General features: G+C 54.3%; 1 protein-coding gene across 2 annotated transcripts; it reads left to right on the plus strand.

The window, feature by feature from the left end:
* Positions 1–15,434: 15,434 nt before the first annotated feature.
* FBLN2 (fibulin 2) lies at positions 15,435–68,813 on the plus strand. 2 transcript variants are annotated; one of them, XM_065884626.1, is made up of 17 exons: positions 15,435–16,698; positions 42,510–42,621; positions 44,226–44,355; positions 46,636–46,816; positions 51,104–51,313; positions 51,905–52,018; positions 52,514–52,615; positions 54,495–54,635; positions 58,602–58,736; positions 60,557–60,694; positions 61,441–61,584; positions 61,695–61,823; positions 62,186–62,311; positions 64,425–64,541; positions 65,198–65,326; positions 66,400–66,523; positions 68,456–68,813. In XM_065884626.1, exons 1-17 carry the CDS (start codon positions 15,435–15,437, stop codon positions 68,811–68,813), a joined length of 3,654 nt encoding a protein of 1,217 aa, XP_065740698.1. The 2 variants fall into 2 exon arrangements, with proteins under 2 accessions (XP_065740698.1, XP_065740699.1); XM_065884627.1 differs by lacking the exon at positions 54,495–54,635.
* Positions 68,814–141,347: the final 72,534 nt, after the last annotated feature.

A 141,347-nucleotide genomic window follows, 5' to 3' on the forward strand; every position in this document is an offset into this window, starting at 1 on the left:
ACAATGGCTGGCTCAGGCTTGGCTGTATCTGTGGGCTCTAGAGATGCTGTGAGGGCTCTGTCTCCATCCTCCATGTTGGTTATCCTCAGGCGGGCTCTGCCACGTGGCAGTCGGGTGGCCCAGCAGCTCCAGGCTCCCTCCCTTCGGCCCAGGGGCTTCACCGTGGGCCCGCGCAACTGGATTACAGGACCATCCCTCACCAGTCATTGTGAAGGAGGAAGGAGCCTCTGATTGGCCATTCTGTGGGCCACGTAGCCTGAAGAGTGGGAAAGTTGGGGTTCTCTTACCGGGAGGAGGGGGCAGAGAGCCGCACAGCATCGCCAGCCTGCTCTCCATAAACGGCCCCCACATTTCCTTCCCCATCCCCATTTCACGCGGTGGACCCATCCCGAGGGAATGTGAGGATGTCCCAGTGTGAGTAGAGGCAGCTCTTCACCACCTGGGGTAGTTCCTGTTAGAATGGGGAGTTGGAGGTTGGGGTTGGCACTGCGGGGTCCTGGTCTCCAGCCCAGCCATACTTAAGTCCAAGTGGTCGGGAACTCCATGTACAGAATGCAGGGAGGTCAAAAAAGGCAGCCATGAACTCTGAGGAAAGGTTTCCCTGAAGAGGGAATATTGAGCTGGGTTTTTAGGGATGAACAGGAGTTTGCTCAGGGGCAGAAGGGTGTGCCTGGCAGAGGGAACAAAGGAATGGGCAGACTTGAGGAGCTGTGAAAGATTTAGAGGGCCTAGGGCAGGTCATTTACTTTTTATATTGACTGTGTATTGAATGCCTGTTGTTTGCCCGGTGAGCTGCTGGCGTCTTTACGTGCCCTCCTTGAGTCCTCCCCGTGTTGCTGGGAGGCCATTGTGATTGGGCGCATGAGCAGATGGGAGTGTGTCTGTTCCGGGGTCATGTGCTCTGAGCCGCCCGGCAGTCTGGGGGGAGCTGGGTTCACATTCGAACCCTGACCTCTGGGGCCCAGGGCTTGATCCCACTTGCTGCCCGTCTCTGCTCCGGCTGGGGCGGCTGATGGCGGCGGGGGCCCTACGGTCATGCCACAGCCTGGGCTAGACCCCGCGGTTGGCTGTACACCAGCTGCCCTGCTGGCAGCCTTGAGAGATTCCTAAACTTCAGGGCCATGCGAGTGAATAGGGGCGCTGGCCTGGCAAAGGCGCAAGAGAGTTGCAGAGCTTCCCTGGCTGGGCACTCTGTGGGGCTCAGAGGACACGTGAGACGGGGCTTCTGTCTGAAGGGTGGGCAGTGGTGGTTACGCTGTGAGGCTCCCAGCTCAGCCCCTGACTTGCCAGGGGGCCTTTGAAGGCCCTGCGGGGATGAGTGTTGCTGACACTCACATTTATAACTCATCTCATGTCCTGTGTCAGCCCTGTGCTGGGGCCGTACAAGTTAATCAATCCACCCAACCCCACCCTGCCACCCACCAAAAGCATCTGAGTGCCCATGTGGGCCAGACCCCGGGTCAGGGCTGAGCAGGAGAGCAGGGTCCCTGCCTCAGTCTCAACCGTGTGAGATGTCAGCTCCTAGCGTGGGGAGGGAACCTGCCAGCCTCAGCCCCAGTGAGCATCCGTCTGGTTAGAGAGGAGGTGGTAGCAGAGTGCGCCTCGCAGGGCGCTGCGTGAGCCTCGCTGAGGGGATGTTGGCGGGGCTGCCTGCGCTGAGGCCGGACAGGACACGAGATGCCTTAGGCGCTGACGGGCTCCAGTGCAGCTGTGAACCCGGCGGCAGCAGGAAGCAAGTTCTGGGTTCTAGGAAGCAGCGTGATCTGGGCAGAAGGTCAAGGTCAGGGGCTTCGGGGACTAGGGACCCCCTGCCCCTGCTGCGGCTGGAGAAGGGACGGGACCCACCAGGTAAGGGCGGCCCAGCATGCACGTGCATGCACACGCAGGCTCGCTCACACTCACACACACTCACATGCCTAAACACGCCTCACGTGCACACACCTGCCCACGCTCACACAGACCTAGATTTCACATACACACAGATGCACTTACACACCCAAACTCCCCCCCCATCCCGACCCCCGGTCCCCCGGCGCTCACACGGACCCGCATGTACACGCACCTCTCACGCAGGGACCCTTGGTCTTTCAGCTTCCCTTGAAAACACATCTTGTATCCAAAGGAGAAGGAAAAGAGAACGCAGGAGACGGTCTGCGTGAGCTCAGAGGTAGGGTGAGGACGGGGTCCGGGCCCCGCTCTGGGGACTCCCTCACCTCCTGGAGTGGTTTCTTAGTGTAGATGGAGCCCTGGACTCAAATCCAGGATCTGGAGAAGGAGTGAGAAGGGGCCGTGCCAGGGTTTGGGAGGCTCTGGAGGAGGGTTGGACCCCAAAGTTTTATCTCCCACCTTTGTCTTCCTTTCAGGGGAAGAATTAAATCCCCCAAAGACCAGTTTATTCTGTGAGAGGGGTGATGGGTAAACCCATTCTCGGTGCCTGGTACGGAGGAGGGGCCCCTCCCGTAGGGACCTAGTAGATGATCCCCTTTACCGGGAGAAGCTTGCTTTTCTCCGAGCTTTTAGTCACAGAACGTTGACGTTTGTTGACCGGCATCTACTGAACTGACCACGTAGATTTGTCTTCTAGTGAATGGCATTGACTTGCTGGTATTGCACTACGTTTGCATTCCTGAGGTAAACGCTGTTTGGACTCAATGTATTATTATCCCTGTAATACGCTGCTGGGGTCAATTTTCTGCTATGTGACTCAGGGCTTGGCAGCTAGATTCATAAGTGAGACTGGCCTCCACCTTCCTCTTGGAGTACCACGTCTGCTTTTGGTATCAGGACTTTCCTAGTCGCATAAAATGGCGGGAGGAGCCACCTTCCTTTTTCTAGGTGTTGGAACAAGTTTTTAATAGGGTGGGAATTTTTGTCGGCTCTGACTGTACCCTGTCTTGGGTTGGCCTCTGTAGATACTTTTAAATTTCATCCCACAGCACCCTGTGAGGGGAACGAGATGCTTCTCGTTGAACAGACGGGCAAGGTGAGGCTCAGAGAGCCGGAGCCTCTGCTGCGTGGTCAGACGGCAGGTGGCGGCTCCGCCGGGCTGTGAGCGCAGGCCAGTCTGACTCTCCCTGGGCCTGTGCTTTTCCCGCTGCTCACCACGGCGCAAGGATCGTCTGAGATGCTGGCCTGCAGGAGAGCCGTTGCCCTTGCTCTGGGTTTTCCGGGGAGGCTGGGAAGAGCACTGATGGCGCATCAGGAGAGCTGGCCTCGCTCCGCTCACCATCCGCTGGCCCACCCACCATCCGTGCATCCGCTTGTCCATTACCCGCCCAGTCGGCCAGCCGTCCTTCAGCCCTTTGTCCCTGTGCTGATGTACCCACCATTAACCCACCTTTCCATCCACGCCTCCTCCATCTCGTCACTCATCTTTCCACCCACCCACCTGCCCATCTATTAGACATTTATCCACAGGCTGGTTACTCATCCAGCCACTTTTCCACCTTCCCATCCATCTGTCCTCCATCTGCCATCCATTCACTCACCATTTATCCATGATGGGACCACCATCCATCTGACACCCAGCCATCTCTTCATCAACGATCCATCCACATACCAGTTCACTTAACCATCCGCTAGCCACTTTCTCCTCCATGTGTCTTCCACGTGATACCCACCCACTCATCTGTCCACTCATCCATGCATCCATCTATGCATCCATCCATCCATCCATCCATCCATCCATCTACCTGCCCTTGGGGCTTGGCCTTAAGGTAGGGGGTAGGGTTTGGGTGTGGAGAGATTCAGGAGCGAGGGCACCCTGGTTTGGGATAATGATACAAACCAAGATCAGGAGTTGGGAACCAGAGTCTTCGAGGTTAGCGGGAATTGGGTGTATGGAGGGCGACCGGGAAATGGAAAGAAAAGGTGGGAGGGAAAGATAGGTGGGAGCTAGATGGTGAAGGACTTAGAATGCCACCCTTAGGAGTTTTCACTTTATCCTTGGTCCAAGGGTATTCAACCCAGGGTCCATGAGTGAGTTCCAGGGAGTCTGTAAGACCCCTAAAATGATAGGCAACAATTTTTTTTATATATAAGCCCATATATCTGTTAAGACTCTTGGTTGCAAGTGACAGAAAACCTGATCCAAGTTAGCTTGACCAAAATGGTTGCTTGAGCAAAAAGTTGCTTGAGCAACTTATTCATTGCAAAGTTCAGCTTTTCAGTGAGCTTCAGGTGTGGCTGGATCTAGGTACTAAGCAGCTGTCACTGTGACTCTGTTATCTTGGCTTTTCATTTTCCCTTTTTATTTTTTGAGTTGACTCCAGCCTCAGACAGTCTCCGGCTGACAACGGGATGGCTTCGGGGACCCTCAAGGTTAAATCATCTCTTGTCTGATACAGTGGGAACAAGAGGCCATTTGCCTGATGTCTCACTTGAATTGGGTCTCACGGGCTCAGGTTGGCCTCGTGTCCATCCCTGAGTTAGGCATTGTTGCGAGAGGAATGAGAAACACTGATTAGCCTGACAGTTGAGTGGTGTGGACCCCAGAATGAAATCCAGGGGCCCTTGTTGGAAGGAGGGTGAATGTACGATGGGTGATGAGAAACCACCCCATGTCCACTACTAAGCTTTGTTCACGCTTTCCTTTTTTGGTGGACGTGGGTGGATTACCCAAGGGCCAGAGGTGGTAGGGAACCATCAGGATTTTGAGCAGGGTGGGAGGACATCAGACGAGAAGTCGTCGGCAGGCAGGACCACGGGCAAGCTGGATGCCCGTCTGGGGCCGGGTGGAGGGTATTGGGGACGCAGGTGGGGAGAGCAGTGAGCTCAGCCTTGGCCATGGGCAGGACGGTTTCTCATCACTCTGCCCAAAGAGTGTTTCTTCTCTCCAGAGTCATGACTTGTGGGGAAGGAAAATATCGCTCCCTCCTGTGCCAAAAGCAACATTTTCTTTTCTCAAAGGTTGATTATAAGTCACGGACATTCATCTGTGTAATTTTTCGCCTGTTTATGTTGATAATGAGATTAGTGATTACATATGCAGGGTCACTTCTCACCCAGGGTTTAAGGAGCTTTTTATTCATTTTACTTATTTTTTCTTTATTAGCTAAGAGAGGGAAGGGAAGGGAACAAAACCTGGCTGTTGAACTGGAAGGACGATTTTCCCAGTGTTTTCATGAGCTCACCCAGGGAGGGTCCCCAGGGGCCCATGAGCGTGAGGACACGGGCCGCCAGCACCCTCTGTGCATTCCACCTGGGCCTGACTGCTGTCAGCGCTTTGCACCCGGGGTTGGCCTGAGACCCGGTGTCCCTGTGCTCTGGACCCAGCCCCCCAGCGCCCCCTCGGGGGTCTCAGGCCAGCCCCCTGTGCCCTCAGCCCTGCCCGCTCTCCCCAGGCCAGACTTGTCGTTTTGCAAACGATCGCATCAATTATTGAGATTTTTGCCCATGAGGAAATGAAGGAAAATCAGTATTTAACGGTGGAAGCCAGGCTTGATCATTTTTCTTGTGGTGATTTGTGATTGTTTTTCATATCCCTCCCCTCCTATCCATTTCTTTTGCCAAGAAGTCTCTGGCCTCTGCTCTGTTTCCTTTTTCTGGACTATTATAATAGGCTCTTTTCTTTTAAAAGTCTCTGCTCTTGTGAAAAAATACATATAAAAACATACAAAAAGTACATGGAAGTCAGCGTACACCCGCCCCCCATCGCCCTAACCCCAGCACCCTCCCCCCTCCGTGGTCTTTTCCCCATCTCCCCCCCCCCCTCCCCCCCCCCCGCCACCGCAGGTGCCGTACTCCCTCCGTGATGTTAAGCTGTTACCCAGCTCTGCACTTCCTGGGGCTGGAATCTTCCTCCGCCTTCCTGAGGACTTCCCAGCGTGCTGTGGCTCATTGGTGCACTGCCCCCGCCCCGTTGGAACAGTGTCCACCCCGTCAAGACACTTTGCTACATTCTCTGGGGCCCTAGGCGTGGGTGACTGACTGACCGGTGTCCTCTTCTGACCTTGTCTCCTTTCTTAATTTTCATGCCCCGCGCCCCTTTCCCTCTTGCTGCCCACCTCACCTCCTCCCACTCCCTTCTTTGTTCCTTGCAATGCCAGCCGCAGTGGGTCCAGCTGGTTCCTGCCTCAGGGCCTTTGCCCATGCTATTACCTCTGCCTGGGATGCCTTTCCCAGTTCCTTGCACGGCCGCCGCATCTGCGCCAGGCAAGTCTCAGCCGAAGCGTCACCTCCTCGGTGAGGGCTTCTCTGCCCGCTCTTGCCAGGGGCGGGCCCCAGGCCCTGTCCCTCACAACCTCCTTACTGTCTTCTTACTTACTTGTTCTTTGTCTCTTCTCTTCACCGGGATGTTGGCCACACGGGGGGAGGGCCTCTATGGGTCTTGTTCACCGCCACATCGCAGTACCTGCCGTGGGGACTGGCAGGTAGCAGGTGTGTAATGAATATCGACAAACTGAAGGACTCTGGCTGTGCTCCCCTGGCCAGGCAGACCTGGCTTCATGTCTGCGCACCACCTTTTACTGGTGGTGTGACCGGGGGCAGGTCATGTATCCTGTCTGGGCCTGAGTTTCCTTATCTGCAGAGCATGGTTAAACGAAATCAACAACCCTAGAAGCTCTCAGGCCAGTGCTTGGCATCATGTCGGTGCCGAGGAAGTGATAGTTAATATGAACCTGATCAACAGCTAAAATCCCTCCTAAGTTTCTGTGCCAAGAACACGTTTATTATTTTCCCCAGTGAATTAGATGACTTCCTCTTATCATACAAGGAGCACCAGGTCATCCTCTAATTTCCCTTTTGGCCTTGGGTGCCAGGAAGCTGACCATGATGGGGAGGTCTCAGGGGCAGCTCTTGTTTCCTGTTGGGTCTTCAGTGCAGCACTGTTTTTCCTTTCCGCTCTCTGCTCTTTGATTACTCACTCTTGGCTCCACAGTGCACGTTTTATTACTTTTTACTGTAGTAAAATACATATAAAACTGACCCTCTTAGCCGTGTTTTAGAAATTTTAATTTATTTTTGGCTGCGTTGGGTCTTCGTTGCTGCGCACAGGCTTTCTCTAGTTGTGGCAAGCGGGGGCTACTCTTTGTTGCGGTGCGTGGGCTTCTCATTGCGGTGGTTTCTCTTGTTGAGGAGCACGGGCTCTAGGCATGCGTGCTTCAGTCGTTGTGGCATACGGCCTCAGCAGTTGTGGCTCGCGGGCTCTGGAGCACAGGCTCAGTAGTTGTGGCGCACGGGCTTTGTTGCTCTACGGCGCGTGGAATCTTCCCGGACCAGGGCTCGAACCCGTGTCCCCTGCATTGGCAGGCGGATTCTTAACCACTGCACCACCAGGGAAGTCCCAGAACGTCCTTTTTAAGGCTGAGTAATATTCCATTGTGTAGAGAGACCACATTTTGTTTATCCACTCATCTGTTGATGGACACGTGGGTTACCTCTGCCTTTGGGCCACTGTGAATAATGCTGCTATGAACATCGGATACTATTTTTAGTACATTACTTTCTTACCTTTCTGAGCCTGGGGTGATCTCAGCCCAGATTAGAAATTAAAGCTAGGTTTGGGGATCGTTTCTTGGAGCAGACTCTCTGACCTGCTGTTGCAGGGGTGTGTGTATGTGTGTGTGGCAGAGCCTGTGCCCCCGCTGGTGCCTGGGCTGGTTCCTCCTCCTGGTGCACTCGTCACCCAGCTGCTGCTAGTGGCTCACACCTGCGCGCTTCTTCAGACGCCCTTGGCCAACAGGTGTTGGTTCCCCGCATGGGCCCAGGAGGTGATCCCCCCACTTCGTCCCACTGCCAGCCTTGGCCAATGACCCACTGATGTCCCTGAGTGGGATGAGCCCTGGGGTGCCAGTCACATTGCAGAGCCCCCCCCACCCCCACGTTGCAGGCTGGCGTCGGACTTCAGCTGAGACCACATCTTTGCCACCCTGTTTCCTGTTCCCTTCTCCCAGGGGTTCTGCCAATAAAACACATGCTCAGAACCCCATCTCAGGCTCTGCTTCTGGGAGGTCCCGGCTTCAGACAGTGTGTAATTAACTCGAGCGTCCCCTCCCGTGGTTGTGCGGCTGTGGGGATGCCGCTGGATTCTGATACGATTGACCTTTGAGCCTACCTGGGTAGGAGCGGGCTCCTTGGAGGGGGCACAATTCCCAGTGTCTGCCACTTACAGGAGAGACAGGTCCTAACCCGGGAAACCAGGCCGTTCAGGCAGTGGCTTTGGGCCAGGGGGAGCAGGAACTCCTACCTTCCCTGGGCCTCCCTCCTTTGTGTGTAGACAGGAGAGGCCCAGGAGGGTTCCAGAGGATAGAGGGGAATGGGGGAGCCCAGTGATGCCGATGGAGAGTGAGCGTGGACCAGCTGCCGTGGACCAGTGATACCCCGCCATCAGGCCCAGCTTCTGATTTTCCTAGAGAAGTTGGGAATCCAACTTAGGTGTAAAATGTTCTGATTTTAAGTGTTATGACATTAAATCAAGTATAAATGAATAGCATCGCAACGTTTTAATGACAGCAACTAATTTCAGAAGTGCCGTGTGGGCCCCCAAACACACTCCATAGACAGACGGCCAGGCGGCTGGTTGGTGACCGCCCTCTGCTGGGCTTGGGGGCAGCGGGCAGCCATCTGGGCAGGCTTCTGGGAGAAGCTGGGAGCGGCACTGCCCTCAGAGGTGGTGGCCGGCGGGCCAGGTGGCCTTGATGACTCGCGTGCTTGTAACTGGAGTGTCTACAGGGTCCTGAGTGTCTATGTCCCTTCTGTCATCCCCAGCTGCTTGAGAATCTGTGTTTGGCTGTAGCTGCCTCTTGTTTAAAAGATATAGATCCCCTGCAAACATTTTTAACCACACCAGCACCAACCTGAGACTTTGTTCTTGTCTGGGGCTGCCCGGTAAAGATGTAGGATGCCCAGTTAAATTGGAACTTCAGAGAAGTGGTGAGTAAGTATCTCCCACATATTGCACAGGACATACTTAATGCTAAATCATGGTGCACTGTTTATCTGAAATTCCTCTGTAACTGCACGTCTTGTATTTCTATTTGCTAGCTCTGGCAAGCCTGTTCTTGTCAGAATCAGAAGGCTCAGAGAGCCAGAGAAAGGAAGAACTTCTTAACCTTGTGATTTGGTGTCACATGAGGCCAGACCCCACTTTCGGTAGTGGTGGCACTGGTGATCAGTCAGTGCCCCAGGGCCATGAGGGGGGCACCAGGGTGGCCTTGCCCACTCGGAGAGTTTGCTTCTGGGGCCTTCTCTGGGTGGCCACTGAGGTTCATTATCAGGATGGGGTCACTTACTGTAGGGACGTGTATCTGTGTTTGCGGGCGGGAGCAGTGAGGGCGGCAGAGGTGCGGTCAGCTCTGATCGCCAGCCCCCCCTTGCCCGGGCGCCCTGGGGTGGGGGAGGGAGGGAGGATACGGGACGGTGGGCGTGTCTTGCACAGAGCCCTCAGCCTCCTGTCTCCCTGGACACTCCCGGGAAGAGACCCTTGCTGAGTGTGCCCCTACCCCATCCCCCCACATCCTGGTTGTGAGACGCTGCCCCCGGCCTATGTGAGAAGCCCGCTGCCCCCGCCCTAGCAGGGGTCTGGCCAGCCAGGGCCTCCGCCACCTGCCCGCTCCTGTCTTAAGCTTGCTTCAGCTCCGCACAGCTGGATGCACCTCGGTATCGTGTTGGGGGCTCCCATCTTCCTTGCTGTCTCCGTCTCTTGGTTATGGACCGTGAAGCCCGGAGAGGATGCCCAGACGCCCATCGCCGGCTTTCACTGCTGGGCACAGTTGGCTGCGTGGCCTTTGTTTCGTGCCGAGTGTGTGAGGGCACATCGCAGGCTGGGTGGTACTCAGAGTGTCAGTCTTTCAGAAACACCCCCGTCTGCAGCCGTCGGAGCTCACGGAATGATGCTATTCCTTCACGTCCCCTGGCCCGTGGCCCATCTCGGACCCGGGGAACCCGGTGTCTCTCAGCCGTCTGTTCGCTCCAGGCCCGAGCGGGAATCCCGCACGCGGTGGCTGTCACGTCTCAGGCCAGTGCGAACCCAGCACAGCATCTCCTCTGCCCACGTTTGCTGTGTGCCGAGGACTCGGGGCCTTTGTCCTTTAGAAGGTCCCCCCTGGACTCTCTGCTGGGGCTGCTTACTTGGGTCCCAGTGCTTGCGGGTCCAGCTGCCGTGTGACCAGCGGCCCGACACCTGGTGGTAGCGGTGTATTTGCTCAGGGGTTTAGGCAGGTGTGTCGTTGGGGACCCTGGTGGTATTTCTGCTAGTCTCCGGTCTGATGGGGGTGTCTGAAATGGCCTCATTCACATGCCAGCGTGTGACCAGCGGGAGTGCACACTGGGCTTGCAGGGTCTCCTGGGCAGGGTCCTCACCGGTTTTCCTGGTGGCTCAGGACTCCAGAGACCAAGGTGGAAGCTTGCCAGCTCCTGCAGGGTTGGGGGGGGGGGTGTCGGCGTCCCTCTGCGTCCCCTGTGGGAGTGGTCACCATTCTGAGTCTCACTGGTTCATGGTTACAGCCCCCTGCCACCAGTCGCAGCAAAGGGGGGATGGGCTTATGGGTTGGCTGGATGTGTTCGTGCCCTCACCTGAGCCCTCCTGCAGGCTAGTGGGGCTCCAGCGGGAGCTGTGGCCATGGGGGAGGGGGAGGAGCCATCACCAAACCCCTGCTCTGGAGGGAAGGAGCAAGGGAGGTGGGGAACCAATACCCCAACCTCTCTCCTGCCCTCTGATCCCCTGTCAGTGGTGGCCCCTGGGCACTGCGGGAGCCCGGGAACGCAGTCTGAGGAGGGCAGCGCCCCTGTCCCTGCCGGTGCAGAGGCAGGTGGAGAAGGGCAGGGCAGGGAGTGGGTCTGGGGGCCGGTCACCGGCCTAGTGGCCTGTACCCGTGTCCTGTGTCCCCTCCACCACTGGACAAATACCCAGTGGCCACATGGTGCAGAGTTCTCAGGGAAATGCACGGGGCAGGAGAGCTCGGCACTCACCCTGCACGCACGTGTGGCCTGCTTGTGTACGTGCCCCTCTCCTGGTGTCCGCTCCAGGGCTCCCGGAGGCCAGCTGGCACTGTAGCAGTCGTTACAGTCGTGCGTGTTAACGTGCGTGCATGACCCAGCTTCGTTCATCCGTGGGTGTCAGGAGATCCTGGGGGTCTTTCTCTGCGTCTGCCGGGTCCCCGATGAGCCCCTACCTCGGACTGTGCGCCCCGTGACCCAGCCTCAGGCCCAGCCTCAGGGGTCTTTGTCACCACAGTCTGCCTGCCGGGGCTCCCCACTTCAGGGAGGTCAGGTCCCCTTTTTCAGCCCCTCCCGTCATGATTCCTCTTTTCATATTGGAGGGGGGCCGATTTGCAGAAGCCACACGTTCAGGGGGCCACTTCCTGCAGGGGCCGTGGGAAACGGCAGCTGGAGCCCCCCGGGAGGGGCATGTTTGAATCTGAGAACCAGCGATGTAGAGATTGTGCCCTCCTACTTCTCACTCGTATGCGTGTTCCCAGCCCTGCTAGCTTATCTCCAGGGACGGGGAGCTCCCTCCGCACCTGCAGCCTGGTCTGACTCTGACCTGGAGAAAGCTTTCCCCACGCGGAGCTGAGGTCTCTTGCCCTCTATCCTCCGTACACACCTGAGGGGCCACAACCCGTCCTGAGCAACTGGGGAGATGTGCCAGGCGCCCCTGAGGCTGCTCTTCCCCAGGGTAGCCACCCCAAGGGACCCAGCCCCTCGCCACTGGGCCACCTCCTGTACACACATCCCAGCCGGCCCCATCCCTCTCGAAGGTGGGTGCTGCCCCTGCAGACTGACGGGGATTCTGAGCAGCATGCAGGGACCCGGACTTCCATTTTCCCAGCTGGAGACCACAGTGGGAATGACCATGGGGCTCCCAGTTCAGAGGTGAGCCTGGGGGGACCCAGAGCTCAAGCACGTCCAGCCACGTGTGAATGAGAGGAGAGTCCATGGCGTAGGCTTCGTGGGGAACCGGGAGGCCACACGCTGTATGACACCTCAGGGTGGCTGGGGCTCAGGAATTTTCCAGAGAAGTAAGAAGCTGGAATTTTCACGTGAGCATTTCCAATCTGTAAGTGCTGGTTACTAATTGAAAAGTAAAAGCTCACTGCGTGGGGGACTTCCCTGGTGGCGCAGTGGTTGAGAATCCGCCTGCCAATGCAGGGGACACGGGTTCGAGCCCTGGTCTGGGAAGATCCCACACGTCGCGGAGCAACTAAGCCCGTGTGCCACGACTACTGAGCCCGTGCGCCACAACTACTGAAGCCTGCGCAGCTAGAGCCCGTGCTCCGCAACAAGAGAAGCCACGGCAATGAGAAGCCCGCGTACCGCAACGAATAGTAGCCCCCGCTCACCGCAACTAGAGAAAGCCCGCTCACAGCAACAGAGACCCAGCGCAGCCAAAAATAAATAAATTAAAATAAATAAAAAATTTTAAAAAAGCTCACTGCGTGGGACGCACAATGCATTCGTGGACTAGGTAGTGCCCATGGGCCCCAACTGTGACCTAAGGTGTGGTAGAGCCTCTCCGCTGTGTACAGATGCAGAGCTGAGAGGCTTAGAGGGGGCAAGGGCCTTGCTCAGGGTTGCACAGCAAATGAAAACACCAAGCGGGGGGCTGATGTTCTTTGTCTTTCCTCCGGGCCTGGATTCACATGGTTGTGGGCCGTTTGTGACGGTAGGGGGTCCAAGGGCCAGGCCCCGCTGGGAGCCGTGTGTGGGCTGTGGCGGGAATACTGCCTCCTGGATGCAGGGTTCCTGTGAGTGTGTGATGAGGAGGAGTGGGGGGCACGGGGGGAGGAAGTTTCTTTCTTAAATGACACTGTTGAGGGCAGAATGGAGGGAGGGCCTTCGTCCCTCCCATTTCCGTGGTTTGTCATGGGGATCTTGGGCCTCTGTCCTATGGGGCCCTCCACCCTCCTGAGGCGGCCGTTCAGCTTGGGGGGACGTGCGTGTCAGCTCCTGTCCAGAGACCCCCCCCTCTCACCTCTTTCCACGCCCAGCACAGGCTCTTGTCCCTGGAGGCGCCCTTACCATCCTCACCCGGACCATCTCTGGGCTTCTCAAACTCGACAAGGCCCAAACCAGGCTGCCCATCTCCCATGCAGGCCTGTGGCCCTCCTCCACGGCTTTCCCTGCCTCAAGAAGCCCCAGCTTTGTCCTTCCAGGTGTTCAGGCCCAAACTTCTGCTCATCCCGGCCCCCCTCCTCACCCCCACCCAGGCCGTCAGCACATCCCGCCACGTTTTCTCCCGCTGCCCATCTCTCGCCCACCTTCCCATTCTCAGCGCGGCAGCAGACGAACCCTTTAAGTAGAGCGTCCCAGCAGGTCATTCCAGGCTCCAGGGCTTATCTGGGCATTACCACCCTGGCCCTTGCCCACTGGTTCCGCTGTAGTGGCCCCTGCTGCTCCCCACCCCCCTTGTGCAGTCCTGCCTCAGGCCCTTTGCACTTGCTGTTCCTGCCACCTGACATGCTTTGCCTCCAGACATTCATGGGGCTGTGTTCACCGATTTGCTCAGGCCTCAGCTCAAATGCCACTTCCTTGGAGAAGCCTGGCTTGACCACCCTGGCCAAAATAGGCTCTCCCACACCCCGGCCTCTTCCTGTCCCGTTTCCTGGCTTTCATTCATTTATGTCTTCATTGTCCTCATGACTGCCTGGCGTTCAGTAGCCTCTGGAATTGCTCCGCGCACCAGAGTGCCAGTGCTGGCAGAATGTCCGTGGGGCCTGCCTCACTTGCTGGTAAGCCCCAGTTCTGGAGGGTGCCGGCGTGGAGGGCCTGTGCCCTCAATCCTGGCTGACTGGCCTCGGAGGCAGACCTCCTCTCCTGCTGCGTGGCCGCTGAGTTGCTCCGTCACTGCCCTGCCCGACAGGGGTCCTGGCGCTGCCGTCACACTCTGCCCAGCTCAGCCAGGAGGCGGGCAGCACGATGGCTGCTTCTTTCTCCTCTCTGTTAAAGACTTTTAAGAAGTTCCTGTTATTCTGTTTTTTAGGTTTGAAATTTACAAACTTAAAATAGTAGAGACCTCACTTTATTGTCTTTTTTTCTAAATCAGACGATCGTTGCAGTGACTGCGAATGATGGCGCAGCTTCGGGGCCGGGAGTGGGTGGAGAGGGAGCCCTTGTCTGTGACTGAGGAGCATGCAGCCCAGGGGTGCAGGCCTGACCCCGAGTCACGCGGGTCCCAGGGCTGTGGGACCGGCGACTTTTGCGAGGATGGAGGTGGGGGGAGGAGCGAGGACAGTGAGAAGGTGACATTTGAGTGGCTTGTCGAGGGTAACAAGGAGGGGCTGCGGGAGGGTCATGCCAGGGCCCCTGGAGGGGAGGGTTAGGGTGGCTCGCACAGGGAACCCAGACTGTTGCTTCGTGGTTGGGAAGCCAGGAGGCCGTGCACATTGGGGTCAGCTGCTTTCAGATCACAGCGGCTTTGCAGAGAAAGGGCAGGAGCGGATGGCGGGGAGGGAGGTGGCAGGCGTGTTCCAGGGCAGGTGGGGGTACAGCTCGAGCCAGGGCGAGGCTGCGGTGGTGGAGGGAAGTGGGCAGAGGGCGGAGAGCTGTTCACGCAGCTCATTGGGTGGGCGGGACTTGGTGTGTGTGTGTGTGTGTGTGTGTGTGTGTGTGTGCGCGCGCGCGGGCGCACGTGCGGGGGACAGCGGGTGTCCAGGATAATTCTGAGAACGGTGGTATTGTTTGCTGAGGCATCTGAGGAGGTTGGCAGGAGGCTCCCCTGCAGCGTAACTTGCGGTGCAAGGGGATCTGTTAGGGGGTGTTCCTGGGCCCTGGGGTCCGAGGGCCATGGCAGGGGGCTTGGCTGTGTGCCGAGGCCTGGGAGGGCCTGGTTCCAGTGTCCACTTGGCTGTGCCCTCCGGCTGGCAGCCACGGGACTCTGGGTGCATGGCTGGGGATCAAGCTGGGTTTCGGGGGGAGATAAACTGTTTGGGTGCTGGTGACTGTGTGTGTGAGACCACCTGTGGTGTCCCGGCACATAGGTGAGGCTGTGGGTGAGACAGCGCATGTGACTGTGCCCGGAGGGCTGTAACCCGGCCTCTGCGTGCCTGCCGCAGAGGGCGTGAGACCCCGATGCCCCAGGCGTGCCAGCCATGTGCCTGGAGAATGCATGTGACAGTGTGCGTGTGTGCGGGACCGTCGGCCGAGGGTCCCACCCGGGGACACGTGTCAGGTGGCAGGTGAGAGTGGGGGTCAGTGGCCCTGGGCAGGGCCACGCTGGCGACTCTGTCAACACCTGAGCGACGGCAGTGCCTGTCTGTGCATCTGAGCAGGTGCGAGTGGGAGCGTGTGCGTAGGGATGTGAGGACGAGTGCACGCGTGTGAGTGAAGGTGGGGAGGCTGCCCAGCCGTGCGCACGTGCCGGTGTGTGTGCCAGGTGTGCACACGTGTCCCCCTGTGGCCGCCACGTGGTGCTGATCCGTGTCCTTTCCGATTCCCCCAGGGCCTCGTGAGAGAGAACGGTTGATCTGGAGGCGACGCGTGGCTGGCTGCGGGGCATGGCACCACTCGCGGAGCCCGTGGGAGCCTGGCTGGCCATGGCCGTGGCCCTGGCCCTGGGCCCAAGCCCCAGCACGGCAGTCCCGGGGCAGGACTGCACGGGCGTCGAGTGCCCCCCGCTGGAGAACTGCATCGAGGAGGCGCTGGAGCCGGGTGCCTGCTGCGCCACGTGCGTGCAGCAGGGCTGCGCCTGCGAGGGCTACCAGTACTATGACTGCCTGCAGGGCGGCTTCGTGCGCGGCCGCGTGCCCGCCGGCCAGTCCTACTTCGTGGACTTCGGCAGCACCGAGTGCTCCTGCCCGCCGGGCGGTGGCAAGATCAGCTGCCAGTTCATGCCCTGCCCGGAGCTGCCGCCCAACTGCATCGAGGCCGTGGTGGCGGCCGACAGCTGCCCGCAGTGCGGCCAGGTGGGCTGCGTCCACTCTGGCCGCAAGTACGCCGCTGGCCACACAGTCCACCTGTCGCCCTGCCGGGCCTGCCACTGTCCCGACGCCGGCGGCGAGCTCATCTGCTACCGGCTCCCCGATTGCCACGGAGACGCCGCCCCTGGAAACTTCTCTGACGCCGAGGAGGGTGACCCTGAGCGACACTATGAAGACCCCTACAGCTACGACCAGGAGGTGGCCGAGGCAGAGGCCGCGGCGGCCCTGGAAGGCGAGCTCCAGGCGGGCGCCGGGGGCCCGGCTGCTCTGGGAGCTGGGGGTCAGCCACCTTCAGCCATCCAGGCCACCCGCTGGCCGGCTGCCCTCCCCAGGCCCACGGCAGCTGCCGCCCTGGGTCCCCCAGCCCCAGTGCAGGCCAAGGCCAGGAGAGTGACGGAGGACAGACAGGAAGACAGAGAGGAATTGACAGTCAGGGAGCTGCCGGCAGCAGGTGGCCCCAGGGGCCTGGATGGACAGCCCACAGCAGGTCCAGCCCCTGGCCTCCCTGTCCAAGAAGAGGCGGCAGAGGCCAGGGCACGGCCCGAAGAGAACCTCATCCCGGACGCCCAGGCCACCCCCCGCAGCGCCGGGCAGGAGGGAGCTGGGCCCATTCCAGCATCAAGCACGGCCAGTGTCCTCGCATCACAGGCCACGCAGAGCGCTCCCGAGGGCCAGGCAGAGCCCAGCACCCACGCCATCCTGACCACACCTCACCAGGAGGCGGCCCGCGTCCCACCCACCCAGGAAGTGCCCAAGCAGCCACCGGTTCTGCCCCGTTCTCGGCCAGAGGAAGACACAGACCCCAACTCTGTCCATTCTGTCCCCAGAGGTGACCCTGAAGGTAAGCCTGTTTCCTGGTTTCTCCAGGGACACTCATCCCAGGGAAGGGCAGCCTCGGGGCTCTGTAGCCTGGCCCAGGTCTGTGCACAGCTGCCTGGAGCAGGGGAAGCTGGGTCTGCGGGGACAGGCCAGGGACAGCCAGCGCCATCCCCAGAGCTCCGGGCTGGAGGCTCTGAGATGGAGCTTCCTCCTGGCTCAGCTTCTGGGGGTAGCATGGTGGGTGGATGGGTGGGGTCCCTGTCACGGTAGGTGCTGGGCTACCTGATAGGGCCGTGGCCGAAGGCCTCTTACGTGTACCTTATCAGGGCTGGGGGGCCCCTGCAGAGGGGTCCACAGGTGCCCTGGCAGGAAGTGGGAGCTCACAACCCTGATACAGCTGCCTGCTCACACCTCCCTGACAGTAGCCTCTGGGCATGGATGCTGGGCTCTCGGCCTCTGCGGTGGCAGCAGAATGGATGCAGGCTCTTGTGGGTCTGTCACCCCTTCCTGCCAGGGGTCCTGCTAACATACAAGTGGTTTCTGTCCCTCCTCTGCTCAGTACCTGCTGTGGCTCCCACCTACTCAGAGTAGATACTGAAGTCCTCTCAGGGGCCTCAGGCCCTGCACAGCCTGACCCTGGGGCCTCCCGGGCCTTCTCTTCACCCTTTTCTTGTCCCTTTTGGCTGTTGTAACAAAAATACGTAGACTGGGTGGCTGAACAGCAGACGTTTATTTCCCATGGCCCTGGAGTCGGGAAGTCTAAGATCGGTTGTGTGATGAGAGCCTGCTTCCTGGTAGAGCAGATGAGGCCACATCTCATCTGGGTTACATCAGAGGGGGAGCAAGCTCTCCAGCATCTCTTCGTAGAAGGGCACTAATCCCATCATGAGGCTTCCACCCTCAAGACCTAGTTTTCTCCCCAAAGCTCCGTCTCCAGATACCATCCCACCGAGGATTAGGGTTTTAACGCATGAGTTTGGAGGTGGGAGCATAAACACTCAGTGCCTAGCAACCCTCTCCCTCCGCACTGTGCTTAGCTGCATGGGCCTCCTGGCCCCTTCCAGTACTTTCCAGCCCCAGGGCCTTTGCACTTGCCACTGCCTCTTCCTGAAGTGCTCTTCCAGGTGTCCATGAAGTTCGCTTCTTCCCTCCATTTGCTCTCTGTTCAAGGTTACCCGCCTAGAGAGGTCTGCCCTGACCACTCCAGTCAAAGAGCACCCCACCTTCCTCTTACACTGCTGTAATTCCTCCCAGTAATACCTGGCATGGCAGCACGTCGTTACTTGTTTAATTTTGTCTCCCCCGGTGGGATGTGAGAGCCATGAGTGGAGGGACCCCATCTGCCATCTTCTCTGCTGTGCACACAGTTGGTGCTCTGTAAACATCGGGTGAATTAATGAGGGAATGGGGGGGCTCTCTGGCCACCCCTTTGCCAGTCATCCCCCCTCGTGCTAGTTCCCTGCCACCCCATGAGCACCCTACACTGTCATCCCCCTGTGTCCCACCCCTTTGCTCCCACTCTTCCCAGTGAGCTCAGGTAGCACCGCTTCCAGGAATCCTTCACTGGGTCTTTGTGTCTTGTATGACCCTTCCTCCATCCCCACTCTGCAGCTCCCTGCCCCCACCTCTGAGGGAGCCCTAGGAGTTGTCTGGGTGTCTAGATATCTCTCTCCACAGCTGCGAGTCCATGTCTTGTTCAGTCCTGTGTCATTCACTCTGTAGACCCTTATTAGGTACCAACTGTGGACAGTCCCTGATGGGCCGCTGGGAGGCAGGAACTGGCCAGTGTGGTCCACAGGCTGTGAGTGGGGGCTGCCCGGGTGGCATCTGGGATGGTTTCCTGGGGGAGGGGCCCGTGTGTCCAGAGCTATGGCCCTTGCTGGGCGTCCGCTGTGTGCTGAGGCCGAGACTGCAGGCTCCCCCATCCCCCAGGCCCCCGCCCTGGCGGCTCCTTCCATCCTGCTCTCGGTGGACGGGCACAGAACTCGCCCTTGCTGAGCACCTAGTGGGTGCCCAGCCCCGTGTGTGACGCGATCCGCCCACAAGCTGGGAGCTGGGCTCCTTCTCATTTTCAGCTGACCAGGTTGAGGGTGGAGAGGTGTGGCTCGTGGCGGCAGGGCACGCCGTGAGAGGTGGCGGCGGGGACCAGGGCTGGGTGGGGGCGGCTTCCGGGGGCTCCTCCCCGCCCAGCCCCGAGCCTGCAGGGGGCGGGGCGTGTGCGTGGGGCGGGGCTGTAATGAAGTCCACGTGTGCCCCGGCGGGCTTGCAGGCCTTGTGCCGGGGGATGGTGCGTGCAGCCTTCAGGGCTTCCAAAATAGACCCGGCCCCGGCCCCGGCCCCATCACCCGCCCCCTTGCTACCAGAGGCCTCTCTATGGTGTGGGCCTTGGAATCCTGGAGAGCTGCTTCGTTTTCAGGAGCCCCGGGTTCTTTCCTCTGCCCCAGGCTTTCTCAAATGGATTTTGGGGTGTGGCTGTTGGTGGAGGCCGCCTGGGGGTGGGGCCCCTGACTGAGTGCCCCTCATCCCATCAGAGGCCCCACCCATGCAAAGCCCAGAGCAGGGCAGGGACAGGCTGTGCTTCTTGGAGCTCAGGGGAAAGGGAGATGTAGGAAGTTGGGAGTGGTGGGCCGGCAGGGTGAATTTAAATGGGACCCAGGAGTTGGCCCAGGCCGTGCAAGCAGAGGCTGGCTGCCGTCCACCACCCCCGTCCATCTTCCCTGCTTCTGCTCACCCAGTGTCCACCTGACACCCACCAGCGCATGTGCTCTGTAATTCAGGCGAGCGTCTCTCCGCCTTCTGCCTCATTTTCTCCATCTGGAAGCGGCAGAGAAGGCCCTGCTTCCTGGGGGTGTTTTGAGGATTAAATGAGCTAACTCATTCAAACTCGGCATGGGGCCTAGCGCTGCCGAGTAATTAAAAATGTTAACCGTCACTATTCACCATCTGTTCCTCCATCCACCCACTTAATTTCTTCAGCAGATAGGTGCGGAGCACCCTCTCTGCACCAGGGGCCGTCCAGTGAACCGGGCGGGCACAGCCTCTCCCCTTTGGGGTCTGATGGGGGTGGAGGGCGGTAATGGATGAGCCCACACAGATCTGTCGGTGGTCACAGCCATGCACACGGAGTGGGGAGGGTGGCCAGGGGATGCCTGGTGGCTGGGGGTCGGGCCCGACGAGCGTCCTTGGGGCAGTGAGGGCCTTAGAGCCTTCTGACTGCTGTTGTAGGGGCAGCCCTGGGGGTTCCCAAGGGATGAAGAGGCCCTCGGTGGGGAGGACTGGGGAGGTGGTAGCTTTGTCCTGCTTGCCCGTGGGGCCGGCTGAGAGGCGCGCCGTGGGGCGGAAATGACCCCCGGCCATGTTGCCATGGCAGCCCTGGGGCCTGGAGGAGGAGGTTTCCAGCCATTGCCCCAGGCCCGGCTGCAGCGGGGGTCCTGTCTTTGAGCCGGAGCTGTGCCAGGGATCCAGGCTGCCTCTGAGCATGTCCAGATGGAGCCTAATGGAAGCCACATGCCTGGCTCCCTGCCGGGGAGAAGGGCTCTGACGTCTGTCGTCCCTCAGGGGGCTTGTGAGGGCGCCTTCTACCACAGGGCTGGCACGATGGAGGGAGCTGGGGACCACCCCCCGCCCTCCTGGGCCACAAGGGTGGGAACCCGGGTCAGGGTTGCCCTCAGAAGATGCAGCTTCCGGCCCCTCTCCTGGAAAAGGGCTCCAGCAAAACCTGCAGGCCCCAGGACCCCGTGGCAGGAAAGGAGCCCCTTCCTCGGGGCCTCACATCACCAGATCCTGTGGGGCAGCAGTACTTGAACGGTTTGACGTTCTAGTTAATAGAGAAGCTTTAAAATTCAAATAACTGTATATTACTTGCAGACACCATATTGGCTTATGACCTGTGCCTGCACCATCGTAAGCCCTCTGAGATCACTGGCTCCTTTAATCATCACAGCCGCCCCCTTGGTGCACAGCAGAGGAATAGGGCCACTTGCCCATGGACACACATGCAGGAAGCGGTGGATCCAGGTGCCCGTGCCGTTTCTTCATGTCTTCACCCCTGATAGTCATGTCTGGTGCCCGGCGTGTGCAGGGGCTGTGACAGACGCCAGATGGACCGTGTTGCCCCTGCCCTCGGGACGTTATGGTTTAGTGGGGAAGAAAACGTGGTAGTCCTAGGACGAGGACCGAGGAGTGGGGTGGTTGTGCCCTGTGAGCCTGTCTGGGGGATCGGACTCCCCTGGGGATCAGGGAGGTCTTCCGGGGAAGTGCTGTTTGAGCACAAGGAGCTGCTGACTGGGTGAGAGGTGGGGAGCAGAGAGAAGAGAGTGCGTCAGGCAGAGGGCATAGCACGTGCAAAGGCCCTGCAGCTGGAGGGAAAAAGTTGGATTGAAAGGAGGCTGTGTAGCTGGTGTGAGAAGAGGCTGGGGAGTGGTCAGGGGCCAGGCCCGGGGCGATGGTGTTTGCCCTCAGGATGAATATCTGGGCCTTTCCCCAAGGGCAGTGGGGAGCCACTGCAGGTGTTAGGCAGGAACTGACAGGATCTTATCTGTGTCGTGCAGCACTTCCTCTGGGTGAAGGGAGGAGAGCACAGGAGCAGGCTCTCCCCGCCTCACCCTGCAGCCCCAGGAGCCAGCCCTGGGCCTTCAGTGTCTGGGGGTCCCCAGGGTCCCCCAGAATCACTGGGTTGTGGCTCCAGGGGGCAGAGGGAGACCCGCCCAGCCTCTCCCTATTCCCCAAAGGATTCCTACAGACCCTCCCCTCTCCTCTCCAGGCTCAGCTGTGGGAGACTTAAGCTTGTGTGGCGTCTGAGTGGTCCCTGAGCGCAGCTTCGGGACCAGAGGGAGCCAGGCTGGGAGTCTGGACGCCTGAGCTCATGTTCTGTGTGCCAGAATCAGCCACAGGAGCTCCTGGCTCCCAAAGCGGCCTGGGGAGGGGGCGCCCTGCGAGGAGAGCTTGCAGGTGGGCCAGCCGGCCCTTCCCCTCCTCACCCCCAGCCCACGGGCCTTGACCTGGGATGTCTGACTCTTTCAGGGCAGCGGAGGCTCTGCCGATGGCAGCGGGACCCGCAAACGAGGGGCCTGGGCTTCCCGCAGCCCCTGCTCACCCGTGGTGAGTCCCGGGCCGAAGCTCACACGCGCTCGTCGTGTGACCTGGGGCCTGGGCCGCGATGCCTCTGAGCCCCGGCTTCCTCACTGACCCCGCGTAGCCGGGGTTGGTCCTGCCTCTGTCTGCTGCTCTGCTAATGGTGCACGCCCCTGGCACCTGTCAGCTTCTTTCTGCAGAGCATCTCTGTAAGCGCTCGGATTTTGTTGCAAACATTTAGAAGCTGGAAGACTTCACATAAATTCCAGCTTTCTGGCTTTTGTTGAAAATCGGCAGCTGCGGGCACACCAGGCCCGTGTACCCTGGGCCATACACTGGGGGAGCTGAGAAGGGGCTGCCTGACTGTCAGACTTGCGGGGGGGTGGGGGGGCTCTAAAGGTGATAAAACCGAGGAGAGCTGGGTCCTCTGCTGGGGGCATCTGTCAGGCACTGAGTTTCACCCTGTGGCGACCTTGAGAGAGTCTGTTTGGTCGTTCTGTTTTATGGAAGAGAAAATGGCACCCTGAGAGGGGAGGAGGCTTTTCTGGGGGTCATAGTAGAGCTGGGCAGGGGGCCCTAGTCTCCCAGGGGAGGGGCTGGGCTCGTGGCTCCCATGGAGGACGTGGGGCAGGAGTGGGTCTGAGTGGCTTGTAGCTGGGCCCCCTGGCTTTGGCTGCCCCAGAGCTTATGGCACTTGGAGGGGATGGCTGCATTTCACAGCCGCTCCCCATAGAGAGGGTCTGGGGCCAAGGCTCGGCCTGTGGTGGGGTTCTTTAATTTTTAAAAACTGTGTTTCCTTCCTTCCTTCCCAGACAGCTTTATTGAGATGTTGTCCATGTACCATAAAGCCCTCCCATGTAAAGCATGCAGTTCAGTAGTTTTTGTCAGGGTCGTGGGAACATCATCAGAATCGAATTCTAGGTCACTCTTGTCACCCTACTGCTGTGCCGGTAGCAGCCACCTCCCACTCCCTCCTCCCAGCCCCCGGCAGCCTCCGGTCTACTCCCCGTCGCCATGGATTTGCGTTTTCTGGACATTCCTGGACATGGAATCATACAATATGTGGCCTTTGTGGACGGTCCTCCGTCACTGAGCATAACGCTTTCAAAGCGCCCTGCACGTTGTAGCGTGAATAACTGCTTCATTCCTTTCCGTGGCGGACATTCCAGCGTGTGGATGGGCCCCGCTTTGTTCATTCATTCACCAGGTGGTAGGCACTAGGTTTGCACCTTTTAGCTTTTGCGAGCACTGCTGCTGTTAATATTCGTGACATATTTTTGTGTGGACATATGTTTTCATTTCTTTTGGGAATGTACCCAGGAGCAGAATTGCTGGGTCATCTGGGAACTCTGTGTGTGACCATAAGATGAAACACCGAACGGTAATCCTCAGCGGCTGCTCCGTGTCACATCCCCAGGCACAGCGCACAAGGGCTCCAGCTTCCCTACGTCTTCACCAACACTTGTCATCGTCTGTCGTTTTGAATGTAGCCGTCCTAGCATGTGAAGTGTGAAGTGGTATCTCACTGAAGGTTTAATTTGCACTTCCCTGGCGGCTAATGATGTTGAGCATCTTTTCATGAGTTTACTTTAGAAAATTCTAGAAAACACAGAATACACACGTACACATTCCATTGGCCATCAGAGTGATGACATCATTACTAAGTCACGTAGTGTGTGGAAGACTCCACGGTATGCTCATAGGAGAAAGGGTGTGAAGGAGGCAACCAGCGTTGCAGTGTTGTTCTGAAAATAATGTTGGTCCCGTGGGTCCCCGATTAGGTCCCAGGGACCCTCGGGGCCTATAGGACCACACTTGGGAACCACAGGTCCTGCGACAGCAAGCGTGCAGGTGTGTGCACTGTCTTTCTCACGTATAGCATATTGCGCACACCTTTCTGTCCTGTGCTTTCCTCCGTGAACAGCCCCCCTTGGGACTCTCGCTGTTGGCACGTGGGGAGCTCCCTTTACCAGCCAGGGCTCCGCTGTGTGCACGTCCCAGCTGTTACTGACCGTCCTGGCAGACGGATGCTGTGTTGCGTCCACTGCTGCAGTGAATGGCTTCCTGCTGCAGCCGGTGTGGAATCGCTGGGTCTGTGTGCGCATGCGTTTCTTTATTTTCTCTCTGTAAGCCATTTATCCAAGTGTAACCAGGAGAACCTATTAGAAGCATGCAAATCAGTAATACATTTCACAAAGGAACACCCCGTGTGCTCGGCACTCAGATCATGAAACATCCCGAGACAACCCAGGTCCCCTCCTCCGTGCCCGTCCCGGGAACCGCTTCCCTGACTGTGACTAGCTCTTGGACTTGCGTAAATGGGGCCACGCAGTCTGCTCTCACGTGTGGCGGCTTGTGCTCAGCACGGCATTTCTAGGTCCACATGCTCTGGGCTCCGCGGTTGGTCCTCTTCGTGACTGAGAGCTGCCCCATGGTATGGTCAGACCCCAGTTTGGCGGCTCCTTCTCCTGCCAAGGGCTGTGGGGTTGTTTCCAGCCTGGACCGTTAGGAAGAGCGTTGCTGTGCACCTGCCGTACCAATCTTTTGATGGTCGTCTGCACACTTTTCTCTGGGGAGGTGCTGGCTGCCATGGGCTCCACTGTAGAGGCCACAGGCTGCCTACTTAAAACGCGGTACTTGCCAGCTCACCTCCATTGATGGCGTACCAGATTTTGCTCACACCTGCCATGTATGGGAATGCCTGTTTCCCCAGGTTATTTATTCAACAAGTATTTATTGAGTGCCTACCGCACAGTTGTAGGTGCCAGGGATACAGCCGTGATCAAAATGGTTGAAGTTGGTACCCCTCACGAGGCTTGTGTTCCGTGGGATCGGGGCAGGGGCAGGGGCACACAGTCATTCATTACGTAAAATCTGTGTTGCATGGTGAGAAGCGCTAGGGAAAAAAACCGAGCGGGGGCAGCCAGATGTTCCCACCTTGGCTGGTGGGAGCTGTCTTGCAGGGCCGTTAGTTTGTGAGTGTGCCCTGCTCCCCCCCACGCCCCTGCCCCCGCCTTGGCCGAGGGCTCCCCAGCGAGTCTGGCCACACCCCCACCAGCAGCACGTGGGCGTGGGGGGTGGTCTTTCTGCCCTCTCGCCAAACCCGCTCCTGTCCTTCCTGCCGGGGACGCGCCTTGGTCATGGAACGAATGGTCTCTTGCCTCAGTAGTGCGAGTCGCAGGCGACTGCAGAACATCTGGGGCGCACTGTAGGCGTTTCTTGTTGATCCCAAGTCCACAGGTCAGCCGGGCTTGCTGCCCCAGGCTGGGAGTGGCTGCTGGGAGTGGCTGGTCTGGCACAGCCTCTGCCAGGGCGGCTGCCTCTGCTCCACGAACTCGTTCCCATCGCAGAAACAGGGCTGAGAGTGAAAGATGAGACGCGCACGGGAACTCTTGGGCCCGGGCTTAGAACTGGCTCAGCCACTGCTTTCTCCACGTTGGGCTGCCTGCCTGTCAGGAGGCCAGCCCGGGGTCGAGGGCTCCTCTTTTTTTTTTTTTTTTTTTGCGGTACGTGGGCCTCTCACTGCTGTGGCCTCTCCCGTTGCGGAGCACAGGCTCCGGTCGCGCAGGCTCAGCGGCCATGGCTCACGGGCCCAGCCGCTCCGCGGCATGTGGGATCCTCCCGGACCGGGGCACGAACCCGTGTCCCCTGCATCGGCAGGCAGACTCTCAACCACTGCGCCACCAGGGAAGCCCCGAGGGCTCCTCTTGATGGGCATCGCCGGGGACGTGGGAAAGGCAGGGAGGAGGATGGGGGGGTCAGACAGTGAAGCTACCCCCGGCCCCGGCCGGTGCTCCTCGTGCCTCATCTCAGTCCCCACACGACCTTACCACGAGTCCTTTCCCCTTCCCAGGGGAACATGGGCCCACAGGCCAGCAGCGAGTAAGTGGTGGGCCCAGCTCTGGATCCAGGTCCTTCGGTGCTTCAGGCATCTCTGACCTGGTCCAAGGCTCCCCCGGGGTGAGGCTGCTCTGCCCCTCACTCCCTGTGAGACTTTTAGGCAAATCACTTCACTGCCCCGGGCCTCAGTTTTCTCATCTGTAAAGTGGGCTTACCGAGGGCTCCCTCCTAGAGCGTGTTCTCACTGGGAGAAAGCTGGTGTCGGGCCTCAGGTGCTGGGGTCTGCCACGTAGCAGGGCTCCACTTACACTGGTGTCCTGGTCGCTGAGGTTTCAGCCCTGGGGGCTCTGCCGGGAGGGCGGCGGCCTCTGAGCTCCGGCTTGCTTCCCATTCACATGCCGAGCAGCTCTCCAGAGGCTGAGCCAAGCCGCCCCACCCCAGCCTCCTGCACCCTGAGCCTTCCGGAATCCCGGGTGCCTCCGTGAACTGGAGGTCAGAAGTCTCGGCTGTGACCTTCCCTGGGGGAGGGTCAACGTCGTCTGCCTGACAGCACCTCGTCTGCGCCGGGCCAGGAGCTGTGTGGCCTCGGGGTCCCTTGTCCTGCAGCAAATGGAGCTTTTAGGAGGAACTTCCGTCTAGCCGAGGTCAGCTTTGCGTGGACTGGGGCTCTGCTGGGCCCTCCTTGTGTACTCCGGGGTCTCCATACAGGGAAAGCGGGCTTGGGGCCGAGAAGTGCTGGGGATGAACCAGCTTGGTCCTCAGAGGGTGAATCCGTGGGTGTGAACTCTGCCTCTGCTGCCCTGGCTGTGTGACCTCAGGTGATGGACTCACGCTCTCTGAGCCTCAGTGTCTGCAAGATGGAAGAGTAATCCCTGTCCCCTCAGGATTACTGACAGGGGTAGGGAGAGGACGTCAGCTGGCTCAGAGCAGCTGCTGTGACTGTGAGCCCCTTCCTTTCCCTGCCCGAGGGCCCTGCACCCTGGGTGGTGGGGCATGGATTTGTTTTCGCTTAAGCGAACAGATGTGGGTCTTTTCTGGTGGCCAGGAGTTGTGCCGCTGTTGCAAAGGCCAAGGGGCCAGGTCTCGTGTGGTTGGGTTGAGGGTGTTCAACTGCCCACTGGCTGCTCCCACCCCGCCGGTCACTCCATCTGCCTCCAGGTGTGCAGGGGGTGCTGCCCCTCCACTATTCCGTCCCTGCCCTGCGCCTTTGTTCCAGTGTCTGCCCACGGAGTCAGCCCCCTCCTGAGGTCTCGCCTTCAGCGGCACAGCCTAGCTGCGGGGCTGACGTCCCAGAAATGGGGAGGGTCTCCTCCTTCACCCTCGCAGGGGCAGCGTTTATCACGTGGCTGTGGGCATCCCCGGACGTGAATCGATCCGTGCGTTAAAGCCTCGTGACACCCACGTGCGGGGGGACGGTCATTATGCCCATTTCAGAGCTGAGGTGACGGAGGCACAGGGAGGTAACTGAGGGCAGCGAAGCAGATGTTTGTCGACCACTGACTCTCGGCCTTTGCCCCAGCACCTCGCAGGGTTTGCCCAGCTGCCTGGCACGAGTAGGTATTTTCCTGTTGTCAGCAGATCGAGGCTCCAGGGCTGCCCTGTGTCCCCAGCCCAGGAGGGGCAAAACAGGGCTCAGGGCAGGGCTGGCAGGCCCCCAGCCCCAGAGTCTGAGATTCTGGGGTTCTCTGGGGTCCATATGGTGGAGGGAAGGGGGAGCAGAACGAGCCAGTCTGGCTGGGGGGAGCCTGCCTGCCTGGGCCCAGTGCTCCCAGAAGCTGACGGGGTGGGCGGGGAGAGAAGGAGACAAGCTGTCTTGTCTCCCAGCCCCCCACTCCCTGCCCCACTTGAGTACTCATTCATGACAGTTCATGGGCCCCGTGCTCTGGGCCAGACTGTATCCGGTGCTGGGGATGCAGTGGGAACCAGAACGGTGGAGACCTCCCCGCCCAGCGCACTTCTGCCCGGGCTGGGGGTGCCTGCTGTGACGCGCAGGCCTGGGACGGATGCGATGAGGGAGCGAAGCCAGGTGCCCCCGGTGAGGCAGTTGGTGGAGGGGAGCCGCTGGTCGTGGGGATGAGGACGCAGCTGCTGCCGCTCCCTGGCTCCAGTTGTCGCCCTGGAGTTGGGGGTCCAGCGTGGCCCATCACTTTAAGTTGTCCGAAAGAAGCCTAGGATCTGGAATTTTATATAAAATCTCCCCGTTTGTAAATGTTGGCAACTAATTCACATATATCAAAGCCTCAGTAAAGCATGAAGTGGGCACCGGTTTGCTGCCAGTTTAGACTCACGGAGCGCCAGCTGCTTCTCGTTATACGTCTGGGTCGCAGAGGCCCAGAGGCAGGCAGGGGGTTGGCAGAGACTCACAGCGAGCTCCGAGGGTGGGGTCCGCGAAGTTCCGACTCGCAGGCCAGTGTGCTCCCCCCAAGACCTCCCTGGCCAGCAGAGTCAAAGCCCAGGAAACAGGTGGCACAGGCTCAAAGCCCCTGGAGAGAGTCACAGAGGGGACTGCAGGGTGAGGGCACAGCAGCAGTGGGAGCTGTCACCCCAGGCCCGGAGGGGAGCTGTGGCCTTACATAGAGGTGGCCATGCCTGAGTGGGGGCCAGGCTCCATCAGCAGCGGGCAGGGTGGAAGGTGAATCTGGGACGGCAGGTTTGCTGGCCGCGGAGGCACCGGGATCTACAGGACGCCACCTCCCAGGCCCAGGTGCGGCAGCTTGCTTCCTGAGATGGGCGATCCCAGGTCAGTGGGTAAGGGCGCCTTATGGTCAGTCCCATCCTGGAAGTGTCGGAGCCACTCGCTGACCCCCAGGGGAGGGGAGGTGCCTTAGGAAGAGGTCCGGGCCGGAGGCGGAAAACGATCAGCCAGGCTTCTGTTTTTTCCACCCTGGGTTGGCCTCACTTGGCAGGGGGGGCAGCCGGGGGGTGGTGGGTGATCACCTGGGAAGGTCTCACTATTCCTTGTCCGCCACCGCGTGGCCCCTGAAGCCCGGATGCAGGAACAGAGAGGCCGAGGGTGTTGCCTGAGATGGCTCAGCCAGTGGGAAGCAGAGCAGGGTTCTGGCTTCCTAGCTCTGCTTCCACCTACACCCAGTTTAGGGTCTCCAGAGTGGGGGGGTCTCCTGGGCCCCTTGATTGGGGCTCATTGCTTCACTTTGAATATTCACCAGCCACTCTGCAGGCTGCAGGGGGAGTGGGACAAAGGATGGAGATATTTGGGGTGGGGAGGGGAAGAGGTCTGGTCAAGGTCTAGTTGGGGCTGTGGCCCAGGTATGTGGCTTAAGAGAAATGGAGAGTTGCTGGGTGGGGTCCCTGGGAATTTGGTCTAGAAGAGCCCCAACCTGGCCGCATGGCCTCCCACTTGGGAACGCTAGGAGCCTGAGGTCACAGACTTGCCGCCCCCAGACCCCTGGCCAGTACAGCCCTCCCACCCAACCCCCCGCCTCATCTGATGCCTGGCCCCAGCGTGCCCACTGCCTGTTCCCCAGGCAGGATTTCCATGTTGCCACCGCTCGGCCCAATAATACCACCTGGGGCTTCGCAGGAAGCCACACTGGTGACCTGCTTCCTGTTTGCCTCTAAGAGGAGAAAAAAAACACGTCCAGTTTCTTTTTTTTTTTTTTGTGGTACGCGGACCTCTCCCATTGCGGAGCCCAGGCTCCGGACGTGCAGGCTCAGCGGCCATGGCTCACGGGCCCAGCCGCTCCGCGGCATGTGGGATCCTCCCGGACCGGGGCACGAACTCGTGTCCCCTGCATCGGCAGGCGGACTCTCAACCACTGCGCCACCAGGGAAGCCCGACGTCCAGTTTTTTATGCGATATTTTCAACTTTTGTATTTGTTTAACCAGTCACTTTCATTAAGGTGGGAAATAAGGTTATGTTTACATTTCTCTTAGTAAATGCTGGCCCGGGAAAAGCAAAATTGCCTTAAAGTTAAGCATTATCTCTTATTAAACTGTGTGCATGTACGATGCACTGGTAATTAAATTAAACTATCTGGAAAGAACAGTTAAATAGAGTTAAGTCATTTACAAGATTCACCTGTAAAACAAAGCGCTATCCCAAGAAGCGAAATGCCATCAGACTCTGGTTTGAGCCATGGCATAGTCTGGGGTGGCCGCGGTTTCTTCAACTAATAATGAAAGAGAGGAAATTCGCAGTTCTTTTTGAGGAGGAACAGAATGCGTCCCAAGTGTCTTGGTGAAGTTCTGGAAGTCCACACGTTTGGTTTGTGTGAAGTGTGAGTTACATTGGAAGGCTGTGCTGGGTGGGGCTGGGGGTCTGCGGAGGCCTCGGGGAGCACAGCAGGGGGTGGACGTGGCTGGCGGCGGAGGTGAGCCTGGCGGAGGGAGGGACAGCTCTCCTTTTAGGTGAAGGCCCGCCTGATGGGCATCCAGCCTCGGTCACACGCTCTGTGCTAGAAGGATGCTTGCAATGGTGTGATTCTAGACTGATCTCCCGGGGACTCATTCATTCTTAGGATGTGAGCTGTCCACTCCCGTGTCCAAGTACTTGGATCTCTTTATTCTGTCCTTGTGCTGGGGAAGTTATTTTCTCAGAAAATGAGGCTGGTCCCATTCAGTTTTTCAGCATTTGCCTGCGGCTTCCATGTGGCCGGTGACTCTTTCTGGGGTGCATCCTCTAACCCAGATGCCAGGGCCGCATAGTCCTCTTGAACAGAGCTGAGCTTGTCGCAAGTCTTGGCACTGCTCCGCATCAGGGCAGCCTGTTTGTGTACAAGCGGCTTTTCTCATTGATTGTGAAAGTACCAACAGACGTAGCCCATTAAAATGCCCATGACAGACGCACACCCCCTGCTCCCTGGGAGGCCATGGAGGGAGGGCAGGGCCTGTGCACGGGTGATCCAACCCTCACCACCCCACCTCCCAAAGCTTCCCGGGGACCAGCCTGAAGCCAAGCACCATGGGGCCTCAGGGCCCCTCCACATGAGCAAAGCCCGCCGTCGAGTCCCCTCGTAACTGCGGCTTCACCGGCCACGGCGCACCAGCATCCCAGAGTCCCACCTGGGACCCCAGCCGCCACCTGGCAGCTGGGACAGACCCTCTAAGGGCAGGGGGCTCCGGGAAGGAGTCTCAGCCCCATAACGGTCCAGTGCTTGCTCTTCTTTCTCTGTGGTTTGAGATACAGCCTGTGCGCGGGCATGTGCGCACGTGTGCGTGATGGAAACGTTTCAGCCTTGACACGGTGTGTCGCAACGGAGAAATAAAGACATCTCCTGTATTACTACATACTGTGATCCTACACCTGCCACAGTGACCAGTTCCCTTGTGCCATATTTGTATTCTCTACTTGCCCCCAAAGTGTAGCGTATAGCCCGTTTAGTAAAGTAATATTTTATCAGGGGTGGTGAGATTTTTTTCGGTTCATATTTGGTTGTTTTTTCTCTTGAATTTCCTTCTTTTGGAAAGTATTTATTAAAGTATACTCTAGATACTCTTGAATATCTTTCAATCTAGATTAATATAGCAGTCCTCCCTTAAATTTTTTTTTATATCTGATTATGTAGTTTTATAAAGTATTATGTATGTAAAGCACACGCTTCTTCATAAAATAGCTCAGTGGGTTCCAGGCAGCTCCACTCAAGTCAAGATATAAAACATCTCAAGCACTCCAGAATTTTCCTGGTGTCCCTTCTCGGCCAATTCTACTCTCCCTCCCCCCACTGCTCCCCACCCCTCACGGAAACCACGAGGCTGACTTTTATCACCATCAGGGACTCCTGCCTATTCTTGAGTTTATTTTGTGTAGCGGGAACCACATGGTATGATTTTGCTTGCGTTTAACTTCCTTAGCTCAAGATCCTGTGTTTGAGACTCATCCAGACTTCTGCGTGTAGCGGTAATTCACTTAAAAAAGTTGCTCTTCGTCTTTCCATTGTAGGAATGAATCATAGTTTATTGATTGGCCTAGGGTGGGCGGTGGTTTGGGCTGTTTTCAGTGTGGGGCAGCGTTTATCACGTGGCTGTGGGCATCCTGTGTGAAGTTCTGTCGGGTATTTACCCAGAAGGGGAACTGCTGTATTGGAGGGTTTGGCAGCTTTAGCTGACACTGCCAGACAGTCTTCCGAAGCATCACCAGTTTCCGTCCCCGCCAGCCACGAGTGAAAGTCTTTGCCGACACTGGATGTGGCCTCTTTTTCATTGTCGCCAACCTGATGGCTGTGCAGTGGGACCTCATTGTGGTTTTAATTTTCATTCCCTCATAACTTACTACGTTGAACACACTCTCGTGTTACTGTTGGAATTCTGTTGTTCTTCGCCCGGTTCTAAATCAGGTTTCTTTGTCTTGCCGATTTCTGGGAGTTCTTGATAGATTCTGATGATGGTCCTTTGTTGGATCACAAGTGCCTTATCTCGCTCTCTGACGTTTCTTTCCGCTCTCGTGAGGACATTTTCTGAGGAGCACCTTGCACATGCTGTCTTCTGAGGAACGCAGATTCCTAGGTTTAAGGAAATACAATTTACTGATCTTTACTTTGCTGTTATTGTATTTTGTGTCCTTTTCAAGAAATCTTTGTCTACCCCAGAGTCATGAAGATATTTCCCTGTGTTACAGTGTAGATATTTTAACTTGTTTCACCGTTCGCATTAGATCACATTTAGATTTGTTTCTCTGGACGGTGTAAGTAGGAGTCAGAACCCATTCTTTTTTCAGGTGGATGTCCAGTTGCCCCCATGCTGGGCGTGGTAAAGACCTTCTTCCCCCACTGCACTGTTACCTTAGTCAGGAACACAGGGCAGATGAGTAGGTCTTTTCTGGCCTCTCTGTTCTGTTCTGTTGTCAAGCTGTCTTTGCACGCTGCCTCGATTTACTGGAGTCCTCCAGTCATTTTTGGTATCTGGTCGTGTGGCTGCCCCTGGCTGGGGCATGTGATCTGGGTTGCTGCCTGCTTACCTGTAAAACCGTCGTGGGGATAGGACCCTCTTCTAGAGCTGGAGGGAAGGTGCCGTGGCTGCAGGTTGGGGCCCGCCAGGCGGCTCGGCCAGGCCAGAGATCCAGCTAGTCAGCCAGGGTGGCCCAGCACCTCCCAGGCCGGGCCGGGGTGGTGAGCAGGTGGGCGGGGTGCTGACTTGGGCGGGGGGGGGGGGGGGGGTGGGGGTGGGGAGCCAGTCAACACCCCTACGAGGAAGCTAGGCTGGGGGAGGTGCTGCAAAGGGCAGGGGGGGCTGGGGGCTGTCCTGCCCCAGGTGATGGATGAAGGCATCTCTAAGGGGCTAGGTTGGGTGGGCCCAGCAGGTGGGCTCAGCCCAGCAGCTCCTGCTGGCTCTCAGCCATCGTGTCTGGGGTCCCGGGGCAGGAAGGCAACACTCAGGATCCTTCTTGTTTGTCCATCTTCTAGTCATTGTAAAAGGACTCCCGACACCACCAGGGCCTGCGGGTGACAACCCTGCCGCCGCCCCCCCCCCCGCCCCCCGCAGTACAGAACATCAGAGCTACAGCATTCCCTGGGCTGTTTGCTCAGGCCCCGCAAACATCCTGTCCAAACAGGGTGCTGGTGGAGGTGGCCGCTCATCACCCCACAGGTGTAGTGTTTTTTGCAGCATTTCCGAAGCCACCATTCTTTCGGGCTCTGATGTCCGGGAGAGGGGACTGTCTAGAGGGGTCGTGACCTCCAGGTCCGATTGTTCTGGGCACCCACTGCCTGTGATCAAAGGAGGTTAGATTCCCTGGAATCTCAGGATCTTTTTATGACAGCATGTTTCTTGAATAGGTAATACCTGCCCACGGGAAGGAAAACACATAAAAGATACAAAAGAGGTAAACAGTGGATGTCAGCTTGCTCCCTCCCTCCCCAGGGCCCGGTCCCTCCCTGAGACACCCGCTGCTACCCGTTTCTGGGACCTCCTTCCAGAAATCCTCCACGTGTTACTTTAAAAAAGACCAACGGTGACTTGTTATACATACTCTTCAGCATTGAGCCTGTCTTCTTCATTCTTTGTGATGTATTTGGAAACTGTTCCGCAGAAGTGAGTGAAGATCTAACACGTTCTTTTTAACACTTGCGTGAGATTGGGTGGATATAACACCAATCATTTCATCGCTGCCCTGTCGATGGGAGTTGGTTGTTTCTGGATCTTTGCTGTCACAAATTCGGACGCAGCCAGGATCCGTGACTTACATGTTTGTGTTCATGTCTGTCAGCCATTAGATTTCTAGAAGGGGACGTGCTGGGTCACTTTTTTGTGTTTACACTTCAATGCATTATTTTCTCTTTATTGTGGTAAAATACACGTCACATAGATTTGGCCATTTTAACTATTTTTAAGTGTACTAATCCATGGCGTTAAGAACATTCACACTGTCTTGCAGCCATCACCACCATCATCTCCAGAACTTTCTCATCTTCCCAAAAGTGAAGCTCTGTCCCCTTTAAACACTAACTCCCCATCCCCCATCCCTGGCTCTGGTAACCTCTGTTTTGCTTTCTGTCTCTGTGAATTGGCCTATTCTAGGGCCCTTATATAAGTAGAGTCATATAATAGTTGTCCTTTTGTGTCTGGCTTGTATCACTTTTTTTTTTTTTTTTTTTTTGCGGTACGCGGGCCTCTCACTGTTGCGGCCTCTCCCGTTGCGGAGCACAGGCTCCGGACGCGCAGGCTCAGCGGCCATGGCTCACGGGCCTAGCCGCTCCGTGGCATGTGGGATCTTCCCAGACCGGGGCACGAACCCGCGTCCCCTGCATCGGCAGGCGGACTCTCAACCACTGCGCCCCCAGGGAAGCCCTGGGTCACATTTTTAAAAGGCTGTTTGCCTCTTTAGTCTTAGAATTTTCTAATCCTACTACATTTTCCAGTAATATTTTTGTCATGGAGTATTTGTCACTAGAAGAGCATAAGGGACTGTCTCAACAGTTAAGGAAGGGCACCCACCAAGGTACCAGCCCTGGGGACAGAAGCCATGGCTGCCCTGACCTCCTCCCTGGTTACCACTGTCCTGGCTTCCGTGAGCACGAGTTCCTTCCTTTTCCTTACAGTTTTATGACCTCAACAGGTGTTTTGCTTTTCTCTGGGTTTGAACTTCACATGAAAGGCAGTACACAGTGTCCCTTCTGTGACTGCTTCTCCCCTGAGGCCGTGTCCCCATGATTCCCCGTGTGGTCACCGCACGCCCGTTTGCACAGCCTGGTCATGTCCTAGTATCCACCTTTTTCCTGTCCTTGGGCACTCAGGTTGTTTCCAGTTTGGAGCTACTGCTTGTGGGTCCCCAGGTGGAGACCACGGGTGCCCGTTTCTCCTGGGCGTGGACCTGGGGGTGAAATCACCACGTCATTGGATTCGCGTGTCTCTGCTTTCCTGGATGATGGTAGATCATCTTCCAAAGTGGATTTATCCTCCCTCCGCTCCTCAGGGGTGCCAGAGGTGGGACTCCTGCCAGAGTCAAGGTCGTGCTCTCTGGCTGGCGGGGCCTGGTGTCCTGACTCTGAGGGGCAGCCCGTGGGGATGCATCTGGGAGCCAGGCTGATCCCGGCCCGGGTCACCCACGAGGCTGGTGAGAGCCTGCCAGCCAGCCTGCAGCTGTCACAGTGGGAGGTGGCCTTCACCTCTCGGGCCACAGTGCTCGTGCCTAACCGGCAGGCAAGGAACACCGTACTCCCTCTGGCCGAGCGCAGGCAAAGTGAGCAGAAATGGGGGAGTCCGTGAAAAGCCAGAGCAGAGCAGGGAGGGGTTGCTGGACACCCCTCCTGCCTCTTCTGGAGGGATTACCGTCCTGTCCATCCTTTTATCAGCCTGTCCCTCCGTAATTAAGTAATTAACTGAAGAGTAGTCACCAAACACCTTTTTGTGCTAGGGGTGGGGAGGTACTGCCTACTGAACTCCTGTCCTTTGCCAGACACTGGCTTCTCCCCTCCCTACTTTGTGAAATGCAGGCGGGAGGGGTGATTTGCCCATTTCACCGGTAGGGGCACAGAGGCTTGAGGATGAGTGACTTGGCTGCGTCCCCCAGGCAGGGAGGGGTGCCCTGGCTGAACACCAGTGCTCACGGTGATGCGTCAGACACGCCCAGGCTCACCTCTGAGACTTGGTAGAAACTGCTATGTGGAGGTGATGCGTGTGCGTGTAAAGTTCTTCTCCCTCCTTTTCCTAAGCCTGTGCCATTGGGCTGTGTATCTTAAACCCTTAGATCGCTATTTATACATCTGGGAGATCAAGGTAATTGACCGATTTCACGTCGTCAATGTGAGCTTTGCATGAGATGGTATACACCACGGGCCTGGGGTGTGCTCCACCCAGCCCCAGGTTTTATCAAGTACTAGGTCTGTGCTGGGCACTGGGAACCCTGAAATGACTGCGAACCGTTCTTGGCCCCTGAGACCCTGTCCCTCTGCTGTCTGAGGCTGGCATGTCCCTGGCAGTGATGTTGTATATGTACCAAGTGCTGCTGTGAATGAGGCTGGAGGAGGGGCTGTTTGTTCTGCCCGGGACGGAGGTGGATGCTGGCGGGACCACAGAGGATGGAGAGGCAGGGAGTGGTGTGCAGGCTGGCTTGTTAAGGCTGGGTAGTTAGGCAGGGTAGAGGAAGGGCGTTCCCAGCTTGGCGCGACATGTGCAAAGATACGGTGCATAGAGAAGCCTGCTAGCTGGTGGAATAAGTGCTGAGACGTGAGTCTGGGCTGTGCTGTGAGGGCCCCGATTGTCGCTCCAGGCAGGGGTGCTAAATCCTGCAGGGCAGTGGCCTTCCAGTGGGGTCCGTGGGCCACAGGGATCCCCGAGATGACTCTGAGCTGGCGAAGGCCATGGCATTATGAGCAAAACTAAGTAGGGTGCTGCAGCGAGGGTTGGGGTGCAGGTTAGTTTAGATTCAGAAGTCAGGGACATCCTGCCTGAGGAGATGAGAGCCCCAAACAAGGGTAGCCCTGTAGAGAGTGGGGGTCGGGCAGGGCTCAGGGAAAGGGCAGAGGATTCCAGGCAGAAAGTACAGTGCGTGCAAAGGCCCTGGGGCAGGAAGAGCCTGAGGGGTTCAAGTGGAGAGAGTGAGTGAGAAAGGAGACGCGGTGGGGAGGTCGCAGGGCCATACCAGGTAGGTCTTGGTAAAGAAAGGGGGGACTCTGGGGGGCTGTAGGCCGTGGAGAGACACAGTCTGATTCATACTTGGGAATGGTCATTCTGACGCCATCTGGAAGATGGACCAGAGGAGGACACAGGGGATCAGGGTACCTCTCGGGCCCAAGAGATGGTGGCAGAGTGAGGGGCAAGGTGGTGACAGGGGTGACGGAGGTGGCCCTGCAGGTGACGGTTGGGAGGAGGGAGGTGAGGAGGAAGGAACGGGCCCAGGAGGGTCCTGAGGTTGGCACAGGGAAGACCAGGGGAGAGGTGGTCTGGGGGAAATCGGTTGCTGAACAGATTCAGGCCGTGGGATTGCCGGGGATGCCCGGTGACGGTCGCTTAGCCACCTGTGTGTTTGCAGGAGACGGACATGAAGGAGGGCGCCCAGGTGAGGTCAGCCAGGCTGGGGCGTGGACGGGAGAAGAGGCCCTGGGGCTCAAACTCTGAGGGGTTAGAGAGAGACAGAGGCTGGGGCCTCGGAGGGGGTGGTCAGGGAGGGGGCCTAGGGGTGGGCCTCTGGACGAGCCGCAGGGGTACACACCTTGTGGGCTTTGCCCGGCCCCCTCTCGCGCTCCTTGGACGGTGCTGGGCAGCGCCGCGCTTGGCCCCTGTGTTGATTCCCCCTCCTGCTCCAAGTGGGTGGCCTCCCCAGCATAAGGGGTCACGCCCCTGAGTTCCTTTGTTTGGAAAGAGGGGAAACCGGGATGGGAAAGGCCAGGAGAGAATGGAGGGCAGGCCGCCAAGCGCAGGCTAAAACCTGCATCTGCTCGGGAGGGGCAGGAAGGGAGCCCCATTCAGTCCACAGGGAAGTAGAGCCTCCTCAGGCTGGTGCTTAAATTCTCAGAGAGGGCTTCCAGGATCGGCTGCATCAAGCTGCCCGTGCACAGACAGGAAGCTGAGGCCGGAGAGGAGAAATTAAGGCTTGGGACTTCTAACTCCCCGCCTGATCTAGAGTGAGCCTAGCGGCGGTACTCACCGTAACACCTGTGGGGAGGAAAGTGCCTGGACTCACGCCTGGCTCGTGGCGAGCACCGGTGCATTCCAGCCGTTACTGTTCCCCTGATAGGGCACCCATCTCGTGTCATCTAGCTGAGACCCAGGGGCCTGTTGGAATCTCCTAATCTCTGTAAGGCAATCTTGGAGAAGGCTTAGGGAGAAAAAGTACAGTCCAGTAAAAGAAAGGACGTTCTGAGCTGAGCTATGCAGAAAGGGACAAGCTGCCTGCATGGAGCGAGATCCCCACCACCAGAGGTATTCAAACAAGGTGAGACCCCCATGTGCACGGAGTGTGGTGAGAGAGGATTAAGCGTGGAATGGTGGCGTCACTCTCAGGGGCCACAGAGACTCAAGTCGCGACTCTGACGTTGTAGGGGAAGAAACAGACAAATGTAAAAGTAAGCTCATAGATAAACACGAGGGTTTCACATAGTGATAAATGCTGTGTGGACACTGGAAAGTGAGTGATGTGATCAGACTGGGGCTGTCTTTTGCCATACAGGTATTTCAGACTTTTAGCCAGTCGGTTGTATTAAGGTTTTCCTTTTTGCTTGTGGATTTCATTTCTTTTTCCCCCCAGCTTTACTGCGATGTAATTGACCTGTAGTATTGTGTAAGTTTAAGGTGTACAGTGTGATGCTTTGATATGCACATGTGTAGCGAAATGATTATTACAATAAAGTTAGGTCACACACCTGTCACCCCACACAGTTACCATTTTCTCTTGTTCTTGTTTGTGGTGAGAGCATTTAAGACCCACTCTCGTTGGAACTCTCGAGTGGTTAGCTATAAGCACCGTGCGGTGCATTAGGTCCCGGAACTTACTCGTCTTGTGACTGCAAGTGTGTGCCCTTTGACCAACATCTGTCCATTCCTCCAACCTGCTCTCTCCCAGTTCTTGGCAAACATTCTACTCTGTTTCTATGAGTTTGGCTTTTTTAGATTTCACATATAAGTGATATTACAGAATTTGTCTTTCTCTGCCTGAGTTATTTCACTTAGCGTAATGACCTCAAGGTCCATCCATATTGTTGCAAAAGGCAAGATTTCCTTCCTTTTTATGGCTGAATAACATTCCATTGTGTGTGTGTGTGTGTGTGTGTGTGTGTGTGTGTGTGTACACCACATTTTCCTTATCCGTTCATCCATTGATGGATACTTAGGTTGTTTCCATGTCTTGGCTATTGGCTATTGTGAATAATTTGATGAACATGGGGGTGCAGATATCTTTTTAAGATAGTATTTTCATTTTCTTCAGATAAATACCCAGAAGTGGGATTGCTGGATCGTATGATAGTTCTAGTTTTAATTTTTTTGAGGAGCCTCCATAATGTTTTCTATAGTGGCTGCACCAATTTACATTCCCATCAACAGTGCACAAGGGTTCCCTTTTTTCTGCATCTTCACCAACGCTTACTATCTCTCGTCTTTTTGATAGTAGCCATTCTAACAGGTGTGAGGTGATATCTCTTTGTGGTTTTGATTTACATTTCTCTGATGATTAGTGATGTTGAGCACCTTTTCACATACCTGTTGGCCATTTATGTCTTTGGAAAAATGTCTCTTTTGGTCCTTTGCCCATTTATATATATATGTGTATATATATATATATATTTTTTTTTTTTTTTTTGCTATTGAGTTTTACGTGTTCCTTATGTACTTTGTATGTTAACCCCCTTATCAGATACATGGTTTGAAAATATTTTCTCCCGTTCCGTAAATTGTCGTTTAATTTTATTGTTTCTTTTGCCGTACGGAAGCTTTTAAGTTTGATGTAGTCCCACCTGTTGATTTTTGCTTTCATTGCTTGTGTTTTTGGTATCATTACCAAAAATTTGTTGTGAAGACCAGTGTTAAGGATCTTTCCCCCTATGATTTCTTCTAGGAGTTGTATGGTTTCAGTAATTCATTTTGAGTTGATATTTGTATATGGTGTGAGACAAGAGTACGACATCATTCTTTGGTGGAATTTATTTCTGAAGAAGTCTCTCTTTATCCTAAAATTATTTTCCTTGCTTTTCTTCTAGTATTGACTTTGTAGATTTGGAATTTATTTTTGTGTGTGATGTGTGGTAGAGCCCATCATCAGATAGTCAATCCTTTCCCCATTGAGTGTGAATGCCACTTTTATTATATACGAAATTCCCATATGCACATCATCCTGTTTCTGAATTTTATTCTGTTCCGTTGATCTCCTTATCTTTTTAATTATTAAAACTTTAAAGTGTGCTCTCTTCTTTGCTTTTTGGAAATTTTCTCAGGTATTTTTAGACATTTCCTAGTTTGGATGAATTTTAGAATCAACTTGACAAATGTCATGACGAATTATTTTGGGACTCTGGGATTCCACCTAAGTTGTAGGTTAAATAAAGGAAAATTGGCATCTTTACGGTATCGAATCTTCTCATCTAGACACGTGGTATATATTTCTAACAAAGTAAACTGTTGTATATCTATGAGACAATTTTTTTTCATGTAGATTTAGTGTGTTTACATAGATTGATTTCCAGGTTTATTTCTTTTTTCAGTGGGATTTTTTTGTCTTACCTTTTCTATTTAATTGTTGCTGGTGTATAGGACGGCCACTAATTTGTGTATGTTGATTTTGTTTTTGGCCACCAGATAATAATAATAATAAATTAGTATTTATTTAAGTACGGTGTTAATATTGATTCCTTTGGATTTTCTAGAAAGATGAACTCGTAACATCTGCAAATAATGACTGTCGTCTCTTCTTTTCTAATACTCCTGCTGCTTCTTTTTTTCTTGCTTTATTGCATCTGCTGGCATCTCTAGGACACCGTTAAACAGTAGTGTCAGTAGGTACTTTTGTCATATTTCTGACTTCAGTGTGGTGTGTGTCTAAAGTTTCACCACTGGGTGTGATGTTGCTACTTGTTTCTGGTAGACACTGGTTATCAAGAATTTTTTGTTTTCCTCCTGGTGCCTGAGAACAGCCCTCAGGTTGATATTGAAGCTTATTTCCCTGGTTTTCAGAAGGAAAATTGAAACTCATAAGAGCTCAATGACTTGAAATGCCCACTAAGCCAGCGAAGAGGACGATTCTTAGTGAGCTCTGTTCCTAAATCTTGCAGGCTGCTGACATTTCTTGGTGCATTTCTTCCTCAGCCCTGCCAGCTTATGTGAACTGCTCAAGGACACTTAGAGATCCTTGTAGGCTTCAGCAGCTGTGCAGCTGTAGGTCCTCATAACAGAGCAGGACACTGAGTCTCTAGGGAGGAGAAATGGCTATACATGGTAGTACTAAGGTGTGGACCCAGGTTCAGAGTTATTCTGTGACACCCTGGTGTCCTCAGCACGTATGTAGGTGTCCGACATGGGCTTCGTCTTTGAATGTCGTTTATTTTCAGACCTCGGAGGCAAATGGCTGCATTAATTGCATTCCTTATTTCCTGGTTCCTTATCGTCTTAGCAAGACTCTCTTTTTTTTAATTGATGTATTTATTCCCTTTTATTCCCTTTCCCCATTGCCATTTCTCCCTCCGCCTGCCCTGGGCAACCGTTCTCTTCAATCCGTGTGGGTTTTTTTTTTTTTTTTTGCTTTTATGTGTTTATGCAAATTTGTACTGTAATTTTGCACGCAATCTTTTCAGTTCATATAATGGATCTCACTTGGCTTTTTCCTGTTTCCCCGCAGCGTTCTGTCCTTTGCTGCTCTGTGTTGCTGTGTGTACACGTGTCCAGCTTCATGATGCTGTGTGTACTTCTCGTCTGCCATTTCTGACATCTGTGGAGTCCTTCCTGGAGGACGTCCCCATGTTCTATTCATACTCCTCCAGTGATGGACAATCCAGGCTCCCTCCAACCCACTTCCATAAATCACACTGAAGTGAGCTTGTACTGGTTACATATGGGTCCGGGTAACAACTTCCCTGCAATACACTCCCGGGAGCAGAACGACTGGGTCCTGGATGATGCCTGTGTTTAATTGTGTAAGAGGTGCTGGGTCTCCCTCCAGACTGGCTGCTCTAGTCGCCACTCCCACACCCCAGGCAGGGCACGAGGGTTCGCACCTGTGCCTGGCATTTATCACTCTTTCTCATTTTTCTGGTTTCATAGGTATTTTACTTTGGGGCTGGTTTTTTTCATGTTAATTTTCAGAAGGTTACTGTATTTCTCAATAGCAATTCTTTGTCAGTTTTAGAACATTCCAGAAACATCTCTTAACCTGTCAGCAGTCTGTTATATTTCTCCACAGAGTTCTTTGTTATACAGAGAATTTTAATTTTGAGGTAGGAAAATTCATCCAGTTTTTAGCCTGTGGTCTGTGCCTTTGAGTTTTAAGACATTCTCCCAACCCCAGACTCCTGCCCTCCCCGGTCACAGATATTTTCCCCAGGAGCTTTCCTCGACGCTGTTGCTATTTCTTATGTCTTGTCCTGTCTTGGTGTCTTATCTGGTCCCTTGGAAGCAGAGCCTGAGCTGGGGGATCTCGTGCATGTGGTTCATTTGGAGAAACTGCCCAGGGCGGGGGGCAGGGAAGGAGCTGGTGATGGTCCTGGTCCCACGGAGAGCTCTGTAGCAGGCGTGGCCGCACAGGGCTGTCGCTTTGGAGACGGGCTTGGCCCTTGAAGCCCCACTACTCAGTGATTGGCCATCCTCCTCCCGGCCCTCTCCCCCTGGGTGGACTCACCCTCCCAGGCAGCTCTGCAGAGAAGCCTGTGCTTGTGAGCTGCTGGTGGCAACAGGCGCAGGCAGCGGGTGAGTGAGTTCCCAGCCCAGTAATGCATGGGGATCTGGCCCAGCAGCAGCAGCATGTACTACACCCGCTGGGCCTAGACACCTGGGAACCCTGCACCTCCTCCAGCTGGTGACTCTGCCTGTGTTACCACCCACAGTGTCCACGAAGGACCTGATCGAGACGTGCTGTGCGGCAGGGCAGCAGTGGGCCATTGACAACGACGAGTGCCTGGACATCCCCGAGAGCGGTGCCGAGAGCGATGTGTGCAGGTAGGGTGGGCGCTGGCTCCATGTCCCTGTGTCCTCCTCCCCGCCCCGGGCCCCGCACTGCCCGGTGAGCACCACTCCACCTGCGTCCAGGTGCCCGCAGGTGGCTGGATGTGGCTGCCTGGCTGGCTGGCCGGGCTCTCTCCGGGTGTGTGGAGCCCGAGACTTGCCCCAAGAGTGAACTAACTGTACAGACTTGTCGCCGGCCTGGTGAACACGGTCGGAAGAGCACACGTTGGGACCGCTGTCACCTGGGGACGGCCAGGTGCGTCTCTTACCAGGTGCTGCGTTGCTGCTGGGCAGTGCTCAGCCCACTGGAATTTCCTACCTCAGCCTTGAGCCGGGGCCGTCAGCCCTTTTTTTTTTTTTTTGCGGTATGCGGGCTTCTCACTGTTGTAGCCTCTCCCGTCGCAGAGCACAGGCTCTGGACGCGCAGGCTCAGCGGCCATGGCTCACGGGCCCAGCCGCTCCACGGCATGTGGGATCCTTCTGTATCGGGGCACGAACCCGCGTCCCCTGCGTCGGCAGGCAGACTCTGAACCACTGCGCCACCAGGGAAGCCCGTCAGCCCTCTCTCTTTCCCCACTTTGCTACCCTGGGGTCTCAGGAAGGCTGGCCTCTCGCCGTGCTCTGCTGTGTGCGCTGACTGCTTCTTCTGACAACAGTGTTCTCAGCAAAGGAAGCAGTTATACCCATGCCCTCCTTGTGCCAGGCCCGGGTGACAGCCAGCTCAGCCATTCACTCCTTCTTTATTCCAGGGATGCCATCTTGTCCAGCCTACTCCTCTTTCCAGATGAGGAAGATAAGGTTCAGAGAGGTGATGTGATTCACCCAAGGCCACACAGCTCGTTGGGAGCTTGGCCAGGATTAGACTCCATGTTTCCTATTGTCCCGCCCACAATGCCTCCGTTAGAAACATTTAAATTCTAGCCTTGTCCCTTTCCTTTCCCTTTGGTCATCCCACCAGTTTGGGCTGCCTAGGAGTTAGAGCATGCAGCATTCAGGAGGTTTGAAGTAGTGCGTGTTTGTATCCCTCTTGTGATGGGAGACTCACTGCTTCATGGCCAGCCAGTTCCATCACCAGATGGCCCTTGCTGGGACACGCCCTTCCTCAAGCGAGGCCGGACCCCTTCCTCAGGTGGGACTGAAGCCCACCTTTTCATCTCCCTGTTTTGTGTGCTGGCCCATCAGCTGTCTCTGCCCGGGGCAGCCCTACAGTTACTGGAGGCATGACCAGGGACCCTGGCGGTCCCAGGCCGACCACGCAGCCCTTCCTGAGATTGGGTCTCCGTTTCCTTCTCAGCCCTGTTGGGGGGCTTGGAGTACTGACCCCCTCCCTCATCTGGTCAGGGACACAGAGCCCAGTGGGACCCAGGCCTGAGTCATCTTAGTTAAGCTGAGAACAAAACCCATGTCACTTGGTTGAGGATGTGCTGGGCTTGCCGATGCCCTGGCGCCAGCAGGGACCGCACCGGCGGTGGGCCTTGGCGGGGGCTTCTCTTCCCTGAACTGCAGCCTCCTGTGTGAAACAGGGACTGCGGTCCCTCCTGGCGGGGTCCCTGGGAGGATGGGGCACTTGGTGGGGCTGAGGCACACCTCTGTTGCAGGACGGCCCAGAAGCACTGCTGTGTGTCCTACTTGAAGGAGAAGAGCTGCATGGCCGGCGTCATGGGGGCCAAGGAGGGTGCGGCGTGCGGGGATGAGGACAGCGACACCTGCGGTGTCTCCCTGTACAAGGCAAGCCTGCCCTGGGGAGTGTGTGGGCTGAGCCTGAAGGTTCTTGAGGGCCGAGCGGGTGGGCCACCCTGTGGGGCTCCTCTGAGGGGAGGATGCTCACGCCTGGAGGCAGGGGAGCTCTGCATCTGCGTAGAGAACATCACCAGTTACCATATGGACCAGTTCATTCGGGAAATAGTGTTTGAAGACCAGTCTGTGGTGGGTGGCCCTGTTTTAGGCATTAAGAATGCAGAAATGAATAACACAAAACTCCCTTTCCTCACGGGGCTTTCTTTTTCTTTGGTCTTTTTGTAACTGGCATTTCAACTGAGTGTAATGTCCCCAAGGTTCATCCATGTTGTTGCACGTGGCAGAACTTCCTTCCTTGTAAGGCTGAGTGATATTCTGTGTATGGAGAGACCACATTTTGTTTATCCATCATCTGTCGATGGGCACGTGGGTTGATTCTTCCTCTTGGCTACTGTGAATATTGCTGCTGAGAACGTGGGTGTAAGAAAGCCCCTCTCTAGAGGACAGACGGTACGTCCACTTACATCACATTGGCTAGAACTTAGTCTGGTGGCTGCCTAGCTGCAAGGAAGGCTGGGAAATTTAGTCCTTATTCTGGAGAGGTCGTGTGCCCACTGCAGATCTGGAAGGAGGGAAAACGGACTTTGGGGGCTAACAGCTGGCTGTCTGTGCTGTAGAGGATGAGGGCAAACCTGAAACAGTTTCAGGAAGTATCACAGAAGGATGTTGTATTTGGGGGAGAGAAAGGGACGGAGTTGAAGAAACCACAAGCCTGGATGACGGTTGAGGGACCTCTGGAGGAGGGCATCATTTGGCAGAGGATTTTGACATCGAATTTTGTCTCATTGGGCTCAATTTTTCCTAAAAACAACTGATAGTAGTGAAAAGACCTTGGTGACCGGCGAGTTTAGAATTCCATTTGTGTTTGTATGTTTGACCCTGGACCAGTCCTTTTTCCTCATCGTCAGCTTCTCCATCTATAAAATGGGGCTAATAGTTCATGTCTTTCGGGGTGGTTGTGAGGATCAGAGGTAATGCAGACTGTTTACCAAGTATGTGGATATGTTCCCTAAGTGGTTATGTTCACCACTGGGAGATGCAGTCTGGAGCATCAGTGAGCTACTGCTGTGTAACAGACCATCCCAAACCTAGTAGCTGATGACCGGCTCAGGTCATGAGTTGGAGTAGTTGTGCTGACCTGGGCCATGCCCAGCTGACCTTGGCTGCCACCAGCTAATGGTTCTGCTGGCACTAGATCTAGGATGGCTGTAGCTGGGATGACACTTCCCTGTTCCATGTGGTCTCAACCTCCAGCAGGCTAGCCTGGGCTTGTTTAGGTAGTGGCTGAGCGGGGTTCCAACATGGGGAATAGATGTGTGCAAGGCCTTTTGAGGCCTGGGCTCAGAAGAGGCACTGTCACTTCTGTCTCCTCCTGTTGGCCGAAGCAAGTCGTGAGGCACAGTCAAGAGGTTGGGAAACGCACCCTGTCTTTCGACAGGAGGAATTGTACTATCAGACTGCAAAGACAGAGGACACAGTGAAGAGTGAACAACTGGGGCTGTTATTGTAATCAGTCTACCACAGTAGTTTAAACGAATCAAAGACTTTATTTTTGGAGGCATGCAGTCTGGGACAGGGGTGAATCTGTGTAATATCTTCAGGCACCCAGGCTTCTATATTTCTGCTCGATCATCTTTAGCTTGTAGTTTCCATCTTTAAGGTCACCTCATGACCCAAAATAGCTGCTAGAGCTCCAGCCATCACATCTGTTCCAAAAAGGAGGAAGGGGGAGAGCAAAAAAGATGTACTTTCAAGTTGAGTCAGCCCCAGTTAAAAGCTCTCCTGAAAGCTTCACCCAGTGTCTCTTATCTGTAACTTTAAGGGAAGTGCTGCCTTTTAGGTAGCCTGAATAGATTTGCAGTCTGCTGGTAAATATGGGAGCAGTTAGTTGGTGTGGCTGTGGGTTAACTTGTAGTTCTTTTCGTAAGAGGCCATTTATGAATTATTGCAAAAAACTTGCACTAGCTGAGCCAGACATGGGAAATGGGGACAGGTGACACCTTTGCCCCCGGAGAGCACATCCCGGGCACCATGTGGAGACGAGGGTGAATTCGCTCCCATTTATCAGCCCCTCCCCAGAGCCTGGGGGTCCAGAGTGAGTCCCACAGGCTCACAGGCCATGCGGAAGGCCCTGAGCGGCCGGGCTGGGCAGTGACGGCACTTCTCTCTCCAGCAATGCTGTGACTGCTGTGGCCTGGGTTCTCTCTCCAGCAATGCTGTGACTGCTGCGGCCTGGGGCTCCGCGTGCGGGCCGAGGGCCAGTCGTGTGAGTCCAACCCCAACCTCGGCTACCCCTGCAACCATGTCATGCTCTCCTGCTGTGAGGGCGAAGACCCCCTCATCGTGCCCGAGGTCCGCCGGCCTCCGGAGCCTGAGGCTGTACCACGGAGAGGTGCGTGCTGCTCCCCAGGCCAGGCATATGGGCCAGCTGGGCGACGGGGGAGAACTGCTGGGGCTTCTAGGCAAGGCTGGGTGTCCTCTGGCCTTCTGTGGGGACCTTGGTCACCTTCATCTGTGGTTCAAGGCACAAGTTCCGCTCTGGACAGAGTTCTTCTGTGGCCTCCCATGATGGGCTCCTGTTATTTTCGAGATGGTGGGCTCATTCAGTTTTCTACTTATCATCCGCTCTGCCCAGCTAGTACCACCCATCTCCCTCCACCCTCCACCCACCCACCCTCCTGTTTCTTTGTTCACCTACACATCCATACTTCTTCCTCCCCATCCACCCATCCATTTCACACATCCCCCTCCCATCCTCTGGTCCATCACTGCACCACTCATTCCCCCATCCTCTCATCCATCTATTCACACATCCGTCCACCCCTCCATCCACCTCCACACCCAACCCTCCATCCACCCCCCAACCCCACCGTCCCGTCCATCCATCCGCCTACCCACGCACGCCCCTCTATCCACCCCTCCGTCCACCCACCCCTCTATCCACCTCTCTGTCCACCCTCCATCCACCATCCACCCGTCTATTCTTCCTTCCATCTACCCACCCATCCACTTACCCATCCATCTACCCATCCACCCACCCCTCCATTCATCCATCATCCATCCTTCACCCGTCCATCCATCCACCCATCCACCCACCCCTCCATTCATCCATCATCCATCCTTCACCCGTCCATCCATCCACCCATCCACCCACCCCTCCATTCATCCATCATCCATCCTTCACCCGTCCATCCATCCACCCATCCACCCACCCCTCCATTCATCCATCATCCATCCTTCACCCGTCCATCCATCCACCCATCCACCCACCCCTCCATTCATCCATCATCCATCCTTCACCCGTCCATCCATCTACCCATCCACCCACCCCTCCATTCATCCATCATCCATCCTTCACCCGTCCATCCATCCACCCATCCACCCACCCCTCCATTCATCCATCATCCATCCTTCACCCGTCCATCCATCCACCCATCCACCCACCCCTCCATTCATCCATCATCCATCCTTCACCCGTCCATCCATCTACCCATCCACCCACCCCTCCATTCATCCATCATCCATCCTTCACCCGTCCATCCATCCACCCATCCACCCACCCCTCCATTCATCCATCATCCATCCTTCACCCGTCCATCCATCCACCCATCCACCAACCCCTCCATTCATCCATCATCCATCCTTCACCCGTCCATCCACCCATCCACCCACCCATCCCTCCATTCATCCATCATCCATCCTTCACCCGTCCATCCATCCACCCACCCACCCACCCCTCCATTCATCCATCATCCATCCTTCACCCGTCCATCCATCCACCCATCTACCCACCCCTCCATTCATCCATCATCCATCCTTCACCCGTCCATCCATCCACCCATCCACCCACCCCTCCATTCATCCATCATCCATCCTTCACCCGTCCATCCATCCACCCATCCACCCACCCCTCCATTCATCCATCATCCATCCTTCACCCGTCCATCCATCTACCCATCCACCCACCCCTCCATTCATCCATCATCCATCCTTCACCCGTCCATCCATCCACCCATCCACCCACCCCTCCATTCATCCATCATCCATCCTTCACCCGTCCATCCATCCACCCATCCACCCACCCCTCCATTCATCCATCATCCATCCTTCACCCGTCCATCCACCCACCCATCCACCCACCCCTCCATTCATCCATCATCCATCCTTCACCCGTCCACCCACCCACCCATCCACCCACCCCTCCATTCATCCATCATCCATCCTTCACCCGTCCATCCATCTACCCATCCACCCACCCCTCCATTCATCCATCATCCATCCTTCACCCGTCCATCCATCCACCCATCCACCCACCCCTCCATTCATCCATCATCCATCCTTCACCCGTCCATCCACCCACCCATCCACCCACCCCTCCATTCATCCATCATCCATCCTTCACCCGTCCATCCATCCACCCATCTACCCACCCCTCCATTCATCCATCATCCATCCTTCACCCGTCCATCCATCCACCCATCCACCCACCCCTCCATTCATCCATCATCCATCCTTCACCCGTCCATCCACCCACCCATCCACCCACCCCTCCATTCATCCATCATCCATCCTTCACCCGTCCATCCATCCACCCATCCACCCACCCCTCCATTCATCCATCATCCATCCTTCACCCGTCCATCCATCCACCCATCCACCCACCCCTCCATTCATCCATCATCCATCCTTCACCCGTCCATCCACCCACCCATCCACCCACCCCTCCATTCATCCATCATCCATCCTTCACCCGTCCATCCATCCACCCATCTACCCACCCCTCCATTCATCCATCATCCATCCTTCACCCGTCCATCCATCCACCCATCCACCCACCCCTCCATTCATCCATCATCCATCCTTCACCCGTCCATCCACCCACCCATCCACCCACCCCTCCATTCATCCATCATCCATCCTTCACCCGTCCATCCATCCACCCATCCACCCACCCCTCCATTCATCCATCATCCATCCTTCACCCGTCCATCCACCCACCCATCCACCCACCCCTCCATTCATCCATCATCCATCCTTCACCCGTCCATCCATCCACCCATCCACCCACCCCTCCATTCATCCATCATCCATCCTTCACCCGTCCATCCATCCACCCATCCACCCACCCCTCCATTCATCCATCATCCATCCTTCACCCGTCCATCCACCCACCCATCCACCCACCCCTCCATTCATCCATCATCCATCCTTCACCCGTCCATCCATCCACCCATCTACCCACCCCTCCATTCATCCATCATCCATCCTTCACCCGTCCATCCATCCACCCATCCACCCACCCCTCCATTCATCCATCATCCATCCTTCACCCGTCCATCCACCCACCCATCCACCCACCCCTCCATTCATCCATCATCCATCCTTCACCCGTCCATCCATCCACCCATCCACCCACCCCTCCATTCATCCATCATCCATCCTTCACCCGTCCATCCATCCACCCATCCACCCACCCCTCCATTCATCCATCATCCATCCTTCACCCGTCCATCCACCCACCCATCCACCCACCCCTCCATTCATCCATCATCCATCCTTCACCCGTCCATCCATCCACCCATCCACCCACCCCTCCATTCATCCATCATCCATCCTTCACCCGTCCATCCACCCACCCATCCACCCACCCCTCCATTCATCCATCATCCATCCTTCACCCGTCCATCCATCCACCCATCCACCCACCCCTCCATTCATCCATCATCCATCCTTCACCCGTCCATCCACCCACCCATCCACCCACCCCTCCATTCATCCATCATCCATCCTTCACCCGTCCATCCATCCACCCATCCACCCACCCCTCCATCCATCCATCCATCCATCCATCCATCCACCCACCCCTCCATTCATCCATCATCCATCCTTCACCCGTCCATCCATCCACCCATCCACCCACCCCTCCATTCATCCATCATCCATCCTTCACCCGTCCATCCACCCACCCATCCACCCACCCCTCCATTCATCCATCATCCATCCTTCACCCGTCCATCCATCCACCCATCCACCCACCCCTCCATTCATCCATCATCCATCCTTCACCCGTCCATCCACCCACCCATCCACCCACCCCTCCATTCATCCATCATCCATCCTTCACCCGTCCATCCATCCACCCATCCACCCACCCCTCCATTCATCCATCATCCATCCTTCACCCGTCCATCCACCCACCCATCCACCCACCCCTCCATTCATCCATCATCCATCCTTCACCCGTCCATCCATCCACCCATCCACCCACCCCTCCATCCATCCATCCATCCATCCATCCATCCACCCACCCCTCCATTCATCCATCATCCATCCTTCACCCGTCCATCCATCCACCCATCCACCCACCCCTCCATTCATCCATCATCCATCCTTCACCCGTCCATCCACCCACCCATCCACCCACCCCTCCATTCATCCATCATCCATCCTTCACCCGTCCATCCACCCGTCCATCCATCCACCCCTCCATTCATCCATCATCCATCCTTCACCCGTCCATCCACCCATCCACCCACCCATCCGTCCTTCATCGTGCTGTCTCAGCTGAGCACGCAGAAGGTTCTGGTGAAGACTTGATCTGGTTTCCTGAGGGCCTGTGGTCCCAACCACTTGCTAGGGCCAGCCTGGGTCTCACCGTGAGCATGGACCCCTGCCCCAGTTTCAGAGGCAGAGTTGACGAGTCGGGAGGCCCTGTCACTGGGCACGGAGACTGAGCTGCCCAACAGCCTGCCCGGTGACGACCAGGATGAGTGCCTGCTCCTCCCGGGGGAGCTGTGCCAACACCTGTGCATCAACACCGTGGGCTCCTACCACTGTGCCTGCTTTCCCGGCTTCTCGCTGCAGGACGATGGCCGTACCTGCCGCCCAGGTGAGGGCCCGGACGGTCGGGGCAGGTGCTGGGGCGGGGCTGATCTTGACCGCAGAGCGTGGTGTTCCTCGGGTGGGGACCGTGGGGGACTTCGCCTCCCGCCACCCCACACTGTGGAACCCACCGGTGCCGAGGGTCCCCAGCGATGGGTTTGTGAGGCCAGGCAGACGGGCTCCCTCCTGGGGCTCCATCTGCAGGGCAGCCCCAGCGGCCCACCCTGGATTCAAGTGCAGGGCCAGGACCTGGGCCACGGAGGCCCTCGCCTACCTAGCCGCGTCCCCAGTACCAGGCCCGTGGCTGTCAGGCTCCGGCACCTGGTCTGGGAGGACTCTCCCCCTGCCAGCTTCCCGGGGTAGATTCATTTGAGGCCACAGACAGGTCCTCCTCCACCCTCCCTGCCCCGATTAGCTGTGAGACGGATCTGGCCTGAGGTGCGTCCCTCCCTGAACCTCAGTTTCCTCTCCCGTGGGGTGGATGGGGGTGGGTAAAATGAGCCGCCCCCCGACCTCGAGAGCCCGGCATGGTGCCTGTTGGGGCCCGAGGCTGCCTGAAGACGCGAGACCCCCCTCCTGTCTGCTCTGTCCGTGACAGACGGTGACCGCCCCAAGCCGGAGGCCGCCGAGGAGTCAGCGCTGAGGCCCGAATCCTCCCAGGTGGTCCCCAACACCATCGCGCTGCCCGTGCCGCAGCCCAACACCTGCAAAGGTAAGCTGACCGTGGGCAGGCGGGGAGCCCTCCGGGCTGGGCGTGTGCGGGGTGGCCCCACCGGGGCGTGCTGCTTCTCGGGCTCGGGGGGTCGGTTGGCCTCGCCGTCGGAGGTTGGGTGAGGAGCTGTGAGAGGTGAGAATGGGGGGTGCAGCCTGGGGCAGGCGTGGGTGACCCCAGGATGGCCCATCAGCCGCTTTCAGCCCCGCTTTCTGTACAACTGAGAGAGTACAATCCTTGCTCGCCCAGGCATCACGGAGGCCGCGTTCAGATACGTGCGGGCGTTCTCTGCACCCTTCCTCTCCTCCCCTCCGTCCTCCTGCCTCCTCCTCACCCGCATCCCTGTTACTTGAGGGAGGGGCGTGTTGGGGGAGGTCCCAGACACCAGCCGGTGTGTGAGCGGGTTGAAGGGGTGACCTCGTGAAAGGGGCAGGAGTGGGGTGCCCTGTAGGCCGGAGCCTCGTGGTCTCTGACGTCTGTGCGGTTTCCTCGCAGACAACGGGCCCTGCAAGCAGGTATGCAGCGTGGTCGGGGACACCGCCATGTGCTCCTGCTTCCCCGGCTATGCCATCATGGCGGACGGCGTGTCCTGTGAAGGTGAGCCCCCCTGCCGTGGGCCCCGCACAGCTGAGTGGGCCCGGAGCGGGGGAGGTGTTCCAGGGCCAAACCTCGCTGTGCTGGTGAGCGGGGAGCAGGTGTGGCTGCCATGACGACCAGCTGCAAAGCTGAAACAGCTGCGTCTGCCCACATCACGTGCCAGGTGTGCGTGGAGCCCAGGTGGGCACACGGGCTGGCCGCGGCCCCGCCACTCCCTGGAGCAGGCCTCTGCAAACTTCAGTGTGCAACAGGGTCACCTGTGGGCCTGGGACCACAGGATCCTGAGAAGTCCACGTGGCCCCAGGGGTCTGACCTAGTAGGTCTTGGATGGGGGGAGGCCCGAGACTCCCTGGGTCACGCTCTGACTAGCTCTGTCCTCGAGGGTCACCCCATCTGAGTGGCCTGACTGGGTTTGTGACCGCCTTGCTCCCGTCCCAGCCACGGGTGGAACCGACAGAGGGCAGTGCCTGCCCTGTCGTCCTGTGGCAGGACATCGCCCCGGCTGGCCTCCATGGGGAACAAGGCTGGGGAGAGGCAGCCCCAGCCGAGGGTACATTCTCAGTTCTGAAGTCAAGGAGGGACGGTGGATGTTGGAGACTCTGCCTTCACAGAAGGGCCGAAGAAGGTTGAAAAGCACAGGCCTCCCTCACTTACGAACCCGCTCAGTCTGGGTCTTGTCCTGATGGGGTCTCTGCGGGCTGGGACCTCCCCCTGTGAACTGGGGGGCATCGGATCTGACACCTGCTGTGGGGTGGTTCCCACAGTGGATGACACCTTGAGCACCTCCTTGTGTGTGGAGACAGGGCAGGCAGACAGCGTGCAGATGGTCTAGGAAATGCTTTAGTTTCAGGTTCAAGTTCAGGAGACATGAACCTGGTTTGGGTCCATGGGTAACAGGGTTAAGTCTGCCTGGGAAGAGACCCACATCCCTGTCAGAAGCCGAAACCCACCTCTAGCCGATTGCCCAGGACTGTTCTGGTGTGGATGAAAACCATCCTCATGCCCAGAGAGGACAGGACACTTGCCCAGAGCACACAGCGTGGTGGTGACTGACAGGCCTTTCTCTCAGATGGTGGGGGCAGATCTGGCTTTGCTTCTCATCTCCCAGGGCCCTGAAGACATGAGGACTGTATCTCTTCTGGGTTGGGACTCCTTCAGGCCATGGGCCCGTGTCCCTATCCCTCCAGGCCTCCCTTTCTCTCTGCAGCGCCCCCAGTGGTAGAGGCTGTGGGGTCCAGGCCAGAGGATGCAGAGGGCGTTTTGTGGGTGTAGCCTGCCCCGCAGAGGAGCCCTGCAGACGATATTTATTTTATCATCTGTTTAAAATAGTCAAACAAGTTACCAGCAGTGACAGCTCAAGACTTTTTTTTAAATGTCCAAATTTCAGGTTTTTCTTGAAACTTTGTAACATCTGTCCACAAGGAGCCCACAGCCTTGGTCTCCCTTTCGACAGAGCACAGGCCCCGCAGTGCCCTAGAGCCCCCTTGGCCCCTTCTCCTGTTTATGTCTCCAGCCTGGCCCCCTAAGCACTTAGGTTTGCAGCTCCTGCCATTGTGTGGCTCCCGTGGCTGCCTGTGGAGGTAGAGGGTCTCCAGAGCATGGGTGGGAGACGGCCTCTGGTCCCACCCGCTGTGTGACCCTGGAGAGGCTGTCTACCCTCTCTGAGCTTCACTTTGCCACCTGTCTCTGCTAGGGCTCCTGCTCTGACATCTTTCAACTGGACAAACTCAGACTTGGGCCCAAAGCCCAGAGGGACCAGTGATGGGCTGGGAGGTCCTGGGCAGGTCCCTGCCCGTCTGGGTCTCAGTCTCCCCATCTGTCACTGGGGGCCACGCTGCTCTAACGGCCCTTCTGTTTTTCCTCCCGCGGCCGTCACTAGACCAAGACGAGTGCCTGCTGGGCACTCACGATTGTAGCTGGCGACAGTTCTGTGTGAACACCCTGGGATCCTTCTACTGTGTCAACCACACAGTGCTCTGTGCCGAGGGCTTTATCCTCAATGCACACAGGAAGTGCGTGGGTAAGCCAGAGCCCCGCTTGCCGCCACCGTCACGGCTCCCTGCCCCGCTCCACGCCAAGCCCGCCACACTGCAGCCACATGCTAAAGGGCCTGCCCTTTGCATGTGAGCTCTCAGCACGGCCCGCCACCCCATGCTCCATGTCGTGCCCCTCGTGTCCTGCTTCTCCACCGACGCCACCGGGAAGCTGCTTTCCCCAGGGACGTGCCTGAGTCAGAACTTTGTCTGAGGTGTGACCTGGCTGGTCATTGAAATGAGGTCATTGAGACGTGTGGGCAGCAGGATAGGGAGGCCTGGGTTCGAAGCAGGACCCCCTAGTATCTCTGTGGGCTTGAACTTCCTCCCAAGCCTCCGTTTTATCATCTGTGAAAAGGGAGCACTGAGGGCACTGCTCCCCGTTTGGAGGTGATGTGACGTGTGTATCGCGTAGCCAGAGCCCGGGGCACAGTGTGCATTTACCTCAGCTGCTGAGATTGTCCTTAGATGCGGCCAGAGCCCCTTCAGAGGCAAACACCCCAGCTAGGCGTCCATTTGCTGTGTGACCCTGAGCAGTAGTGCTCGCCTCTCTGAGCCTGTTTCCTCACCTCTAACCTCGGGGCTCGGAGGCCTGGCCTGGGCTGGTACCCAGGTCCCGGCCTGTGCACGGATGGGCTGGTGCCCAGTCATGCGCCTGCCCTCCTGCCTCTCGGTGCCCTTGTGGGCCAGGGCTGGGGCTCCAGGCCTGCTCTGTGGGCAGCGAGGACTTGCTGTTCTCCCATGGCTGGGGGTCTGGTGTTTTCGTGGAGGAAACATCACGGACCTGAACAGAGATAGACCCAGGGTAGCGGGGGCTCGGGGCAGACTGGGACATGCTGTGGCAGGGACACGAGAGGCCAAGGGAGAGGCCATTCCAGCTGGCAGCGTCTGGACACACTCCCTGGAGAAGGTGGCGTGTGCACGTGTCTCCAAGGACGAAGGGGGTTTGGGAGTTGGGAGGGGCGTGAGGGAGGAAGGAACGGCTGCAACAAACGTGTGGAGGTGGGAACTGCACTGCACGTGCCCAGACCCCCGCGTGTCGTCCTTGTGCTTGGGGACCACGCCCAACCTGGACGTGTCCTCTTCCTCACCCCCCGCCGCCGGGCAGCGGAGTGGCCGCTGCAGACATGTGTGCCCCTGGCCTCCAGCCCCCGGCCCAACATGCGCTCTCTGGAGCCTGCTTGTCAGTGGCGGGGCAGCTCCTCCCGTCCGGGTCGTGTCTGTGTGTGTCTGGGAAAAGGCGGTCCACCCTGTGAGCACCCTCCCAGGACGCGGGCGTGCAGGGTTCCCTGGCGGCCTGGAGAGAAGACCTTGCCCTGAAAGGGGTCGCCGGGCAGCTGGAAAACGGGTTCTGGGATGAAAGAGCAGAGGTGCATTCCATTCAGCAAAGTTTATAGTCATTCTTTCAGCCTTTCCTTCCTTATCATCCAGCGCGGACCCCAGTCTCCTCTTCGTCCTTGTGTTCCACTTATGTGTTCATCTCATCTGTGAGCACTCGTTCTTTCCATCACTTGCTCATCCACAGACGTGTCTTCTGCGGTGCGTTTGTGAGCTCCAGGCATGTTCTATTAACCCTGGCTGGTGAGATGGGAGACGGGTGCCCGGGTTGAGAGTGTGGCCTCTGCAGCCAGACTGGCTGGGTTCAAATCCTGGCTCTGCCGCTTTCTAGTTGTAGGACCTGAGACCAGTCATTTGATCTCTCTGAACCTCAGTTTCCTCACCTGTGAAAAGAGAGGACTAATGTCTACCTCAGAGGGTCACTGTGGCGGTTACATGAGTCCATGTAAAGAACTTGCTAGTGTTTGATGCCATAATTGTGATTCAACAGATGTGTTATACTGAGGCAGCCTGCAGAGGTAGTGAGCCCCCCATCACTGGAGGAATGTAAGCTGAAGTGGGACAGTATTGGGCAGTGCCAAGTCCACAGGACCTCTAACAGACAGGTGACCTCTGTGGGGAATCCCCTGTGCTTTGCTGTTGGCCTTTTGTGCCCTGTCCTTTGAGGAACATCTTGGGCCCTGGGAATAGTGTTCCAGGTGGGCTTGGCTTTGAGACGATGGGAGCCCCGTCTCTGGGGCCCACTCTGCAGCAGTGGGGAAAGGGCTGGGCGCTCTGGGTTCTGTTCTCGCTGTTGTCCCGTGCAGGCTGGGAGACTTCAGTCACATCCCCTCTGTGAGACCTAGTTCCTTATCCGTGAAGCAGTATCACTGGGGGATCGAGGGCAGTTCCCGTAAGCTGCCCTATCCCTAAGTGAGCCACACAATCAGTGGTGTCTGCTGTCATCTCTCACCATGATTCCTCCCAGGCTAGGGGGCGCTCCTGGCCCATGACGTTTCTGGGCTCCTGAGAATGTATCTCTCTCTGTCAATCCAGCTTATAAATCAGAAGTCTCTGTCTGGCCCAGCCAACCCTTCCTCGGAAACCACGGACCAGAACTCTCCCCTTTCCTCCTCCTCTTCCCCACCCAACCAGCCTTGGCCGGGCCTGTACACCAGTTGGTGCACCTGTGAGTTTGGGACAGTCTCTTGCCCCACAGCCCTGTACCCCTCCTCTCCACGTGGTCCTTGTCGTCCTGGTAGGCTCAGCTCAGACATGACTGTCCCTGAGAGCAGCTCTGACAGCGCAGGGCCCACAGCGGGCAGTGCTCTGGCCTGAGCCCGGGGCAGTCCCCACCTGACCTGTCTTCTCTCCCTGCCTGCCGACTGGCAGTTCCTTGGGGGCAGAGGCTGTGACACACCTCTAGGCCACCTGGGCTTAGCACAGAATAGCTGCTCGTTAAGGTGTGTCCAGTGAATGAACGAATCCGCACGACTGCTGTACCTCCCCTGCCAGGTGGAGCGTGGCAGAGACACGGGGTGTCTCCTGCCCACCTGCAGGGACGTCTGACTTGGCCACCTCTCTGGGTCTCCTCCGCCCTCCCTGATGCTACTTCTTTCCCTCCTCTGCTGGCTTCTCCCCTCCCCACCTGCGCATCCCAGGCGTCAGTACTCGGCGACCCCGGTGACCTCAGCAGTGACCACTCCCAAGTCAATGTCTCGCCTCAGACCCCTTCCATGAGCTCCGAGGCAGGCCTCTGGCTGCCGCTTGATCCTCAAGCCCAGTGTGACGTCAAGGGCTCCCAACCTTCCGCCGTGAGCCTACTCCTCCCAGCTGGCCCCAGCCCGGGTGCTGGGCCCCCAGCTGTAGAGCTGCTCGTCCAGAAAGCTTTGCCAAGACCAGTGGGCTCCTCGTTTTCTCTCTCCTTCGTCGCATCCATCATAGATCCTGTCGGTTTGACCTTCACAGCACTTCCAGGACCCGACTGCTTCTCCTCGCCTCCGTGGGCGGCAGCCTAAGCCCCATCGTCTCCTAGTCTAACAGACCCTCACCCCTGGAGTATCTGCACTCAGCCAGGGGACCCTGTTACCAATAAGTCAGCCCACTTTCCTTCTCTGCTGGAGCCCTCGATGGCTCCCACCTCCCCCGCATCTCCTAACACTCTCCTCTCCCGCCCCAGTCACACCCCTCTGGGCCAGAGCCTGAGCCTGCCTGGCGGCCTGTCCCCTCTGCCTAAGATACGTGCTCGGCTCATTCTGGCACCTCCTCAGATGCTTTGCTGGAGTGTCCTCTGCCCTGAGCATCCTTCGTGCCTCCGCCCCCTGCACCTCCCACTCCTGGTCTCCTTCGCTCTCTCTTGCACAAGACTCAGGACCGCCCTCCCTCTTAGGTTTGTCTGTCTGCTGTCCCCCCCGCTCTGAGTGTCCCGCGCCATGGCAGACTTTCTGTCTGTCCCGTTCACCATGTGCCCCTGGGGCCATGGTACGTGTTCCATAGATCTTTGTTGAACGGGTGGTTGCACAGACCGTGCTGCTCTCTGGGAAGTGAGTACCTTGAGGGCAGGGCCGGCTGGCCGGCAGCGCGTGTGCCGTACCGGGAGCGCCCCGCAGCCTCTGACGGCCTCACTCTCCCCGCAGACATCAACGAGTGCGTGACGGACCTGCACACGTGCAGCCGGGGCGAGCACTGCATGAACACGGTGGGCTCCTTCCGCTGCTACAAGGCTCTCACCTGTGAGTCCGGCTACACGCTCAAGGATGGCGAGTGCACAGGTGAGGCGAGCTGGCTGGAGGCCCCGCCCACCTCCCCACCCCCGCCCCACCTTCTGATCTGCCCCCAGCCCGCCTGCAGCCCACCTGGCCCGCCCAGAGCCTTCTCCCTTCTGGCAAGCTCCCAGCCCTGGGGTTTCCTGTGACGGTTTAGGGGCAGAGGCTGGGGCGTGGGGGTGGCCCCCGAAGTAAGTGTGTCTGGGTCAGTTATTCCCCTCCCTATGCCTCAGTTCCCACAGAAGGGTCACTTCTGTCCTTTTTACCAGAAAATTCTAGCCGCCTCAGAAGAGAGAGAGGTTCCATTGAACCGTTTCAGCAGATGCTTCCCCAGTGTCGTTTGTGGGCCTGGCAGGGTTCTGGGTGGCAGGGGTACCGGTGGGGGTGTGTTCTTGGCTCTGGCCTCCTGATGGGGGGACCGGCGGGCCCACAGGCACGCGGGGCTGGGTGTTGCTTTAGGTGGGGTCCAAAGAGGCCGGCCCCTTGTGGCGGTGATGCCTGGGCGCAGACCTGCAGGATGAGAGGCCCCTGGGAAGGGTGTTCCAGGCAGAGGGAACAGCAGGTGCCATGCCCTTAGGGAGGGGAGGAGTCTTGGCACAAAGGGCAGAAAGGGCGTCTCGGGTGAGAGCACGCTGCTGGTGGAAGGAGGCTGCGGGGTTGGCAGGCCCAGATAGGCAAGCGGTTGGGAGTTTGTTTCACCCGTGACGGGAAGCGTTTTATTTTAACTCAAAACGTCTAGAAGAAAGTCACCCAGGAGGTGAGTGAGACCCAGAGCAGTGCTCCATTGTTGCAAGCCCGGAAAATGGCGGTGGGAAGCGACTCTGAGGTCGGCGGGCGCTCAGGCAGGTGCTCGACGCACTCCATGCCAGGCCCTGAGCTGGGCGTGGAGCAGGGGTGGGGTGAGCTGGCAGGAGATGAGCCCAGGCCCCTCGGCGCACACCTGTGCACACCCACACATGCCCACAGGGCTCACACAGATCCACGGTGAGCCCCCTTTAGAGAACCCTGACACGTGGGGAGGGGGGCCGTCTCCCTGGACGCCCCAGCACCCCCGCCCCTCTCATCCCAGGGCCTCCTTCTTAGACCAGAGTGGCTGGGCAGGGGCTGTGTTCTCAGCCTCCCGGGGGTCCTTGGAGGGGGTTCTAGAACCCAGCACAGGGTTGCCTAGAGGCTGGGCTCCTTTGGGAAAGTGGTGGAAACCTTGGAAACAGGAGGGGGTGGATGGATGAGCAACACACGGACAGACCCACAAGGTTGATCAGGCCGTCAGGAGGCCGAGGCCGTCTCGGCTGTGTCCCCTTTCTGCTCCGTGCCTCGGTTTCCTCGTCTGGAAAGAGCCCGACATGCCTGCTGTGTGGGAAGCACAGGGGGAGCATAGGGCCTGCACTTTGTAAACTGGGTGCTGCACAGCGGGGAGGGGCACCTGTGACCTGCTGGTGCCACACCACAGGTGGGGACAGTGGTGCCATCCAGGTCTGGCAGTTCCATCGTTGGACGCTCCAAGCCTGGCTGCCCAGAAGCAGTGCCCCAGCTATGGAACCCTGCCCGTGCCTCAGTTTCCCCTGTGAAGGAGGGGGCTTGTCATAGCCTGCTCCTGGGTACATGTAAGCACTGAGTAAATAAGTATGTCTCAGGGCCCTTGGGACAACGCCTGGTAGCACGGCAGCGTTCCGTGAGGGGTGACGCTGTTGTTACTGCTGGCATGGACCACGGCAGCTCCCTGTGACGCAGAAGACCTTTGTAACCGTCAAGGTCACTGTGGGGATGTGCGGGCAGGGGCCTGCCAGCCCGCCAGCCCCTGACCCCCGGCCTGGTCTGTGTGGCAGACGTGGACGAGTGTGAGCTGGGCACACACAACTGCCAGGCGGGCTCCGTGTGCCATAACACCAAGGGCTCCTTCTACTGCCAGGCGCGGCAGCGCTGCATGGAGGGCTTCCTGCAGGACCCCGAGGGCAACTGCGTGGGTGAGTGAGGCTTGGAGGGGCTGCGTCTGCCTGGCCCTGGGGGTCTTTAGGAGAGGTCGTTGGGGGGATAGGCTCTGAGGGCTTTACAGAAGAGGGAGACCTGGCTTGCTGCACTTTCCCCCTCCCGGCCTCAGTGTCCCCCTGTGAATGGATGTGTCAGTGCCTGGGCCCCGCGAGGCACTTGCAGAATGGAAGCCCTTATTATCCTGAACTGTCTGCTCGCGGCTGAGTTACTTCTCTTGTGGCCTCAGTTTACCCATCTGTGGGATTGGACTGGATGAAGGTGTATCACGTTTTTTTTTTGTTGTTTTTTTTTTGTTTTTTTTTTTTTTAATGCGTTACGCGGGCCTCTCACTGTTGTGGCCTCTCCCGTTGCGGAGGACAGGCTCCGGACGCGCAGGCTCAGCGGCCATGGCTCACGGGCCCAGCCGCTCCGCGGCATGTGGGATCCTCCCAGACCGGGGCACAAACCCGTGTCCCCTGCATTGGCAGGCGGACTCTCAACCACTGCGCCACCAGGGAAGCCCTGTATCACGTTTTTTTAACCTACCCAACAGCGCTTGGGTTCTGGGAGGGAAAGCCCACGGGTCCTGGGACTCAGGGACTGGATAGTCTGACCTGCCAGCCCGACCTGGACTGGTCTGGGGCCCGGGACTGGCCGCCTCCCAGTGCAGCCCTGGACTCAGATGCTGGGGCTCCAGGAGGGGCTACAGCAGGCTCCCTGTCACCCGCACCCCCCTCCACAGACATCAATGAGTGCACGTCACTCTCCGAGCCATGTCGGCCAGGCTTCAGCTGCATCAACACGGTGGGCTCCTACACGTGCCAGAGGAACCCAGTGATCTGCGGGCGTGGCTACCACGCCAGCCAGGACGGGACCAAGTGTGTGGGTAAGGCCCGCCTCCCCCTAGCCTCTGGCTTCCCGGGTGCCCTGGGCCGGGGCGGCTGGTGCAGGGGGAGAGTCCGGGCCTCAGGGTGCCCTGCTCGCCTCCCCCTGCAGACGTGAACGAGTGTGAGGCGGGCATGCACCGCTGCGGCGAGGGGCAGGTGTGCCACAACCTCCCCGGCTCCTACCGCTGTGACTGCAAGCCTGGCTTCCAGCGGGACGCCTTCGGCCGCGCCTGCGTCGGTAGGTGGGACTGGTGGCCGGGACCCCGTCCGGCTGCCCTGAGAGGTGCCCGCCTGCCCCAGGCCCTCCCCCCGGCCAGCCTTGCCCTGACCACATGACCGGCCCTCTCTGGGCCGGACAGACTTCCTGCCGTCCTGTCCAGCTGCGGCTCTGCTCTTTTCCTGCCCTTTGCTGTGCCGTCTGTCTCTCCACGTCTGCCTCTGGTCCCTGTCCAACACCTTCTCCGCCGTCTTCCCCTGCTCCCTCTTCCCCCGCGTTCCTTCTGGGCTCCTGGGTCCCTCTCCTCCCCGGGGCCGGAGGCGGCTGGTGTCCAGGCCCCCTCCGCCCTCCCTGAGGCCCTGCACCTGCCGCCCGCCCCGCAGACGTGAACGAGTGCTGGAGCTCGCCCAGCCGCCTGTGCCAGCACGCGTGCGAGAACACGCTCGGCTCCTACCACTGCTCCTGCGCCCCCGGCTTCCGGCTGGCGGCCGACGGCAAGCGTTGCGAAGGTACGGCCGAGCCGGCCTCTGACCCGCGGCCCCCCCGTGCAGGGCCCCAGCTGCACGCTGTTTCCTGCCAGGGCCCCCCACTGCCATCTCAGACCCAAGGGCCGGGTGTGTGTGTTGTGTGCACCCCTGGGCGGGAGCTCCCGGCAGGCAGGGGGGACGGCCCAGCCTCTGCCCCGTGGTAGGTGCTGACCCTGGTCATGACCGCGGTGCCCTGGGCTTCGGGGGGGGGGCAGAGTGAGTGAGACGAGAGGTAGGCCTGTGGCCACGCGGACGGCCCGGCGGCCACACAGCACCTGGTAGTGCCCTCCAGAGTCACCCCATCTTGGTTTTCCAGATCCCAGAAATCTAGATATGTATGCGAAGCCTGCTGGTTTGTGCACGTCGCCGGTGGATCTAAACTCAAACACACTGTGTGTTAAACCGAGCACGTGAACTCCCCCATGTGGGATGCGCCTGGGGCTGACGGAGGGGACGCGTGAGGGACCGTCACGCTGTCCCCACCTGTGTTCATGGTGTGGTTGGGCCAGGTCTGGTGGGGTTGGTATGGAGGGGTGCAGGGATCCCAGGCTGCTCAGTGAAGTGGGGAGGGGGTCCCGTGAGTAAAGGGGATGTGGGGTCTCTGGCCCCATTTGCTGGCGCCGTCTTTCCCAGCACCTCCCCTGGAGGTGCTTTCCTCATTTCCCTCCTGGGGAGGTGAGTCTGCTGAGACCCCTGGGAAGACCATGCACCTCTCTCTGATTGCCTGGCCTGGCCAAAGAGCTGGCCTCTTGTGGGACGGGACCAGCCCAGGGATAGGGGAGCGACCCCAGGCCTGGCTGTGTCAGACGGCACTTGGATGGGCTCCCAAAACAGACCCTGTCGCTCCCTTTCACTCACGGGGGTTACAGCCACCTGTGAGCCCTCCCCCCGGCCAGGCTGGGTGCAGACAGCCGTGGGGTTGGAGCATCATCCCACCCTAGTTGTAGTTCATTCGTTCACTCCTTGGCCCTTCTGCCTTCCCCCCCGCCACCCCTACTTCAGGCCACTTCTCTCCAGCTCCATCTGTGGCTGGACGGTAGAGACTCAGAGATGGAACCAGCGTGGCCCCTGGCCCCCGGGAGCTCAGAGCCTGGTAGAGGAGAGAAGCCACTCATTCATTCACTCACGGCTTCCATCATTTTGTGTGAAAGCCGTGTATGTTGTGAGGTCCCGAGGATCACGCGTCAGACAGTGGCCTCGAGGCCATGTGTGAGCTGACCCCGTCCCCCGCACTCTGCTCTGACCACACCGGCCTCCTCGCTCTTCTGTGCGTGCACAGGGCGCACCCTCACCTCGGGGCCCGTGTTCTCACCGTGCCTTCTGCCTGGAACGCTTCCCCACATGCCCGCACGACTCTAACACTGCAGCCCTCCCCGACGCACCCCTGCCCCTTCTCTGCTCTCTTCCCATAGCACGCGCCACCTTCTGCCGTACTAGGTATTCCGCCCCTTTAATCCCCCCGCTTCTTCCCCAGCACACACGTGAACATCAGCTCTGTGACGGGGGGTGGTTGTCCGTCTTGCTCGTGGCCCTGTCCCCACGCTCAGCACAGGCCTGGCGCTTGTCGGAGCCCGGCAGGTCTTGGTTGGATGAATGAGAGACAAGTCCCTGCCCACAAGGAACTCAGAGTCCAGCAGATGCCCCATCTCACCCGTCCTGCACTCAGACAGCTCACCCGCTGCCTCGCAGGCCGGCTCTCACCCCTCCCCCACCCCCATGCAGGGCCGGCCCTGGGGGTCAAGGGCAGGTCCTCGTTAGCACCTGGGTGACGTCTCCCGGAGCCATCTCTACCCAGTGCTGTGGACCCTCAGTAGGGCAGCATCTAGCTCCCCGTGCGGGGATCTGAGCCCCACCTGTGGCTGCTTCCTCCAGGCAGTAGGCCGGGACTGCACCAGCAAGCTGTAATACATTGCTGCCCCTGCCTCACGGCATGTCTCAGGCAGGCTCCTTGCCTTTTTCTGGGCCTCTGGTTCCCCATCGGCCCGAAGGGGAGGCTGGAACTGATGGTCTCTCAAGATAAGGCTCCAGGTGAGCTGGACCTTGGCCCTCTGGGCTGGAAGGACACCTCAGTGACCTCCGGTTGGTCTGTCTGCAGACGTGAACGAGTGTGAGGCCCAGCGCTGCAGCCAGGAGTGCGCCAACATCTACGGCTCCTACCAGTGCTACTGCCGCCAGGGCTACCAGCTGGCCGAGGACGGGCATACCTGCACAGGTACCTCTCCTCTGCCCAGGGCCCCCTTCCTGAGAGACACCACTTCCCGTGTGCCAGGCTCCTCGAGTCCCCACCGGGCCGGGGACACAGGGCACACGGAGGCCTTAGCGTCGTATCAGAGTTTGAGTCCCAGCCGGGCGTTTCCTGGCTGTGCCACCTTGGACAAGTGCTTCCCACATCTGACGTCAGTGGGACGAAGGATTAAGTTAGTTACAGTTGATGCTTGAATGACACAGGGTTTAGGGCCTCCCCTCCCCGATAGTCAAAAATCCACATATAACTTTACAGTCGGCCCTCTGTATCTGCGGTTCCGCACCTGTGGTTGAACCAGGGACAGATTGCGAGCTACTGTAGTATTTATTGAAAAAAGTCCTCGTGTAAGTGGACCTGTGCAGTTCAAACCTGTGTTGTTCAGGGGTCAGCTGTACCTTGTCCACACCCTGTCTGGTACCTGATTGGCCCTCAGCTGGCAGTAACAAGTATGGGGCGGCCCCGGGAGGCAAGCCCTGGAATGCGGGTCCTGTGAGCTCTGTGGCCTCAGGCAGCTCTCTTCCTCTCTCAGCCCTGTCGTCCTCATCTGTAAAATGGGCCCCTAGGCTCCGCTGCTGTGGCAGGATGACCCAGGGTTCACGAGGGGCTGAAACTCTCTCTGGCAGACATCGACGAGTGCGCTCAGGGCGCCGGCATCCTCTGTACCTTCCGCTGCATCAACGTGCCAGGAAGCTACCAGTGCGTGTGCCCAGAGCGCGGCTACACCGTGACGGCCAACGGGAGGTCCTGCAAGGGTGAGTGCGGGGTCCGCCCCACCGGGGCCTCAGGCAGCCTCCAGGCAGGCCCAGAAGCCTCACGCAGCTGGCTGTGCTCCCAGAGCTCTGACACCGAGTGCACAGGCAGAGGATGGCCGATGCCACTGGTGGCCGTGTTCACCGAGGTCTACGCCTGGGATGAGGCAGGTGGCAGTCTTTCTGCTGCTTGACCCAGCTTAGAGGCTTGGACTCTGCTCTGGGCCCTGCCCTGTGAGCGGGATGGGGGTCCTGTGGGATGGTTCTAAAGACAGGAGACCTACCTAGCCTATTCAAGAGAAGCCTCAGGGGTCCCAGGAGCTGGCCAAGCCTTCGTGGCTGCAGAGCTGTCTGCTTTTTAATTTAAAAAATAATCTGTCTGGGGCTTCCCTGGTGGCGCAGTGGTTGAGAGTCCGCCTGCCGATGCAGGGGACACGGGTTCGTGCCCCGGTCCGGGAAGATCCCACGTGCCGCGGAGCGGCTGGGCCCGTGAGCCACGGCCTCTGGGCCTGCGCGTCCGGAGCCTGTGCTCCGCAACGGGAGAGGCCACAACAGTGAGAGGCCCGCGTAGCGCAAAAAAAAAAAAAAAAAAAAAACAATCTGGACTCTGTAAAAGGTGAGGATCTTACCTGCCGTAAACAGCTGTGCGGGAATGATGACTTTATGTGCCTAGAGCGTGATTTCACTTTTGAGCCTGAGGCCCTGTTCTGCTTGATGGTGGGAGCACAGCACGGGCTTCTTGGACGGCTCAGACGCCGCCGTGATTCTGGCTCTTGAAGGCGCTTCAGGCCGGAAACCTGTTCGCGTTCAGGACATCTCCCCTGACCCCTCCTCCCTGGCCTTCCTGGCGCGGGGGCTGGGGAATGGCCTGTGCTGGCAGCACAGAGGCTCCCAGGCCCTTGACTACTGTACAGAGTGGAAGAGACGGGAGTATGTGACGCTCGGGTGGCATGTGAGCTGTGCGCCCACAGGCCGAGCTGCTCTGAGACCCAGGTCCCTGGGGCGGGCTGGGGTGGCTCGGACGAGGGTCTCCAGCTCTGGGCATCCCTCCCATCGCCCTCCTCTGCTCCCCCCAGACCTGGACGAGTGTGCACTGGGCACCCACAACTGCTCTGAGGCTGAGACCTGCCATAACATCCAGGGTGGCTTCCGCTGCCTGCGTTTCGAGTGTCCCCCAAACTACGTCCGGGTCTCCGAAACGTGAGTGCCCCCACCCGGCCTCGGCCAATCCACACTGCCCAGGGCGGAGGCCAGGTGACAGGCGCGTGCCTTCACCACCTCCTGCTCTTCACAGGCCCCACTGCCAGGTCTGTGGTCTGATGACTATAAATGGTACAAGAGAGCACCTTGCAGAAAGCTTGGAGCATAGAGCATGAAAGGAGGAAAACTCACAAAAAAATCTTCTCTTTCAAACACACACACACACACACACGTTATCTTTTGCCGTGTAACGAGTTCTTTCCAGCACTTCGCCTCTTAACATGACAAGTAGTTATCATCTCACACAGTTTTGGAGGGTCACGAGCCAAGGAGCCGCTTAGCTGGGTGGTCCTGGCTAAGGGTCGCGTAGGGCTGGGTCCTCTGAAGGCTTGACTGGGGCTGCAGGATCCCGCTGCCCACTCATGGCTCTGGGCAGGAGGCCTCAGCGCCTCACCATGTGGCCTCTCCATGGGGCCGGAGCTCTCCCAGCACGGGTCATGAAGAAGGCAAGTGAAGGTCCTTTGTAACCTAACCTAATCCTAAAAGTGACATATCATCACTTCTGCCCCTGGCCACACAGTCCAGCACTGCATGGGGTACCCTGGGAGGCAACATTCAAAGTGTGAGTGACAGGAGGGGACACACCGGGGCCATCTCGCAGGCTGGTGACCACACTCCCTAGTGATGCCTCTTGGTGTTTCGCCGTATTTCCTGTCCTTTCCTTACTAAACATACATTTCCATAGAGTACTTGCTGGAGCGTCCATCTTCTTTTCTCTGCGCGGTGCTGTCACGTGGATGTGCTCGTTTGTTCGAAGCTTGCTTTCTCTGCTTGCTCGCCGTCTTTTGCATCTGTGCGTGCAGCCTGCCTGGGGTGGCACTTCTTAGCATGTATGCGCTCGTGATTTACTTGCCGGCTGTCCTGCTGACCCTGTGACATGCTTGCTAACACACACAGTGCTGGGGAGTGTCTACGTGCAGGTGTGTTGGGACGCTTGGGTGACTGTGTCTGGGTGACCCTGGGCAGGTGACCTCCCTTCCCTGGGTCTCAGCTGCTCCGCCTGCCACATGGGTGATGGTAGCGCCAGCCCCAGGGTGGGTGTCAGCACGGCATGAGTGAAAACACGTCATGAGTTTACAGAGTGTATGGCATGGCCTGGTGCTGCATTAGTGCCATGTGTTGGTGACGTCATATCCCAACCCTGCGTGGCTGGGCGCTGTGGTCCCCCAGTTGGGGAACTCTGCTCAGAACATCCACTAGACCTGCTGAGCCCTGGTAGCCATTTTGGAAGCACTGAGCTTTGAGACAGGGATTTGGTGATGGAGGTGACAGTGTCTCATTGCACCCAGAAGAGACCAGATTGTTGCTGAGCTTAGAAATCGAAGCCTTGGGCCCCGTGGGGTTTGGTGCAGGTTCTGTCATCATGGTCCTGTAGCGTGGCCGAGTTCCCGGCGTCCTCTGGAGCAGGTGTGACTCAGAGCTCTCTGACCCTCGGAGAGGGGAAAGGGCAGGCCATCCCAAGTCAGAAGAGGAAATGGCTCCGAAGGAGAGTCAATCATGGAAGAAAAGGGAATCTGAGAAAAGATTACAACAGTAAAAACACCGTGGCCAGGGAATCCATGCACATAGGCAGTGTGCGAGGGAAAGAATGCAGGCAGGGAGGTAAGAATGACAAGCTACCTGGCGCTGTGCTGAGAGCCCGCATGTTTATAACCTCACCCCTTCCCACCAGTGAAACCGCAAGGCCATTAACCCGTCCTACGGACGAGGAAGCTGAGGTCCAGGGAGGTCAGGTGACCCGGCGGAGGCTGCGAGGCTGCCGAGGGCGGAGCTGGGCTGGGGGCCGGCGCCCAGGCCTGCGCCCGGTCGGGCTGGGTGAGTGTAGGGGTGGGAGCGAGCCCGCCGCTGACGCGCCCGCCGTGCGCCCCGCAGGAAGTGCGAGCGCGCGCTGTGCCACGACTTCATGGAGTGCCAGAACGCGCCGGCGCGCATCACGTACTACCGGCTCAACTTCCAGACCGGGCTGCTGGTGCCGGCGCACATCTTCCGCATCAGCCCGGTGCCCGCCTTCGCCGGCGACACCATCGCGCTGACCATCACCAAGGGCAACGAGGAGGGCTACTTCGGCACGCGCCGCCTCAACGCCTACACGGGCGTCGTCTTCCTGCAGCGGTCCGTGCGCGAGCCGCGGGACTTCGCCCTGGACGTGGAGATGAAGCTATGGCGGCAGGGCTCCGTCACCACCTTCCTGGCCAAGATGCACATCTTCTTCACCACCTTTGCCCTGTGAGGCGCGGCCGCGGACGAGCGCGTGGAGCCCCCGGTCCTCCCTGGTCCGGTGCCCCGGCCGCACGCCTCTTTCCGTGCTCCCTGCCGGCCGCGTGGGGGGCGGGCGCTGTGGCCGGTTTACTCTGACCCTGTAAATTAACTTAATTTTGCTGACCTGTTCCTGGCGTTTCGGCCTCTCCTGTGCCCCTGGAGGGAGCTTTGCGCAGGCCACTGCTGGTGCCCCGTGGATGGGGACGGAGGATCCGAGGCTGGACATGACCAAGACTGGAATCAGCGACCACGTTGGAGATTTTGGACTCACCTGGGTGACCTGTCCCCAGTGATGATATTCTGTTTCATGTTCCACTGTGATTAGCTCTTCACTTTTTTTAAAAAATCGTTTTTAAGTGTTTTTGTTTAATTATAAAAGTAGTACATGTATATTGCAAATATATATATATATTCAAATAGTACAAAAGGGTTATGAAGTAAAAAAGTGAAAACAGAAAACCCGCTTCCGTTTGTGCAGTGTTTGCGTGTGCCAGCGGTGCCTGCGTGTCTTGGGCCCCCGCCTCGGGCCTCACCTTGGGTTGCTGAAAGGATGGCAGTGGGAGCGTGCTCGCTTCGGATCCTACTTCTTCTCCTCCGCCTGCGTTTCCCTCTTCCCTCCTCTCCTTCTCCACACGTGGGCCGCACCTGGCTTGTCACTTTGGACGCTGTCCAGAAGCTGGACATCTACGTTTAGTGTTACTTTTGTCACCTCCTGACCGACCGCTCTTCGCACCTAATGACGAACGTGCGTGAGACTGTTTAGCATAGAAATGAGCTAATGGTTACCTGAATCCAGTTCTCTCTCGGGCCAGCCGTTTTCCATCGGTGTTCCATCCTGCGGAGGCTGCAACTCTGTGTCCCAGTGTATTTGGCCATTGTCGGTGTTATAGCTTCACCAGTGGTGCCAGGGCTATGGGGACATATCACGGGAGGTAGGAGTAACCTGCAAAATGAGACTGGAGTGCCCTCCAGTCATTAGCAGTTCATCCAGCGAATCGTCTCTCGTGTGACTACATGTCTTCCAGGACAAGGCTATTCAGGTTTGCAGCGTCCATTTCACTTTGTCAGGTTCCAAAGGCCGGAGTGAGCTCGGCTTCACCCTTTCAGCCGTCTGGTATAATGGAGCTGAGAGATGGTGTTGCCTGTTTCTCTAAGCCTCATGAGATATTAATGTCCTGGACAAACGTAGTTGTTGCGTAACCCATTCATCCTTTCCCCTCAGCTGTGATTCCGATTCTCTCCATTTGTACCCCAGTTCTTCCACGTTGGGAATGGACTTTAGGTTTGGCCATCGTGCTGGTCTAGATGAAAGGCAGCAATGCCCGTCCAGCGAGCACCTCCCCCCCCCCCCCCGGTACCCCGGCGCACTCCGTTCCTATAGGTAGAGTTAACCAGGGGGCCATCTCAACCAGCGGGCGGCACACAGCTGCAACCCTGAGTTTGCCAGATGCGGTGAAGGCATCGTCCACCCCATCAGGCCCTTAGGAATTCTGACACCAAGGTTTAAAACTCTAGTTATGGTTTCTTGCTTAGGAATCGGCCCTGCTTCCTGCATACACAGTTGCAGCCTTGCTCCCGGAACAGCTGCATCAGATACAAAAAAAGAAAGTTGAGATGGTGTCATGCCAGCATCCTGCCCCTGTGTGAAGAATTGTGCGGTCACAACAGAATTCTACCCCCACCCCCGTCCCAGATCACCTAAAAAGCAGAGGAATCTTTCTAGTGGGGACCTGCCTTGGCTCCCTGGTGTTGAGGGTGAACGTATACTCAGGAAGGCTTGAAAGCCAGCCCTTCGCGTCTTTATCTTCCCCGCCCCATGTCAGACGACTGGGGTCTCAGATGCCGTTCTAACTCTCTGCCTAGACGTCATTCCAAGGAGGAGGTCTCTGCCTGCTGTTGACACTGTGGGGTTTGAAGAAATGTGATTCGGTGGTCCCAGCTGGCACACTGTCTCTCGTGCCCACACTCTCACAGTATCTGTAAGGGTCCAGGAGGCGTCCTAACACAGTTTCTGGTTATGCCCTCCCCATGGAGTCCCAGGTGGCATAACCTCCTCCCAGCCTTCATGTATGAGCATTGCCCAGCAGGGAAGCTCCTCTGAGCCTTTGGTGTCCAGAGTTTTTATTGGAGCTGGTTGGTAGTCGGGGCACACCTATTCCCCGACACAAGGGAGCAGTACAATTGCTAATGCTTTTACCAGTGGTGACCCGGGGGCATGTCCTGGTGGAGGGGATGCTGCAACAGATGCAACGGTGCAAGCATTTGAAAAATACAACGGCAGAATTGGCTGGTTGCCGCTAAGCTGTATTGCCCTGCAGAGGGACAGTGAGAAAGTTGGAGCCGTTAACAGGCAGGTATTGGCTAAGGGTGAGAGGCAGGGGCCCTCGGTGGCAGCTCCCAAAGAGGCGCCTGGCTCCTGCAGTGGAAGGGCAGACCGAGCCGTGTGGCAGGCTGAAGACCTGCGTGTGAGAGTCACAGAGATCCAGGGGCGTTTGACTGCTCGGCCAAGGTCTGCCGTGGGACGTTAAGGGCTGGTGTGGAAACCTGGGGTCCTCAAGATGGAGGAGACCCTCTGGAGGTGCAGAGGAGACCGGCCCTTTCAGTAAGAGCCAGCGCTGCTGTTAGCCACCTTCCCTCACCACCACCAGGCAGCAGGTGCCCCCGCAGGAGCTGCCCTCGCCTCCTCTACTGGCTGCCAGGCTGATAACAGATTCAGTCTGTTTGGGAATTTTCCCTCCTGCACAGTGGAGTTCATATGTGACGGGCCTGAGCCGATGACCCCCGTGTTTCCCGACACCGATTGGTTCCAGGATGGGCCCCGGATGTACCCGAGGTCTTTGCGGGGGTACTGAGATGGAGGTGGTTTTCTTGACCCCTGCCCTTGAACCTAAGGGGCTGTCGGGCTGGAGGCCACCTCCACGTGGCAGCAGGTGAAAGCTGAGACTGAAGTCTGGGTGGAGCCCCCGAGGTGGCAGCGCGACCGACCGCAGAGCCTGAGCTCTGAAACCTACCAGGCCTGAGGCCACCCGACCTTTGAATTTTCTGCCTTTACCTTCTCTTTCGTGTAAGCTAGCTTGATTGTTTTCTGTCAAATGCAACAGGCAAAGTCCAACAGAATGCAGTAACAAGTGAGGAAGGGTGTGCCGGGCAAAGGGAATGGCATGTGCAAAGCTTCTGAGCTGGGGAAGAAGGCTGGTGTGCTGGAGACTTGAGGAGTGAGGGGCGTGGTTGGAGGGTGGGGGGTGGGTGGCCGGAATCACAGCAGACCGCAGATGTGCCCCTAATTAATTCTCAGGGCAGTGGGGGTCTGTTGAAGCACTGGGGGCCACCTTTGCCGTTTACAAACATCCCTCTGGCTGCAGTCTGGAGGGTAGATGGTAGGCATGAGGGCAAGCCCTGTAGGGGGCTTTTTTTTTTTTTTTTGGTAGTATTTTTCGTTCTGTAATGGTCTTGTTTTAGGTGTCATTCAGTCTCTTAATTGATTTGCACCGCTTTAAACTTGTATCGTTGTCACTGTGGGTCTGGTCTGTTGCTGCAGAGCCCTCCTTGGGGTGCCACCCTACGGTAGACCCTGTGATGCCTCCCAGGCTGCCCTCCAGAAAGGCAGCACCAGTCAGCCTCCTGTGCTCTGTGTCCCATGGGTGGTCTCACTTGCTGACACGTGCCAAGTGGAGGAGGGCGCAGGGCCGTTGGCCTGTGTGCAGGGAGGGGGGGGGTAGTGGTGGTTCTGAGCATTGTACGTGGGTGCCCAGACCTGCTTCATCCGAGTCACTGAGCTCCCCCAACATCAGGGCCCCTCCCGGCGAGCTGAGGGCCCGCGGGCTCCATTGCATGGCTGGCACAGTGTTCAGAAGAGTTTTGAGCCAACATGTAAACATGGAGAATTTTCACCCAAACTTGTAGGTTTTCAGCTTTTCTGGAAACCCCAGGCCTCTTCCTTCCTGTGGTTTCCCAAGGTAAAGCTATTCTTTTAAAATGTGTCGATTCGGTAGCCCCCGTGGCCCCTTAGAACCTCATGGCCCCTGCGAAACAGACCGTACGTATGGCAAAGCGGTGACAGCCTGGCTGGAGATGGTGAGCGTCCCGTCACGGGAGGTGTGCAAGTTGGGCCCAGAAGGTCCGCTGGACATGGGATGGGGCCCTGGAGTGTCTGTCTTGTCCACGTTCCATGATTTTGTGAGGCAGGCGTTGTCCCCTCCTGCTTTTCTGCAAGCCGGTGGGGTGGAGGAGGTTCTTTCCAACAGGCTGGACGTTCCAGGCACATGAGCCGGGCAACGGTGCCCCCTCGTGGCTGCAGCCCGGCCCAGGAGCTCTACCAATGACCGATGGAGAGGGATGGATTTAGACAGGTGGGATGGGGGAAGGTGTTTCTGGTGGCAGGGAGGGCCGTGGTACCTCGTGGCGGCGCACGAGAGACCCTGACCATGGCCCAGTGTGGCTGGAGGGAAGGCTGTAGTGGGAGCAGAGGCTGGAGGTCTGGGGGAGGCCAGATGGGGAGGGCACCAGATGCGGAGCGAGGAGTGGTCCTCGAGGGGACATGGGCCTGAGTGGCGCCCTGACTCTGACAGCATGATCACCCCCCCCTTGAACAGCAGGTGTGTCCGTGGCCCTGGTGCTGAGGTCTCACAGGACCAAGAATTCCCACCCATAAGAATCTTCCTGGCAAGTGAATTTACTGACCTGGCCTGGCCTGCCCTGCTGTGGATGGGACCACCATTGACGGCCAGGTGCTTTAATGGTGGAACTGGGGGTAAATGGTGCCACCCAGAGAACTGACATGCCTGGGCTCCACCAGCATCTACCGGGAGACACCACAGGGGTTCAGCCGCTGTGCTTGGGGCTCCGCATGGCTAAGATTGCTTTTCATCCTGCTGTGACCTGTGAGGGAGGGCTTCTGTTCCCATTCTACAGAAGTGGAAACTGAGGCTCAGAGAGAGCATGTGACTTGCCCAAGGTCAAACCCAGATCTGCCTGACTGCAAAAGCTCATGGCTCAAGGGAATGGGAGGACAAGGGACAAAACACTTGCAAAAGACACAGATGACAAAGGGCAGTTATCTGAGAAACACAAAGAACTCAAAATTCAACAATAAGAAAATGAATAACCTAATTTTAAAATGGGGGAAAGATCTGAACACACACTTCACCAGAGAAGATCTACAGATGGCAAACAAGCAGGTGCAAAGATGCTCCACATCATATGTCATTAGGGAACTATAGATTAAAACAAGGAAGTATCACCGCACACCTATTAGAATGGCCAAAATCTTGAATGCTGACAACACCAAATTCTGGTGAGATGTGCATCAGCAGGCCCTCTCATTCACTGCTGGTGAGAACACAAAACTGTACAGCTACTCTGGAAGATACTTGGCGTTTCTTACAAAATTAAAAATACTCTTTAACATACAATTCAGCAGTTGCCATCGTTGTTATTTACCCAAATGAGCTGAAAACTTATGTGCACCCAAAAGCGAGAACATGGATGTTTATAGCAGCTTTATTCACGTTCGCCCAAACTAGGAAGCAACCAAGATGTCCTTCAGTAGGTGAATGGATAAATAAACTGTGGTACCTCCAGACAATGGGATATTATTCAGCACTAAGAAGAAATGAGCTAACAAGTCATGAAAATACAGGAGGAACCATAAATGCCTATTACTAAGTGAAAGAAGCCAATCTGAAAACGCTGAAAACTGTGCGATTCCAACTTTTATGACATTCTAGAAAAGCCAGAACTATGGAGACAGTAAAAAGATGAGTAGTCGCCAGGAGTTTGGGGGGAGGGAGGGATGAATAGGTGGAGACCAGAGGCCGTTTAAGGGAGTGAAACTATTCTTTATGGTATTACAATGGTGGACAGATGTCATTATGTTTTCTGAACCCATAGGATGTGAACCACCAGGAGTGAACCCTCATATAAATGATGGACTTTTGTTACTAGCAGTGCAGCAGGGCTCGTCAGTTGTAACAAATGCGGCACTGTGATGGGGGTTGCCGATGGTTAGGCGGACTGTACATGTGTGCAAGTAGGGGGTGTGTGGGAACTCTGCACCTCCCACACAATTTTGCTGTGAACCTAAAACTGCTCAGAAAAAGAAAAAATCACTGAATTGCCCTAACCGGCCTCTGGAAACTCACAGTCTGGTGGGGTTTGGACAGAAACAGGTACAACCATTTGGACAGTCACTGCAATGATGAGGAAGCCACGGGGGCTGTGGACACTCAGAGGAGCTATTACACTGGCATCCGGGAAGGCTCCCTGGAGGAAGTGTTGTCTCCAGTGGGCTTTCATGGCTCAGGTGGAGTAGCAGGGCAGGCGTTACAGGCAGAGGAACCAGCACGAAGAGGGGCATGGAGGTGTGAGGCTCTGGGGGAACAGCGGAAGTTCGAAGGCAGAGATGAATCGCAGGAGGTGGGCTAGGCTGGAGGCGAGGTCTGGGTTTGCACGGGCTCCTCTGGGCGCGAAGGTGGAGGTGGTGGTGGTGGTGGTGGTGGGTGGGGTCCGCGGCGACACCTGGCGGTAGCTCGCGGAACTGCGGGCGGCCGCGCAGGCGCAGACCGGGGAGAAGCTGTGCTCGCCTGGGCGGGCTGGGCTGGGCAGAGTGCTGGCCCTGTCCCGGAGCAGAAATCAGGGGGTCCGTGAATATAGATGCGCAAAATATGACATCTTTTGTTTGTCACTAACCTCTAATGGAAACGAAGCGTTTCCTTTCATTATGAGCACAGGCAACAAACCGCAGTAGCGTTATAGCTGTGTCGCCATCACATCTCAGGAGTCTCAACACAGCGGCTCGTCAGTACTTTGAAATTACCGCTGGATCGCGTTAGGAAGCATGGTGTTAGGAAGCAGGCCCACGTTGTGCCGTAGTATAGACTTCTTTTTAGTATTTTGATAACTATAATTTCAATCTAATTGGCAGTTAAAAACCTACAGTGTCCTCCAGACTGTCAAAGGTGCCTCTGGCACACACACGTGCACACAAGTATGCACACACAAACGCATGCACACGCAGACATGCGCAAGCACACACACAGTGTTTGCGACCCCCTCCCAGGAGGAATGATGACACCAGCGAGTGCCCCCTGTAAGGTGCTGACCATATAACTTATCGTCTGCATCTGCACGCTTGGGTGCAGAAGGGGCAGCAGGTGTGCACAGACTCTCCCTCGCATCAGGGGCCTATGGGGCGTCAGTGGTTGTGTCTGTGTGAGCTTGAGTGTGGAGGAACCAGTGGAGTGCATCTGATGTGGGGGGTGCCGTGTGTGTGCGTGTGCGTGTGCGTGTGTGTGTGTGTGTGTGTAGGGGGTCTATCTCTGGTGTTTGGGTTCTGGCAGCGGCCTGACCTACAGCCCCGTGTTCAGCCTGGTCATTCTGGCCCTCACAGGGGATTTTGCTCAGGTGTTTCCAGGGGTGGCAGGTGGTATTGGTGGGGGGGGGGGGGGTCTGCCCTGCCTCATCTGAGGGAGACAGGTGGGCTCCGTGTTGCCTTCTTGTGTCACCAAACTCATCCTCCCTCCCGTGATCACCCCCGTTTTACAGATGCAGAAACTGAGGCCCAGAGAGGTTGAGTATTTTGCCCAGGCCACACAGGGAGTGCAGCCATGGATGATGAGGGGCAGGATTCCTGGTGTTTCTGAACCTCGGTGTCCTTGCCTTTCATTTCAGGAGAGGAAGATGCCTGAGGCCGAGATAGAAGGGGGGTCTCAGCGTTGGCCCCTCTCCTGTGCAATTCCCATCCCGACTCCTCATCCTTCCCAGCTTCAAGTCCAAGTTCCACGGCCTGGTATCACTCCCAATCCATCACCGGTGCTCCAGCCACCCCAGCACTAGCCCTTCCTGGCTCCCTTGAGCACCTTCACACCTCCAGGCCTCTGCGCATTCTGTTCCCTGTGCTGGGAGTGCCTGGCAGACTCACTCATCCTGCAGACATCTGCTCTGACCACCCCACATAGAGTTGGTACGTCCCGCTGTGCTCCGCACCATCTTCACACAGCCCTGGGGGCAGCCCTTCTCAAGATTTACCCAGATAAACATGATCTCTGTTTCCCCAGCACTTAACACCAGGCACAGCATAAAGTAGGCACTAATAAATGTTTATTGAATGAATAAACAAACATGTTTGCACACCCCCGCACCCACCCATGAGCTGCTCCAGAGAAAGGCTGGGTCCTCTCCAGCTACTCAGGTGGTAATCAGAGTTGGTTCAACTGCCTAGGCTGGGCCCAGAGCTGCAGTAGGAGCAGGGCTGGCTGGTGGTGGCGGCAGCGTTGGGCGGGGTCCCAGGCTGGGGTCTGGGAGCTGCACACCCGTCGCGTGCTGCTTGGGGGGGTCCCCCCGAGGGTCCCCCATGGGCTCAGCCCTCTGTGGTTCTTTCAGTCTCGGCCCTAAAAGGTCAGTGCTGGGCCACACCTTATCCTCTCCTCTGTCCATTTATCAGGTCGGAAGCTCAAGGCTGGTCCGGCCCAGCTGGGGCCAAGGTTTATGTGCTTGTCCTCCTTACCCCAGCCACTCTGACCCTGTGAAACACGCCAGGAAGGGCGGGGACAGGAAGGGGACAGTGGGTCTCTGCGCCTGCCCCGGGACACTGTCAGCCACGTCAGGATTTATGCTTCGCTGCCCCCACTCTGAGAGCTGGTCACCGGGCTGACGCCCTTGGGCTGACGCTGGGCCATCCCTGCAGGGGGCCTGGCCAGGCCTGCGGGCCGGGAGCTTGCCAGGAGGTGGCAGGAGGGGCAGAGGCATTCTGAGATCCCGGCTGCCCTCAGATTGGGCCCAGAGTGAACACAGGTCCCCGTCACTGATGCGGGATGGGAACTCCCGTGGTGGGGGTAGCATCTGAGCGAGTGAACACAGGTCCCCCGTCACTGATGCGGGATGGGAACTCCCGTGGTGGGGGTAGCATCTGAGCGAGGGGGCCTGAGCTGAGCCCAGCCTGGTCCAGCTGAGACACTGGCTAGGACATTGGTCAGGGCTTCAGTTTCCTCAACTGTCAATGGGCATAAATCTTAGCAGCCACCCTTTGGGCCCCTCGGACAGTGTACGTCCACGCTGGTTAACGAGGGGACACCGGCTGTTTGTGTCTGTCTGGGGGGCTCTTCCCTACTTGTTGGACCGGCCACCCCAACCCCATGTTCTTTTGGGGAGCTCCCCTCCCCCATCCACGTGGTCTTCGCTGAACGCCTTCCCGTCCATCCGTCCAGGCATCGGGGTTGAAGAGGGAGCCTCCTCAGCAGGGGTCCTCAGGCACTGGCCCTGGCTCAGATGTTCAAGGAGTCAAGGGAGAGGTGGTGTTAGGGGGCCTGCTGGCTGCAAACTGAGTTCCAGAAATCACAGTGGACAGGGTTGCGGGGAAGGGGCAGGTGAGCCAGAGTTGGATCAGGGGGTGCACGGCGGTGGCGTCTCAGGTCACCCAGTTGCTCAGTTAGAAATCTGGAGTGGCTGGTCTCCTGTCAGTCCCCACATGCAAACCGTCAGTGAGCCCTGCCCGCTGGACCCTCAGAACATTCCAGAACGCGACCTCTTCCTCGGCCACTCCGCCTCCCCTAACCCGCAGAACACTTCAGAAGCCAGCCAGCTCCTCTTCCTGTCCTGTCGGCAGCCCGGCTCCAGCCAGCATCTCTCACCTGGGTCCTGGCAGTGGCTTCAGCCTCACCCCTGAGCCACAGCCCTCCCGTCTGCACAACCCTTTCTCCTCACTGCCTGAGCAGTTGTGTTAAGTAACTGGCCTGTTCTCAGTCCCTCCCCGCCCCATGGCTTGCCATCACACCCAGGATAAATGTCAGTTCCTTACTGTAGCCTGTTGAGACTGTCCTAGTTCCGGCTCCTGCGTACCCTGCGACCTGACCTCACGTCCCTTGCTCCCTTCCACGTCCATCGGCACCTCCTCGCTGTTCCTTCTGCCTAGTGCATCACGGCCTTTGCACTGCTCTTTCCTCTGACTGGAACGCTTGGTTCCCAGGTACTCCTAAGACTCCTGTCCTCCCTTCGTGCGGGTCTTTCCTCAATTATCACCTCCCCACAGAGGTCTTCCCTGACCCCACATGTACCATAACCCCCCGATCCACTGCCTAGCATTCCCTGTCTTCTTAGCCTTTTTTATTTACCTTTAAAGCACACGCACTGATAATATTTTGTACATTTAGTTGTGTGATTACCGTCTGGGGTCCCTGCTAGACCGACCCAGTGGTGTGATGAGTGCTACGATGGGGGCGACTCGGGGCTGTGGGGGTGGTCTCGGAGCATGGCGCTGCCCCTCTCTCGGCCTCAGTTTCTCCTCTGTACCCTAAGGCCTGGGCCCTCCCTCTGATACCGCCTGCTAATGTGATGTGGGTAATTCTGAGTCTTCGCTTTGTCCTGGAAGAGAGGTTGCCATGGAAACAGAGGCTGAGGCTCCAGCGGAGGGAGCATCCACCTCCCTTTGTTAGATCCAGGGAAGGCTGCCTTCTGGGGGCCCCGCTGCCTGGTTTCGGGGAAGAATGCTGCCTGAGGTCTGTACTTGTTGAGGGGCAAGGCCGGCCATCCTCCTCACCCTCCAGCCTGCCATTCACTCCATCAGTTTGTGAGACACTTGATGGAAGGGCAGAAGTCACCGGGCAGGGTGGAGGATCAGGGGCCCAGGGAACCAAGGCATCTGGACCCAACCCTGTGTTTAGGCAAGTCCCCCGCCCTTCTCTGCACCCCCAGCCCTGGCATTTCCATCAGCTCACAGCTCTGCTTTGACAAGATCGATGCTGAGCCCCCTCCCAGTGCCCAGGCCTACGGGGCAGTATGCAGTTATGCTGGGGGGTGGGGGTCCCCGCTAGGTTCCACCAAAGACGCGTCCTGAGAGGTCAGGGCGCCGGCGCTGCAGGAAGCCCTGCTCTGCCTCCCGGCCAATCGCGGCCGGAAGGTTCCTGACCCCAGGCTGGGGTGTGGCCGCTCTCTTCCCCGTCCTGTTGCTGCCCGGTCTGGAGGGGTAGGAAGCCCGGGCCCCCTGGAAGGGCCGCCCTTCGCACAGGTGGCAGGGCCCGGCCGTGCGGAGTCGCTCCCTCCCGCCGCCCCGCGCCCGATCCCCGCTCCCCTGCCACCTGGCGCCCCGCTGGGCTCCCCGCTGGGCTCCCCTCTGGGCTCCCCGCTGGGCTCCCCGGGTACCGCAGGAAGGTCGGAGCCGCACCGCCAGACGCCGCCAGGGGGCGCTGCGGCGCTGCGGGTCTCCCGGCTGCTCCCCAGGCCCAGGCGATGGACCGCCCACCTCACCCCTTGGTCTGGCTGCTTATCGCTGCCCGGGGAGGCGGGCCGGCGGCTCCGACCCCGACACCGCCGCGGTCCCGCTTGAGCGCCCACCGCCAGGTGCCCGTGGTGGAAACCGCCCCCTCAAGGCATCCTGGGCCACTTCTCCGAAGGGCACGGGTGCGCAGAGATCTCTGGGCACCGATGTTTTTCCTGGAGAGCTGAAGGCTGAGTTCTCGAAGATGTTCCATGAAAGAGCTTGCAGTCTCTTCGGTGTCTGTAATACTGCGTTTTCCAAACCCCAGCACCAGAGTTCTGGGCTCCATGCGCTCTAAATTTTAGCACAGAGCCTGGAGCCGGATGTCTTGGCTTCAAATCCCCACTCTGCCCCTAAGCAGCTAGTGCCGGTGGGCAAGCCCTTAACTTCTCTGTGCCTTGTTTTCTCAGCTGAGAGATGGCTACACATCACCATCTCTGTGAAGTGGGGGTTATTATTGCTCATCACAGCGTGTTTGACTCATGGGCTCAGAAACCCAGAGACACAGTTGGAGGTGCAGAGTCAGGAAGCTGAGAGACGCAGTTTGTGTGAACCCTGATGGCTGAGGGCGTCCACGAGACATTTGGCCCAGACTTTTCTGTTGCTTGGAAGAAAAGGACCAGAGGCCCTAGGAGGTTGAGCCGTAGAAGGTGAAGTCTGTGTGGGGTCCAGACCGTGGCCTGGGAGACGCCGGCCAGCTGGGTGCTGTGTGCACGTTGTGGGGTGCTCCGAACCTGTCTCCCCCCACCCCCGGAAACGGGATGCAGATGCCTCTCATGTAGGGCTGAGGAGGCGCATCCAGGATGCCTCGTGGCACACAGCAGGTGCTTAATAAACATGGGTGGCTGCCTCTTCTAGTTCCGTCTCACAGCAGGAGAGGGGCTTGTATGGGGGGGGGGCCTGGGACAGGCCAGCCCATTCACCGGGAAGAGGGCAATGGCAGCTGCTGTGGGGCCATCTTGGAAGGGTGCTGGGCAGGTGGATGGCAGCCCTCACTTCCACTGGCTGTCTGCCTCGCCTGGGCACAGCCCCCTGCTGAGGCTGCTATCCCCTGAGCAGCAGGACACCGTGGGCAGTCGCTGCAGGACCAGGAAAGCACACCAGGGGCAGGTTCTTGTGAAAGGCACAGATTCAGCATGGGGACAGGATCATTGGCAATGAGATGGGCGCTGCCTGGGTCCTAGGGAACTTCGTGACCATCTCACTAGCCCCACACTGTACCTAAGAGGAGCTAAAGCCAGCGAGGATAGAAGACTTGCCCAGGGTCACGTGGCTAGACGGAGGAGGGTGGCACGAAGCGGGGCTGAGCCCGTATGCCTCTCCTGCAGACAATATCCAGGCCAGGTTCACTTCTGCAGACCTTTCGGCATGAAGATTTGCTTGTTGAGTGAATGACTGTGTCTGTCAGGCCACATTACCGAAGGTCTATGCTTGTAATGAGGGAGGGGATGTCCAGTTAGGCTTTGCTCTTCTCTGAGCTTCTTGCTTCCTGTGCTCAGCTCCAGATCCTTCAGTGGACTCTGAGATGGAGAGCAACTCCTGGAGACTCCTTCCTGTGAACAGATGGAGTGGCTCAGCCAGGAGAAGCACAGCCTCAGGGGTTCCAGCTGCTGTCCCTAATTCTCTGCAGGGTTGTCCTGGGGCAGGAGGGCCTGGGAGGCCTCTGGGTTGGCACCCTTGGGCTGGGACCCTTGGGAAGATAGGGCCCAAACCTATGAGGAAGTGCCCCCATTTTGCTCATAGCTGCCCCATAGTGGGGGTTAGCAGGTTGGGATGGCCATTTGACAGGAAAGCTCATGCAGCTGTTTGTTCAAAAGTCATTACTGAGCACCTACTGTATGCCAGATACTGGAGCTGACATTATTTTGCTGGAGAAAGGGACAGTGAACAAATTAAATTAGAATGTGATGGCAGGTGGTGAAAAGTATGAAGAGGGACAACAGAGCAGAGTCTGGGGCACATAGAACACGGGGGCCCGGGTTGGCGAGCAGAGGTGTCACAGGACCAGACACCTGGATGATGGCAAGATGGCTGCCATGTGGAAGGCCGGAAGGGTCCCAGGCAGAGGGATCTGCAAGGGCAAAAGCCGGGAAGTAAGAATGTGCCGGTATGGCTGGAGTGGGGTGGGTGAGACTCCAGAGAAGGGCTGTGCCCCACGCCCCAGGGCCCCCTTGCCTCCTGCCCAGTCCAGTCACCCCTTCCTCACTCAAGCTGGCTGCGAGACCCCAAAGCCATCTCCAGGCGGCTGTGTCGATTCCTTTGGCCACATGGGGGCAACAGAGAACACCACTGGGAAGGACTGGGGAGGCTGGGCAGCATCTGAGCGCCTTGCGGGCTCTCGGGACCCCCATCGGGAACCAGGGCTGAATACTGGACCCCTCCCTCTCTGCTTCTCTGCACCCATCCTGCTACTGTCTTCTCAAGCTCCTCCCTTCTAACTAGCAGGGACACATGCTACAGTCCTGGCTCCAGCCCTTGAGGTAAGGTGGGTCCCCCTGGAGACTGGAATCTGCATCTATGAGGTGGGAACAGAGTTCCATCTCGAGGATCGCGTAGGTCCCAGTAGCAGTGTCTGTTTGCCGTGCTGTGTGCCTCGGCCAATTAGCTATGTGGCCTGGGGCCACCCGCTTACACTCTTTGAGCCTCAGTCTCCCAACTGTAAAATGGGGATGATGGCAGAACAATGGCGGGGAATCTTGTGCAAGAAAACTGACAAAATGCATCATGCACACCAGGGACCCAGCACAGAACCTGGCTCTTAGTAAATGCTCCACGGGGATACTCAGTCACGACAAGTGCATTCATGACTGGGGGGTGCAGAGCCGAGAGAGACCTGCAGTTCAGATGAGAAGCTGAAGCTTATGAAGAGGGAGGGTGGTTTGCCCAACTTGACTCGCCAGGAACGAGGCGGAGAGCCCTGCCAAGACTGCCTGTCAGCCCGGCCACGGCCATCCTGCAGCTGACACAGGACTGGAATCCAGGACGCCCTCTTTGTGGCCACAGTTTATCCTGCCCTTCCAGAGGGCCTCCGCCTTCAAGGCCCCTGTGCCCAGCCTATCACCCAGCTCTGGACACTCCTCCCCATGGTGGCTGTCCAGGCCCTGCTTGCACACCCCCAGAGAGGTCACCTCTCTCCCTGACAAGCCGGTGCTGGGCCTCTGTAGAACTCCAGGAAGGAGCTTGCGAGGGTGGGCACTTTTCAGGCCATGGCGCCTGGGTTCCTTTTTCTCCCCAGCTTCCCCTGTGCCAGACTGTGGAGGACTAGAGACCTGGAAATCGTGGAACACCACATTCTTGGAAACCTCGTCCCTTCCCGCCTTTGAATTCTTAGAGCTTCCTCTTGGAGCTGGGGCCCCTCATTTCCGATGGAACCTGTGGGAGCGCCCCTTGATTTTGATGTCCTTTGGGGTGAAGGAGGTGTTTCTGGAGGGTGGGCCGTCGGTGGGGGGGGGGCAGCTGGAGGTGATGGCGGGGGCGGGAGTTGGGACGAGAAGGAGGGGGTTTGGCGGAGTGGCGTGTGGACCCCCGTGGGGTAAACTCTTCTCCCAGTGGGTGCACCTCTCCCTGTGGTGTTTTGTGGGCAGTCTTCCGAGCCCCTTTTCCTCCACGTCCTTGTGAAACACCACAGCCCTCTTGGAGTAATTCCTCCGAAACCTCGAATACCTCCAGCGTCTCCCAGGGTATTTTTCTTGTGGTTAAGGTGGTATTTACAGTGAAAACAGCTATTGAAGCGAATCGCGAAAATAATGTCAGTGTTTCCACTTTTGACAAAAATGGGAAGGCAGGTGGTTTCTTGTCTGCGATAAGCGCATCTGCTCTTGCAATAATTACTATTTGAGATAATTATGAAAAAGAATTTAAATACTTAAGGCATGCACAGGGGCCAGGACAACTTTCTTTCGCCTTATTCATAATTTCTCCTGCAAGTCGGAGTCTTGTCCCGACGTGGGCCGAGGGAGGGGCCCTGGGAGGCCGTGGGCCAGCGCCCAGACCCCACCGCTGAGTCTGGGTCAGGACGAGCGTGGGTCTTGGAATAGGATCCACCTGGGTTGCATCTGGATTTGTCAGGGCGGTGACTGTGGACAGTTTCCTCCGCGCCTCAGTTTCCTTATCTGTGAAATGGGGTTAATCCTCGAGCGTGCCTTAGAGGACTGTGATGAAGCGGCGCTCTGTACGGTGCACAGCAGGGCTCAGCATGGGCTGGGTCCCGTCCCATGCTGTGCGAGGCCTGGGCCAGCTCCTGCAGCTCCCTTGCCCACAGAGATAGAAACCCAGTCCTCGAGAAGCCCCGTGAGTTTGCGTTCCCTCCCTCCAATCTCCTGCAGGACATCTCCCTGGGATGCAGACTTCAGAAGTGGCAGGTCAGCAAATACCCATGAGCTTGGAGAGGAGCCGCCTCAGGGAACCCTGGTCCCCGTCCCCAGGTGAGCCCAGAGAGTGCCTCGGGTGTCCCCGTCAGAGCTCAGCAGGGCAGGGCCGAGCTAGGATGTTGGGAAAGAAGTGTTCTTTCTGTCACCTGAGGTGTCTTAGCCGGACCTGAGTGACCATGTGCCAGGGATGCCAGGGGAGGGACAGGGTTTGGGTCAGAGGACTCCTGAGGACCTCTGGTCTTAAGATTTAAGGGCAAATCAGAACCCAGGAATCCTGGGTCCTGGGGGAGGCTAGGGAAAACAGATGTGGAGGGTAGTGCCAGGGCTGATGAAACACACACGCGGCCCAGAGAGGGGAAGGGCCTTGCCCGGGCTCGTGTAGATGCCCTGGCAGAGCCCAGGCCTCCAGTGCCTCCACACAGGGCTGCCTCTAGGGACCTTGGGATCACCGTGGGTGAGAATGAGGCAGCGGGCTGGCCCGGGTGACGTTTGGCGAAGAAGGTCCTGTGACCCACTGGAGCAGACATCAGAGGAGCTGGCCCAAGCCTCACAACAAGACAGGGCAGGTGCCTCAGTTGCGTTGCGTGCTGGCCCTGCCCTGACTCATCATCTGGCCTTGCACAGGTCCGTGCGTAACTCCATTCCACTTGCCCCGTCTAGGCAGTAAGAGGTTGGACTGTAAATGAAAATGCCGAAGAGCATTGGCTTAAACAAGAGAGAAATTTCTCTCTCTTTCATATCTAAACCTAGGGGTACGTGGTACGGGTCGTGTGAGGACCAGCCTCCCTCTAGCTCCTGGCCCTACCAAACAGAGGTGGAGATCTGGTCCCTGGGGTCCAAGATGGCTGCCAGAGTTCCAGCTATCACATCTGACTTCTAAGCAGCAGAAAGGAGGAAGGAGAAAGGAAGAAAAGGGGGCAAAGTGTGGGTATCAGATGTCTTTTAAGAAAGGCTCATGGAAGTTGATGCTGGACGCTGTTTCTTACATCCCGCTGGTCAGAGCTGAGTCACATGACCAGTCCTAGATGTGCAGAGGCCGGGGATGAGGTCTTCATACTGGGAGCCCAGCTGAAAATCAGAGAAAGAAGGGGAGGGTGGTGCTGGGGGCCACCAGCTGACTCTGCCATAGGGTGATCTCGTGGGGCCTTTCTGCTTTGACTCTTGAGGGGTCTGAGGGTCTGGAATTGTGCAATCTGCCATGTCCAGACTTCCAAGAAAACAACGTGGGCTAAATTGAAATGAGCTTTCGAAATTCTGAGATTCTAGCATTTCCAAATGGGGTGCCTGTGTGTGTGCGCGTGCCCGGGTGCTGAGGAGCAGGGCTCAGGTAGCAGATTCGGGGAGTTTGGGGACGGGGGCTGGTGGTGCCCCACGGCGGGCTGCTCCCTCGGCTCCTGGAATCCCCTCGTGCCGGCCTGTCTGCACATGTGCCTCGTGCACCGGAGGCCCGGGGCAGGGGCGGCAGGAGGGGGCCGCCCAGGAATGCCTGCTCTTTTTAAGGCAGAGTTGTCCGTGCAGACTCCGGAGGTCTGGCGCCATGGCCGGCTCGGGCGCTGGGGGGCGCCCGAGAGCAGGCTCCAGGCACTGGGTTGGGTGGGGGTGGGGTCAGGGCCAGAGCTTCTACCTGGGGGCCTCCTGGTTTTGATTCAGGTATGTTTTGCGAGTAAGATTCTGTTCTAGGCACTGGGCACTCAGCAGAGACGCTCCCGGCCCCCCGGGAGCTGCCGTCAGTTAACAAAAGATACAAGTGAATAAACGCGAGCAAAACCAAGCAGGAAAGGGGGTTGGGGTGATGGCAGGGATTGCGGTTTTAGATCTGGGTGGTCAAGGAAGGACTTGCTGGGAGGGTGACACTTGGGCAAAAAGACTTGAAATAGAGGAGGCAGTGAGCCAAGTAAGCATCTGCAGAAGGTGTGCTGGGCAGAGGGCACAGCCCAAGCAAAGGCCCTGAGGCAGGTGTGTGCCTGGTGCATCTGAGTTACAGAGCAGGGCCAGGGTGGAGTGGGCTGGGCAGAGGGGAAGGCGGCAGGAGGCAAGGTCAGGGAGGTCACAGAGCCAGGTCATGTGGGGCTTGCAACCATTGTAAGGACTCTGGCTCTTACTGGGCGTGAGGCGGCAGCCGGCAGTCTGAGCAGTGGAGGGTCACACTCTGACCTAGGTCTTCACGGGGTGCCCCTTGCTGCTGTGGGCAGAATGTAGCTGAGGACGCTGGTGGCTGTCTTCCTGCAGGCTGTCCCCCTGCCCCAGCAGCATGGAGCTCCAGCTTTCCATCCCTGTCTCCTGAGTCTTCCTCCTTCTGGCCTCTCTGCCTTCTCCACAGCCACTATTCCAGCTCAGGCCTCAGCTTCTCCCACCGTGATTCTCTTGCTCCTACTGCCTTGGTTTTTCACCCCCTCGGGATGGCAAAGTGGCTGCAGAGGTTCCAGGCCTCACGTGTGGGATTTTTAGCAGAGCCAGCAGAGGCTCTGGCCTTTGCGGGTATTAGGTCATTTCTGTGCCAGTTCCTGGGGCAGGAGGATGCCATGCTCTGATGGTTCTGGGTTATCTGGATCAATTGTTGAGGCAAGTGCCTGTGACTCTGACCTGTCTCTCTTTTCTGCCTTTTAAGGACCCTCGTGATTATGTGGGGCCTACTTGGATAGCCTGGGTCATCTCCCCATCTCAACATCCTTAACTTAACCACATCTGCCAAGACTCTTTTGCTGTGTGTGGTAACACATTCAGGGTTCCCAGGGTTGGGACGTGGACGTCTCGGGGTGGGGGGCATGACTTGCCTCTCGCGGCAGCCATGCCCTCTCAAGGCCAACATGCGGCCCCTGCCCACCGCCAGGTGTGGCCCTCGGGGGGAGTCTGGGCTAGTGGGAGTGAGGTGTGTGGTGAGGGGTGTGCCCTGACCAGAATGCACAGGACCGGACCTGGGACTTGCTCTGTGACCTTCGGCGCTCCCTTGACCTTGCTGGGCCTTGGTTGGTTTTCCCACCTGTGAACGAGAAGGGGGCTGGTGACGTGTTCTTTCAGAGGCTTTCTAGCCCGGGCACTTAAATGCAACCTTGAGCTGCAGTTTGAAGTCAGAAAGTGCTGGATTCCAAACCTGTTTCCATATGTCCCTCCCCGACCCTCCACTTTCCCATCTGTAAAGTGGAGTCCTTTGTCCCCACCCTGCCTCCTTCTCATGGTTGCTGCCAAGAGTGATAATGGCCGTGAACACGCTTTATTAAGCTCCAGGCTGAAGGGAGCATTTATTGAGCACCTGCTGTTTGCCAGGCGCTGTAAGCCACTCTGTAAGCTGGATTCATCACCGGCTTTCACGTACGAAGAAACTGAGCCCCAAGGCGGCCGTGTGAGCTGCCTGATGGGGCGGCAAGTGTGGGAGGGATCTGGATTTGAACAGACAGTGCAGCCTGGGGGAGCTGCTGGGCAGGAGGATGAGCTGGAACCCCTTGAAGATCTCCGGGTCACCTCCAACCTGCGGTGAGCGGTGGCAGCTCCGACCTGACTCCCCGCCTGGGAGCAGGAGGTGGGCGGAAGGCTGATGTGCTTCTGGGTAGGGCCTCCGGGGAGGGGCCGGCAGGAAGACAAGGGGGCCTCAGGCCCTGCCAAGGGGTATTGATTCCAGGCACCAGGCGCTGTGCTGGGGCCCAGCCAAGAGATGAGGTCATGAAGGACGGGGACGGAGACTCCGGGGGCCGGCGTCCCGGCCGATGACGTGATCGCCAGACGTGAGGAATCTCTCTCTGCCTGGAAGACGCAGCTCCTCTCCTTCCTTCTCCTTGACAACCCCCTTACTCCAGCCTGTGGTGCCCGGGGAGGGGGCCCACCTTGCTGCTGTGCTTTGTGACCTTGGGCAAGTCACTGCCCCTCTCTGGGCTTCCTCCTGGCACCCCATGGCTCTGAGAGCACCTCCAATGGATACTTTGATCAGTTCCCACTCAAGATCCTCAGGCTCCGGAGGGTCAGGCAGGGAGGCTGGCATGCCCCAGAAGAGGGTCATCAGCAGCTCCCAAGACCCACCCACAACTGCCTCAGTTTCCCCACCGAGTCCTTAGGGACAGGAGGTGGCTGTCTTGCCAGCTCCCTCTGGCCTGTTCCCGTTGTGGAAGCCGAAGTGTGCAGTGGGGGTTGGAGCCCCAGGTTCTGCCACTTACAGGCTGTGTGGCCTCTGGTAAGTTGCTTCACCTCTCTGTGCCTGGTCTCCCATCGTGAGGCTGTGGCAGTAGCTGAGAGATGTTGAATGGGCAGGTGGACACCGGCTGTAGGCTGACCATCTCATCCAATCACACGTCCTCACAGCTTGAGTTTGGGTCCTGGCTTTGGTGCTGCTGGGCTGTGAGACCCAGGGTACTTTGGTACCTTTCTCTGAACCTCAGTTTCCCCATCGGTAATGTGGGGACCACAGTATCCCCCAGATGGGGTTGCTGGGGTCGTGAAGGAAGGCTGTGTGGGGCCAACTCTGACACAGGGCTGGGCACCCAAGGCCACCGCCCCACGGATGCTGACCACTGGTGTCCTGCCTGCCCGGCAGGCCCAGCCCTGCCGCCACACCTCCCCTCCCCTTGCGCTGGCCCAGGGTCATGTAGGCCCCCCCCGGTCCCCCAAGAGTGTCCTGTTTGAGAACTCAGCTGGGGGTCAGCACATCACCAGCCAGGGCTGAGGATGGCAGACTTACCCATGGAGGTGGCAACCATATGTGTCACATCTCCCAGAGCCACGGCCCAGCACCCACCCGCTGTAGAACCACAAAGCCATGCAGCTCTTTGAAGTTCCCATTTTAACTCAGGGGAACTGAAGTAACTTTTGAGGGAAAACCCCCAGATAAACAAAAGGAAAACAAGAAAACGTGCCTGCAGTTTCCTCCCCCAGAGATGGCCGTTGGCATTTCCAGTCTCTTCTGCTGTGCTTGTGTGTATCTATATTTAGATAAAAGGGACCGTGCCATTTTTCCTTTTAATGGAACATAGCGCACGTCTTTCCGTGCTGGGAATCATTACTCCGCGGCATCACTTCACATGGCCACCACGTAACACCGAGGCCTTGATACAGTGTAATGATCCACCCCACCTAACCCTCCGTTGACACAGAGTGTTTACTAGATTCCATACCCTTCCCCCCACCACCACCTCGTGCTCGCTGTAATTAAATGCATCTGATCACTCTCGCAGCTAAGATTGCCTGGTCAAAGGATGTGCGTTTTTTAAAAAAGAAATAAATATTGAAAAAATTTATTGGGCTGCCCCCCGTCTCAGTTGTGGCACGCGGGAGCTTCGTTGCCGCGCGTGGGATCTTCAGTTGTGGCATGTGAACTATTAGTTGTGGCATGTGGACTCTTAGTTGCGGCATGCATGCGGGATCTAGCTCCCTGACCAGGGATCGAACCCGGGCCGCCTGCATCGGGAGCGTAGAGTCTGACCCACTGGACCACCAGGGAAGTCCCAGGAGGTGCATTTTTAATGTTTGATTCTTTTTTTTTTTTTTTTTAATTCATTTATTTATTTATTTTTGGCTGTGCTGGGTCTTCTTTTCTGTGCGTGGGCTTTCTCTAGTTGTGGCGAGCGGGGGCCACTCTTCATCGCGGTGCGCGGGCCTCTCACTGTCGTGGCCTCTCTTGTTGCGGAGCACAAGCTCCAGACGCGCAGGCTCAGTAGTTGTGGCTCACGGGCCCAGCCGCTCCACAGCATGTGGGATCTTCCGGGACCGGGGCACGAACCCGTGTCCCCTGCATTGGCAGGCAGACTCTCAACCACTGCGCCACCAGGGAAGCCCTAATGTTTGATTCTTGATACCCATTCATATTCCCAGCAGCTGTGTGTTAGTTTTTATGCAAAATGTCCTGGGATGAAAAGTGATTGTGTCTTGTTTGTTTCCTCCTTCAGACACGATCTCCCCTGCTCTGGGAGAATTGATACCTCCTGAGAGGCAGACTTCATTCCTAGGGATCCTTTGTGTCAGCCTCACACTGTCTGCCTCTTCTGGTTCATTCTAGCTGGGCTGACCACCTCACTGTTCTTCCAACTTGCCAGACACATGCCTGCCTCGGGGCCTTTGCACCTGCTGTTTCCTCTTTCTGGAATCCTTCCCTCAGACAGCCAATTTGAGTTGTTTCCTCAACAACTCAAATTGTATTTACTGAGAGGTCTTTCTTGGCTGTCCTAGCTAATAAATACCTGCCCACCCTCATCTCTTTATTCTTCTATTTATTCTCATCATAGCACTTTCACTTTTGGAATTTGTCTTTTTTAGGTATTTGCTTACTTGCATAAGGGGTACCGGGGGCACCAAAGGAAGGCAGTGGATTGGCTGAAGGTCAGCCCAGGTCTCTGCACGACAGACGAGGCAGGGCCTCCCCTGTGCCCTTCCCTGCAGTCTCCCGAGAGCCCAGTGCCTGGAAATGAGAAGGAGAACGACCATGAGCTGGGAGGCAGGTGGGCAGTGACCTGAGAGTGGACACTCTGGCCTCTTGTTCAGCAGAACACAGGGGCAGTTTGAGGGGCAGGGAGGGCAGCAGGCCTGGTTCCTTCTCCGAATCTCAGTTTCCTCAGCTATAAAATGGGAATAGTGCTTTCTAACTAGCATGTGTGTTGTGAGGAAGAAAGGTGATGATGTATGTCAGGTGCCCGGTGCCATGTCTGGTACCCAGTAGTGGAAATGTGCAGAGTTTCATCTTGGCCGTTTCCATGTCTGGGGCTCTGTTCTTTGCACCTGCATAGGGTACCTCATTTAATCCTCATAGCACCTGGGCGGTATGTGGTAAATCCTATAATACAGCGGCGGTCCCCAGCCTTTTTGGCATCAGGGACCGGTTTCACTGAAGACAATTTTTCTGTGGACAGAGGAGGGGGACGGTTCAGGCGGTAACGCGAGAGGTGGAGAGTGGCAGATGAAGCTTCGCTTACTCACCCACCGCTCACCTCCTGCTGTGCGGCCCCATTCCTAACAGAATAAACATCCCTATTTTACAGCCAGGTGGACTGAGCCCAGAGAGGTCATTGGCCAAGGTCATGGAGGCTGGAGCTAGGATTCCACTGCAGAAACTCACCCCCTCGTATAACCACTGTGTGACCCTGCCTGTTTTGTTTGTTTGTTATTTTTAGTTTAATTTTTAAATTTTAATTCATTATTTTACTTTTATTTTTATTTATTTAAACAATTTTTATTGAAGTATAGTTGATTTCCAATGTTGTGTCAACTTCTCCTGTACAGCAAAGAGATTCAGTTATACATATGTATACATTCTTTTTTTAATATTCTTTTCCATTATGGTTTATCATAGGATATTGAATATATTTCCCTGTGCTATACAGTAGGACCTTGTTGTTTATCTATTCTATACATAATAGCTTTCATCTGCTAACCCCAAGCTCCCAATCCATCCCTACTCCAATCTCCTCCCCCTTGGCAACCACCAGTCTGTTCTCTATGTCCGTGATTCTGTTTCCATTTCATAAATAGGTTCATTTGTGTCATATTTTAGATTCCACATGTAAGTGATACCATATGGTATTTGTCTTTCTCCTTCTGACTTTATTCACTTAGTGTGATAATCTCCAGTTGCATCCACATTGCTGCAGATGGCATTATTTTGTTCTTTTTTACGGCCGAGTAGTATTCCATCGTATATATGGACCACATCTTTACCCATTCATCTGTTGGTGGACCTTTAGGTTGTTTCCATATCTTGGCTATTGTAAATAGTGCTGCTGTGAACATAGGGGTGCATGGTTCTTTTTGGATTATAGTTTTGTCTGGCTATATGCCCAGGAGTGGGATTGCTAGATCATATGGTAGTTCTATTTTTAGTTTTTTGAGGAACCTCCATAATGGCTTCTCCATAATGGCTCTGTCTGAGAAGCTCTGTCTGAGAAGTGCTTTTTCCCAGTCCCAATTTCTGGGGAAGAGATGGGCTATCTTCAGAGATATGTTTTCCTTTCATCCATCTGTCCGTCCGTCCATCCATCCATCTGTCCTTCTATCTGACCATCCATCTTTCCATCCATCCATCCATCCATCCATCTATCCATCTATCCATCTATCCATCTATCCATCTATCCATCCATCTATCCGTCCACCCATCCATCCATCCATCTGTCCTTCTGTCTATCTGACCTCCATAATGGTTCTCCATAATGGCTGCACCAATCTACATTCCCACCAACAGTGTAGGAGGGTTCCCTTTTCTCCAGCATTTATTTGTAGACTTTCAAATGAAGGCCATTCTGACTGGTGTGAGGTGGTGCCTCACTGTGGTTTTGATTTGCATTTCTCTAATAATTAGCGATGTTGAGCATCGTTTCATGTGCCTGTTGGCCGTCTGCATTTCTTCTTTGGAGAAATGTCTATTTAGGTCCTTTGCCTATTTTTTTTAAATTGGGTTGTCTGTTTTTTTGCTGTTGAGTTGTATGAACCGTTTATATATTTTGGAAATTAAGCCCTGTTGGTCACATCATTTGCAAATATTTTCTCCCATTCTGTAGGTTGTCTTTTTGTTTTGTTTATGGTTTCCTTTGCTGTACAAAAGCTTGTAAGTTTGATTAGGCGCCGTTTGTTTATCTTTGTTTTCATTTCTACAGCCCTGTCTGTTAAGTGGTGGGGATGCCTTAGCAGAGGTGGGATGTGGTCTGGCTCCCAGAGCTCTGGGAGACCTTGGGCCAGGTGCATCATCTCCAAAGACCTCAGTTTCCCTATCTGCCCACATTTGTCAGTGATTCTCGGGGGGAAAAGTAGGGTTGAGTCTTTGGGAAGCTTCTGGCAGATGGGGCACTGCAGCCGCCAGTGTGGGATAAAGGAAAAGCAGAGAAGGGAAAAGGAAACACTTAGGGGAAGGTCGAGGATCAGGGTCCAACTCCTGCACTCGCCATGAGGACACTGCCCTGCCCTCCCCACTCTCCAGCTCCCTGTCAGCTGTGGTCCCTCCAGGGAAAATGCCATCATGTCCTGCCTGTGGCTGGGCCACAGGTGGAGATGGCCCAGAGCCGTGGACAGGCCACACACGGATTCAGGAGTTGGAATGGTTTTGTCACGTTGGCAGGAATGATGCAAAGTGAATTTAATTAGCAATAAATGTCAGTTCCAGCGCCGGGGTCCCCAGAGCAAGTGGCACGTGGCCAGAGTCAGAGGCTACGGCTTAGCGCTGTCCCTGGTGGTCAGGAGCTCGGTCCCTGTGTGGTATAGACAAGCAAATGTGCCCCAGGCCATATTACTTAAGGCGTAGAGCCTGGAAGGAGGAAGGTGGTTGCTGCCTCCACCCTTGTACTCTTCAGAATCCCTTGAATGCTACAGCTGAGATCCTTGGGACAAGGACAGGTATAGGCTGGGGGTGTCTGGTGGGGCAGCCAGGCAGCAGAGACATCACTTCACGGGGAACAGTTGGAGGAGGTGGGCCACTCAGCTTAGAGAGGCGAACCCAGGGTCCCAGTCACTGCCTGCTCCGGTGTCTGTAGGGCTTTCCTGAAATGAAGGGGGGTGGGGCTGGGGAGCAGGCAAGTCTGTGGGTCAGAGCGCAGGGTCAGGGCCCTCTGTGTGTGTGACACTGAGGGAGGTTGGTACTCTGTCTGAGAAGTGCTTTTTCCCAGTCCCAGTTTCTGGGGAAGAGATGGGCTATCTTCAGAGATATGTTTTCCTTTCATCCATCTGTCCGTCCGTCCGTCCATCCATCCATCTATCCATCTATCCATCTATCCACCCACCCATCCATCCATCCATCTATCCATCCATCCTTCCATCTGTCCTTCTGTCTATCTGACCATCCATCTGTCCAGCCACCACCCATCCATCTGTCCATCCATCTATCCATCCACCCATCCATCCAATATTTATCGATCCTCCTTGCATTAGGCTGGTCACAGCAATGGAAACAGGCTCCATTTCTGCCCTTGCAAAGCTCACGGTCTGGAATGAAGACTAAACAGGCAGCAACACCTAGAGGGGTGAGAGTCAGGAGAGAGAGTGGGCGCTCTGACCCTGGAGGTGGGAAGGAGGGTGGAGAGACCGTTTGCTGGGGAGGGATTTAGCTGTCACATGGGAGGTGGGGTAGGATGACCTTGGGGTCTGTCAGCGGGGAGGCGCAGGTTGGCGCGGTTGCCCTGATCTCAGGCTATTGGTGGTGGTACAGACAGCGAGTCCTACCCCCCGAGGCTATGGAAGCATCTCTTCTAGGGAGCTGGATGGGTCTTTGAACATCCCTGCTGGGATGCACGGAGGAGGGGAAGGCAGCGTGTGAGCAGGTCTTGGACCACCCAATTCCTTCCAGCAAAGCGGCCTGAGCTTTCTCGTGCGTTGGGTGTTGAGGTCAGGGTTTCGTGCTTACACGAGCTGGACCCCACGTCTCTCTAGGGTCCTCTGTGGATGTGGTCTTCTGAAGACGTGAGCTATGACTCGCACCTGGCCATTCAGAGAAGAGCATGTCCTGACCACACTGAACGTGGCTCAGGGATAGTCACATGACATTAGACACATGAGGTCACAGACAGGCCAGTCAGCACCGGTGCTGAGATTGGCTCCATCGGGGGCCACCTTCTAGGGACTTGGGGCTGCTGGCCGGCATCTTGCCACCGCAGGAGAGATCCTGCCTGAGGACGAGCCACACAGATCAAAACAGTGCTGAAAGAGGCAAAGAGATGGTCCTGAGGACACCTTTTACAAGGTGTCCAGCCTTGCCTGAGTCCGAATCCATCACTAAGCTTTTCATTTACGTGAGCCAGTATTCCCTACTTCTCCATTTCTCATTTTCATTTATTTTTCCAGCTTTATTGAGGTATAATTGGCAAATAAAATTGTAAGATACTTAAAGTGTATGTCATGATGATTTGCTATACGTATACATGGTGCCTCCCATCTGGTTGATTTACACATGGTCACCTCACATGTGTATGTTTGTGTTCTGTGTGTGTGTGGTGAGAACATTTAAATTCTACCGTCTTAGCAAATTTCAGTTATACAACACAGGCTGTCAACATAGGCACTATGTTATACTTTAGGTCCTTATTGATCGTATCGCCAAAGTTTTGTACCCTTTAACCAAGCTCTCCCTAATCCCCCCATGCCCAGCCCCAGGCAACCATTTGTCTACTCTCTGATTCTATGAGTTTGACTTCTTTTTTTAAAGATTCCCCGTATAAGTGAGATCATACAATATTTGTCTTTCTCTGTGTGGCCTATTTCACTTAACGTAATGCCTTTAAGGTCCATCCATGGTGTTGCAAATGGTAGGATTTCCTTCATTATAATGACTGAGTAATATTCCATTGTATGTACATAAACCGCATCTTCTTTATCCGCTCATCCCTCGGTGGACACTTACCTTGTTTCTATACATTGGCTATTGTAAATAATGCTGCTGTGAACATGGAGTGAAGCTGTCCCTTTGAGATCCTGTTTTCATGTCCTTTGGATAAATACCCAAGAGTGGGATTGCTGGGTTATATGGTAGCTCTAATTCTAATTTTCTGAGGGACTTCCTTACTGTTTTCCATAGTGGCTGCACCAGTTTACATTCCCACCAACAGTACACAAGGGTTCCTTTTTCTCCGTTTTTTTAAAAGCCAGTTTGCATCGGCTGCCCTTTGCACCTGAAGTAATCCTGCCCAGTATACCCTCTGGCATTGTACTTGTAGAGAAACCAGGGAGGGAGACCTAGAGAGGGAGACCTTGCCTAAAGTCACCCAGTGAGCTGGTAACTGACATGGGAGCTGACCCAAGGCCCTGCCTCTCCGAGCCTCTTTGCCCTGCTTAGAATGGCCTCTGGGAGGGTAAGCTGGTAGGGGGCTGGGAGCCCCCAGAATCAGGCAAGGTGGGTGGGCCAGTTCTTTTGCCTCCCAGCAGGGGCCCATCTCTGTACTGGGGGCCCTGGGGCAGTACATGAAGCTAGAGCTGGGGAGGGTTGCTGTGCTATTGCCGAGGACCAGCACAGGAGGAATTCAGCTCAGGGGCAGAGGAACAGCTTCCCACACACAGAACCAGATTCCACATCGGAAGAGCCTCAGTCTCAACTCACGCCTGAAGCTCAAACAAGCTTCTGTGTAGCCCAGAGTTTCTGGGGTCCCTCGGCCTTGATGGTTGATGGGCCAGGAGGAAAATGACAGCATTTTTCACCTTTTTTTGTTGTTGTTTTATGTTTTGGGGATTCTTTAATGGTTTCAGTTGAAAAATAAATAGGAATTCAGCCACTAAAAAAGTTTGAAAGACGCTGAACTCATGTCCACAGCCATTTTACAGATGGAAAAACAGGCTCCAAGCAGAGTCAGAACTTTGCCAGGGCCCTTCAGGGGGGCGGCACTGGCCTGGGACTCTGGTTTTCTGCCACCCCACCCCCAACCTTGGGCCACAGGCTTGCTGTGTGACGACTGCCAGGCTCCATGCCCTCTCTGAGCCTCCGTGGGATCAGGTGGTCTCTGGGAGCTCTCCAGCCTCGTGCTTTGCATCCCTAGCCACCTCCTGGGTTCTCCGGTCCTCACAGCCACCTTCAGTGAAACAAAAAGTCATTTCTGTCTTTACAGAAAGGACGGATGAATCAGAGGGTTGGTCAGTGAGGGGACTAATGCAGCGCCCCAGCCAACTTCGTCACTCCTGTGTGCCTTGAATGAAATTCCTCTTCTGTATGTGCCTTTCAGAAAAAGAAAAAAATAGAAGAACACAGGGTGAAGAATTCAGAGAGATGAATTGACCCTGATAATATCAAAGAGTTAATTTCTGAGGTCATTCCTGAGCTGTCAGGGGTCTGGAAGACTTTCTGTAAGCCATAAATAACACATTTTAATAACGGGGACTTTGATTCCTCTCTGGGGGCTGAAACTGTATTGTGATTCGGGTGGCAGCTTGTTAGGGCGCCGGCACAGGGTTTCTCCAGCACTTCTTAAGGGATTACATATTTTGGGTATGTTCAGGTCTTCATGGTCTACTGGAAACCCATCCTGCTGAAATGCTTTTGACCCAAGGAAATGGACTTGTAGTGGAAAACATTTTTTTCCAACTCTCAAGTTCATTGTTTAGCAGTTTCACCCTGCATTTGGTTGAAAGTTTTGATTAATTATTTTCCCCATTCCCCTGACCTTACAGCAGCTGCAGGACTCAAAGGCGACTCTAGTCTCCCACCTCACTGGGACCCATGTGTAAGGCTACTATGGATAGTGGAATTTCAGCGTCTCGGGGAGTAAGAAACCCTGCCTTTGACAACCTTCAGGGCTGAGATCTGTCCAGACCAGGTTCAATCTGAAATGTATCGTCAAAGATCTGGGCTCTAGTCTTTGCCATGGTTGTGCTGTGTGATGCTGAGCAAGTCACTTAATGTCTCTGGGCCACGTCTCCTCCTCTGTGGAATAATAACTTTAAGCCCAGTGATTCTGTGGTTCGATGTTCTTTGAGTTCTGGAGAAGAGCTGTTTCCTCTCCTATGAAGGGATAGTGACACATCCATGCAAGAGGAACTTGGTTCCTTTTCATGGAGCTGAAGACAGAGCTACAAACACAGAGCTTATAGCTACCCTAAAAACTGTAGGGCTTTAATGCTCCATTCCAACCTTTGTATATATTTTAATTCTGTAAAGAATGAAAGAGAAAAATATAGATTAGCATGATAGATACTGCCATTTACCTAACCAATAACCATATCCCCGTTCTCTCAATAATAGGAATGTGATTTTGTTCAGAGCAGCACTCTGCCAAGGCAAAGAGCTACTTTTCTTGCTTCCCTTGCAGCTAGGGGTGGTCGTGGGAAACAGTCCTAGCCAGTGGGTTCTAAGCAGGTGCTGTTGGGAGGGACTTCTGGGAAACTCATTTGGCTGCTCATCCTCTGGCAATTCTTTTCCTTTCTGCTTGGGATTTGGCTGCAATGGCTGGAACTCTACAGCTACTTTGTGAGCCTGAGGACAAGGGGCATACCTGACGGAAGGTAGAGGATAGTGTGGAGTAGCTGCCTAGGCCTGGTCTATATACCTCCTGGTTTTTAGTTATAAGAGAGAAAAACAAATCATCATTATGTTTTCAGCCACAGTTATTTAGATTTTCTATCAAGTGCAGCCCCACAAACAAAAGCAATGACAACCAAGAACTTCCAGGCAAGGCAAAATGAAAACCTTTCTAGAGATCAAGTCTGGGAAGAAAGTAAGAATGCAGCTATACGGGCCACAGAATTCTACACAGCTTTAGAAGCTGACCTTAAAATTTGGCTTGAGCTTCCTAGTAGCCAAGTAAAGGAGGAAACACTGCCACTGACATGATTCTCATTCTCTGGCAGCCTCTGTGAGTTACCCCCTCTCCTGTGTCTTGAAGCCCTCTTTCTCTGCTGGCTCCCTTCCTTCCCTGGCAGGCTGTTTCTTTTCTCCCTTTCTCCACACTTCCTGAATGAGTCCTCTGCACCCCGGTCTCTGTTCCCCATCTTCTACTTTCTGGATCCATGGCCAAAAAAGACTGTTGCACACCTCTCACACTTGATCCTCATTCATTCATTCATTCTACAGATTTTCACTGACCACTTACTGTAGCCCAGGGGTAACCGCGGTGAAGAGAATCTAGACCCTAATCCCCGCCCCTGCTTCGAGCTGATGGACACAGCAGTGTTTAAAGTCTGTGCACATGTCTGGTGTCCTGCACGTGCCCGCGGAGGAGAAGGACAGCACAGGGTGAGGGTGGAGAGCACGGCGGGAGGGAACAGATCGTATAAATATAAGGTAGCCAGGGAAGACCTCGCCCAAGGAGGGGAGGGAATGATCTCCAGGAAATGTGTTCTGTTACTGAGTACAGCAAGTGCAAAGGCCCAGAGGCAGAGGTACGTTTGGCTTGTTTGAGAACCAGTACAGAGGCAGAGTGGCTGAAGCTCAAGAGGGAGAGAGTAGTTGAAGATGAGGTTGGAGTGGGGGGTGGGTGTCTCTGGAACATCCCAGGTGGCTGTGAGCCAAGGGAGGGTGTGGAGCAGGGGAGGGTGGTGACCTGGCTTAGGCTTTGGCAGGCGCCCAGCCTCCTCCTGGAAACCCTCTTTGCATTTTCCTCCTGCCTTTCCTCTGACCCCTCTCTGTTCCCTTTGGGCTGGTTTCCTTCCTCTCTCAGGTGTCGAGGTTTAAAGGGCTCTGTCCTCGGTTCTCCGCTGCCTCTGACTCCTTCCCCTGCATCACCTCAAGACTGCCTGCTTCTCCCTTCCTCCCTCTCCATCGTCTCACCTCCCGTCACCCTGTCCCTCCTCCTGTCACTCGCCGGCTCTCACACTCTCAGCTCTCAGTCAGCCTCCTCCCTGGCTTCCCTGCCTCCAGTCTCTTCCTGCCAGCCTGTCCATACCCACAGTTCACCCTGTAACTCAAAACCAACTGTTCCTTTAAAAACGCTGCAATGTTCTGCCTCCCCTGCCCCCCACGACCTTCCTGCAGGTGGAGACCAAACTCCAGCACGTGTCCCTGGGTGTGAACCGGACCCTCGACCCTTGTCAGCTCCAGTATCAGCTATAGCCCCCCACCCCCTGCCCCGGGAGATTCTCTCACTTCCCTGCAGGGGGCATCCCCTCCCACACCTCTGCACCCTCACACACCTCGTCCCCTCTGCTCAGAATGTACCTGTGCCTCTTGCTGACCTGAAAATGCTGACTCACTCTCGAATGAGAGTCAGTCAGGATGATTCTGACTGCATGAAAGCTATCCATCAAGGACATTTATTTTTATGTTACAGAGAGTCTGGAGGTGAGGGAGGCAGTGCGTATGTTCAGGGGTTCAACACAGACATCAGGGCCCTAGTTCTTGCCATCCTTCCAAGTGGACTCCTCTGCACGTTCACTTTCCCTTCAGGGTTGTGCCTCATGGTCCCAAAATGGCTGCCAAGACACCAGCCAGGCACCGTAGACCCAAAGCAGGAAGTGAGCGAGCAGGGTACCAAGGGACTTTCTCCTCGTGTGCTAGTCCCTTATCAGGGAGGAAACATTTTCCCAGAAGCCTCCAGCGGACTTCTCCTGCTGTCACGTGGCCACCCCTTGGCCAGTCACAGGCAAATGATGATAAGGCTGCCATGATTAGCATGCAGCAATCATCCTTTGTTCTCTGGGTCGATGTGTTTTAGCCCCACTGAGAAATGAGGGCCTTGTTACTAAACAGAGAGGAGGAATGACTGTTGTGTGGACACCCAGACAAATCTGCCTTGTGAAGTCTGCTCAGATGGCCCTCCCCTGTCACATTTCTTCCCCCAAGCCCCCAACCTTGGAGTTGGAGAGAGCCTAAACTCCGGACCATATTCCAGTGACTACTGGACCTGGATTCAGTATTTCCTAGCCCTTATCTCATGCATCTATTTCTGTAAGCTCTATTTCTATAAGCCCTGTTACCCCCATTTTGCAGAGAAGGAAGCTGAGGCTCGGAGCTGGGAAGGGCAGGTGGGCATTGAAGGTCAGAGGAGAGGAGGGACTGGCCTGAGGTCCCCCATCGAACTTCTACTGGAGATAGGCTGGACAGTGGAGCTTTCTGCAGTGATGGAGCTGTTACATGTCTGCACTGCCCAATATGGTAGCCACTAGCCACGTGGCTGCAGAGAGCTTGAATTAGGGCTAGTGTGACAGAAGACAGAATTTTTTATTGAAACAGACATGTGGCTAGCGACTGCTCCACGGGATGGTGCGGTGCTGGAACCAGGCCTGGAACTTCAGTGCAGCTGCAGACAGGAGGTAGGCGGGCCATAGACAGACAGGTGGCCTCAAAACGTGTGAACTGGAGTTCGCCACATCCTGGCCCTCGCTGGGGGCTCCAGTTGAGAATGTGTCACTAGAAATGCAATTATAGTCTTGGAAAGGGCTTGGCAGGGTGAGGAAATCATTCACCCACCCTAATAAGCTCTGGAAATCATTTACCCTGAGGAGGATGAGAAGCAAGGCCCTGAACTGGTTCTGCTCAGAGCATTTGCTTGTGGAGTCCAGTCCACCCCACGAGTGGCAGGCAGTGGGCTCCAGTCTCCCACCTAAGATGCAGACTAGTTCATCAGGACCTGAGTGCCAGGAGTTGGGGTGGGGTGGAGGTCTAGAGACGCCATCCAGGCAGCCCCTCTTATCATTGCAAGGGAGTCTGAGGCCCAGACAGGGGTATGCTCTTAATGGAGCTGGTGGTACCTTACCCATCTGTCATAGGACTGGACACTTGCCAAGGTCCTCATTGCGGTCACCTCAGCATCCACCCTTCCCTCCTTCCCACTAAGCAGTGGTCATGAGGTGTGGGAGGTCACTGTCTCCACCTTAGCACTACCATGGACACTCCAAGCCAGTAGGCACAATCCCATCTCTTTTACCGTAGTGATGGACCACTAATGGGTGCCTAAACCAACCAGTGCACAGGGACAAGTCACCCTGAGGGCAAAGCCAGCATCCAAAGGACTGTGGAGAAGAAAGAGTCACAGAGAAACAAAGGCAGAGCCTTGATCAAACCATGCTCAAAGTCAGCTGTTTTTGGAATTTTCCATTATGTGATCTAGTAAACCCGCCTTATATGTTAGATGAGTCAAAATTGGGTTTTCAGTTACTTGCCACCAAAAGCATCCTTCCTGACACAACATGTGACATCCGTTCTGTCATCACTCCACAAATTCTCCCGAAGTAATAGTGAGGAATCCCAAACTATAGGTGAAGAGGTCTGGAAAGCGACAGGTGCTTGTCCCAGGTTACTCAGTCCATGGGGTAGTGGACCTGAAAGACAGCAACTGTGTACTGTCCTGTTCTTTCATTTAATTCTCACAACATGTCGGTGCATTAGGGATCAGTGCCCCATTTTACAGACAGGAATATTGAGACTCAGAGACAGAAAGGGACTTGCCTACTTCTCATGATGACATGATGATACCGGAGGAGAGCTGGGACAACATATCAGTTATTCCGAGCCCCGGTTTAGAGATGTTACGTGAAGCGCTCTAATGGCACTTTTTTTTTTTTTTTTGCATGAGAATGCCCTAACTGTCTTCACGTGGCTACTTTGGTATCGTGTGTTCCTTCCCTCCATCTTGGAGAACTTGTATCTAGGGAGCTGGATGGATGTTTCCTAGTTGGGAGCTGCACTGAGATGGCCCTCTGGATCAGTGATTGCCATGTAACAAACCACCCCCAAGTTAGCAACTTAACTCTGCACCCATTTATTCTTGCTCTCAAGTCTGTGGTCAGCTCGTTGGTTCTCATCTAGACCAGGCTCCACTCTGGGTGACTTGAGAGAAGGGAGTTTACTGAAGGGCCAGTGAAGCTCACAGAATCACTGGAGTCGGGAGGACCTAGTTTGCAATGTGGGCCAGAATATCTGCGAAAGTTGATGATGCTCAGACTCTACTCCCTAACTGACACCACCTCTGAGGGAATTTCTCAGAGTTGCTCAGATTAGTGGACAGCGTGAGACACATAGGACTGGATTCTGCTCTGCTGCCCACGGTGGTGAAATCCAAAGGCACCTGCGCCGGTATCAGTCAGCTGCTGCAGTGTAACAAAACGACCCCAAACTCAGCTTCTTCAAACATCAGCTTGTGTTATTGCTCTCGAGTCTCTGGTTCAGCTGGGCAGTTCTGACACACTCACATTCTGGAATAATCATATAGCTGTTAAAATGAATGAACTTGAATGACAGATGTCAACATGGACAAATGTACCGTTGAGGCAGAGAAGCAAGTACAGAAAGGATACTTACAATGATACATTTGTATAAAATGCAAGAACAGTGTTTATAAAAAGGGAGGTACCTGGAGGGCTCTCTGGAGAGCTGGCAGAGACCGTGTTGTCACCTGACCGCTGGCCTGCCAGCTCCTCCTTGTTCAGAGTTCGTCAGCCCGTGGGGCTGCCCTGGGCAGGAGAGGGGGAAGCTGGTGCTGAGAGGTGGGCATCCCCTTCTGCCTAAGGGGACCTCCAGAATGGGGAAGGGGGGCTCTGAAGGACATCTGGGAGCATTAGGGCAGAGCCTGGACACTGCCCCAAATGACAGCCCTGCCCTCCCTGACACCCAGATCCCCTCCTCGTGTCACCCCTCTCCTCCCAAAGCCTTCTCCACCTGCCTTGCCGTCTGATTCAGTACCTCCCTCTTCTGGGCTATTCTAGAGCTCTTTGTCCTCTCTTCCTCTCTTAGGGTCCCCAGAACTTTGCTCTGTTCTATGTGTGTCAAATCTACTGTAAGCAGGATCTGGAAGGATGGAGGGGCTGAGAGATGGTCTGGAAAGAGAGGTCGGATGGAAGGAGGGAAGGAAGGAGGGAGGGGAAGGAGGGAGAAAGGAGAGATGGAAGGGAGGGAAGGGCTAAAGGGCTGAAACCTCCTGGCCACATGCATTCCCTGCAGCATCCCAGCCCAGAGGAGGCTTGCCTAATCTTGGTGACTGGCTGGCTGTGGGATTTCTTAGGGAAAATGGTGATGATGACGGTCCCCCAAGTTTTCTCCATGTTGACACCGAATGTCCTTCGACTTGGTGTCTTCTGACACTGTGGAGAGTGAAGGACACTCCTCCCTGGGGGCGCCCCCCACCCACGCTCCCAGCAGCTTCCTTCTCTGTCACCCATCTCCTTCCTCTTGGCTCAGATGTGCTCAGACCGTTGTTGTCCGTGGCCAGCAGGTCCCTCTGCCCTTGTCTCCACCTGCGTTCCTGCTGTCAGTCTCCCTGCTCCCTGCAGGCAGAGCCTGAGGCGAGGATTGGGTGCCTGGGGTTTCTTGAGAGAGCTCTCAGGGGAACCTGGGAGGGAGAGGAGCAGGGTCAGACGGGGAAAGAGACAGAGCAAGGATGCGTCTCAGGAGAGGTGTGGCCTTAGCCTGACCCACGGAGAGCTCTGCAGAGGAGAGGGTGCTGTGGAGCTGCCCCCGTGGGGGGACTGGACCTCGTAAGGTCCATCACTGGTCAATCACCGCTCCTGAGGGCACGTGTGGGATGGACAGAAGTCTCGCTGCTATTTATTTCCAGATTCTTAGGGTACTTTCTCAGTAAAGGCATGGCTACGAGCTGTTAGTAGGGCCCTCGCAGTAGCTGGGGCATGGGTGCCGCCCGGTCAGGGGATTTGGGGACCAGCAGCACCCACGACCTCACCAGCCTGGCTGCACCTGCTCCCTGGGGCCCCGGGCTGTGCAGCAGGTGGAGGGCTGCCTCGACTTCTGCCTCCTCTGGGCACTGCTGGGCCACTACTTTTGCTGGAGCCTCCAGCAGAAGGAGCGTCTTGGTCTAGATGAGGGGCTCTCAGTGTGAGCCCATTGAGGGGATTTTAACAATTGGGAAATGTCACACACTGCCCTGGATTTCTGGCCTCTCTTGGAATCAGGGAGATCCAGCCCCTTGGGTCCACACTCCTGCAGGGCCGTAGGTCAGCTGGTGCTGGGCACGGAGCCACCGTATCTGGGTCACTGGCTCCCCGCCCTGCACAGCCCCCTGGCCCACTCCCCTCAGTTATGGCGGCTGCTGGGCCCCTGTGGGCCTCTGAGGTTTGCACTCATGGCCTAACTGACCCCGCTGGCCTCTGAGCTCAGACATTCTGTGTCTCTGTGTTTTCAGTGACGTTCCCCTTACTGAGAGCCTACGGTGCGTGGCACTGCAGCTACTTTACGTCCAAAGGTGACAAGCAATTCTCAGTCTCTTACCAAAAAAAAAAGACAAAGAAAAAGAAAAAGCTTTCACTCTGCTGGGGACGAGCACGGGACTAGATGGGGAGGGACACGAACCTGGCTTGAGCAGCGCCACAGTGAGGCTGGCTTGGGAAGGGGTATGTGAGTGCCTGTTGAAGGCCTGGCGGGCACACGTGTCTGTGGGGGTGTGTTTGTCAGCGGGCAGGAGCCCAGGAAGGAGGATGCTGTGTCGTCCAGGTGGGAGGTGATGGCGGCTTTAACTCCAGTGGTTGCCATGGCAACTGAGAGCTGGGACTGCATCACAGAGAGACCAAGAGGGCTTGGTGGTGGTTGCATGGGGGGCCAGAGGAGGTGGGCAGGACAGGATGGCTTCCAGGTGTCGGCCGGTGTCCCAGGCTGACTCACAGATAAGCAGGTGAGGGTTCTAGAAGGGGCAGGCCTCGCCTCAACTGCCCTCTTGGCCGGCTGGCCATGTCCAGCCCGGCAGGGAGAGAGCTCGCTGACCCAGACCAGGCAGCCCAGCGGCGAGCCCTTGCTGTGCTGGACGGGGTGTGAACAGCCCACTTCCGGGGCGCAGAGGTGCTGAGGCCTGTCTGGGCTCAGAGTCTGAGCCCTACTACTACCCTCTGTGCTGTCTCCCCCGGCCCAAAAGCCCCGGGATCCTGGGGAGTCAGGAGCCAGACCCTTCCCTCTGCCCTTGAGGCCCTGGTGGTCCCCGGGCTGAGATACATGTGCGCCCTCCCCGCAGCCCGGCCGTCACCCTCCCGAGCCGGCTTCTCGGATCCACCTCCAGGAGATGAGCTCAGGGGCTATTCCTGCCCAGTGACGTCACCTGGCCCGGGGCTGTCCCCTGGGGCTGGGGACCACAGCCCTCAGACACCCGCTAGCCGCTCCCCATCACACTCCCACACCTGTGCTTTCCCCCCTTGACACACCCTTTACTCACTGTCCTGCCCCCCTGGCCACAGAGCACGCACTCCCCAGTCTCACACACACACACCCCCGACACGCATTCCCACGCGCGCACGTGCCCTGCTGCACAGTCTCCCTCAGGTCCGTGTTCTCACGCGCCAAGGGCCACGCTGGTGTCACACACACCATGCTCGCGTCTGCCCCCCCCGCCCGCGACGTGCACGCTCTCCATCCCTGATCCGCAAGCCCACCCATGAGTCCACGGCCCCGAGTGCAAATCTCCACGTGCATCCTCGTCCCCAAGTTCACACCTTCAAACCTGTAGGTTCCCCGTGACCACCCCCGGTACCTCTGAGACAACGAGAGCCACCCAAGGGGGCCCTGTTGTCTGCCATCTCCGCAGGGAGGAGGAGGCCTGTGACCCAGAGCATGGGGCCAGCCCACAGGAGCAGAGATGGGGAAGCCAACCCCAAGCCTGTGGAAGGGATAGCTTTCTCTGGGTCGAAGCTGGCTAAGTGTGGGAGTGAGCGCCCCATCACAGGAGGTGTGCAAACATGGGCTAAACTCCTGATGGAGAAGGGGTGGAAGGGCCTCAACCCAGAGACCCTGGGAGGCGGAGGGGATGGAGGAGCTGGGTCGGGCAGCGGGCTCTGGGGTGATGAAGGGGCCGGCCAGGGCAGGAAGGGGGCAGGGGGGGTGCTGGAGGGGCAGGTAAGGGTGGGGCCGGCTGGCCCAGAGGGTGAGGGCTGTCTCGCCATGGCCACCATAACTCAGCTGGGGTGGACAGTTTCCTTTCTCCTGCCTGATTTACTGCCTGCTTCGGAGGGGCGAGGCCCATTCTTTGAACTTCAAAGGGAGCAGTGAGGGAAGCCGGGGCAGTGGTGACAGCCCACTGAGCCCGGGGGGCCTGTCCGCAGTCGGCCAGGAGGCTCCCGGGCCTGAGTCTGCCGGCCACTCACCAAGGCTTGCTAAGCCGCAGCCTCTCGGCCTGTGAATGTGGTCCCGGAGAGGAGGAAGAAAGGTCTAGTCCTGCACGTGTTTTCAGTGTCGAGGGCTGTGACACCGGGGTCACAGCGGTCCGTTCCACAGGGGTCCATTCCAGCGTCCCGGGCCTGGAAGGTCTGTCCAGGACCGAGAGGGGGCGTGTCCCTTAGGTTTTAGCACACTGCTCTGTTGTCATCTTCACAAAGACAGAAACGAGGAGAGACGTTCTTAGGTTTTCCTTTCTGCATTTTCAGGTGGGTAAATCACGGCCCAGAGACCTTAGGTCTGCCTTCCAGCCACACAGGAAGGCCTCTGGCCCCAGTCCCTGGTCTCTCCCACACGCTGCCCCACGGCTTGTGCCCCTGGGTCCGGAGTCAGGCAGCGTTTGTCTGCTGGGTTTCAGGCAGCGTTTGTCTGCTGGGTTTTTCATCCGTTTTGCTGAAGGCCAGCCATGGCTGGCCTGGGCTCTGCCGCGGTGCCCGTGTAACCGCAGGCCGCCGTTTCCGTTTCTGGGCCTCAGTTTCCTCCTGAGGATCCCAAGCTCCGTGGCAGTGGCCTTGGTGCTTGATCAGAGCAGCGTTTTCTTCGTTGCGCCCTGTGTTACATCGAGCATTCAGAGCAGGTGTGGGTCAATGTTCAAAATAGGAGGCTTCCCATAAAAATCTTGGTTTCCACCTTCTCTTAAAGAATCAGAAACTTTGGTCATGTTGATGTTCCCATCTGCTGGTCACAGGCCGGCCAGAGCTGGAAGTGGTTCCCCGTTAGGTGGAGGGCACGTTCTCCAGCCCCCGCACCCCCTTCCACACAGTGCCCTTGTTGATGTACTCCGCTGGCCCCTGGGACGCCTGAGTTCGAGACCCCCTAACTTGCCTAAATGGACCTGCTTTGGAATTCCTGCCTCATTTCTTATCTGCTGTGTGACCTTGGGCAAGTCACTTAGCCTCTCTGATCCTCAGAATGGACTGAAGCATGCGGCACCTGGAGAGGTTCTCAGCACAGGCCCTCCCGGCATCTCGTCTGTGCTTTGGGAACGTCTTGGTCTTGGCTGACGGCAGCTGGGCTGCTGGGGCCTGTAGGAGAGCTCAGTGCTTCCCGCTCACAGTGCGCACAGGAGGTGAGCGGCAATGCAGGAAACGTCAGAGGGAGGCAGTGGGCATGGGAACAGCTTGGCAGAGGGACCTGGATTTGAGTCCTGCTTCCAGCACTTTCTAGCTAAGTGACCTTGGGAAAGTTACTTAACCTCTCAGGCCCCTGCTTCTGTGGGCTTCTCTTCCCTGGAGGCCTCACATCCGTGTGGTTGTGGGGAGGTCGGGGGTTAGTGTGGGAAAGTGCCTGGTATGTAGCTGGTGCTTCACGATCCAGGGCAGTCAGGGCCCCAGGAGGCACCGCTGAGGGGAGTGCCAGGCATCGAGAGGACCTTCTGGAAGACCAGGGAGTTGAGGGTCTGGACAGGAGGTCTAAAGATGCGGGGAGGGGAGTCTGGGAAAGAGCGAGGGGCACCTGGGAAGACCGCAGCTAGTCTGGGAAGGGCCATAGGGGTGACTGGGGGCTGGCAAAGGGCCGAGGAAGTGAGCTCAGGTGCCCAGACCACACCGTGGCGTGTGGGGAGCCATGCGGGGTCTTGAGCAAGGGGGCACCTGTCTCTCTGTGACGTCAGCTGTGACATAAAAGGATGCACTTACCCTCGTGCCCCTCCTGTTGAGATGGATACACACACTGTCCTCAAAGATCCTACCCTGGGGCCGTGGAGACAGCAGGGCCACTGCCACCTGGGTCTGGGTCCTTGGACTCAAATCCCTGCCTGCTACCCGGCCTAACCCTGGGTGTCAAGCACTTCCTGAAGACCTGCTGGGGTGAAATGAGCCAGGCCTTTGGGTTCGTTCAAGTGAGCGGGGCCCAGACCCCAGCTGCACCCTGTGTGGCCAGGGCAGGATTCCTCGACACCTTGAGCCTGGGTTTCCTTATCTATGCAACTCAGGGATGAAGCTGCTAGAAGTTTACAAGTTCCCTTTCAGTGTAGGCATGTTCGAAGGCAAAAGCGTTTTTTGTAAGGGAGGGGGATGGCGCAGGTCCCGCCTCCCCTGCGGGTGAGCATACGGCTTGAGCTGGGATCCCATTTGTGTGGCAGGTAGGGACGGGAGAAGGGGACCCTCCCGCCCTGTCCTCTGGTGCTGCCCCTGGACAGACACACGGCAAGACAGACGTTTGTCGAGTGCTTACTGTGTGCAGGGGCTTCCCCAGGGCCCCACCGGACAGACACTTCAGGCAGAAATGTGTGACTAGCACCCAGAACGCAGCTGCGTGGAGAGAGGTTGGTCGTGCCGAGGAAAACCCTCAGCTGGGAATGCGCACTGCCTTTCAGGAATGATTTGGGGACCATAAATTGTCGGCAGCACGGCAATCTGCAGAGTTTTCATAACGCTGAAGAGTTCAGACTTGTCTCGAGGGGTAACAATTTCACCAGTAATGCACCAGCTCCAACCGTTTGTTATTGCAAAGGTGGATTTTTTTTTCCCCTTAAGGTGGATCCTCCTCAGATTTCACGCTCTGCTTTAACATGTTTCCTTTCACCCGAAACATGAATTAAGATAGCCCATGAGATGTACAGATGGAGGAGGAAAGAAACAGGGCAGAGTGTGTGCTGAGCGTGTGTTCTGCGTCGGCGCCTGGCGGAGCACACACTTTGGCCGGGCCCCCGGCCTTGACCGTCCCCTCCCCCCCCCCCCCCCGCCTTGGCAGCCCCTCCTGCGCTGGGTGGGGCAGGACGGACCCCCCCTTTCCGGCTCCGTGGTCCTCACGACAGCTGCCTTAGATGCAGCCATGTGACATACCAGGAAAGGGAGCCTCGGGCATCCAGCAGGCTGCCCAGAGTCTCACAGGTGGGCCTTGGGGAGCGAGATTCACACTCAGGGCCGTGTGGCTTGAAAGTGTGTTTTGGGGGAGCAGAAATCTCTTTGGGGGCGAATCTCTTGAATCCCTGCTTATCTCCAGTGGCCAAGAGAGTGCTCTCTCCGGCTGGAGTGCCTACTTCGAGTGTGGAGGAGATTGCAGGGAGGCGATGTTTTACATAGTTGATTCCGGGGTGATTTGACGGCTCCTCGAGCACCCTAGAAGCCCCGTTTCCATGACGACTGTTGCTGTGCCGCTCTCGGGCATTTTGATCCACTCAGTAAAGCGGGCCCTGAAAGGATGCCAAAGAGGACACTTTCTGCTTAGAAGCGGGTCATTTGCATGACATTTGCATATTTGGGGGGTGTTCTTCCCAAACTGGGGCCAGCTGACACAGGGAGCGCGTTGTCCGCAGAGCCTGACTTGACAGAATAAAAAGGGTCAGAATTCTGCTCTGTGTTGACAGAGGGGCTGAGGCTGAGCTGGAGAAGGGCAGGCTCGGGGCCCCATTGTGGAGCCCAGGTCCCTGCAGGCTGTCCCATCCTGCAGGGCTGGGTCCACTGGTGGGAGGTTGAGGGGGCACCCCAGGAAGGCAAAGTCCCATTCAGCCAGCTAGAAGGTTCTCTGAGCAGGGCTGTCGAGATGAAGCCCTTTGCTTTTGCCTTTATTAGAACACTGGGTGCTTTATATGCGTTAGCTCTGTTCTCTAGTGAGTAGGGAGCGTTTATGCTGTTCTCCAGGTGCAGAAAGGGGCCGCCATTTGCTCCATGACAGGTAAGAGGACCAAGTAGAGATGGGTATGTGAACTCTGGGGGAAGGCAGGATCTGGTGAGCTCAGGAGGCACGCAGAGGGTGTTCCAGGATGGGGACAAAGCCGTGGAGGTGGGTGTATCGGTCAGCTTGGGCTGCGTGACAAATACCACATTCTGGGCAGTCTCAATAACAGACACTTATTTTCTCACAGTTCCAGGGGCAGGGAGTCCGGGATAAGGTATCCGCAGAGCCGGCTCCTCCTGAGGCCTCCCTTCTTGGCATGTAGACGGCCGACTTCTCCCTGTGTCCTCACGTGCTCATCCCCCTGGGCTGTCAGTGTCTTCCTCTCTTGTAATAAGGACACCAGTCAGATTGGAGTAGGGCCCACCCACATGACCCCATTTTAACTTCATTACCTCTTAAAGAGCCCCATCTCCAAATACAGTCCCATTCCGAGGTCCTGGGGGGTCAGGACTTCAACATGTGAATTTGGGGGGACACAGCTCACCCACAAACGGTGGAGGTTGTTATGGGGGTGTCCGTGGGCACACTGAGAAGGAGACGAAGAAGTGAGAGGGTGGGTGGGTGAGAGCGTGGCTTGGGGAGCTTTGAATGCCTGGCTGAGGGTCTGTGTGAGGGACACATACCACAGTCCCCAGAGCAGGGAGCTTCAGGTTGCAGTGGACATTTGGAGCCAGCTGGGCTGGTGCGGCTGAGTTGGACTGGGTTGGAGGGCCTGGGGGAGTGACATCCCTTCCAGTGCACAGCTCAAGTGTGAGGTCCTCCTGTGCAGGCCAGCTTTCTGGGGGCTGATGGGCCTTCCAGTGCAGGGAGAGTCACCTGGTCTTTTAGCCTGGCTTTCCCCCCACAGGGTGAGCCTTAAGCAAGGGTTTAGGACCTGGTAGTTTATTTTGGGGTGGGATCCCAGGGACCAGGAGTAGAAGACTGGGGTGAGAGATGCAGGGAAGGGGACAGGCCATCCAAGGGGTGCACTGAGCTGCTCTGGGCACCAGGGGCCCATCCTGCTGGGGCCCCCTGGGATTGTGCCCGAGGGTGAAGAGGGGCTCCTGCCACTCGTGCTCAAGTCCACCGTGGTGGGGGGCAGTGGTCCCTGCCCTCCCAGGTTTGCCCTGTGCCAGCGTGGCTCTGGGTTGGCCGTGCCCCACGTGGTAGCTTCAGGAAAGCCCGTGAGAGTGAAGCCGGGACAGCCTGTGGGGTGCTCCGGTTACACCTTTACAGAGCTGGTGGTCGTGCCACGGCCGGAGTGAACATGTGGCCAGAGCGTGAGGTGGGGGCCCGGGAGTCCGAGGCACCTTCCAAACTGGCGAGAAGTCTAAACAATGGAACCACCTGCTTCGGGGAGCCAGAGTCCCTGCCAATGTTCATTTTTTGGACAGAGGCTGACGAGTGCGTCTCCCGGGCCAGGCTCCGTGCTGTGCCACGTTGGGCACCACGCGATGACAGGTGCCGTGGGAGACCACCCAGAGGACCCTGCTCCTCCCTCAGTGAGGAGGGGGCAGAAGTGATGCCTGCCGGAAAAGGGCATCCTCCTCCACGTGGTTCATCTCCACTCACTGGCTGGATGATGCCAGGGCAGCCACCACGCTGCACAGGTGCTGGTGCCCAAGATGGGTCCCCAAGTGAGTGCATGAAGCTGAGCTCCTTGGCCAATGACAAGAGTGAGAAAAGGCCTTTGTCGCGATGAGCCGCTTTAACTTCGGGGCTGTTTGTTACAGCCGTCAGTCTTCCCTGACTTATCGGAAGTGTAGTGTCACTATGATGACCTCAAGGATGCGGCATTGGCTTGGCTGTTGAATGACCGACCGTGTGGAAACTGATCAGAGTCTTTGAAATCTGGCATCCGCGTGACGAAGTGGTGAACCCTTTGGGAGCGCTGCCGCCCGGGATAACTTGGAAGGCCGAGCACGTGGGCGCTGAGCCTATAGCTCTGGGGGAAGTGATTGAAAAGAATTAACGGATTAGTGTGTCTTGGCCACTATTGGCTGCACTTGGCAAGATGTTACAGGAAAGAGAGGAGCTCAGGATAGCAACAGCTGGTTTGAAGCAGAAACAAAAGGGAGTAGAGAGGAGGTTTTCAGTGCTGGAAAAGCCAGCGGCTTCTGGATCTGAAACACTAGGAAATCAGGTTGAGAAGAACTTCAGGCTGCCTGAAGATTAGCTGAAGGACGTGATATTTCCACTCAGTTACATGGCCTTGGGATTGTCATGAGGAAGGGGAGAGGGAGAGACAGGAAGACAAGGAAGCAGGAGAGAAATGACCAGGGCTTGACAGTTGTGTCTAGGAGAGAACTTGGGCCTGGTTGTGGGCACATAGAATTGACTGGAGGCAGATGGATCAGAAACCTAGGTTCGGAGGGAATTGTATTGCTAAAGAAACATTGATCCTGGACTAAAAAGAGTTTTGACTGAAGCTTAAAACAACCGTCGTGCCCCCCACTCTCTGGAAACTCATGGAGGAAAATGGATGAGTTCTCCAGGAGAGCAGAGCCGGGGTCTGGGCAGGGGCTGTCCTGCGTGACCCCTGCCCCACGAGCTCCCACTATACTGTCTTCTGTCCTTCCCTCTGCCCTGTCAGAGCTTTCACTGTTATCTTACCATCACGCACTGTGTGTGTGTGTGTGTGTGTGTGTGTGTGTGTGTGTGTGTGTGTGTGTGTAGGGGGGCAGCAAACATGTTTCCTGTCTAGTTCAGAGGCCACAAGGCCACGCGGTGACTGGACGGGACGCTGGGTACGGAGACATCTCTGTTACTTCCTGTCCCCCTGGGTGCTCCACGAGGCCATATTGCCTTGCAGTTAGCCAGGGTCGTGTGACTGAGTTATGGCCAAAGGAATGTGGGCAGAGGGGTGCACACCACCTCCAGGCCTGGCCCCCAGACCCTGCCTTATCCTCTGGATCCAGGCCCAAGCTGGACGAGGCCAAGGTGACCTTGGGGACCACATGTTGAAGGGGGAGGTGCCTGGGTTTCTGGGTGTGCACGTGGAGCTGAGCCCTGGGCCCCCTGCGTGAGCTGACGTGATGGACAAGGATGTGACTTGGGGGCTCTTCGTTACAGGGTGACTCATCCTGACTAATGTACGCACCTATCTTGCCCGTCTCCAAACCTGGCTGGACTGTAAAAGCCACACTCTCCTCCTACGGAAACCTCGGGGATAGCTCCATTGCTCACAGGGCCATCACGTCCCCTCACCACAGCCCCCGGGGCCTGCACGCCGGCCCTCTCCTGTCTTTCTGAGCCTTTGTCCCCTCTCGCTGCCCCTTGCTCTCTCTTCGGGTCACATCTTCTCTTCCTCAAATATTCTATGCTGTCTCCTCCCTCAGGCCTTCCTCCGGTACCTTCTGCCTGGAAACCTCCAGCACTGCTTTATTGTGTTCACCCCGCGACCCGTCAGATCGTACCTCGGATGTCGCGCCCTCAGGGGAGGGTTCCTGGCACTCGCAGACTGGATTAGGTCCCCCTCCCCGCCCATATGTCAGTTGTGGATCTGAGTTACAATCTCCCAGAAGCCACCCTGGCTCGGGCAGAAGAGGAATGTTCTGGAAGTTGTGCTAATTAGATGCTGCTAATTGTCTCCCCCGTCGTTCCCCTCCTCCCGCCCTACAACGGAGCCCCAGTTTGGTTCAGAGGGACCGTGTACCATCGCAGCTCCTTTCCCAGACTCTCTGGCCGTGGGTCCCAGTTCTGGCCAATGTGATGTAAGTGGGAGTCTACTTGGTGGGTTCTTAAAAGGCCATTGTTTTCCTAAAATTGCCAGCCAGGCCTTGCCCCTTCCCCTCCCGTCTTCCTCCTGCGGCCTCTGCAAGGATGCTGGTCCAGGAGCTGGCAGGAGCCCGTGCCCTTGCAGGCGTCCTCCAGCGACTATCCTCCCTGCAAAGGAACACAAACCCTGTCTAGTCCTGCATGCAAATGGGGCTTCGTTACATGCAGCCGAACACATCGTGCCTAAGGCAGAAGGCTTTTAGAGGTCCAACAGGATGGATGGGAAGTCCAGAGAACCATGCTTGGGACACTTGGTACCCAAGGCCACTGCTGCCAGAGCACACAGCCTCCGTCAGGGCCTTAGGGACCATGTGAGGACGCCGCTCCTCGGTTCTTGGCATGAATCCAAAGCCTCTTGCCTCTCAAGACGTGTTTCAGATCCAGAGCCCTGGGCAGGGCAGTCCAGTCCTGGACAGATATACACACACGTATATCTGTACAAACACACACACACACACACACACACACATACTTACATCTCCACAACTTCTTTATCCATTTCTCTGTTGGTGGACTCTGAGGTTGTTTCCATGTCTTGGCTCTTGTAAATAACACCATGATGAACATAGGGGTGCAAGTATCTTTCTGAGTTAGTTTTTTTTTTGGTTTCCTTACGGTAGATACCCAGAAGTGGAATTGCTGGATCGTATGATAGGTCTCTTTTTAGTTTCTTGAGGAACCTCCATACTGTTTTCCACAGCGGCTGCACCAATTTACACTCCCACCAACAGTGCACGAGGGTCCCCTTTTCTCCACGTCGTCACCAGCTCTTGTTATCTGTTGTCTTTTGACGATGGTGGCTTTAACAGGTGTGAGGTTACATGTCATTGTGGTTTTCTTTTGCATTTCCTGATGATTAGTGACGCTGAGCATCTTTTCATGCGCCGGTTGGCCATCTGTATGTCTTCTTTGAGAAAATGTCTATTCAGATCCTCTGCCCATTTTTTAATCGGGTTGTTCAGTTTTTTTGCTCTTGGGTTGTCCGACTTCTCACATATTTTGGATGTTAGCCCCTTATCGGTTATGTGATTTGCAAATATCTTCTCTCATTAGATGGTTTGCCTTTTTATGTCACTGAGGGTTTCTTCGCTGTACAGAAGCATTTGAGTTAGATCTGGGGGCACACCTTGAACGCCCACCTGCCGCTTGGGCTGCTGCCATGTTCCTGAGCCCACTCCGGGGACCCCACCCTCCCAGGAGCCGGCTTTCCTCACTTACCTGCCGGCCTCCGGACCCCAGCAGCCCCACAGGCTCGTCCAGCCTCCACACAGAGGTTCAGGCTGGGGCCACTAGATTCGGAGACGGGTTTGCCGAGCCCCCCTGTTCTCAGAAGATGAAGTGGGGGAGCTGAGAACCGTCGGGCAGGGAGGCTGGTGGTGAGGGGTGTGGTCCAGGCGCCGTGCTGGTGGGCATCCTGGTCTCAAGTCCTGGCTCTGCGGTGTGAGCACCACAGAAGTAGTCCCCAGCAGCCTCGCCCGACTCGCAGTGAGATCTCCCCGCTCAGGGGGAGCTCAGACCCCCGGATCGAGGTGGGCTGGTGGGCCCTGATAGCAGGCGGCCTGCCACCCCATGGGAGCAGTGGCCGGCGGGGTGTCCCCGTGCAGGCGAGTGCCGGTGTGGCAAGGGGACGGGAGCAGGCGGGCGGGGGCGGTGCAGGAGAGATGCTGGCCTGTGGGCCCTGGAGGTGGCCCGGAGGGGCCTCCCGAAGACAGGACCGGATTGAAGGGTGCCCGTCTCCGGGCTCCTGGGATGGGGGGCGTCCCCCCGTTGACTGTGATTCAACTTCTGTCAGAGGAGGACTCAGAAGTGAATTTGAGGTATCGAAAAATCTTTTAAAAAGTGTCTTGAACATCGGGGCTGTGGATTAGCTATCATCCGTGCTCCGCGCTCAGCTGTGGCCATGGTTATTTTCTCATTGCTGTTTCTGTTCAGCTCTGGAGGAGGCAAAATGGGATTGTCTGTCTGTGTGTGTGTGTCCCATGCATGTGTGTGCCTCTGTGTGTGTGTGTTTGTGTTTGCTTTTAATGTGCGTCTGCAGGTGTGCATGTCTGTGCTTACGTGTCTTTGTGTGTGCGTGTATGTGTGTATACACCCTCCTATGTGTGTGCTTGTGTTTGTGTGCCTTCCCGGTACGTGTGTTGCCTACACCCAGCCTGGCTGTGCACAGCTGCCCTCCCTCCATCCCAGCCCCAGAATGCTGTTTTGTTTCTCACCCTTTCATATTCAAATGCCAGCCTGGCTCCCAGCATCCCCGGGGGATTTATGGGCTGATTGTGTATTGTTGAGCAGGGTGAGTGGGTGAGCTCATCACTGGCTTGTGATGGTAATTCCTGCCTGGACCGGGGACCAGGGCCCCCATCTGCTTCAGAGGGGCCTGCCTGGGTCCTGCCCCCCCGACGCCCCTCATTGCCTGCGTTCCCGAGCTGTTCATTCAGTCCAGAAACAGGGAAAAAGACAAGTGACAGCAGCAACGGCAGCGACGTTTATTTACTGGGGCTGACTGTGCTGGACATGGTTCTCAGCCCTTTCAAGGTTCACCTCGCTTTAGGTCGATGTGAGTGGGTGAGGAGGCAGAGGGAGATGCCCACGGGCAGACAGCTACCACCACGCTGGGTGCCTGGCTAGCGGCGGGTGGGAAGGGCAGAGCCTTTGGGCGGCGGGGTGCCCTCCTCCCTGTTCCCCACCAGCCCCATCTTCTGCCCAGGCTCTCTCCCTCATCCGCGTCACTCTTCTTTATCACGTGGCTTACCGTAGCCCTGGTCTCATCTCCCGTGTCCTGGACGCTGTCCTCTCTGCCTCCTGGAAGCTTCCGCATCCTCAGCACAGCCGCTGGGATGTCTTTCCTAAAACCCCCTCCACTCCTCCTGGCCTTATGCCTTGTGTGCCTCCCCACTGTGCTTCAGCCGAAGCTCAAATTTCTCCTGGCATTTAGAACCCACTGGCATCTGGTCCTATCGCGCCCAGCTTCAGCAGGGCTGTTCCGGGGCAGGTGGAGCAGGTAGAGAGCAGAGCTGGGGCCGGTACTGAGCTCCTCAGTGGGAGAGGTGTGTAAGTGGGGCTTTGACTGGACTTGGCTCTGCCCCCGCGGTCCGTGGTGGGAGGTGGGCATTCAGGCAGGAATAGCTGGGAACAGCTGCTGCCACCCTCAGCAGCGGGATGGCCCAGCCAGAGGCTGCTCGGGCACTGACCCTCCATATCCTGGGCTTGTCTGACCTCAGATGCCCCTGCTCCACCCCTGTTTGCAGGGGAAGGGGAGGAGAGAGGCTCTCCTCAGGTCCAGACTGTGGGCCACATAGAGGAAACCAGAGATTCATGGACACAAGGGGCTGGGTGGAATTTGACCGTGGGGTGGATGGAAAGATGGATTGGGGTGGAGCTTTGGAGTCAGATTCTCCCGGGTTCGTCTCCGTACTCTGCCAGCTGCCAAGTCAGCAAACCTCTTGGCTCCTCAGTTTCCCCATCTGAGAAGTGGGACAACACCACTGTAACACGGAGTTGCTGCTAATGCCAAGGGTTCCATCAGAGAAGGGCCTGCATTTAAGGACTGTTTTTTAAAAAAATGGCATTTCTACAGCAGGCAGCTGTGCATTTGGGACCCCCATTTTTCTCAGTGGAGTCCTGGGACACTGTCATTCTCTGCCTTTGTATCTCTCTGAGCCTCAGTTTCCCCATCCGTGAAAAAGGCATGTTGCTGGCCCCAGCCTTCTTACGGGGCTCTGAGCATTAGCCAGCCAGCCTGCCCACCTCCACCTGCCCGATCCTGAGGCGTGAGTGTCCGAGGGCTGGGGAGAGGGGTAGGGGATCCTGTTACTGTCAGCGGGTCCAGCTCCCAGACAATGGGAATCGTATTAACCTTGGCCAGGGAGATCACCATCTGTCCAAACAGTGGGCACTAGGCAGCCTGCTGCCCGAGCGTCTGAAGCGCCAGGCAGCATCGCCTGCTCCCTCCCAAGTACTTACTCAACAGATCCGCCTGGGGTCCACCCTCCCTGACCTCAGTCCTCCTCTCTGCACAAAGGGTGTCGACTGGCCTACGCCAGGTGGCAGCCCCGAACAGTTCCTCCCAGGCCCTTCAGATCTGATTATTTACTACTTCATTCGTGTGGACCTATTTTCTGCCCATCCCAGTGCTGTAGGCTGAGGATCCAGGGACGGACCCCCAGCCTCTACCCTGAAGTGCTCCCCATCTCATCAGGAAGACAGACAGAAAAGCCGTCAGTGACAGTGTGAGGCGGTGAGGGCTGTGAGGATGGTTATGAGGATGATAATAAAATATGATAATAATAATAAGTTACATGCCCACCATGTCCCAAGACGTTTCTAAGCACTTTACATGTACTGTCTCATATAATTCTCACAACAGCCCTGGGAGGAGCGTCTTGTTATTTTCCATTCTCATTTTTCAGACGAGGAAACTGAGGTACAGAGAGGTTAGGAAACTTTCCTTGGGTCAGAAAGCCGGTAGGTGGTGGATCTCAGAGCAGTGAGGGAGCCCAGAAAGGGGGTGATTATATCCTTCGGGGGGAAGGGGAAGTCTTTTCTTAGGAGGAGCCATTTGACCTGGCCTTTGAAGGATATATAGGAGTCCACCAGACAGAGAAGCAGTGGGAACAATGTGTGCAAGCCTGAGGCAACATAAAGAAGCCAGACTTGGCCCAACCAGGGCCATGATTCTGGAAGCCACAGGGCATCACGGGAACCAGGCAAGGAAGGAACCACAGCCTGAGAGACAGAAGTGGAGCAGGACCCAGGAGGGCCGTGTGTGGGCTGAGAAACCATCTCTGTAAATGAACCGTGGCCTAAGGGGGAAGTAACGGTGAGGGTGCTCAGATACACCCCTCCCCAGCCACTCCAGGATCCTGGTCCTCCGTGAGGGGCAGCCCCACCCCAGGGGAGACACAGGGGCGGGGTGGGGGGGGGGGTCCTGTGCAGAAGAGCAGCACAGGGGGGTGAGGCTTTGGGAGAACACGGCTCTTGCATATTCGCTAGTTCTTTATTTAATATTTTGATATAGGGCATATGTAGTTTTTCCTCCAAGCTAGGATAGTTTGAGAACAAATGGGACCTCATTAATCGGTTGCCCCAGGATGAAGGTTGTAAATCAGGACAAATGGTCCCACAGCCCAGATGTGATCTACCATGCGCTTTACAACTATTAACTCATTTAATCCTGACAAACCTTATAAAGGGGGTTGCTATTACCCCCCCTTTCCAGATGAGGAAACTGAGGCACAGAAAAAAAGAAGTTCGTCTACATTAGTACCCACCGTGTGTTAGAACTGAGCTGGGCCATTTCACATAAATCCATCTAACCCTGACAACAGCTGTGTGAAGGATGTTTTGGGAACCCCGTTTACAGATGAAGAAACTGAGGCTCTGAGACCCAACCCGAGTCCAGGAGATCCCAAGTCTCAGCCCCTCTCCCTGCCTGACAGAGTCTCCTTGCTCAACATTCCAACCCAAATCTCTTGCCTGCTTTTTTCTTTTCTTTTCCATTTCTCCCGGGTGGATTGCAGCAGGGTGAGAGGTGTGGCGCCAGCAGAAAAATGCATGTATTCTTTTAGGTGAGACGGGAACAATGAGGGGTGGAGGGGCTTGGCTGCATGGGCCGGGGCTCTAGGTGGGCTGGGGAGTGGACAGTTGGCAGTGGAACTGCCGAGCTGGGAATCTAGGCTCAGTGCGCATTCTCTCTCTCTCTCTCTCCCTCCCTCTCACTCTCTCTCTCTCTCTCTCTCTCTCTCTCTCTCTCTCTCTCTCTGAGGGAAGCAGGTGCACAGAGAGCGCCCCTGTGGATGGGGCAGTCTTTTCTGAGCAATCCCATCACCTAGGGCTGAGTTCTGGCCTTATGTCTGTCCTGCCCATCACTGACGTGCTGTGTGACTTCGGGCAGGGCCCTTCCCTCTCTGGGCCTCGATGTCCCATTTGAACTCCAGGTTCAAGGGCCTCTTAGAGCCTTGGGCTCTGTAGCTGGCTCTGTAGTGATTAGGGACTCTGGATTCAGGGTTAGGTGGCCTGGGTTCAAACGCAGCCTCTGCCTTTTCAGATGTGTGTCCTTGGGTAAGTTATTTAACCTGCTTCCGTGTTCTGCCCTGGAAAATGGGCCAGTGATCGCGATGATGAGAACTATGATGGTGATGTCGTCTCACTGGGCTGCAGTGCCTGGCCCAGAGCAGGGGATGGGCTGTGTTTATTATTTTTACCTTCTAGGGTAAACGTGAGAACAGAGGCTCCAACGGAGGAGGCGGGCTGCCCTGGATGGGGTCTTGCATCCAAGTCCCTGCACAGGAACTGGGGTTGGCGGGGAGGTGGAGGTCTGGGGGTAAGGACAGGAGGGAGTTCCTGGCCAGGGGCAGGCCCAAGCTGACCAGGCACTGGACAGACAAGACATTGTGCAGTGACAGGAGCCCTGCCAGCTGAGGGAGCCTCACCCAGCCCCCTCCTGGGACCCAGTGCCTCCACTCCACGCCCCAGTGGAGGTGGGGCGTGGGCCCTGTGGCCAGAGCTGGAGGGGACCACCACCCCTGGCCAGCCCGGCGACTCTCCAACCTCAGCCATTTGGGCGCCACCTTGGAGATTTTTGCCCCGTGAGTGAGCATTACTATAATTTATTTCATGCTTGTCTTAATTTTAAATTTATTTTTTCATTTAATTTTGGGGGGGATCTGAGTTATGCTCACATGGTTCAAAAATCAAAAAAGTTTCATGAACGCTTTCGGGACAGTCCGCCTCTGGCCCCGTCTCCCACCACCTGGCCCCTCCCCACGGGCCAAGGCTATTATTCTACATCAGTAAATACAATACAAAGTATGTATTTGATATATTTTCCCCACTTTAAAGACAATCCAAAGCATGCAATGCACACCGTCCTACAAGGTGATTTTTTTCTCTTGATACGATTTTGTAAATCAACTTTTCTACTTAAATGAATTTAAATGAAAAATATATCCCGCCACTTCCTATAAGCAGAAGGTAGCCATGCCACATGGGAACAGAACAAGACTAATAAATCCCAGTGGGGTCCCGTTGTTGGTGAGGACCCTGCACTCGAGATCTACCTTCTTTCTGTTCCAGAGGGACCAGCAAATGTTAGAGGGAAGCTGAGACATCCATCACCAGGCTGGTTTTTTTGTGTGAGATAATCAAAAGGACTAAAAAGATTTGGACGGCAAATGTCTTTCCCACCTTGGAATTCGGGGTATTTAATGCAGCGTTTTCATCCCGTCGGTGGTATAAGCTCACACTTCGGGGAAATTTCATCTAGTCCAACAATGTAGTCATCTGAAACAGGAGTAAACGGAGACTCAGAAGGTGGGGAGGACTTCGAACGACCCAGTTCGTTTGTGGCAAAGCCTGGAAGAGACCTTAGATCTCCAGGGCCCCGGCTATACTCCCTGGGACAGGATGAATGGGGTTTTCTTGGAAAAACTGTGCCTATTCCCTGCTCTACCTCCCAGCTCCTCCCTCACCTCACAACTCCATTTAGCCAACCTCTGCTGTTTAATCTAAGTCATATAATTTGCTGGTGTACAATTATTCATAGTATGCCATTTTGTTTCTGTGAGGTTGGTAATAATGTCCCATCTTTCATTTCTGATTCTAGTCATTGAAGTCTTCTCTATTTTTTTTTCTGGTCCATCAGTCTAGCAGTTTGTCAGTTCTGTTGATTTTTTTTTTCAGAGAACCAGCTTTTGGTTTCATTGATTTTCCCCTGTTTTTCTATTCTCCATTTCATTAATTTCCTTTTTAATCTTTATTATTTCCTTCCTTCCGCTTACTTCAGAAGAGTTTGTTCTTCTTTTATCAGTGTCTTAAGGTAGAAGATTAGATTATTGATTTGACACCCCCCTTTTCAAAATCTAGGCATTTACAACTGTAATTTCTTTTCCTTCTAAGCACTGCATTTGCATCTCACAAGTTTAGGAACGTAGTGTCTTTGTTTTCATTCATTTGAAGTATTTTTCATTTCATTCCAAGTATTTTCTAATTTCCCCTGTGATTTCTTCTCTGCTACATTGGTTATTAAGGAGTGTGTCGTTTCATTCCCAAATTTCTTTCTGTTATTGATACCTAATTTCAGTCCGTTGTGGTTGGAGAGCATAGTTTGTATTATTTCTATCCTCTTAAACTTATTGAGGTCTGTTTTGTGGCCTAACATATAGTCTATCCTGGAAAATGTTCCATGTATACTTGAGAAGAATGCATATTATGCTGTTGTTGGGTGGAGTGTTCCATAGGTGTCTTTTAGGTCTAGTTGGTTTATAGTGTTGTTCAAATAATTTACTTCCTTTTTGCTCTTCTCACTTGTTGTAGTATCCATTTTGAATACAACAATTTTTATTGAGATTGCCAATTTTTATTGACTTGTCTATTTTTTTCCTTCATGTACTTTGGGGCTCTGTTGTTAGGTGCACATATCTTTATTTATAATTGTTATATCTTCCTGATGGATTGACTTGTTAAAAAGCCCTGTTTATTTCTAGTCATGTTTTGTTTTAAAGTCTATTTTTTTCTGATATTCGTGTACCCATTTCAGCTTTCTTGTGATTGCTTGTTACATGATATATCTTTTTCCTGCCTTTCACTTTCAATCTTTTTGTGTCTTTAAACCTAAGGTGTTTTTCTTGTAGATAGCATGGAGTTGGAACTCATTTTTAAAATCCAATCTAGCAACCCTTGCCTTTTGATTGGATTATCTCAATCACACTTAATGGTATAACTGATACGCTTGGATTTACAGTCTGCCACTTTACTTTTTGTTTTCTATATGTCTCATGTTTTCCCTGTTCCTCTATTCCTCCTTTACTGGTTTCTTTTTAAGTGAATATTTTCTTATGTAGTATCTATGTTTCTTTGATAATTTTACTATATGTTTTTAAATTATTTCCTTAGTGGTTATTCTAGGGCTTACTAAATACATGTTATCTTTTCAAAATCAGCTTCATATTTATACTAACTCAATTCCAGTGAGAAATAGAAATGTTACTTTATGTAGTTCTACTCACTGTTTTCGCTTTTTGTGATATTATTATACATAATCATCTAAAACTATTACAAGCCCAAGAATATATTGTTATAATTATTAATTTATAGCATTTTATGTCTTTTAAAGAAGTGAAGAGAAAAAAGAGGGTAAGTATATGTTTGTAGCTTCTGTTATGTTAACTTTCTTATCATTTCTAGTTCTTTTCATTTTTTCTGGTAGATATTATTTACTATTTGGAGTCATTTTCTTAGGCCACTACAGCTTTGCTTCCACCCACCTTCTTGTACTTTTATTGGCATTTCTACATTTAGGAATAAATAAATAAATAAATACATTTATTGGCATTGACTTTTCTATATTTTATAGGCCCAACAGTACATTATATACATATTACTTTATATAATTGCTTTTAAAATCAATTAATAGAAGAAAGGAGAATAAATATGAACTTATACTAACTTTGATAATTACACAATTAGTTTTATCAGTCCTTTTTTTAAAATGTGAATATAGGATTCTTGGTTCACAGTTTTTTCTTTGAGCACTTTCAATATATTATCCAATTGCCTTCTGGCTTCCACTATTTCTGATGAGAAATCAGGTGTTAATCTCGTTGGGATTCCTTTGTAAATGATGAGTCATTTTTCTATTGCTGCTTTCAAGATTTTCTCTTTGTCTTTGGATTTCAGCATTTTTGCTATAATGTGCCTGCTTGTGGATTTCTTTGTGTTTATCCTATTTGGAGTTTAATGAGATTCCTGGATATATAGATTAATGTTTTTCAATAAATTTGGATAGTTTTCAGCTATCTTTTTTTTTGAAAATTTTTTTGCTCGTTTCTGACTCTCCTTTCCTTCTGATACTCCTATTACATGTATGTTGTGTTTAATGATGTCCCATATTTCTCTGAAGCTCTGTTCATCCTTTGTTAGTCTTTTTTCCTTTCTGCTCTTCAGATTTCATGATCTCTATCAGGTTATCTTCAAGTTCACTAATTCTTTCTTATGCATGTTCAAATATATGGTTGAGCCCCTTTAGTGAATTTTTCATTTCAATTATTGTACTTTTCAACTCCAGAATTTCTACTTGGTTCTTTTTTTTTTTTTTTTTTTTTTTTTTTTTTTTTTTTTTTATAATTTCTATCTCTCAGTTGCATGTGGCATTGTCGTCATACCTTCCTTTACTGCTTTAATCATGGTTTCCTTTAGTTCTTTGAACATATTTGCCATTGCTATTTTGAAGTCTTTGATAGGTTCAACAAATCTGGTTATTCTCACAGGCAGTTATAGTCACTTATTTTTTCCTTTCTCTGCTGTATGAGTCATCATGTCCTATTTCTTAGATGTCTCATGATTTTTTTGTTGTTGTTAGAAACTAGACATCTTCAATGATGTAGCAAATCTGAATGCTAGTCCTAACTTTAAGGGCTTGTTATTTCCTTGTTTACTTGTGACTTGCCGTATTGTCTCATTGAAGTTTATTTCTCCCAACTGCAACAGTGTGTACCTTCTGATGTCATTCCTCATAGGGCACAGCCTTGGGTATGCCAGGGACATCCTGGGATGACATGGTTTTTATAGGACTCTCTTTGACTCTCTGTTTCCCTGGCCACACCCAGCTATTAAGCTCCACTAATTGCTGGCCGATTGCCCTATTGTCTTCAGCAATGCCCTGGGGCATACGTTTCTTCACAGGCTGATCCAATCAAAACCAGGCTCCTTCCTACAGATAGTTCCTGAGATCCGTGTTGGAGTTTTGTTGTAACACCCAGGAGGGCCCTTCCCGGCTTTCTCTTTCCATGGTTCTCTTCAGCAAAATGGCTGGTATACCATTAACCTGTATCACCAATGAATTTATCAGTTGCCTCCCAATTGCCGCTCACCACAACTTCCACTGTTTTTGAATGTGCTCTTAGGCTTGAGCTTCTCCACATTGATTGCAAATTAAATCAGTTCCTTTGAAAGAAAGTTGGAGCTCTCTTTTCTATGGCCTGCTTCTTCCTCCAAGCAGAATCTCTTGATGCGTAGTTCTGGTGCTAGGAGTGGGGCAGTGGTGAACTTCGCTTTGAATGACACCCCAGATTTAGGGCCTGAGTGCTTAGTGTATGCGGGGAAGCAGTCCAAGGTCTTGGCTTACCTCTCTTGGTGTGGAATCCTTGCCCCATGAGCTGGAGCAAGGGTAAGTGGGTCTCCGTGGATCTGTGCCCAAGGCAGAGGCTCCATGCCATGAGTGGGGACTGAGTGAAAGAAGGAAGAAGGGGTCTTTCCCTCTCGGCTACACTTGCCTGGAACTTAGACTCAGCAACAGGTAGCTGGAGCAAAACAAGAAATACTGATGCCTTTCTCCTCTTGGGAAGATAGCCCGTGACTAGGAGCTGGGGAAAAAGGAAACCCTGTGTTCTTGGCTGTACCAGTTTGTCTCACTGAGCAGGGAGTAGGATGGGATGGAGTGGATCTTGGTTTAAATACTACAGATTCTTGCTGTTCTTACTAAATCTTAGTATATTTTCTTGAATAAATGTTATTCATTTCCAGATCCTTTAAATGTTTTATTTTATTTCTTTTAATTTTCACCTATTTCTCTGGCGAGTGGTCCGTGGAAACACTCATGCTGTCAAGCTAGAAGTGGAACTCACAAAGATATTGTCGTAAAATAGTTTCTAGAAGCTATGTTGCTTTGCCTTTCATATTTAGATCCATAGGTCACCTGACTTTGATTTTTGTATGTGATGTGAGGCAGGGCTCGAATTTCTTCTTATCCCATATTGAAGAAACGGTCTTTTCCTCATTGTTCAGATGAGTCTTCTTTGTCATGACTCATGTCCAAATGTGGCTGCTCTACTTATCTATTCATCTATTCTTGTGCCAACACCACACCGTGTTGATTACGGAGGCTTTGCGATCAGTCTTCACATCTCTCTTGGCTGTTCTAAGCCTCTTGTATATCCATACACATATTACAATTATCTTGTCAGTTTCCACCAAATAATCCTCTTGGACTTTGGAACTGCATTGATTGATTCTTTAGGAATTAAGAGTGGACACCTGAACATAGTTATTTAGGTCAAGAGTTGGCAGACTGTGGCTAGCCGGCCATCTCTGCCCACAGCCTGTTTTTGTAGGATCCTCAAGCTAAGAATGGGTTTTACATGTTTAAAGAGTTGTTTTAAAATAATATGCAAAGGAGGCCAAACTGCTCAGTTTTGATTGCTATTATTTTGTTTAAGAATTGTGCATTTATGTTCATGAGTACTGTTGGCCTATAATTTTTCTTTTCTTATGATGCCCTTGTTAAATCCAGGGTGCTGGTATCAAGATTATGTTGACCTCATACAACTAAATTGGAGAGTTTTCTCTCTTTTTTCTGTTTTCTGGAACATTAGTGGAAAGTAAACTTTGCTTCTTTCTGCCGTATTTGGTAGAATTTTTCTGGGTTTTCAGGGTGGAAAATATTTAAATACAGATAGACTTTCTATAATAGTTATAGGTCTACTCACAGTTCTGTTTCTTCTTATCTCAATTTGACATTTTGTACTTTCCTAGGAAATTTTCCATTTTACCTGTATTTTCAAATGTATAGCTATAAAATTGTCTATAACATCACCTTATCATTTTTTAATATCTACAGGATCTGTAGAGATGTCCCTTTTTTATTCCCAATATTAATAATTTGTGTCTTCATTCTCTCATTTCCTTAAACAGTCTCATAAGGAGTTTATTGGCTTTATTATTAGGCTTTTCAAAAATATAACTTTTGGCATTATTGATCCTCTTTATCGTATGTTTCTTGTTTTATTAACGTCTGATATTTTCTTTATTATTTTCCTTCTGTTTACTTTCTTTGGATTTATTTTGTCGTTTTTCATCCAACTTCTTAAATGGTTCACTGATTTCTTTTCAGCCTTTCTTCTTTTTAAATGCTAAAAAAATTTTAATTCATGTTTAAGAATTGCATTAGCTTTGGTCAAAAGTTTTGATATGTAACATTTTCATTATCTTGTAGTTAAATATGTTTTCTAATTTTCTTCATGATTTCTTTCTTGACCTATTCGTTATTTGGAACTATATATTTTAACTTCCAAAAAATGAGAATTTCCTAGTTTTTGATTCCTATCCTAATTGTATCGTGGTCAGAGAGTGTACTCTAGGTGATTTCAGATCTTTTATACGTGTCAAAACCTGCCTTACAGCCTAGAGTATGGTCAGTTTTTTGTCCAGCTGTGCTAGAAGAAAGAGAAGCATTTTGCACTTGTGTGTGCAGTGTTCTGTATGTGTTAATTAGGTCATGTCTGTCTGCCATGTTGTTCACATCTTACGTGTTCTCACTGATTTTTGTGGTTTTGTTTTATCAATTACGGAGAGAGGCACAATCTACCAATACGATCATGGACTTTTCTGCGTCTCCTTGTATTTCTGACAATTTTTGCTTTATATATTTTGAGGCCAGGTTGTTAGATGTTTTCAAATTTAGAATTGCTATGCAGTTCTGGTGTATTGAGTTTTTAATAGTGTGAAGTGCCCTACCTTATATGTCTACTAATGCCTTTTGCTTTAATGTCTACTGTGCTTGGTATTAATGTAATTGTACCTGCTGACTTTCGGTCTTACTGTTTGCCTGCACATGCTCCATTGTTAATTTTCAATCTATTAATTATCTTTTATTTCCTTTATAACTTTTGAAAAGAGCGTATAGTAATAGTTTTAAAAATCCAATCTGACAATGTTTTTCTTAGAGTAGGAGGTTTTTAGTCAGTTTACATTTTATGTAATTGTTGCTACATTATTGATTTATTTTTGGCCATGCCATGTGACATTCAGGATCTTAGTTCCCAGACCCGGGATCGGACCCGTGCCCCCTGCATTGGGAGTGCCAAGTCTTAGCCACTGCACTGCCAGGGAAGTCCCTACATTTAGGTTTAAATTTAACATCTTACCGAGTGCTTTTTAATTGTCCAACATGTGCCATTTTCCTTATTCTCTACTTCAGTGACACTTTCATTTATTTAAGAATTCATAAACTCTCATTTATTTAAGAACTGAAAAAAGTATCCCTTGTTAATTTGGAAAGTATATACTCTTTTAATATTCTTTTAGTAGTTACCCTAGAGATTACAATAGGCATCCTTCATTTATCAAAGTCTAATGTTAATTGGTACTTTACCCTTTCCTGGACCATGCAGGGACTTTGGCATATTTGAATTTAAATGAGCCTCTTGACTCTTATGCTGTTGCTGTCATTTATTTTAATTCCGTATATATTTTAACACTGTAATATTAATTGTAGTAGTATAATCAGTATTCATTTAGACTTATCTGCATATTTTCAAAGTTTTTGTTTTGAGGTAATTTTAGACTTACTTAGTAGTTGCCAAAATAGTTCGGAGAGCTCCCCTGTACCCTTCACCCAGCTACTTGCAAAAATAGTTCGGAGAGCTCCCCTGTACCCTTCACCCAGCTACTCCCAATGATAATATCTTTATAACCACAGTACAGTGAACAAGAGCAGGTGATTAACAGTGATGCAGTGCAATGAACTCTAGACCTTATTCAAATTCACCAGTTTATACATACACTCCTTTTATAGGGGGTGGGAAGGAATGTACTTACAGTTCTGTGACATTTTATCACATATGTAAATTCATGTAACCATCATCACAATAAGAATACAGAAATATTCTATTATCTCAAAGAAACTCATGCTACCCCTTTATAGTCACACTCTTCCCTCAACCCTAACCCCTGGCAACCACTGATCTTTTCTCCTTAATTAGAGTTTTGTCACTTTGAGAATGTTATGTAAATGGAATCATACAGTATGTTACCTGGGATTGGCTTTTTCCTCCCTCAGTGTAATGTCTTTGAAATCTGTCCAAGTTGTTGCATGTATCAGTGGTTCATTTCTTTACATTTCTGAGTAGTATTCCATGATATGCAGGTATCATTGTTTGTTGAGTCATTCACCTGTTGAGGAACATTCTGGCCGTTTCCAGTTTTTGCCTGTTACTTATAAGGCTGCTATGAACATTTGTGTATGGGTTTTGTTTTGTTTTTTTTTTTCTTGCGGTACGCGGGCCTCTCACTGTTGTGGCCTCTCCCGTGGCAGAGCACAGGCTCCGGACGCGCGGGCTCAGCGGCCATGGCTCACGGGCCCAGCCGCTCCGCGGCATGTGGGATCTTCCCGGACCGGGGCACGAACCCGTGTCCCCCGCATCGGCAGGCGGACTCTCAACCACTGCGCCACCAGGGAAGCCCTGTGTAAGGTTTTCATGTGGACGTAAGTTTTTATTTCTCTGAGGTAAATACCCAGGCGTGTGGTTGTTGAGTTGTATTGTAGTTTCAAAAGAAAGTGCCAAGCTGTTTTCCAGAGTAACTATAGTATTTTACACTTCCACGAGTTATGTATGGGAGATCCATTTTCTGTATATCCTCACCAGCACTCTTCCTTATTTTTAATTTTAGCTGTTATAATAGGTGTATAGAGATATTTCATCCTGATCTTAGTTTGCTTTTCCCTAATGATAATGGTATTGAACAACTTTTCATGTGTTTATTCACCATCCATATATACTCTTTGGTAAAATGTCTCTTCGTGTCTTTTGCCCTTTAAAACTTGATTGCTTGCTTTTCTGTCTGCTTTTTTAATGTGGAGTTTTGAGAATTATTTATATATTCTAGATATGAATCCTTTGCCAGATACATGGTTGCAAATACTCTATCCTGGTCTGTTAATTTTCTTTTCATCCTCTTAACAAGGTTTTGCAGAGCAAGGGTTTTAAATTTTGATGAAATTCAGTATATTGATTTTTTTCCTTTTATGGCTCATGCTTTTGGTATCAATGTAAGTACTATGCACAAAGCCAAGGCTTTCTCCTAGGTTTTCTTCCATAAGCTTTAGAGTTTTATGTTTTGCCTTTAAACCTATGATCTGTTTTGGCATTAAGATGTGAGGCTTAGGTCTAGATTCATCTTTTCACCTATGGATATCCAGCTGCTGTAGCATTTGTTGAGAAGACTAGCCTTCCTCCACCAAATTGCTTTTTGCATATTTGTCAAGAATCAGTTGGCTATACTTGTGTGGCTCTATTTCTGAGTTCTCTGTTTTGTTCCATTGATCGATGTGTCCACCTCTTCACCAATACCACACAGTCTTGCTTACTGTAGTGATATGGTAATACTTTGATATTAAATAGCTAGTCCTGCCTTCTTTTGTTTAGTGTTTGCATAATATAACTTTCTCATCCTTTTACTTTACTTATGTCTTTAAGTGAGGTCCTTGTAGAAAAGCATATAGTTGGGGTCGTGTTTTTATTTACTCCGCCAATCTGTCCTTTAATTTACACTTAATGTAATGTCGTTTCATTTTCTGTTTATTCCCTCTGTTTTTCGTTTCACCATTTATTTTTCCTGCTTTCCTGTGAATTACTTGAACAGCTGTTAGAATCCCATTTTGATTTATCTGCAGTGTGCTTGTATCTTCTTGTATAAATTTTTATTGGTTGCTATAGATATTACATTATACATACATAACTTATCAGCACCTCCTGGTGCTGACATTTGACTAGTCTTAGCAAAGTGTAGAAACTTTCTCTCTCTTTACATTCCTGTACCCTCCCTTGTTTATATTACAATGGCCTTAAATATTTCCTCTAGGTTCATTGAGAACTACATCAGACAATATTATAGTTTTGCTTCAACCATGTAACGTAACTTAAAAACCCCAAGAGGAGAAAGACCGTCTTTTGTATTTACTTATATTTTTACTCTTTCTGTTCCTCTTTCCTGATGTTCCAAAAGTTCTTTCTTTTATCATTTCTTTTTTCTTCAAGAACTTCCATAAGCCATCCTTTTAAACAATTTCTCTTATTTTTCTTCTGAGAATGCCTTGATTTTCCCTTTATTACTGCAGGATAATTTTGCTGGATACAGGATTCTAGGTTAAGGGTTTTGTTCTTTGAGTGCTTTGAAAAATGTGCTACTTCTTCCTTCTGATCTCTGTGGTTTCTGATGAGAAACCCACTGTCATTTGAATTGTTTTTCTCTTTTAGGGAAGGTGTTGTATTTATCCTACTGCTTTCAAGATTTTTTTTTGCCTTTAAATTGAAGCAGTTTCATTGTGGTGTGTGTTGGTGTGAATATCTTTGAGATAATCTTATTTGGGATTTGTTCAGCTTCTTGAATCTGTAGCTTTATGTCTTTACCAGATGTGAGGATTTTTTAGTTGTTATTTGAATACTTTTTCAATCCCACTGTCTTTCTCCTCTCTTCCTGGGACTTTGATGATGTGAATGTAAGATCTTTATTTTTTTTAATAGTCTCATACATCTTTTTTTCCCCCAGTTTATTTTCTCTGTTATTCAGATATGGCAGTGTCTACTGTTCTGTCTTCAAGTTCACTGATTATTTCCTCTGTCTTACCCACACTGCTGTTGAGCCCATCCATAGGGTCTTTACAATTTCAGTTATAAAATTTCCATTTTGTTCTTTTATATCTCTTCTATTTCTTTGTTGAGACTTTGTATTTCTTCACTGAAGCTTTGTGTTTTTTCATTTGTTTCAAGTGTGTTCACAATTGCCTGTTGAAGCACTTTTATAATGCCTGCTTTAAAATGCTTGTCAGGTCATTCTAACATCTGTGTCATGTTATTGGAATCTGCTATTGTCTTTTCTCATTCAAGTTGAGATTTTTCTGGTTGAGATTTTCTAGGTATGGTGAATTACTTTCAGTGGTATCTGGGACATTTGTGTGTTATGTTAGGAGTCTCTGGACCTCAGTTAACTATTTTGTTTCAGCAGGGCTCCTCTGACACTGCACTGCTGGGGTAGGAAGAGTCATCTCAGTGCTGTCGGGTGGGAAAGGGAATCCAGGTTTTCTAATAGGCTTCAGTTGATAACTTCGAGGCTCATGCCTTGTCATTGCTGGGCATTGAAGTTTCCCACTAGACCTCTGCTGACATATGTGGATGTGAGGGAGAGGGAAACTTTGTTACTGGTCCTCACATGGTCCCCTTCACATGGAGGGGGTGTCTCATCACACCGAGGCAATGGTGAAGACCCTGACTCCTACTTGTCCACCTCTGACACCTCCCCAGAGGGGTGGGGGTGAATGATCTGGCCTCCCACTCAACCTTTGCTGATAAGAATGGGGATGGGGGCACAGTTTTTTCCACGAAGCAGTAGGCTGGTTTGGCTAGAGGAAGGCAGTTACCTAACAATTTTCTGTCTGGCTAGGTTTGTTCTTTCTTGGTTCTTTCACTAGAAAAATCAGACTTTTTGAAGTACTTTTAAATTTCTGTACCCCTTGGTATTTCTGCTGGCTTTTCCAGCACCCAGTCTGAGATCTAGAAGACAACAAAGAAGACTCGGGAAACTCACTGCCACGTCTTCTTGAGTCTCGAGGTCTCTAGCTGGTCTGCTTTCTTCTCCCCAACTTTCAGAGTATTTATTCTCTATATGGAAGAAGGTTTTTAGTTGTCCTTAGAGGTATAGGCAGAAGTGCATCTACTCCATCTTGTCCTGTGTGAAATTTTGATTATCAACTCATTTATTTACTTGTTATAATTCTTTCAGATTTTTATTTTTCTTTAATTAGTTTTTGGTAATTTGTGTCTTTTGATAACTTACTCTAAATTGTCTAATTTGTTGGCAAAAAATGGTTCATAATGTTCCCTTATTATCCTTTTAATTATTAAAGGATGAGTAAGAATATCTCTTCTTTCATTCCTGATTTTGTTAATTTGTATCAGTATCTTCCATCTTTTTTCTTGGTCAGTCTAGCTGAAGTTTTGTTGATCTTTTCAAAGATAAAAATTTGAGATTCGTTGGTTTTTCTCTGTTGTCTGCCTATTTTCCATTCCATTGATTCTGCTCTAATCTTTATTATTTTATTTCTTCTGCTTGCTTTGCATTTAACATGGTCTTCATTTTCTACTTTCTTAAGACAGAAACTTAACGTTATTGATTTGAGATCTTTATGCTTTCCTGATATAGGTGTTTAAAGCTTTCAACATCCCTGTAAGCACTAGTTTAACTGCATCCCATAAATTTTGATATGTTTTGTTTTTGTTTAATTCAGGTCAAATATTTTCGAACTTCCTTTGTTGCTTCTTCTTTGGCTCATAGGTTATTTAGAAGTGTGTCATTTAATTACTAAATAGTTAGGGATTTCCCATATTTCTTTCTAATTTAGTTTTGTGGTTGGAGAGCATATTTCATGTGATTTTCTTTTTAAAAAATGTATTGAGACTTGTTTTGTGTCTTAACATGTGTTCTATCCTGAAGACTATGCCATGTGCACTTGAGAAGAATGAGCATTGTCTTCTTGTTGGGTGGAGTATTCTGTAGATGTCTGTTAGGGCTAGTTGGTTTATAGTGTTTAGTTTTCTATTTCCTTTTAGCTCATCTTCCTAGTTGTTCTATCTATCATTGGAAGAGGGTATTGAAGTCCACCCACTGTTGCTGAATTTCTGTTTCTCCATTCATTTCTTTTAACTTTGTGTATTTTAGGGGTCTACTCTTAGATGCAAACATGTTTGTTTGTTTGTTTGTTTTTGATCTGGACCTTTTTTAAAGGCTTTATTGCGTTTGTTACAATATTGCTTCTGCTTTTTATGTTTTTGGTTTTTTGTCCCTGAGGCATGTGGGATCTTAACTCCCCAACCAGGGATCGAACCCGCACCCCCTGCATTGGAAGGCAAAGTCTTAACCACTGGACGGCCAGAAAGTCCCTGCAAACATGTTTTTAATTGTAGTGTCTTCCTGATGGATTGGCCCTTCTACCATCATTAAAATGTTCTTGTTTTTCTCTACTAAGAAGTTTTGTCTCCAACTATTATTGTTGAATTGCCCATTTTTCTTCCAATTATTTCAGTTTTTGCTTCATGTATTTTGAAGCAATACTGTTTTGAGGCTCTTGTTAGGTATCTATATATTTATAATTGGTATATCTTTAGTTGATCATTTTATTATTCTGACATGCTCCTCTTTGTTCCTTTAGTAGCATTTTTTGGCTTTAACTCTATTTAGTCTGATTTTAACGTAGCCACTCTAGCTTTCTATGGTTGCCGTTTGTAGAGTATATATATTTCCATCCTTTTTCTTTTCAACTTGTCTCTTTGCATCTAAGGTTTGTCTCTTGTCAGCAGTTTATAATTGGATCTCACCTTTTTATCCAGTATGACGATCTCTGTCTTTAGATTGGGATGTTTAAGCCATTCACATTTAATATAATTATCAACATAGTTGGATTTACATTTGCCATTTTGCTATTTGTTTTCCATGTCTCTTGTCTTTCCTGTTTCTCTGTTTTCCTTGACTGCTCTCATTTGTGTAAAGTAAATATTTTTTAATGTACCATCTTAATTTTTCTGTAGATTTTTCCCCTACATTTCTGGGTTATTTTTTTAATGCTTGTTCTAGGGATTTTAATATGCATCTTAACTTATAACAGTCTCCTTCAAATTAATACTAATTTAATGCTAGTAAAATATAAAAGATTTGCTCCAGTATAGCTCTGTTCTCCTCCCCCTACTTTATGCTGGTATTTCCATATATATTACATCTAGATATGTTGTAAGGCCAAGAATACAGCATTATAATTATTACTTTATGCATTCTTTTGTATTTCAAAGGCATTAAAAGAAGACATGAGAAATATATATTAATAGAGTCTTTTATTAAATTAAGTATTTACTATTCCAAGTGTTTTTCATTTCTTCCTGTGGATTTGAGTTACTCTCTGCAGTCATTTCCTTTCAGCCTAGAAGACTTCTTTCAGAATTTCTTTTAAGGTAGGCCAGTCAGCAGTGAATTCTGTCAGTTTTTGTTTATCTGGGAATGTTTTAATTTTGCCTTAATTTTTGAAGGGTAGGTTTGCTGGACATAGTAATTTTGGTTGACACCATTTTCCTTTTATCACTTGGAATAGGGCATACGGCTGCCTCATGGTTTCCATCATTTCCTGTTGAGAAGTCAGCCATTAATCCTATAGTTGCTCCTCTGTACATAATAAGTCAATTTTCTCTCTCAAGATTTTTGCTTTCTCCTTGGCTTTCAACCGCTTTAATGTGATGTGTCTATGTGTGAGTATTTTTGTGTTTTCCAGCTTGGAATTTGTTGAGCTTCCTGGATGTGTAGTTTAATGTTTTTCATTAAATTTGGGAAGTTTCGGCCACTATTATTTCAAAAAAATTTTTCCTACCTCCTTCTCTTTCTTTGCTTCTTTTGGTGCTCCCATTACACATATGTTGGTACGCTTCATATTGCCTTATGCAGGGGTCCCCAACCCCTGGGCTGTGGACTGGTTCCGGTGTGTGGCCTGTTGGGAACCGGGCAGCACAGCAGGAGGTGAGCGGCGGGCGGGCAAGCAAAGCTTCGTCTGCCGCTCCCCATCATTCGCATTACCGCCTGAACCATCCCCGCCCCCCCGGTCCGTGGAAAAATTGTCTTCCACAAAACTGGTCCCTGGTGCCAAAGAGGTTGTGGACCACTGGCCTTACGGGTCTCTGAGCTTCTCTTTATTTTTCTTCAATCTTTTTTACTCTCAGTTCTTCAGACTGGATAATTTCTTTCGATATATCTTCAAGTTCACAGATTTTTCTGCCCCCTGAAATCTGCTGTTGAACTCTTACAGGGATTTTTTTTCATTTCAAATACTGTGTTCTTCAACTCCACAATTTGATTTTGATATTTTCCTATACTTTGCATCTCGTGATCAATAATCTTTCTGTCGATTCGTTGTTGTCATACTTTCTTTCAGTTCTTTAGTTACTTGAACATTTTTGTAATAGTTTCTTTCAAGGACTTTCCTGCTAAATCCAACATCATTTGGCACAGAGGGTCTTCCAGGGTGGGCCAAGGTTAAGGAGGCTCGCTCAGTCTGGAGCTGTGGGTGATGCCCGTGCCAACGGGCGCCGCTGGTGATGGAAGTGATGATCTCAGAATTGGGAAAACAGGGAGAGCCAATGAGTCTGTTATCCTGAGTTGTGGTGTTGGTGGGGTAAAGATATCCCTGACTGAGGCGGCGCATGTGAAGCAAAGAATGGAGAAGGTCCAAGCCATTCACAGACTCCTGGTCACCTGATTTGAGGAAACAGGAAATGGCCCAAACGCAAAGGCCACACAGCCTTCCACTGTTCTTATCTGAATCTCAGCAGGTTTTCAAGCATAAGAGCTTCTTGGGTTTGGGGCAGTGAATGGGGGTAGGAGAGGCAGGGAAGTAGGTTCCCGTAAAGACCTACGTGATCCTGCTGTCCTGGCAGAAAGAATTCCAGGTGATTTGTCCAGAAGGTCCCTCAGCCTGCCCCTTAGGACCACAGATGCCATTTGTGTACCCACAGGACTGAAACCATAGCCGTGGAAACTGAGGCCCAGGGTGCAGGAGGGGATTCTGAGTGGGGTGCAGAAGTAGGACGCTGGCTGTTCCCCCAGGCCAGAAACCACCTCAGTGGAAACTTCTGTGACCCTTGAAGTGTCTGATCCATGAGAAGAGCAGATGCCCCTCCTAGCCTGGCATCCCCCTGCAGCATGGATGACACTGCCCCCACCCAGCTCCTCTCGCTTCTCTCTCTGACCCCCGCACATGTTGGGCTTGTCCAACGCCAAGGCCTCTGCACCTGCTCTTCTCGGCCTGGGGTGCTTCTGCCCAGTTCCCCACAGGCCTCACCTCCCATGTCATCCTCTTGAGAAGCTCTCCTGACCACCCAGCATAAAGTGCGTCTCCCTGGTTCTCCATCACAAATCTGAGTTTTCTTCTTTTTAAGTCTCTAATCCCCATCTGCAGTTATTGAAATTATTTACATATTTGTTTCTGGTTTGCTTCTGTCTTTATGGAAGGAAGTTCCCTAAGCTCAGGAACCCGGTACTGGGGCTGGTGAGGAGACAACAATCACACCAACGGATGTGGGGTGAAGGCTCAAAGGGAGATGAGTGAGTGAATGCCATGATCCCCGGGCCCTTAGTGTGAAACTCCTCTGTGAGGGGCAGCCCTGTGTGGCAGGAGGACAGTGGCGGGGCCGTATCCTGCTGAGAATAGGGAGGTGGCTCTGTGTCTGTATAATCCCAGGCCATTTAATTACCCCGCGAAGCTCTACTCACTGGGGGCCTATAACATGCTAGGAGTGGATACAACCAATAACATTTCCTGCCATTCTGTACACACAGGATAAATAGCTCCATCATATAATATCATTTAATATCTGATATGATAACAGCTGTTAGAAATAAAACAGGGAGAGGGAGAAAGAGTTGCGGGGACCAGCTGCAATTGAAGGCAACATATATACAATGGCATGATCTCCAGCCAAGGGAAAGAAGGAAACCCTGCCACTTGTGATGGCGTGGGTGGACCTGGAAGGCGTCATGCTAAGTGAGAGAAGCCAGACAGAGAAAGACAGCTACTGTGATATCACTTATACATGGAATCTAAAAAAGCCTAACTCATAAAAACAGAGAGTAGAAGGGCGGTTACCAGGGGCTGGGGGTGGGGGAAACGGGAGACGTCGTTTAAGGTACGAACTTGCAGCCAGTGGATAAATAAGACCCGAGAGCTAACGCACAGTAGAATGATGTGTTTGGCCAACAATACTCCATTATAAACTTCAGAGTGGCCAAGAGACTAGGTCTTAGTAGTTCTCAGTACAAAAAAGGAATGATTATTATGTGACACGATGGAGGTGTTGGCTAAGACTACTACCGTTGTGATCCTGTTGCAAAGTGGAAATGTACCAAATCAACACTGGTACACCTCAGACTTACACAGGGTTTATGTTGATTATATCTCAATTAAAATCCATAACTTAATGCACATACCTCCCTGAGGTTATTACATACAAATATGGCAATACATAATCATAGAATATCACATTCATTGTATCTAATGTTATATAAAGTATATTATGTCGTATCTATAGATGTTATAGTGTTGTATCTAGTATACGATACCAGGTATGTAATCATAATATAAAATTATATCATATGATAAATTATATGATGATTGCACATACGTGATTATCGCATATAACAATATAGGGTATTGTGTGTAAAGAGTACTCAGAATTAGAGAGATGGCCTAATCATGACACAGTAGTACCCCCTCTCACACCTCATCACAGTCAACCAGCATCAAACTCTGTGATCTTATTTTATCCTAATGCCTGTATCTGTGTGTGTGTGTGTGTGTGTGTGTGTGTGTGTGTGTGTTGGGAGTGGGTGGGAGGGGCGAGGGGTTACCTGGCATAATTTCAAGAAAAGGGAATCCCAGACTTTAAAGATACGGATTTTTAAGAAGTAACCACAAAACCATCATTGTGTCTGAAAGAATGACAATAATTCCTTAATATTTTCTAACTTGGAATGTATTCAGTCCTTCCTGTTCATGTGAAGTGTTTTTTTTTTCCCCACACCTGATTTAATCAAATCAGGATCCAAGCAAGACTCACGTATTCCATTTGGTTTATGTCTCCTATGTGTCTTTGAATCCATAATATAGTCTCCCTTTTTATTTTCATGCCACTTATTTCTTAAGCAAACCAGGTTATCTGTCCTTTAGACCAGTACGTGCTTTAGAATGAATGAATGAGTTAGTGAACAAATGATCACTCACATCCTCTCAGGCCCTTTTTCAGGAAAAGTGGGAGAGTACTGAATTCAAACAGGCTTTGGAGGGTGTGTGCAGCCCCTGGGGCTTGAATTTACTTATTGGTTGTTTTTTCCGGAAATCCTTATTTCCCGAAACTTGTCTAAGCAGCTGACCTCTGGCAGGAGATGCGGAAACAGCAGCATCTCCCAGAACATCTGCAGCTCCCCGGACTGAGCAGGGATCCTCTGAGGGGCTGGGCGTTATTTATGGAGATGTCCGAGTGACAGGGGGAACTTCTGGCCAGGGACTGCCCGTGGTGTCACATCCTTGACCCGCTGACATCGGAACGCCCTGGAGGGAGCATTTCTCCAAGGAAAGGATGGTGGGTCGGGAGCCCCCATGGCGTCTTTTCAAAGCGATAATGGAGATATCAAAAGGGCAATCTGTCAGGCGCAGTCGGTGGCAGGGATCACTGCGGCTGGGCAGGTGGTGCAGAGGAGAGGGACGGGGCCCGGAACCAGATGTTACGTTTCCTGAAAATAGACATGTCAGGTCTTTGGGGCTGTCAGGTGCCCCCTCATTAGCCCATCAGCCTGAACGGAGCCACGGAGCACTGACATCTCACTCAGCCGTGGCACCCGGCGGGGACCCGGGTCCAGCCTGGGACCCAAACCTGGGCTTTGAAGAGGCTGGGGAGGTAGGGCTCCGATGGCCAGTCCTTTCCCCTTGGGGGAAACTGAGGCTGAGACCCCAGCAGAAGGTACTGCAGAGCCCGATGGGCCAGGGTTCAACTCGAGGGACCCGGAGGGATGATTCTGTCTGTGACTCGGGACCCATGTGGGAGGGTTTCTAGTGCCCAGTTGTTCAAGGCTCTCCTGAGCGGTCCCTGAGCTGTACGGCCCCTCCCCATTTTTGCCATATTATGGAGCACTTGTCCTTGGACTGACCTTTCTTTAAGCACATTCAATTTTTTTTTTAATTTAAACAAGTGGAAACTTGATAGACTATCTTAAAAACCCACACAAACCACCACCCCAGCCTCACCTACTAAAAGTGAAAGGTAAGGGTAGAGATAAACTCAGTGACTCTTAAGCGACAGTGGTGCCTGAGCCAGCAGGTCCGTCTCAGGACGCCTGGCCTGAGGTCTCCTCTCGGTTCTGACAGCAGAGGGCGGCGTGGAGGGTGCCCATGACAGGCAGGCACCAGGCTCCCCACGGAGCCGTCTCTGGGTGGGGAAGGAAAAGCCACGGGGACAACCTGCTCGCCATGCACAACGCCAGCGACACCTAATAGCCAGGTCCCACCCAATGCCACGGTCCGGACGGGAAGCTCCGAGGTCGGCGAGGACCCCACTCAAGGCCACACAGCCACAGTGCTGCTGCCGCGAGTCTCGTGTCCAGGAAGGTCCCTCTGCTTCCTTGCGACCAGCCGGGCTGTAGTGACTGCTGTGTGGCCATGACCCTGGGAGGACTGCCCACCCTCTCTGGGCCGCGGTTTTCTCTTCTGTGCAGTAGGAACAAGAACCCTCCCTTTTCCAGGTTGGTTGTGAGATGTTAAGAGGAAGCCATTCATTCAGCAGATACTGACTCAGCATCCTGTGTCTGGCACCTAGTAGGTGCTCAATACACAGAACCCCTTCACTTCTAAAAAGTGACTTTGTGGCATAATAAACACCAAGTACCAGCACCTACTCCACGCCAGCACCTGCCTTGGGGCATCACCCATGCTCCACTCAACAGGTATCACGTAACCATTTAACTGACGAGGAAGTGGAGGTTCCGCCTGGCACAGAGCAGCGCTGGGACTCGGACCCTGACACAGGCCCAGGGAGACCAGACCCGCCCAAGGCCTTGATTCGAACATCCAAGCTGCCCACCAGCGATTGCAGAGGCAGGTTCTGAATTTCCAGACCCCAGAGAAGAGCGAGCCTGTCTCTAGCCTCTTGGGGGAGAAGATGTGTAATTATTTCGGGCAGATTGAATGCTTCTGACAGAAAGAAGGAGGGAGGAGGGAACACTTAGCCCCACGTTGCAGGCCGCCGGTATTTCTCTTGCAACGAGCGCTGCAGCCCGAGACGCTGTAATTAGGACCTGGTAATAACAGGCTCGGTATCTCCTGCACCCTGTCAGGGAGAAGAATCCATCTTATCGGTAATTGTAGGGTTGGCGGTTTCTGAACGTCTCTTTCCGCTAGGCCGGGCCTTTCCCGGGGCGGGGGGAGCTGGCAGGGCTTTCTGAGCGAACGCTGCCTGGGCTGGGGTGAAGGAGGGCTGGGGGCGGAGCCTCCCTCTGAGCTGAGCTCAGGGCCCCGAAGCCACTGTCTGGATCCTGGCCCCGGCCTCCTAGTCTGGGTTCTCTGTCCCCCACCCTCCCACTACCCACCCTCCACAAGCAGCCAGAAGGCTGCAGCTACACTGGGAGCCACACCACGTCCCTTCTCTGCCCCGCACCCTCCCTCACAGGCAGCCACAAAGCCCTCCAGTGGTCTGCAGGCCTGCA

The sequence above is a fragment of the Phocoena phocoena genome, chromosome 10 (genome assembly GCF_963924675.1).
Source record: "Phocoena phocoena chromosome 10, mPhoPho1.1, whole genome shotgun sequence".
Classification (NCBI taxonomy): Eukaryota; Metazoa; Chordata; class Mammalia; order Artiodactyla; family Phocoenidae; genus Phocoena; species Phocoena phocoena.

What these genes read in the sequence shown, in the direction of transcription:
- FBLN2 (XM_065884626.1), top strand. Translation starts at nt 15,435, where the DNA reads ATGGCACCACTCGCGGAGCCCGTGGGAGCCTGGCTGGCCATGGCCGTG. An exon ending in TGAGGCTGTACCACGGAGAG is followed by an intron (nt 46,817 to 51,103) that starts GTGCGTGCTGCT and finishes CCCCTGCCCCAG; the next exon opens with TTTCAGAGGCAGAGTTGACG. An exon ending in CAACGGGAGGTCCTGCAAGG is followed by an intron (nt 65,327 to 66,399) that starts GTGAGTGCGGGG and finishes TGCTCCCCCCAG; the next exon opens with ACCTGGACGAGTGTGCACTG.